The following is a 144,179-nucleotide window of genomic DNA, read 5'->3' on the forward strand; positions in this document are numbered from 1 at the left end:
TACTTTTTCAAGATCAATGGCTATATAATGTAGGAGACATTTTATCTTGTAATATTTAATAATTTTTAACATTCTAACAACTAATATATAAGGAGAATTTGTAAACAAAACTATTCATTAATAAATATTTGGAATTATTGAGGGTGAGCCTTGATCTGATGGTGAGGGTGTCATATCCAAGCCTGATGGTTGAGGTTCAAGTTATGAAAGCGGTTTCTCCAAGTGAGGAGACTGCATACATCATGCCTTGCCTGGTCCCCAATTGCATGGGAACCTTGTGCCATGGTTGTTACATCCCAACTTGAAGGTCAAAGCCTGTGTAGAATATTATTTATCAGGGGGCTGATGTGTGCATTTAAAAAGACAGTTGGACCCTTTGATGTAAACCTGTTTTTGAAGTTTTTGTTTCCAAATTAAAATTGATTTTTTAAGTCCTTTCATCTTACTTGTAAACTGAATGAAAAAAATTATATGTAAACTTGTATGGGCTTCACAATCTTTCTTCTCGAAAGGCATGTCCGTATTTAATGGCTAAGATTTAGTTTCTTCCATATTGTTGCAGTTAGATTGAGTGAATCACTTTACAGCGTTAAGAGTGTTGGAGAAAATGGTATGCACATGGATGACTTGAATCAGCTAGTTGGGTTGACTAATGCTGAGAATTCTTGTCTGCCTGTTGGCATGCGGGAAAATGCCAAACTATCTAAGACAACTGAAGAGCCACAACAACAGTTCTCTGGAAGAGAGTCTAAAAGAAGTATAGGATCAACTCTATCTGGTCACTTGATGCATGTTGATTCAGACATCTGTGACGAGCTGCGGAGTAAGGTAGTCTTATGAGAAATTCCGCTGCCTTTTGGAAAATTTTGATGTGGAATATGCTGTGTTCTTTTTTAGCTGAATCAGCATAACTTCCTGAGATACTGGCATATGTCATTAGGTTATTGAGGCAGCAGCTAGAGAAGGTGCCACATTTGTAGATCAATGGTTTGTTGGTTGCAGTGCAAGTTATGTAGTAAGTGAAGGACCTTCTATGCAAAAATATCTGGGTCACTGTAACAATCTCGTGACTGTAAGTGCTTTGTGCTGGATTTTTGTTATTATGAACTGACTGCTTATTTTGATCCATAAGTTGGACTGATTTGGAATCACAAAAAGTTTGATTTGTCAGTACTGATGTCATCATGTGCCAAGTGAAATATAGTTATATAATTAATATAAATTATCACAAAAAGTTTGATTTGTCGCTACTGATGTCATCGTGTCCCAATTGAAATTTATTTATATCATTAATATAAATTAGAGCATTGCTGTTTTTATTTTTATCTTTATTTTTATTTTTTCCGTTTGGACTTCATGACACTTCTCTCCTTCGATCTATTATACTTTCTTTTATTATCTTAAAAATATAAATTAGAGCATGCTTTCTTTTCATTTTTTTTTTTCTGAGGGGGTGGGGGAAGTGGTAGCACTTTTATCAAAATATGAAACTCATTTGATATTTTTTCTCAGCCACTGTGGATTCTGAAAACAGCCAAGGAAAAATATATTCAGAGGCTCATTCACATGTCTGCCGATTTGGCTAGGCAAGTTGGGACAATGCTTGAAAATTTTCAAGATGGCATTACTGCGGGGGTATCTTCTGAGACTCCACTCTCAATTTTTGAGATGCTATGTTATTCTTATACGCTTAATGTAGATTTAGAAGGGTTATTTTTGAATTGATTTCTCAATCTTTCAGGATTAAGTGTTTTTTTTTTTTTTGGGATACCAATCAAGAGGCAGAATATAATTTGGGATGTTTCTACTTTCATGGAATATTTACATGCATATAGCTGTCTATGTTTAATTTTTCCAAAGACCTCATTGCAATTATGTGATTAGTATTTTTGAAGATTAATAATGGGAAATAATTCTGAAAGGTCTTTAGTAAATGCCTGAAGATTCTTAGAACTCCTACTAAATACATTAGGTTTTTGAGAGCAATACTGTGGGGTTCAAAATAAAATTGTTTATGAATTATGATGTTTCTTGTCAATGAAGCTATATTGTGGTTCTATAGTTCTAGGTGAAAGGGGTACAAATTACAATCAGCTGGTTATATTCTTGTTATATTCTCATTGTTACATTTCAATAGGTGGTGGTATTGAAACTAATAATTGAGAGAGGATAGCCTTTTTTTATCAGCAAAGATAAATATTATTAATTGAAAACCCAAGTACAACAGAAACAAGAAAAAATAACACAACCCTCAAAGTAAGGTGTCAAAGAAATCAAGGATTAAAAAGAAGTTACTCCCAACCAGCCCACTTTGCCAACTAGAATAATAGTTATCCAATGGTCAATGACAGCCTGAAGGAATGAAACCGTTTCCCTTGAAGGCTCTCCTGTTCCTCTCCCTCCACACCACCCAAAAAATAGAGAGGGGGACGAGAGAAAGAGAGTATTCCTTGTTTGAGCGGTTCCCTTTCCAAGCCATAATTCGCCCTCCCGTGTAGCTGCAGCAACCCACTTCTTCTTGACCTTGGGGATGGCCAAGTTCCATATTTTTCTGGACCTAGAACAGTGCAATAGGATTTGTTCAACTGTTTCAACCTGCTCCCAGGTATATAAAGCACCCATTAACGAGAGTAGGCTTTTTTTTTTTTTTTTCTGAAGTTGTCAATGTGAGGATCCTTGCAAGAGTTGCCTCACACAAAAAAAGCAACCTTTGTGGGGGTTGCAGTTTTCCAAATTGATAGAGGGTAGTAGAACCTGAAAGATGAAGTGCTAGAATAAATGTTTCTGTTTCCACAGTAATGATATATTCAACTAGCAACAGGAACATTTAAGCCCTTGTCCTAACTTCTTTTAAAGGTCAGCAACATAAATTCTTTCTCCATTCTGATTGATAGAAGGCTACTTTATCTGTAGTTGACATAATTTTTGGAGCATTCAAATAGGTTAAGAAATCTTCAAATGATTCTCTGTAGGGAACTGAGAAATTAAACTGGATTATTTGGACAATCACATACGGCATAGGGCTTGTGGTAGGATCACTTGGGGAAATCATTAAAAAAAAAAAAAAGGCCAAGCAAAATTTTTCTATATACCCGAATGAGATTCTGATCTACACTGTCATTAGGTTACAAGAATCAATCATAAATTTTTGTTACTAGTTTTATTTAGTGATAAAAAACTGAAGTATTCAAAAACCTCTACCATGTTGACATATTTATAACTATCCTGTTCTGTCTGCTATCATTAGTGAAAAACATCTATCACGAATTTCTGTTACTAGTTCTGCATGGTAAAAAATTCACAGGTACATGCGCGCACACATATTTTTCCTGTTTATATTGACAGTGCTCCATTTGTTTATTTTTTTATTTTGGGTTTCTTTGACATTTTCTTTCCAGGAAATGAAAGGGGAAAAAGGTCGTCAAGTTTCTCTGCCTATTAAAAGTAAAACAGGCCATGAAGAAAGGCAGGAGATTGTGAATTTGGCTAAACTTGGGGTTAGAAACCGTCGTGGACGTCGTATGCAGGTAACTTGCAGTATATTTGCTTATGTGTTTCTTGATAGTAGTGTTCTTGTTGTAGGGTCCTACCCATCCTGTTGTTGATAACAAAAATACCAAGTTCTGCTTGCCAAAATATTGAAATAGAACTGTTTATAGGATTTGAGCTTTCAGAGGGGCTAATCACCCTATGATTGGATATTTTTAATGGCATGTTTGAATGAATTAAATTTTAGATGATCCATCTTGGTACTCATGTCCTGAAAACTGCTTGTTTTGTTTGGTTGATATTGAATGACCAGTTCCAAAAAAATTGTAAGGTTTGCCTTAATGTCCTGGCACTGGTTTCTATCCCTGCTACATATACAGCACAAGTTGAGGTCCTTGAGGAGGCAATTTGTATTTAGCATGGCAACCTCATTTTCATATGTGGGCTTAATATTGAAAGCCTGACTGTTGAGCCATTCAATGTTCAATGTGCTAATTTGAAACAAGGTATTTATTTGTGCATTCTGTTTAACAGACGTGTCAAACCCCAATACGCCCAATAACCCCAAGCAGCCTTCTGGATTCAATCTGCTGGTCAATATCTGAGCCAACTTCAACTGCTTCTATTTACACAGACTCTCTGAGTGTCGAAGACGTTAGTGAACACCATACATCCATATTTTTTGATGCAAAAGGAGATGGCAAGGAATCAGAAGCTTCATTTGCTAGCTTTTCACGACTGCTTACAGAAAGGTATTATTGCATGGAGAACCTGTGATTGTATCTTCCTCTCAATTATTGTGACAGAACAGAAATTCATGTCAATTATTATGACAGAACAGAAATTCATGATTATGTTGTCGTAATCGTCTAATTTGGTTGACTTCTGATGCACATTTTTAATGGTTCTTGTACTAGCTTTTTATAGTTCACAGTACATATATTTCATTTTTTGATATCTTGTACTTGTAACTGTGTAAGCATGGAATGCTGCCTTTGCAGTGTAGTGAGATAATACCCAACTATTTTTGTCTTAGTGTTTTTGGTTCTGCAGGGGGTGCAAGAAATGCATTTTTCTCTAATCGCATTTTTTTCCCGTTGTTCGGCCTCTTGGTTGCAGTGAGAAAGCTGAGTTAATATTTAGAAATCATTTTCTTACTATACTCTTTCCAATTGACCGATTTGCTGAGATGGGGCCTTCTTCAAGAACATTCTTCAGTGATAAAGGCTTTACATGTTTACAGGTCTTGGATCATATCCATGGATTTTATCAGGTATGGATTGACAATGCTTCCCCCCCTTGCATCTCGCACCTTGTGAAATTGGACATGTTTTTAGATGGTCATGAGTACATCTAAATGATTTTAAAGATTTAGATGACAGACCATTATGATTAGTTATGTCAATACATCTTTTGACTGATATTCTATGTTTAGAATAAAACAAGCTTGTACTTAATCTGAAAAGAAAGTTGTATTATCTGGAGGAGTGGGGTTAGCTCATGGTACTACTCTTTCAAGGCTTTGCTTTGACTCATTGCATTGATTTTAAAGATTTAGATGACAGACCATTACGATTAGTTATGTCAATACATCTTTTGACTGATATTCTAAATTTAGAATAAAACAAGCTTGTACTTCATCTGAAAAGAAAGTTGTATTATCTGGAGGAGTGGGGTTAGCTCATGGTACTACTCTTTCAAGGCTTTGCTTTGACTCATTGCATCACTAGGACTTTGGCCTCCCTTATAAACCAAAAAGCAAAGAAAGTCATATCTTCAAAATATGATTAGTTGCAAACATTTCTCACAAAATAAATATCAAGCATGATATTCTTTTAAATGTCAATGAAGTGTTGAACTGGGACAAGAACATGTAGTTACCAATGGCAATGGCATTCTAACTGGATAGAGGGCAATCATAATTTTTTGAGGCATTATTATTATTATTACTATTATTATTATTATTATTATTTTTTTTCTTTCTGGGTGCATGGGTGGGCAGTTGGGATTTGTGACATTAACTAGAAAACAGGGCAATTTTCTGATAAGGTTGGAGTTATGTGGCCAATGTAATTAGAAAACATGCGATTATGTTGCCTTGCAGGAGAATATGTCAGCTCCTGAAATAGAGGCGGCAATTCACACCGACTCAAGGCATGCTGACCGGCTCCGATCTGTGTATTCCAGTAAAGAAACAGCAGTGTGTGGTTTTGTGGCATTCAAACGAATTGATTTCTTAGGAAGTCGAAGAAGTTTCGAAATGTTGAAAAGAGTCAGTGGGGATAATAATAGTAATGTATATGAGTTGTTGATTAGAGCATGAGATTATATTTATAGTTGTGGTTGCATCCGCCAATTCCTGCTTTTGAGTTTTTAATTACGACAACATGTAGAAAGCTTAACAGGTGTTGAACTGTTGGATGCAACGGATTGAACCTTACGCTGAATTATCAAGATCTGAGGAAGACGCAAGAAAAAGTTTTCCACTTTGTACAATTGCGATACCTTTTACTTCAAACCAGTTACATTTGGTGTGTACAGTTGAGCAGTGAATGAAGTGTTGTTTGTAACTTAACCTTTAAATTACTGAATTTAACGTGTTCCCATTTTTTCCAATTGATCAAAGTTGTAGCTAGGAGATGAGACTATTTTGATTGTCTGATTTGTTGACTATCTTACATGTGTTTGAGAAAGTGGTTGGGCTGAAAATTAATTTCTCTAAGAGCGGTCTGCTGGGTCTCGGCGTTGACGAGGATTCTTTTGCTAGGCTAGCTGGTTGTGCCATTTTGACTCTGCCTAGTTTACTTAGATGCCCCCCTTGGTGGTAATCCCAATGCGGATTATTTTTGGGGCCCTGTTTTTTTAGTGAGGCTAGGAGACTGGATGGGTGGAAAGGAGTGTCTTCACTTTAGGGGGTCACATTATATTCATGCTTGTCTGTCCTCCATCCATTTGGATTACCTCTCTTTTTAGAATCCCTGTGAGATTAGCGAAGAGACTTGAGAAATTAATGAGTAATTTCTTATGTTCTAGTGGGGAAGAGGGTAGTAGAGGTCATCTTGTAGGTTGGAAGATTGTAGGCCCAAAAGGGTGACATGCCTGGGTCTTGGAAACTTGGTGTTCAACAATCTTTGGTGGGGAAATGGTTATGGAGCTTTCCTTTAGAACCTAATTCTCTTTGGCATGAGGTGATTTGCAATAAATTGGGAATGATACAAAATGGATGGGATGCTAAAGTGGGAATTAATATTACTTTCCTATGTTGCATTATACAGTGGGTAATGGGGGAGTGTACTAGCTTTTGGGAGGATCATTGGGCGGGGAAGAGGCCTTTGGCTAGTATTTTCCCTCGTCTTTTTCGTCTATCAAATCTTCCTGACACCTTGATTTCCTCTCTTCTTCTTTTGCATGAACATGGACATTCTTGGAACTTCCAATTTGGGATAAATCTAATGAGAAGATTAATGAGATGGTTTCTTTTATTAGATTGCTCCATTCTATTCATGTTCATTTGGGGGGTGATAATAGGGTTTGGAGTTTAGATCCTTTCAAGGAGTTCTTTTGTAAATTTTTTTTCTCCTACTTGATAAGTGACTCTACAAATACTTTTGCTTTGTATCCCTTAAATTTGGAAAGCTAAGGCTCTCGCAAAATAAAAGCTTTCATTTGGATTGTGATACTTAAAAGAATTAATGCCAATGGTTTGCTTCAAAGAGAAAGACTTAGTAAGGCCCTATCCCTTGATATTTGCATCATTTGCACGAGTGAAAAGAATTGTCCACATCTCTTCCTTTTTGCCCTTTTACCTTTGCTATTTGGAATAAGTTGTTTGGTATATTTGGTCAAATTTAGGTTTGTGCATGCACTTTGAAGGCCTCTTATACCTTAACTTTTATGCCTTGTTTGAAATTCAAAAATATTAGAGAAAGAAAAGAAAAATATTAAGGAATCTATATTTTCATGTTTGGTTATGAAGGAATGTAAAAAAGAAAAAAAAATATCAAATTTATGAAGAAAATTTTGATTTCACTCATTATAAGAATTTGCCTATGCTTGCTGTGAGTGTGAACTGCACAGCAAGATAGATCAAACAGAGAAAAAAAGGTAGGCGTGAATAGAGAACAAAGAAAGGAGAGAAAGAGAGAAGGAGAGGGACTTTCATGTATTTCTTCTGTGTTTTGAAAGAACTATACAAGAGCTGTATATGTATGTAAGCTAGAGAGAGAATCAAGGAAGCAGTTAGTTGCTAACTGCAGAAAAAAAAAATAAAAAAAAAACTGGTATTCTTAACAAACTTTGTAACGAGAAGAAGAGTAATAAAATAAAATAAAAAAAACAAGAAAAGGGAAAGAATCTGAGTCTAAGCCATTGCGGACTGTAGCTCGCAGGCTGATAAGCTTCCTTCAATCTTCAACAGCCCTCCACAAGATGGAGAGTAGATGTCTTCTACTCCCATCTTGGACAAACACGAATAAAAAGCCTGTGAGCCTAAGCTCTTTGTGAGGATGTTTGCCACTTGTAGCTTGCTTGTCACATGCTTCGTTGAGATGCAACCCTCTTGAATTTTGTCTTTAATCAAGTGGCCATCTATTTCTATATGCTTTGTCCTCTCGTGGAATATGGGATTGGTGGCAATGTGTATAGCTGATTTGCTGTCAGAGTACAAGAAGGCAGCTTGTGAGTGAGCAATCTGAAAGTCTCTAAGCAGGTACCTCAGCCAAGTCAATTCACAGCTAACATTTGCCATAGCTCGGTACTCTGCCTCTGCAGAAGACCTATAGACCACACTTTGTTTCTTTAACTTCCAAGATACCTAGGATTTCCCAAGGAACACACAATACCCTATCACAGACCTCCTAGTGTCTAGACAAGCCCCCCAATCTGAATCACTAAAACCTCTGAGTTGAATTTCTGAGTCCAGTGGACAGAACAAACCTTGTCCTGGTGACCTTTTGATGAACCGCAGCACCTTGTGAGCTGCCTGTAGGTATGGCACTCTTGGATTGTTCATGAATTAACTTAGTAAGTTAGATCAGGCCTGGTTATGGTTAGGTACAACAATCTGCCGATCAACCTTCTGTAAAGAGCAGGCTCAGGAAGTAATTCTCCTTCTTCTTTGGACATTCTCACATTTTGATTTAAAGGAATCTTTGATGGAGTAGACCCAATGGTACCCGAGTCTCCTAAGATATCCAAAGCATATTTGCGTTGGCATAAAAAAATTCCCTTTGCTGTCTTGGCTACTTCAATACCCAGAAAATACTTCAACTTACCAAGGTCTTTAATTTTGAATTGGTTATCAAGAGATCTCTTCAATTGATCAATTGCATCCATATCATTTCCAGCGACAATTATATCATCCACATATACTAAAATAGTCGTGAAAGAACCTTCGGTTATCTTTGTGAACAAGCTGTAATCTGCCTTGGACTGAACATATCCTTGGTGAATGATGAAATTTGAGAGCTTTGAGTACCATTGATGTGAAGCTTGTTTGAGACCATACAAGCTTTTGTTTAACTTGCATACTTTTCTCCCACTTTCATTAGGATACCCCGGGGGCAACTCCATGTACACCTCCTCCTCTAAATCCCCATGCAAGAAGGCATTGTTGATATCAAATTGTTGCAAAGACTACCCTTTTACTGCTGCAATGGCTAACAAGGTTCTCACAGTAACCATTTTTGCCACGGGAGAAAAAGTTTCATGATAATCCAACCCCTCTTGCTGTGTGTACCCCTTAGCAACAAGCCTGGCCTTGTATCTTTCTATGCTACCATTAGCAAGAAATTTGATTTTGTAAACCCATTTACAGCCTATTGGTTCTTTGTTAGGAGGTAAATCCATAATAACCCAAGTGTCATTGAGTTCAAGAGCAGCAATTTCAGTTTTCATGGCCTCAACCCAGTTGGATGATGTGCTGGCTTCTAGGTAAGTTTTAGGTTCAGTGTGTGAGGTTATGGAGGTCACAAAGGTCTTGTGTGGTGTAGATAACTTATCATAAGATATGCTGGCACTTAGGGGAGAGGGCTTACCTGGTAAGATTTGATTTTTCTGCTTGTCCAAAGCCTGAGATGGGAGAAGAAAGCTTGATTGTTGACATATGTAATTTTGCAAATGAGTAGGAGCTCTCCTTATCCTGGTTGATTTGCGGGGTAAGGGTGTATGGAGGTTGTCACGAATTTCTATTTCTGGTCTGGAGTCATTTTGATAACTGATCAGTTCATTGTTTTGAGAATCAAGTGATACAACAGGCATTGGCTCTGCTTCTGAAATGATATTGGGGTTGACAGTGTCTTTAGAGTGGCTAAAAACAGGAGTGGGAATGGAAATAACAGGGTTCTGAGCAAAACTTAGTTTGTTTGGATTTGGCAATGAATCAGTGTTGCTGAGATTTCTGTCAGGAAGGTTGTCTTTGTCTGTTTTGAATCGAAATATACTTTCATAAAACACAACATTTCAAGATATGAAAATCTTTTCAGTATCTAGGTTCAGAAGTCTATATCTTTTGACACCAAAAGGATAGCCAATAAAAACAGACTTTCTAGCCCTTGGATCAAATTTATGTCTTCCATTGGCCAAGGTGGTAGCAAAAGCCAGGCACCCAAAAACCTTTAAATAAGCATAGCTGGGTTTCTTTTTGAACAAAATCTCAAAGGGGCTTTTATGATTTAATAATGGAGATGGAGTTCTATTAATGAGATATACAGCCATAAGAATGCAGCGGTTCCAATACTTCAATGGAATGCTACTTTGAAATTTTAATGCTCTTGCAACATTTAAAATATGCTGATGTTTCCTTTCAGTAGTAGCATTTTGTTGGGGTGTCTCCACGCATGTTCTTTGGTGCAAAATCCCATGTTTTAGATAAAATTATTTCATGTCAAACTCACCTCCATTATCACTCTGAATGGTTTTCACTTTTGTTTCAAATTGAGTTTCTACCATTACACAAAAGTTTTGTAAATTGATGTTGCCTTTGATTTCAATTTCAGTGTATAAGTCCAAGTACACCTACTGAAATCATCCACAATAGTCAGAAAATATCTGCAGCCTTCTTGACTAATTTCATTACATGGTCCCCATATATCACAATGTATCAGTTCAAAACATTTCTTAGATTGATGCTGGCTAGCAGGGAATGGCAACTTGTGTTGTTTAGCTAGAGGACAAATGAGACATGGGTGATCATCAAAGGGTTTTGGTATGCTGACTTTGCTATCTGTGTCAAATTGAGAGTAAGAGGAGTGACCTAATCTATAGTGCCAGAGATCAAAAAATTCATTGTTGTCGCTGACAAAGGCTGAAAAGCTGTTTTTGAGTTTGTATTTGGATAAAGCATCAGATAAAGCTAAAGGAGAGACTTCCTTTTGCAACATATGATAGAGTCCTCACCTTACTTCACCCATCCCAATCATTGTCCAAGTCAAAAGATCCTGAATAAAACAACAATCAAAGAAGAAAACAAGACAACAATTTAGTTCTTGAGTCATTTTCTTTACTGAAATCAAATTAAAAGAGAAACTGGGGACGCAAAGGACATTATGCAGTGTAAGATTGTTGGTGACCTTGACTGTTCCTATATGAGTAACAGGCACAATCTCACCATTGGGCAAGGCTACAAAGGAGGAAATAGTTCTTTGGATAGAATGGAATAAAGACTTGGAGCAGATCATCTGGTTTGTTGCTCCAGTGTCAAGAATCCAACTTGTTTATGAGATATTGCTGGATTTGGGAGTAAAGGCAGAGAGACACAGTGATATACTAGAGATTTTGTGAGTATTTGCATTTGAGAATGAAGGTGTAACCATGGCATGGACATGATTAGCCGAGGGAGTAAAGACTTGGTTGCTGGAGACAGGTTTCAGGAGGGCTAGAAGTTGATTATACTGCTTTTGAGTCAGTGACATTTGAGATTTGTCTTTCAAAACCTCCTGCTCTAGACCAACTGCTGCATTTGCATTTGCCAGGTTCATGACAGGTTTGTTCCTCCCTTCTCCCTTATATCCTGTTGAGTATCGATGCAGTTTGAAACAATTGTCTGCTGTGTGGCCCGACATTTGGCAGTGAGTACATGTGGGCTTGTTTGGATTTGCTTTGAAGCATCTCTCCAGAGAGTGTCCTGGAATTTTACAGAAGGTGCAGTAATACCTTTCCCTTATTTGTTGCCCAGTAGATTGTTTGTTAAAGTTCCCTTTGTTCACCATAGCCATAGAATCACTCCCTAGGCTGGTTATAGAGATTTATCTTCTCTTTTCCTCTTGCTGAATAATGGAGTAAACCTCATTTAGGCTGGGAAAAGGTTTGATCAGCAGAATTTGTGCATTAATAGCCTTATAAGTATCATTGAGCCCCATTAAGAATTTCATCACACAGTCCCTTTGCTGATTCTGAATAACAACCTTTAATCGTCCACAGGTACAATTAGGGATTGACTCGTAATTGAGTAATTCATCGAGCAGAGTTTTAAATTTAGAGAAATAAACACTTACTGAGTCTCTGCATATGTAGTGCTAGACTTGATGTCAACTGCCATTCTATTCTGCATCCATGTGATCACAATGTCATTGCACCTCAGCCAATGCTCCATTAGAGGACCATTGGGGTCAGAAGGTTCACAGATGGTACCATCAATGAACCCGAGCTTGTTCTTGATCCACAAAACCCTTTTCATAGATCTGGCCCAAGAATAATAGTTGCTGGAGTCCAAGGTGTGCGTGACAAGCACGGCACCTGAGCCATCGCTGTTGCCAATATAATAAGGACAGGTGGGCTGCGTTGGGTTGTGAGAAACAGTTCCTGAAAAATTGGTGTTTGGTTGTGCAGGAATGGTGTTTGGCGGTGGGTTTGGAGGAGTGGTTTGGTTGGTATTGAAGGATTCATCCATAATTGGTTCTGATACCATATAAGAATTTGCCTACGCTTGCTGTGAGTGTGAACTGCATAGCAAGAAAGATCAAACAGAGAAAAAAAGGTAGGCGAGAACAGAGAATAGAGAAAGGAGAGAAAGAGAGAAGGAGAGGGACTTTCGTGTATTTGTTCTGTGTTTTGAAAGAACTGTACAAGAGTTGTATATGTATGTAAGCCAGAGAGAGAATCAAGGAAGCAGTTAGTTGCTACTGCAGAAAAAAGAATAAAAAAAAACTAGTATTCCTAACAAACTCTGTAACGAGAAGAAGAGTAATAAAATAAAAAAAAATAAAAAAAAAACAAGAAAAGGGAAGGAATTTGAGTCTGAGCCGTTGCGGACTGCACCTCGCAGGCTGATCAGCTTCCTTCAATCTTCAACACTCATTGTTAATATTTAAATTTTTCTAATTTTTAGTCATATTAAAACAAACATTCATTTTTTATAGCTTTTAGTAGAGAGTGAAAATATAAGGGAAAATGAGTTTCTTTTTTATTTTCCTTTCTTTTACTTTTCTCAAGTAAAATCTTTGATCCAAATTGATCCTTATGGGTTTTGGTGAAGGAAAGGATAGGAAAGCTCTATGGTGATGCCCGGTTATGGTTATTTTTTGGTTTGTTTGGTTGGAAAGGAACATTAGAATATTCGAGTTGATGCTACTACTAACAATTTACTCCGAGTAGAGTGGTATATCTTTTGTTTATGTGGGTGTTAGCAAGTGGTTTTTTTCGTCATGTTTCTCTAAAAGACTTGCAACGCAATTAGTTGGCCCTATAATATTTTGTTTAGTTCTAAGTTGCATTCTGTTTAGCTAGTTTTTATTGACAGAAAGGGAGGATTTCTTATTCTCCTTGTCTTCTCCTTTTTCTTTTCCTTTCTCTTTCTAATTTTTCTTATGTACATTCTTCTCTCCTTAAAAATAATTATTTGTTTATTAAAAAAAAAAAAACAAAAAAAGGGTGAAAGACATTGACCTCCCGTGAGTTTTGATAAAAATATACCAACTTTTCCTAAGGTTTCAAAAATTCCAAAGACCTCTCTTGAGGTTTCAAAACTTCCAAAGACCTCTCTTGAAATTTCAAGAATTCCAAAGATCTCCTTTGAGATTTGACAGAGGTACAAACCCACCTTGTATTTTGCAACAAAAAAAAAAAAAAAATCTTTTGATGGGAGGTATATGTCTTTTAGTCAAACCTTAGGAGAGGTTAAGTCTTTTATCCCAAAAATAAAAATAAAAAAATTGTAGCTAATACTTTATTTTGAAACTTAAAAAATATTAGAGCAAAGAAAGAAAAATATCAAGGCATTCACGTTCTCATGCTTGGTTGTCGAGAAAAGTAAGAGAGAAAATGAAAAATATACTAAATTCATGGACAAAATTTTAATTTTACACATCTTTAATTTTTCTTAACTTCTAGTTATATAAAAAATTATTTATTTTTTAATAAAATTTAACATAGAAGGAAAATATATTAGAAAACGAGTTTTCTCCTTATTTTCCTCATCATTCATTTCTCCAAATAAAATCCTTGATCCAAATGGACCGGAAGAGAAACAAACTTGTTTTTTCTGTGATCTAATGCTTCATGTTGCCTGCAATCTGTTAGAGCTGGAGCCAGAAGACAGCCAGGAGACAGCTAGAGATGCGTTGCAAGCTAGGAGCTGAGTCAGAAACACAGTGGAATTTATCTCTCCATTAATCTCTTCATTATAACTTCCATTTGTATTGATTTTATTTATTTATGATTTAACTTCCAAGCCCTATAAATAGAGGGTTGTGGAAGATGTAAAGTACAGTGTAGAGAGTGCACAGAGAAGCTCAGAGAGAGCAGAAAGGAAGAAGGGAGGAAGAGAGAGAGAGGGAGAATTGTAATATTTTTCGGCGATAGTGAATATTTGGTGTGTGCTCCGTGGACATAGGTCGTTATTGACCGAACCACGTTAAATCTTTGGTGTCACTTTGATCTGGATGCTCACAGGTTCCTAACAAGTGGTATCATAAACCGGTTGGAGCAGAAAAGCCAGATTGGAAGTGATCTCGAAATTCAGAGCTCTGTCTAGTAGATCAAAACTGCCTTTTGAGGCCACTATCGCATTCAGCTCGCCGAGACGAAGAGAAGGGTGCTAGCCAGAGCTCCAAAGGAGTTTAGAAGAAGCTGCACGCGCTCTCACATGCCATGCCAGAGCAGAACGCTTCGTCATGCGCCGGCGACCTATCCCTCACGCATTGCACCGGTCTTCTTCGCCCGATCCGTCTCGTTCCGACCCAGTTCACTACCCGGCCTGACTCGATAAGTCACTCAGACTCGAGGTAACCCGAGATCCGGTTCCTGACCCGGGTCTAACCCTCCGCTTTAGCGCCACGTCAGCGCGTCGCGTCAACAAAGGCCACGTCAATGGGCAGCGGGCGAGTGCCACTTCAGCAAGTGGACCCCACCGCCACGTCAGCTGCCACGTCATCAAGTGGGCCCACCACTGCCACGTCAGCAAGTTTGACTAGGTTTGACCAAACTTTGACTGAGCTTTTCGGAGTCGTTTTGGGTCCGGTTTTCAAGCGACTTGAACCATTTCTAGGGTTTTTGATAGTTTCAGATCCAATCGCACTATCCATTTGAGCTAATTCCATCTCTAGATTAGTGAATCAAGATATCAAATGAAAAGAGCTCAAAAATTGAAATATTCAACGAGAACAATTTCGGTTTTTGGAAGATGCAGATAGAAGATTATTTGTTTGGGAAGGAATTGCACTTACCATTGAAGGTTAAGCCAACATCCATGAACGAGGATGAGTGGGAGTTGCTTGATCGAAAAGCCCTCGGAGCCATCAGAATGACGTTGTTGAAATATATGGCGTTCAATATCAAGCATATAACATCCACCAAGTCTCTGATGGATGCACTCTCTAATATGTACAAGTAGCCTTTAGCCGCAAACAAGGTACATCTCATGAAAAGACTATTTACAATGAATATATCTGCAGGTGAGAGTTTCAGCAGGCATTTGAATAACTTCAATGAGTTGTCTGATCAACTCGCCTCAGTCGGGATAATGTTTGATAATGAGATTCGGACCCTACTGATTCTCAGTCAGTTTCCTGAAATTTGGAATGGTATCGTTATTGCAATCAGTAGCTCCATAGTAAAATCGAAACTTGTATACGATGAAGTCGTCAGCATGATTTTGACGGAGGAAATAAGAATGCAGTCGAACCATGGCTCCACTTCGAGTTCAGCCTTGAACATGGAGAGTCGAGGTAGAGGAAACAGGCATAGACGATCAAACAATCGAGGCAGATCTAGGCCCAGATGGTCTAAATCTGGAAATCCCAGAGGTACTCAGGAAACAAGTTCCCAGAGCACAAAAGTTATTGAGTGCTGGAACTGTGGAAAGATTGGTCATTACGAGAACTAGTGTAAGAGTTAGAAGAAGGAATTCGAGACGAGGGCAAAGACAGAAGAAAATATTGCTTCCAAGAATGATGAGATGTTGATCTGCTCTTTGGAGAGCAAGCAGGAGTCTTGGGTCTTGGACTCAAGAGCCTCATTTCATGTCATATGCTGTAGAGATTGCCTAGAGGAGTACACACTAGGTAATTTTGGTAAGGTGTACCTTGGCAACGATCAATCTTGCGACGTAACCATCAAGGGAGTTGTGAAGATCAATATAAACGGGTCAGTATGGAAGTTGAAGGATGTTAGGTATATTCCAGACCTGAGAAAGAATTTGATCTCAGTTGGTCAGCTGGTAGGTGAGGGATACACGATGAAATTCATTGGCGATGAATGGAAAGTTTCAAAGGGTGTACTAACGATTGCGCGAGGTAAGAATAGCGGAACACTTTTTCTAACCTCCAATGCCTCCATGTCTATTTCAGTTGCTACATGAAATGACGACAACAATATCTGGCACCAACGACTTGGTCACATGAGCGAGAAGGGACTCAGGGTGATGCACTCAAAGGAAAAATTGAGTGGTCTACAGTCAGTGCAGATTGACATGTGTGAGGATTGTATAGTCAGGAAACAAAAGAGGGTTAATTTACAGATAAACACCCATGCCCCAAAGAAGAAGGGACTAGAAATGGTCCACTCAAAATGTGTTGGGACACATCAACAGAATGTCGAGAATCCTTAGGTGGAGGAACCAGTGGAGCAGATTATCGCACCACCGTCTCCTACTCCAGCTCTAGAGCTTAGGAGATATACTCGATCTCATATACCAGACAAAAGGTATATTGATTACTTACTTCCTACAGATGGAGGAGAGCCCGAATGCTCTGATAAAACATGTCAGGTGGCAGATACGAGCAAGTGGGAGCTTGCGATGAAGGATGAGATGAAGTCCCTCACCTCCAACAGAATGTGGAAGTTGCCTAAAGGCCTTCATAACAAGTGGGTGTAAAGAATCGAAGAGAAGCATGATGGCACCAGAAAGTACAAGCCTCGATTGGTAGTCAAAGAATTCAAGCAGAAGGAAGGGATTGACTACACCGGCATTTTTACACCAGTTGTGAAGATGACAGCCATCAGATTAGTCCATAGAAATTGAGCAGACAGGAATACGGTGACTACAGAGAAGCTGAAGTTGTGTTCAATTTCAGTTGGTCTTCATGCCTGAAGACATATTTTTGAGCACATCATTTATTCATGATACTGGTTAAGGAGGCTTCTTTGTCTCCAAGTGAGAGATTGTTAGAGCTGGAGCCAGAAGACAGCCATGAGACAGCTGGAGACGCATTGCAAGCTAGGAGCTGAGTTAGAAATGCGATGGAATTTATCTCTCCATTAATCTCTTCATTATAACTTCCTTTTGTATTGATTTTATTTATTTATGATTTAACTTCCAAGCCCTATAAATAGAGGCCTGTAGAAGATGTAAAGTACAGTGCAGAGAGAGCACAGAGAAGCTCAGAGAGAGCAGAGAGGAAGAAGGGAGGAAGAGAGAGAGAGAGAGAGAATTGTAATATTTTCTGGCAATAGTGAATATTTGGTGTGTGCTCCATGGACATAGGTCGTTATTGACCGAACCACGTTAAATCTTTGGTGTCACTTTGATCTGGATGCTCACACGTTCCTAACACAATCAGCTTGTTTCTATGGGCTGTTGATTTTATAGCAGTGAGGGGCTTTTCCTTTGGGGAAAGATTTGACGAAAGTTGATAGGGCATGGGTGGTCGGCTTGTTTTCAGAAACAAGACTCCATCCCTTAGAAGGCGTTTGGATTAAAAGTTTTGTTTGGAAAAAGAAAAGAAAATATAAATGAATTTAAATTAAGAATTTTATTTGAAAAAAAAATGAAAAAAAGAAGGAAATTTATTTTAGATTTTATTTTTTATACAACAAATAATATTAAAAATAATAATTATTTTAATATAATTAAACATTAAGAACAAGCAAATGCTAATAACACGCAAAATTATATTTTTATTTATTGATTTAGTATTTCTTTTTTATTTTCTTTCACACTTGATAATCAAACATGTAAAAGTGAACTTCTTTATAATTTTCTCTATTTTCCAAATATTTCCGAAGTTTCAAACAGTCTAAAGGTTCATTCAGATAAAAAAAATATGTATGAAAAAAAAAAAGAAAATAAGAAATATTTGTTCTTTGTTGTATTTCTTTACAATTTCCTTTTCTTTTCATAATGTTTCCTTCATGTTTGTGGAGAATTAGTTGAGATTTCTTTCCAAATGTATTCAAGTAGTATTTGAGAGTATAGATTTCATACCTTGAATTTGGATTTAGGTGGTTTTGGACGAATTTAATATAATTTTATATTACATTATAAAGCAAAAGATACTAACTTTCCCGAAGGTTTGATAAAAAGACAATGATTTCTCCTGAGTTTTCAAGAATTTCAGGAATCTCTTTTGAGATTTCAAAAATTCTAGAGACCTCTCTTGAGAATTGTCAAAAAGACACAAACTTCCCCTTATATTTACAAAAAATCAATTTTTTTTAGAAGAGATCCATGTCTTTTTAGCAAATCTTAGAGGGGAGGTTTGTGGCATTTTTGAATCTCGAGAGAGGTTTGGGCAATTTTTAACTAACCTAAGGGTAAATTTTTGTCTTTTTATGAAAACTTAGGGAAGGTGAGTGTCTTTTACTCTACATCTTATTCGAATCTAATACAATTCGAAATCTAAGACATCTCCAAATATAGGGTCAGAGACAAAAGAGAAGGTGGTTGTACAATGTTAACAAATTCATGATCATGGATGAGGGCCAACTAATGGTTTTTTATGGCTCCCATTCTGTGGTGATATTTGAAATTTGGACCCTTAGTTTTTTTTTTTATTTAATCAAAAAATTATAACTGTAGATCAAAAAAAATATGTACAAGGACTCTGGGCAAACCCAAGAAGGGAGCCCAAAGCTCACACAACCAAAGAACAGCGAAAATAACTCAACTTGGGGACCCCAGAGCACACATGCCTCAAGACAAAAGCACCAACTAACTACAACTCAAAATACATCAAAACCTGGGCATACCCAGGGGTGCAAGCACCAAAAATTGCAACTCAAATACAAAGAGAGGGAAATTTATCATGTACTATTCTAAAAGTGTGTGTCTGAACCACTTTTATAATAGCCTCCGGCTGAATAACAATACCTTTGAATCTCCTCTTGTTTCGAAAGAGTCACAAACAGTAAACTGTAATGGTCAAACAAGCTCTCTTGACCACTGCTTGAACCCTAGTGCCTTTGCCTTCCTTGTGGAACCATTTATGACTAGCCTTAATAGCAGTCATAACCCTAGTCACACCCGACCAACTCCTAATGGAATTCCAGACTATAGAAGAAAATCTACATTTGAAAAACAGATGGTCCAGTGTTTCTATTTCAGAACCACAAAACACACAAGTTTTATCAATCCCCTCCCCCCAGATTTTGTCACTAGTCAACAACTTCCCTCTTGCAGCCAACCAGAGAACAAAGGAGTGTTTAGGTGCACAAACACTCTTCCATATCACCTTCTGCCATGGGGCATTCCTCCCTTTCCATCTCGAGAAATTATAGGCCTTAGAGCACTAAAAATTTCCATCCACAACCCACTGCATTAGCTGAGCTTCTGCCAAGCTTCTACCATTGCACTGCATTATCAACATATCTTTAATTTGAACCAGTTTCTTAAACAAGGGAGAGTCTTCATGTTTTACTGAAGCCTCCCACAAATTACCTCCTCTCAAGTAGTACACATGGCTTACCCATCTTAACCATAGGGTATCCTTTTTTGCTTTTAAGATTCCATAGGGATTTTGAAAGGAGAGCAGTGTTCCAGCTTTTGAGGTCCAAGACCCCCAGCCAACCCTCCTCAGACAAGCACACATCTTTCCAAGTAACAAGAGGCCTCCCCACAGGAAAACCCTACACAGCTTAACCACATAAGTCAACACTAAACTTGTAATAATCAAAATAATAATAATAAATAAATAAATAAATAATAAATTAATTAAAATTATTAATTAAATAGTATAATATTATATATATCATAAGGATCAGGAACTTCCTGATCCTTCAGGAAGTTTAATTTCCCTAATTTCCCCCCTCACTGCAATCTCACCCCCTCCTCTTCATATTCTCCCTCCCTGAACCACTCTCTCCCTCTCCCTTTGTTCTTCCTTAGTAAAAAAAAATTTAAATCTCAATTTTCTTTGCTCTTCTATGCAAAATTGAAGAACAAAAATCATTTTTAAGTCCCAATTCCACTCTTCAAAGATTTGACTGGGGAAATTTTGTCTTTTGCACGTCGTATGCACCACTCCAAAGTTAATGTAAGTGGACTAAGTTATATCAGAATTATTTTAAATATAGTTATGATTTAAATTGATTATATGAATTCAATTATTTCCATATGACTAGGCTAAATTAAACTACGAGAATTTGATCATATCGAGTTTTTGGAAATATATTGGAATTAAATTAAATTGCGGGAATTTGATCATATCGGATTTTGGAGAATATTTTGAAATTAAATTAAATAAGTGAAATCAGCCATACCCGCATTTTTTATTTAAATTTAAAGCGTATATATTTATAAGAATTTCTCAGGTAATTTATGAAATTATGATTATTATACAAATCGTGCGACATGAGTTTATTTTATTTTATTGCATAATTGAGTAAAGTTGGAATTTTTCGGAGTTATATTTATTACGTGTTTTATTGTGACTTTTACGGTGTTATATTTATTACGTGTTTGATTGGGAATAATGATGAGATTTAGCACAAATTTTACATTGGAAAAAATGATGAGATTATTATACGGTTTTATTGCATAAATTGCAATTATATGTTTTAAGAACCCTAATGGGCCGGATGAGGTGAATGCTTGGTACCATAGTTACAGAGGAATATTAGTGCAGTCACATTGTTGTGGAAGTGTTGGCAGTGGATAGTTGATTTGGCCTGAGTAGAGGGGTGTACATACCTATTTCTAGACCAGGATGGGATAAGCAATTTGATCTTATAGACGTAATATTTTGATTTAGCTTTGATCGGCCAACCAAACTAAGTCCAGTCTTCAGACCGCACAACTCGTCATGGGGAACATGACATGCATAGGTCAAAAAAGAGTCTTTTATACATATTTGGGTATTTATGTGATTATGACCCTTTAATAGGCCTAAATGATGTTTTGAAATAAAGTACGGGTACTTATTTATATATGTGATTGACATATTACAAATGTAATTTTTATTAAAGCAAAATGATGATTAAATTATTATTTTTTTCACTAAAACTCATTTCAGTCACACATCGATAATAATCTAGACCTTACTTACTGAGAGGTGTCTCATTCCAATAATTAATTCATATTTCAGGACGTACTGGAGATCAGGCCTAGCGAGCTTTTGGGCAGGGTTAGAAAATGTAGTTTAGAGTAAGTGTTTGTGTAATATCAGTTAAATATGTTTTTATGTTTCACGTGATGTAAATATTGTTACTTGGAGATACCCATGTAACTTTAGTGGTTTATTACTCTGGTATTATATTATTTGAGGTTTTAGATTATTTTCATTTCTTGTATTGATTTTATTTATGGAAAGTCGCACCCTGAAGTCCAGTGCGTTCGGGGCGTCACACAGAATGGGGAAAATATATAGCTAGAAACATTCCATTCCTTGCACCACTGAATTTATAAGCTCCAGTTTTCCAGCATAGGTTAAAGAGTGACCTAGCCAAGAGCCTATCTGGTTACCAATTCTATTTACCGGAGGGGAAAAATGCTTTGTGTTCAATCTTAAGGAAGCCAAAGGAATACCTAGATGTCTAAAAGTGAACTCCCCAGTAGAAAACCCAGTTAGACTTTCAACATCTTCCAGAGCACTGCCAGAAACACCTGCACAGTAAAATTTGGATTTCAGGATACTTGCTCTCAAACCTAAGCATTCAGAGAACGTCTCCTGGCACTCCATCACCTTCTTAACTAAAGAGACATCACCCTTTGCAAATAGAATTAAGTCATCGGCAAAGGCCAAGTGGGTAATCTTGAGGTCTCCACACTTTGGGTGAAATCTAAACTTAGTTGAACAAATTTGAATCCTCCTCCACTCTCTTGCATCTTCTAACTTTCTAAAATGTAGACTCATTTATCAACCCAAATGAGTAGATCAGTAAAGTCTTTGGGTGAGGACTGAGAGGTAGAATGAAGTTTACATCCCAAATTTCATTAATGAAAGCAACAATCTTTATGCCTTGACCCAAATCTTGTAACCTAAAAGGCCTTCATGTTGAATCTTTACATGTAATCTCATAGACGTGGTATCCTCGCTGCACAACTATAAGATCCACAAATAGACATTTTGGCCTTCTTAGTATTGATAAAAAGTTTCAAATAGTTTGGACAATTGGTTAAACTTATTAGTTAGGGTCAAGCAACTCAATGAAAAATTTTAGAGAATTTGATCGACACAAAACCATATGGCAAGTGTTCCAGTGATGACCCTCTAATGCTCACGTATGAGATGGAAGTAAAGCATACAAAGAGCAACTGTTATCTGTTGCTTATACTCGGGCACACAGATTCCTAGTCCAGATGGGTTAATTTTGTTACCATTCATTTAAAGACTAGCCATGGTAGCCTTCACTTTATCCTCAGAAAAGCCTTGCAGCAATTATGCAAACAATGGCATGTTCAGTTCTAAGTCTGTTTCTCGAGTCCAATAGGTATGAACATTGTTGGGGTTCAAGATCATACATGCATAATAGTTTAGAGACTTTAGATGGCAATTTATCCTTGATGGATTACCTACTAGAGATCATCTCATCCAGCCATAAGTTCCACTCCGAGCTCCTTTAGCAATGAACATTAAGCTTTAACCAATCCCTTTTTTTTTTTGGCATAAATTGCTCTGGAATGCCTTGATGAGAACATTTAATATTTTGAAATGCTCATTGAAAATATAGGTACAGCTTTGCTGGTTGTATGCGTCCCCCACCCACGCCTGAAGAATGCAGGAATTCAAAATACCCGACTTGAATTCGACAAGATGGTGACTGAAACTGGAGAGTGATAACTGGAGTTCCCCACCCAAAGGAGTCATTAAAAGATCATTTTTGATGGATGCTTCAAATGAGCAAGCTCAGCAACCGCAGCTTCTAGCCTTTTGCCATGTTCAGATGACTGATTGTTTTTTCCATTTCCTATCCCTCCCTCCATAAAAAGATGTGGTGTTCGGTCCAAATTATCTTCTACCGAACCCAGATGATGCTCACAGTTGCATCTTCCTCAAATTATTTCTAGACAGCATAAACCCTTATCAATGGGAAAACAGACACAAATATGAATGTAACATGTTCTTTTCTTTTAAGACAATATATGCATACATTCGTACATGGGATTTGGGGTGAAATAATAGCATTTAGCCTGATTTACAGCTACACCCTCTGTCCAGCAAAAGGGACCAAAAAAAAAAAAGGAATTTCGAGGGTGGAGGTTATTGGGTAAAAAAGAGGATTAGGTCATGAGATACCAATAATGAGTTTGCCCAATCGTTCAAGCTCGTACAGCATGTGAAGAGCTGCTGAATCCATAGAGCTCTTCTTGTCAGCTCTAGGATCTCCTGTGCCCTCAATGGTGCCGTAATTGGGTATGATCAGGGATATTCTAGATACAAAACTACTAAACCCCTTTCTTGTTTCATTGCCTTCCACAAATTCAATTGGAGATCTGCAATAGAAAAGATATTTTTAAAGCTGAAGAAAATAATGATAACAACTAGATAGATGGAGGGAATATGATTAAATTCAGGGATGGTGCCGTGAACACTTCAAATATAAGTTTATGGCATCCCAAGCTCTTCTTTGTTTTGAAAAGAAAACTCGTTAACTATGCTCTTTAAGCAAATCAAATAATCCACCTCCTCCACTAAAATTTGAATATTATATTAGAGGACAGAAAGTTGTAACCTCAATCTGTGTACTTTGTGCAATAATGAAAATAGATCCTGTCCAAAGCTTTTACCTTGCATTTGGAAGCATAAAATTTGTACCTTGGACTTGATTTAAGAGGATTTAGAAAAATAGTAATGTAAAATTGTGCTGAGTTCTTCAAAATTCACACAAATCCAAATTAAGTCCTGAAATTTAAGCTCTCAAACACTATCTTAACAAAAAATCTAGACATTTATTTAATTATATGAGTCCCCTACATTTCCTAGAGTGATTACCCAATAGTGCCACCTAAATTTAGATTGGAAAATCAATTAAAAGCCAACGCCCACAAGCAGGCATGCAGGACTAAAGTGGCCCCTCAACAGCCCAGTAGGTCCTAGCTGGCACCACAAGGTGAATCTGAGGGTAATAACAAATGCCCGTCAAAGACTCAACAACAAGAGTACTGCACAACACTTGAATCCATGGCTCTGTCCATGGGGCACCAATCCCAAAAGGAGACCATAAGCACCCCTCATGGATGCCTGTAGTTTGCTCCAACATTTTCTGGGGGTGCTCGCTTAGTGCTCACCGTAGCATCAAGGGGTAGTAGGGAGCTCACCAAGAGCTTATGCCATCTTAGGCATGAGGAAACATTATTGCATCCAATCAGCCATGCTAATTTAAAAACCTCCTACTTTCTCTGGATTCACTGAAACACTGCTAACCCATGTTTATTGCCAACTACAAAAAGAAATATTTACAGAAATTTAAAAACTTATTAAAAAATAAAAGGATTAACAATACAAGCTTGCTTGGACTGACCTTGATTTGTGCTCTATTGATTTAAAACTAGGCAATGGCCACTGCTGCTTCTTACACAAATCATAAAGGGATGTTCGAGGTCCTCCTTTCTGCATTTTGATTGACGCAATAACTGCAGACAGGAACGCTTAGGACATTTAGCCACAAAACTCAACAGAGTTTTGAAAAATAAACTGAGGCTAGGATAGAAAGCAGTCAGCTCTTGACTCCTAAAATATATTAACTTTGGTGGTTAGCAGGGTCCTCATTCACCCATGCAAGAGCACTGTAACTATGATGATCATGCAAAAAATCAACTTCAATAGAACTACATTTTCTATATCTCTAAACTATTTGTGCATGCATGCTTGCAAATGGGTAGGTAGGCCTACATGTGACGTGTGTGCATGCAAGCATGTGGATGTGAGATGACCCATTCATTTATGCCCAGCCAACTAAACCAATCTGGCCAAGTCACCTAGGTTCTGCTGGGCTGTATCCCATTCACATAAAATCGAGGTTAATGGAATAATTCAGAATGGTATAGTGATTCATTCCAGTCCAACTTGCTTGGACCTGGCCAGTCCGTCCTTAGTTTAGAGAGGTATGATGCAAATGCCCAACAAGTCCTATTTTATGCTTATTCTCAAATTTCCACCAACTCTACTGCTCAATTATGTGGATGCCAAAGTGTGATGCAATCCTGTCTATTGTATTGTAAGATGATAAGAGTATAATGCTGCTGTTTGCCAGGGTTGCAAAAGGCTGTTGTTCAGGGTCCATTATTAACTATAAAGAAAAGACAAAGTATACCTAGGGTTGCAGAACCATCATTGGTGGTGGGAGGAACTCTGGATGGCTTTGTAGGAGTCTGAGTTTCAAATTTCTTCTGCCTTTTATGCTGTACTGGCTCTGAAGAATCTTCATCCTCTGTTTGGCAGCAGACACTACCAAATTTGTGGGTAGAGGAAACAACAGCATGGTCCGGATTCTGTTTTCTCCTCTTGGAAGCAGACTGGGAGTGTGAAATTCCTCTATTCTGCTCCAATACAAGTGTACAAGCTTTAGTATGTGGCGGATAAAAATTCTGGGTGAAGCTGAATATGCAGAATTTAAAGTCCAAAAGCTCTTCTTGCTACCAATCAACTCTAGGAATAATGTTTCCACTGTTCCTTGCAATGTGTTCAAAATCAGGACACAAACATCCATCAAGAAGAGCCAGTAATTTGTTTGATCTAGAGTCAACCTCCTCCTTCCCCACAGCCTCCCCCCCCACCCCCCACCTACAAGCGTACTTGTTTTTCCAGATTTTCAGTATATCTTCAGACCTCCAAAATTTCATTGGCAACTAAAACCACCACGAAGTAATAAGAAGAAAGAGATTTGGCACCATGTCTTAATGGAAATATTGCAGTCATTTCAGAAGAAGTGAAAAATAAAATTAAACATTCTGAGAAGAATTTTGTAAAGTTCATTGTGCATTCAAATATGAGAAAACTGGTGGAACAAAGTAAAGTAGCATTTCCAATAAGAAGCGGATCCCAAAGAAAATGAACTAATCAACAATCCTAGTTCCAATTTCATATGAAAATACTTTTTTTTTTTAATCTCATTTATTTACCTTAGCAATTTACATGCACAAACTTTAAACGTTCAAAGGTCTTCAAGTTCTATTTGAAGTTTAGAAAATGCACCCTTAGAATTTGAATAGCCCCAATGCATTTCCACCCAATGGAGCTTTGAGATCATTTTCAGGATTTTTGAAATTGCCATGTTTTGAATTTCACACAATCATTTGGGAATGGCAGCTGTTCTGCCCAACAGCTTGATTAAGTCAATAGATCTCAACCAACAAATCATACATAAAATGTGAGAGTACAATTCAGTTTTCATGATGCATCCAAGCACACCTCAATGTAACAATAACATGCAGGGAACAATATCATAGTAGCATACCTTCAGTTCCTTCAACAAATAAAGAGCTGCAAGACCTTTGGCATCTTTTCGATTTCGCCCACATCCCTGTCCAATCAATAAAACATCCTTCAGCTGTACCTTGAGCTCAGCCTGCACTACTTGATCCTTGCTTAAGCAACTTTCTTTTATAAAGTACCCAAGAGAGTCGCATAATTCATTCAATTCACGCAGTGGAGGCAACTCAAGTTTATCAGGGGTCACAATTGGAGACAATAACGGCTTAAAAATTCTCCACACTTCATCTAAATTAAGCTTGGTATCAATAAGTATTGCCCCGGCAATGCTCTCTATCAAGTCACCAAGAGCCTGCAACAGAAAAAAATATCATCAGAGGAACCATATCTCATGAGAAAAACAGAATGATAAACTGAAACTAAAGAGCACCAACACATAGGCAAAGGACAATCAGTTTAGACAATTAACACACCACATGGTTGCAGATATAAAGATGCAACCGGCAACTATCAAGTTTGTACAGGAAAAAAATAAAAAAAAATTTGGCAGATGACTACTTACTTTAGGACCTTTCACAGGTGGGAGTGACTTGGTGTCCTGAAAATCAGAAACTGACTTCACATATTCTGTTATCTGACTCAGAAGAAAACCAGAACAATGTTGAAGATGTGGTTGAAGGTTTCGTCTAACAGCAACTTGAGCAAAATTTTCATTATTAACAGAAGCTGAACGCAGATCAGTCAACTCTCCAGGTTCAATATCTGCATAACTGTGATAAAGATGCCGTGTAATAAGCAGGTCCAACACAGAGTCACCAAGAAATTCAAGCCTCTGTCAATAATTTAGAAAGTCAAAAGTTAAAATTACATGGAACATTGGTCCTATTTAGTTGGACACAACCACATTTTTTTTATCAGCAATTGGACATATCACAAAAACATATATTTATTTATTTATGCTGTCCAGCCAGAAATTGTTTTATTTAAAATAGCTCTCTAAAACATGAAACGGGAAACTATTTTGAAATCAGTTTCTTTATCATAGAGTAAACAAAAAGTCTTCCATGCTCAATACCCCTCACGCACACATATGAGAGAGAATTAAGAAGAAAGAACATAATATGCAGAGATCTTTCATTGCTACCTGGTAACAGTAGCCAACTCCCAATTCTTGTTCAGACGCATGTGTTATGGCCTCCAATAAGAGACTCTTAACAGAGAATTCATACCCAAGCTTTGACTCCAGGATTTGGATCTCTTTAACTTTTGAGAAATAAGTTCGGAGAGATGCAGTCCTTATGGCTTCCTCTACTAACAAGGGCTCAAGTTCAGCAACAATACCAAACCACTTCATCAAAGAAAGTGCTGCAACCAATCCACCTCCAACATAATATGCTCCTATGAGGGCTTCAACACAATCAGATACTGTTTTTGAACCCATCCATCTATGACCCCTATCACAAGATTTCCCAACCACAACTTTTGTGTCTTCAGTTTGGAACTTGCTCTCCAAAGGGACTTCCAAGGTATCCACTCCACACAAGCAAGGAACAGGACGTATAGAACGCTGCCCTGGTGCAATCCACCGACGGGGATCAAATGCACTGTCTCGTATATACCCCTGCCAAAACAAATGCAAGACATAATTACACCAGTTTGTGGCATTATTTTGTGGATATTCAACAAAAGACAATCAAATTGCAATAAAGGTGCATGAAAAGGAGGTTTTATGCTAGATTGGGAGCGTACTTTTTTATGGCACGTGGGAATAAAAAGGAATTGATAGCTATTGAAAGTTAATGTTTTGATCATCTATGGTTTCAAAAGACCATTGGATTGGCACAGTAAGTTGGCTCTAAATGGAACAAATACACAATTTACCATCCCCCTCCTGCTTCTAACAACAACTAAATCACTCTTCATTGGAGCGTTATTTGTTCTACATGCCCAAACCATCTTAACTGTATCCATTTATCTTCTACAATTGTTACACCTAGCTTACGATAAATGTGCTCATCCCTTTAACTTTCAGAGTTGTCACTTCTCCGTCTTAGCATGCTAGTATCTGCCTTTATGGATAAGTTGTTTCCTAGTTGCCAACTGTCCTATAGAACACTTCTAATTTCAAAGTATTCTATGATTACACAACACACTTGAAGTACTTCATTTTATCCAATACTTTAACTCTATCTATTATGTCTTCAATTTCATGCTCAGCTTGCATAATAGATACAAGGTACTAAAATATAATCCTATTAGGAATTTCTTGACCATCAACTTCAATATTTTCTTTATTATTCCAGCTACAATGACTAAATTACACTTCAAGCATTTAATCTTGCTTTACATACATTGAAACCTCTAGATTCTAAACCCTCACTCCATAATTTGAACCTAGATACATCTCCACCTCTAGTTTTATCAATCAATGCAACATCATTTGGAAACAACATACACCATGGGACCTCATCTTGGATATGCCTAGTCAGTTCATCCATAATTAAAGAAAAAAAAGAGAACTCAAGGCAGACTTTTGTATTGTTGCACACCAATTGTGAGTGGAAATTCCCTAGATTCTCCAACTACCTGCTCCCTTTTTTTTAGGATCCACTGACCCACGACAGGACTTCCTTAGGTAGCCTATCATAGGCTTTCTGTGCAACAATAAAAACTGGAAAACACCAAGCGGTGCCATCCATGACCATAAATCATTTGAAAGGCAAAAAGTCCATAAATTCTATAATAGCATGAATTCCCAAAATGTACGAACCATTAAACCAACTAGTTAGGAATTCTTTGAAAAGAGATGCATCTTTTCCATCAGTGGCTAATTTGTTTCTCCCTCTCTACACAACCAAAACACAGTGAGAGGGTAGCACTCTTATGCCCAGATTTCCCTTTTTGACAGTTTCTACTGCAGCCCAGTTAAGACTGACCAAGGCAGTAGCCTAATCCCAGATACTTTTGTTTCAAACCCCAAGGGCAATACAATTATGCAACAGGATCTGATCCAAATATTCAGCATTTTCTTCACAGGGAAAACATCAATTAACCACTATATTTCCCCATTTTTTTCAGATTGCCAGTGGTAAAGATTCTGCCCAGACCCCAGACTTGCTTCTCAGCCAAAGAACGCTATTTTTGTTTGTAGCTTCGTTTTCCAAACAGCCTTTCCAATCCAACAGAAGCAAGCACTGCCTAAATTGTTGGATCTACCCAGTTCCTTATAGAACACATTAACGTAAAATTACCATTCTAGGCCAGCTTCCACTTAGGCTCATCTCTTTCATCCCATCAAAGAACAGTACTATGCAGGTAGTAAATCCGCACAGGCCTCTAATTCCCAATATTGACCATTCCTTACAAAGGGATGTGGCACACGACACCATTGCCCAGTTATGCCAACCACAAACTCACTATTAGATGGCAACCTAAAGAGATTCATTTAATTGGGACTTGTGTGGAACATTATTGCACCAAAAATAATATCAGGAGTTGTTAATGCCATGACCTACGTAGAAATGGATGAAAGTGAAAAAACCTCTCATGCCTTTCTAATCCATTTTCATACCCCAGCACCATAAGGTTCTGTTGGAGGGATATTCAGGAGTAAGCGTAAAATTGTATTTTCCACATTGAGGGTGTTGCAGTGTGAAAAGCACAACACTTGTACATTCTCAGATCCTCTCTCTCTCTCTCTCTCTACCAAATATTCTTCTTTCAAACCCTGGGTTCCAAGCTCAATTTTGCATCAGGGCTAATCCATTAGTGTCTCCTTCAAAAATAAACAAAACTAAGAATTAAACTTAAACAATAAACAAGAATACCACGGTCTATGAAGTCCGAGAATTTGAGCCCCAAATTTGATATAAAAGAACACAAGCTTCTATTTGGCATAAAAGAACACAAAACAGAGACATAATTAGTAATCTGGCTTTCCACATCACCCCAGTCCTGGAATACTGCTGCAATCTTTTTATCATAGATCTATTTCAAAAGCTTCGAGAAAGAACATCCATAAAATATGCCCCATTATTCTCGTTCCCCGCCTGCCAAAAAAAAAGAGAACAAAAGAGAACAAAAAAAAAAAAAGAAGGAAAAACTATCTCAATCCCACAAATATTTTTTCAATCCGCAACAGGGCCCTTTCTTGTTATACGTATATATAACCAGTATGAATTACTTCCTGTCCATCTTGAATAATGACGGTAGTTTCGTATCAAAATTTAATATCATACCATTAAAAAAAAGAAAGAAAATGAATTATATTACAATCCAAGTACTTTATTTGCAAAGAAAATTGGCTGATTTTATCTTATAGAATAACCGAAGAAACAATGGGCGAAAAAATGTATCATTTGATAGGCAGTAAGGCCAAGTACCTGCAAATTGCAATCAGTTCCCACTTTATGAAGGGTTGAGTTGCAGACAGCCCATGAACGCCGAGCAGATAGCTGTCCTTCATGTTTCTCAGGATATTTAAGAAATAGGTGGCAGCTCACAGCATACTTCAAGACTGAATCCCCAAGCAATTCCAATCGCTCCATTGAAAAGTCTTCACAACATCTAAGAGTGGTAAGTGCTTCTAGAATCTAAAAACAAAATATTCTAGTTAGTGTGTTCATCATGGAACATGAGAAAATCGTGTGAACATTTAAAAAACTCAAATCAAAATGACAAACCAATGCACTTGGTATATGAAAGCTGGTGGAATGACGAGCAATCTCTTTCCTAAGCTGGCTGGCCAACATCAGAGACTCCAGTCGGTACATCAACGATGGTAATAAGTAAAGTGATTTTAGAACATTTATGGATACGTCAATGACAGCTAAAAGTTCAGGTGGCATGTGAACATGATTTTGTGGCTTGTCAGCGGCCACATTTTGTCCAGCTTGCAACTTTTTCCCAACTGAGGAAACACCTGCTAGTCTAACAATGTTAGGATTGGCATACACACAAAGTGCAACCATTAGCTGAATCAAATTAGCAATTGTAGTGAAGCAACTTGAAGTTGAAAATAATTTATTCATAATAACACGCAAACCTTTCTTTCTTTCTTTTCTTATATTATCATTATTTTTTGATAAACAAAGAAATTTAGTAGAGAAGAAAAGAACAACAAAAAGAAGAAAAGGAGGATAAATAAGATTCAAAAGAGCCTCCCTAATGATCCTCCCAAAAGTGGATTCACTCCCCATTACCAACACTACATCAGAGATAAAGAAAAAATAATGATAAATCTGAGAACAGATTTCCAAGGACTTGAATAAGTAATATCCCTTTTGGACATACTCACACTCACCCAACCTATAACTAATATTACAACGCAAACTTAGTCCATTCATGATTTAAAATGTCAGACAGAAAGGTAGTATTACTTCCCATGTGACGCTGCCCGGGGGGGGTGGGGTTGTTGTTGGAAACAAGCCGCCAAGAAAGAATAAAAGCCAAAAGATTAATCAAAGTAGATTCTTGTGTATGAGACCTAATAAATGAAAATAATATACTATTCACTAAACCACGCAATTAAAACCAAAATAAGAGGGAGGAGTACATTTGGAAAGAAGTGGCCAAGAAAGAATATAAGTCAAAAGATACATCAAAGTAGATTCTTTTCTATGAGCCCAATAAATGAAAATAATATACTATTCACTAAACCAGACAATTAAAACCAAGATAGAAAGGACGAGATAATTTTAACTTAAAATTTGTATTCGTAATCAATAGAGAGAAAATTTAAATAGACACGCATAATTCAAGAATAGGTCATAATCAAGGAACCTAAATAACAAATAAAATTTTTATTGATATAAAAATATAAGTCAAAGCATGCTAATCAACAAACCTTCACCATTGAAGTTCACAAGAAGGTTATGAGGGTTATGACTTTGCTTTAACAGCAACAATGGCTGTCCTGGATACATCAGCACAATCCTGTACCTGATCAATGACAATATTGTTTAGTTGTTATTGTAAATGCTCAGGCAACAACTGCCATGCGATTATGGAAGTGTGCTTGGGTGCTTTTTTGGTGGAGGGAGGTAATGGTTGGTGGGGAAGGGGGTTTTGGAGGCAATTTGCAAAACAAAAAACAGACCATGCAGTAGATCACCTACTTTTTGTCGAAGTACTCGCCAAAGGTAACATAATTTGAAGGGACAGCATCAGTATTTCCATCAAAGGGGCTCTCAGCAGATGAATCAGCTACTACATCTAGAATGGAATAAATTCTTCCGGTATGAATAGCCAGGACCACCTTATCCTTAAGGTTGTCAATTTGAACAGAATCATTGGCAAGGTGTATAATGCTGGGGCTTTTACATTTTGCATCAACCATATCAACCCTACCTGATAACAAATTTCCCCCACCACCACCAGAATGCTCAGGACCCAGCCAACAATTTTTCTTCAAAAATTCTACAACAGAAGCACAAGAGTTGATTCCTTTCCAATTTATTCTCCAAGATTCATGCCTTGAAATATTTGATGACTCAAGTGGTAAAAGCAAATACATATTTGATGGTTTCCATAATGATGCATTTTCTGCATTAAGTAAAAATTCTCTCCGTGTTTCAGATGATTTGGATCGAAGAAACAGTTTCCCAAATATGCCATTAAAGAACAATTGTTGAAAATATTTTGCTTTCATCACCTGATTAAGATTAAAAAATAAAAAACACGACATTATGCAAAGAACTCTACATTAAAAAAAAAAAACAACATTGAATCTAAGAATTCAGGCTTGTACCTGTTCTGCATCCAGATGTATTTCTCCACATGAAGAAATAGATGATTTAACCAATTTGTTTGAGAGCAAATAAAGTTCAACTTCAATATTTCCTACGTCATCATCTAGCTTAGACTCGAGCAAAAGAACAAATCCACAATATATCTCGCCAACAACATTGCAGGCAAAGTCCATTTTATAAGCCTCAAAATTGGCACCAGTGTCTCCCCAAGTTCCATACAATGAACGAATGCAAGTTGTCCCATGTAATTCCTTCCTTTTTGTTGTCCCTTCATGCACCACAAGAATCATAAAATGCCTCCACACATACAAGATGATGACAATATAAATGGAAGTGCAGGAGCAAAACAAAAAAGGGAGCCAAAACAATCCAAGTATGGACTAAGATGCAATAATAAAAACACTGCTACCGCAGAATGCCAATTTCAGTTGCAATTCAGAAGCAACCAACAACATATATAGAGACATGTAAAAACCTAGTTAAGGCTCCAATAATTACCAGCACGGTCTAATCAAAATTATCAAATACTTTTTTCCATAACTGTAAAGCATCACGCTTTTTCTTTAAAAAAAATAAACAATAAAAGAGCAAATGTCATTCAGAGAAAGGAGAAAGAGAAACAACAGTACAAAGGGAGGATAAGATCATCAGACATTATCCTGAAGAAAACAAAACTATACAAAAAGAAACAACAAAACTACTAAAATATAATACTTTCCAATCAGCTGAATATCAGCCAAAGAAATTCCTCTAAGAAGTCCAAACACGCCCAATCACAAATTAGGACAGCAAAATCATAGGAAAAAAAATTTAAGACAACAAAACAAAAATTGACACTATCCCAAATTAAATGCACTCAAAATGATACTATAAAATCCTAGCTTCCCTCTCCATCCAAACTCACCAAATCCCTACAGAGACTGCATATCTACAGAGAAACTTTCCATTATTCTCTCTCCCCTAAAACCCTGAAATCAAGGAGTGAAAAATCCCCCATATTCTGTTGACAAACCCACTGCTCGCCTAGTGTCATGAAAATTTGCATGCCTGCAAATACAAGCTAATGGCACCAGAAGCCCAGAATACATGATGTTTCATTATCAAAACAAAACAAGGCAGTGAGCAGTTAGCTAGAAAGCACAAGCAGATCTTAAAACAGCTAGCATTATCATATCTTAATCTGTGGCACTCCCAGTTACCAATTAATGCAATGTTCACCAGGTTCTTAGCCATTAAGCCAAGTATTTGTTAACCAAAATTCTCTCTCTGGAAAAAAGTAAGCCAGAGTCATAATTAGCCTCCACACTTCCCAACATCCTTCAGTTAATGAAACATTGTTCCATGGTCACACAGTCCTATGTCAATGAAGAGTTTTTTTGGGTCACTCTTACAAATCAAGAGAACATTTGCTTTGTGGTTCATCGTCATGCAATTTTATAAGTCAATGAAAAAAATTTCAAAAATATACATAGCTATGCAAATGGCCTAAAATTCTCATGGGCCCAAACATTAAAAATAATAATAATAATATAATCTAACACAACATCCATACATGTACCTACCTGCACCACTAGATGACTCTTTGCTTCTAATAATGAAATCATTTTCTGAAGGCTCTTCAACTGCAGGAAGAAGTCGATCATCAAGAGCCCCCAATTGATGCAGCTTCTTACATGCTTCCAAACAAGCAAGCTGCTTTGCCAAATGAGAATTCTTGCATAAAGGGCCGACTATTGTTTGGAAAGCAGCACTAGAAGGTAATGTTAATTGGCACTCATATAACCCTCCTAACAATGAAACCTGAAAATTCGGCTTCGGGGTGAAATACCTAGGGAAAGCAGAGGCCAAATAAGACAATACCAGTTACATTCCAACAAATATTTTAGGATAAAAGTAGTAAGGAACAAAAAAATTGTCAAATAATTAATACAAGAAACACATCCGTACTTATCACCAGGCAGCTTTGCACAGTATTGATGAATAAGATTTACACTGGAATCTGAGGTAACAGATGCTCCGGTTGCATCAACAATATATGCATCTGATTCTTTAATGTTACATGCTTTCAATATACAAACATTGGGATCTCTGTTTATTGCTGTATCTGTCATCGAACGCTCACTCCTAATGATATCAAATAATTGATTTCTATGTTTTATGTTGCCCCTGCAAAAATGTGTATGGTAAGACTTGGGAAAAAAAAATGCACTTGAAAAGCTAAAAATATATTTAAAAAACTGATGGAAACCTTTAACGTCATGACTCAAAGGAAACTTCTGTGAAGCATTAGTCATTACGGAGAAGAGTATGAAGATACCCCATGCTAACCTAGAACTTAAGGGCACAATTGTTTTGCAGACTAAAAGAAATCTAGGCTTGGCTAAGCTCTTTCCAGTCCATGTTTGACACAACCAAAATAAGTAATTGGACAGGCTAAGGGAGAGATCTCTAGTCCATGCACATGGGCTAGAGCTGGCTGGTCTACCCCACCAGCTAGCAAGACTACGGGTTTTTTGGTACATAAAAACACCAAAAAAGGGAAGAAATAATTCCACTAATGTCTCTATCCTGTCCCTTACATATGGCAAGCCAAACAAAGGACAGTATAACTATCACAACCAATCCAGTCGAATTCTGTTTAGTCCAGTCCAGTCCTGTGAAACAAATGCACCCTAATAACAGGCTATGCCTACTCCATCTTGGCGGAACTTTTATGAAGATAATCCCAGAAATGAAAGCCACTTGTTGAAATCCAAATTGTTTTTTTTTTTTTAAACAGAAAAAAAGGATATATATAAAAGAAAAGGAGAAGGAATTACACAAAAAGAGGATAAGAAATCCTCCTAAACAATGCAAAGAAAATAAAAACATTACATTAAACCCCTCTCCAATCCCTTCAGAGTTTCGATAATAACATTCCTTGAAAAAAAACCCAAAGAATGAGCACAAAAACAAGCCCTAAAAGCAACTCAATCCCAGAGGAAATGCACAGATTTTATTTTGCTATTGAAGATCCTTGCATTCCTTTCGATCAACAAAGTCCATAAAATACTGAACACTGCACATATCTGCAAAATTTCTCCTTTTCTTACTACCCCCTAAAACCTTTCTACCATACCAATAGGAAAACTTTCACATTTGCTGTAAGCACCAAAACCTCCTCAAAGACCGAGAAAAGAAAAACCCACAGCTGCCTATCCACCCTGCAATGTAGAAACAAATGATCGCTGGTCTCACTGGCTTCCAAACACATAACACAGATATCAGACTTATTGCCTTGTAAGGTCTCCTCCATAGCAGCAAATCATTGATATTTACCTATGAAGAGTTAAGAGTCCACATAAAAGCCCTGATCTTATAAGGAACCTTGGCCTTCAAAAAAAATTGGTACAATGGCAATGGACCATAACAATTTCAAATCCATTAGTAAAACGCTTAACTGTGCATGACAAGAGCTGTTTGTCATCCCATTCGAAGGGTGAATATTTGCCAATCTTCATTCTTGCAGTCTTTCACTTCATCTTGAAATATTTTCCACATAAAATACATCAGTGTTCTTTGTGAAGCAATTTCTTCACTTCTGTAGTAGTTACTACTTTGCTATTTCCTAGTTTAACCCAGAGAGGAAAAGGGTGCATTTCCCAATGCTTCCATATGAAATTTATGGGTCCTTGTATGAATGCGTTCTGTTAGATAGAGAAAAACTTTACCTCTCAAGCATCATAACAAATTGAGAATCGTTTTGCCGGGCCCGTCCTCGTGATTGGACATAACTACGAACCGTCTTGGGCAAGTCAAAACGTATTACACATGAGCAGTTTGGTACATGAATTCCTTCCTCAACAACATCAGTTGCAAATAATAAGTTCACCTACACAAAATAATTTACTCATAAACTCATACCAGTTTAAGAACTGAAACTTATGCAATTTGGTTCATATGAAACACAACATAAATATACAATATACCTTTCCAGAGCGAAATGACTCTAAAGTTTCTTTCTGTATTTTTGGAGCAAGTGCATCAACAGATGAATTACTTCCAGTCAAAAATGAGACTGTAAAATGTGACAAAAATTTGATTTTCTTCAAGAATCTCTCAATTACTTTTGCTGTTATAATTCTTTCAACAAATATGAGGCACAAGACTTGACTATCTACTCTGCACCCAATTAAAAAGGCAGTAAATTGATACTGTTCTGACATTAATGGATGAATAAACAAGTGATGTGCTTATTTACCCAAATGATTGAAAAATTTGCAGCAGTTCATGCAACTTTGGAGATATATAGCCCACATTTACAGCTTTTGCATGGTCAAATTCAATATCCAGAAGATCCTTATTTCCTGAGGAAACACCAAATTAGTGAAGAAATAATATTCAAAGCAAAACCAAATCATGGCAGATTGGTTCACACAGAAATATTTATGTTACAAAGCAACATGGCCATAGAACAGTGCATCAATCAGATAAAACAATCATGGGAATATATAATATCAGCAGGTTTTAATTTCTTATAAAAGGAACAAATACAGAATGAGCAGTAAATGGCACAACATTATAAACTAACTTTTGATCCTTTAGTACAGATTACAGACACCCATAAGTTCAGTGATTTTTTTAATTGAAAAAGAAGAGATTTTATTAAAGAGAGCAGGAAGTACAAAAAGGAGCATAAGAAATCCTCCTTAGAAAATAAACACACAAAAAATAAACAATATCAAAACAGCACTGCGTGCCAATCATGCTGTAAATCCGAAAAAAGAGGCTCCTCTGAAACAGCCTACTGCAAAAGCCCACAACAAGACCAAAGACTGAATCCTATCCCAAAGCATAGACAAAGACATCTTTCCTGTGAAAATATGAGCATTACACTCTGTTAGAATACCATTTTACCTAAAAGCTTAAGCTGTTAGGTTGTGAGCCAAAAATGTATATCAAGCTTTAACACTCCCCTGTACATGCAACCCAACAGCACGTGGAGAGACAAACACGTGGTAAACAGCCATTAAAGGGAATACAATAATTTTTTAAACACCATGCAATAAACATATGCAGCAAGACTAGAACCCAGGACCTCTTGGTAACCAGCTCTGATACCATGTTAGATTACCACTTCACCTAAAAGCTTAAATTATTAGGTTGTGGGTCAACAATGTATATCAAACTTTAACGCACCCAACTACGGTCCCACAAAACAGCAAAAATTGCAAACCTCCACAAAATATGGAAATACAGCTTGATCATAAATAAAAATATGGAAATCAACGCAATTAGCATTTTGAATAGATCTTGTAAAACTGATAAAGATTAAAAATTACAGCATACCAGGTGGCAAGGATTCCCCAATTATATGTAACATTTCCTCCAGGAAATATTTATATTGCAAAGAACATTTTCCATAAAACTCACAGTCCTCTCGGGCATTAGAGGCATTCTCTATGCAGACATTAACAGCCTACAAAAAAAATATATAAATACTGTGTAAACAGTCCAACACAAAACCAAGGAGAAAGGTGCCAATGAAAGTAAATGTTAGATTACCATTTTACCAAAACTCTTAAGCTGTTAGGTTGTGGACCAACATTGTATATCAAGCCTTAACACTCCCCAGCACATGCAGCCCGACAGTGCGTGGAGATATAAACACATGATAGGAAATACAATAATTTTTTTGAACGCCACACAATAAATGCGGACAACAAGACTAGAACCTAGGACCTCCTAATAACCAGCTTTGATACCATGTTAGATTACCACTTTATGCCTTTACCAAAAAGCCTAATCTGTAAGGTTGTGGGCCAACAATGTATATCAAACCTTAACAGTAAAATCAGGAGAAGCTAACTGGGCCTTCAAATTTAATAATTTGGAATAAGGTTTTGTTGAGTACTCTGGCACTGGTGAAAAAAAGCTTGCTTTCATATAGCATAATTTAAACCGCATTGTGTTTAATAATTGGCCTATTTAATAATCACATCATCAGATATTATGCATTTTGACCATAACCATTCTTAAGGCTAGCTAAATCAACTACCAGAGTTGGTCCAACTGCACATACCAGGGGAAAGTAAATGCATAAAAAGGGACATGAGCAAAAACTCACAATCTCCTATGATTTCAGTTCAACATAAACTTACTGAATTCGTTATCATACCTCATATGCACATATCAGACCAAGATCATCAAGGCAATGCAAAATCTTGGCATATTCATTGGACAATCGCTTCCGAAACATCTTAAGTTTATCATCCATGTCTTTGTAATGACCCGGAACAGACCCTTGCATCTTAAACAGTAAATCATCAAACTGCCCATGGAAAAAACAATTTTCAGTATCACAGGAACATTATTGTGCAAAAGTAGAAAACAGATGAATTTTAAGAGAGGGTGTGCACGCAGGCGTGCATATGCAAACATGAGTACAAAGGAATAACCTTTGACCAGGAAGAGCCCAACGTCATTTTCAATTCTGAATTGGAAAACAATGCTGGGTCATAAAATTTATTAACATCTTTCGCAGAGGGAACAAATGTTTCCAGTTCTGCTCGGTCCTCAACAGTATAAACCTGCAGAGGCACATAACAGACGTATTTATAATTCGATAACTAGGTTTAATTGGAAAAATCAATGCTGAATGGTAAGTCCATAATTAAAATCTCCAAGTTACCTGGGAATCCAAAATGCTTTCAAGTTCTGAGATTTGGTCTTCACAGTCCACGACAGAAGAGACACCTGATGCCCAAAAACATATTACAAACATGCGTGTATGGAAGTTAGAATATATTACAAACATGTAATACATAGGCCTCTAATTGTGTGGAAGTTGCCTAAACAAGCACCATTCATGGAAGAGGAAGCAAAATACAAAAACCATAAGTTATTCAAATAGACAATAATTAAATATCTGTTCTCGAAAATTTTGATCTTCTAGTTTACAAATATAAAATTACTGAATATTCTGCGAGTATATATGTTTATGTGTATGTATGTACCCAGTACATTAGAATGACGGATATGGTACACAAATATGATGGAAACAAAGATAATCCTTCAAACACTTAAATATCAATAAATGAAGTACAGTCAACCATATACATAGAAGAATGGAGGCATGAACCAATAAGTATGTAAGCTAGCCTACAAAAGCTGTTATCATCAACCATAGATAGATCATGAGAATAGGAGCATGAACTCAAAAGAATGGGTAAATTGAAATCCATGACCAGAAATTTCATTGCTGTTGAGTAAAACTAAGGCCTAGAATAACTAAAAAACACACTTTTAATCAAATTCAGTGTTTATGTAGACTTCAGTGATACAACATATGAGGGAACAACAATGGTGGTGATTTAAGCATTCTGCACGATTCTCATTAAATAAATATAAAAGTAACTCTGCCACTTTTCTTTTTATTTTCAACTTATTTTACTAAAACATTTTGATCTTCATTTTTATTGCATCTAATATTAACTGGGCCTCTACTCCTCTATACTCTTCTTTTGCAAGACTACATTCCATCTTCTGTACCTGATCTGTCATATAAATAATCATATGCTCATTCCTGAGGTTTTTTTTTTGCCAATTTTTTCAATCTATCATTAATAATTACACCTTGAACCTTCATATTCCACAGAAGCTTTTCCTTAGAATATACCACACTTCCTTGAGAATTTCCAAGAACCTGATTCACTATCTCTTTTTTTTTCCCTTTTTTTTCATCCATCAGAGGCCACATAGGCCCAGAGTACGCAATTAGAGGTAGCCTATCTCCTATCCCATACCCCACCTCCCAAAGGGTCTCCACCCCTCCTAGAATTTGAACCTAAGACCTCCAACAAGCTTTAACCATTTCATTATTTTTTTGTAATAACCATTTCACTAACTTCTGAGAAAACAGCTTTCCACATTGTTTCACATATTTAGTTTCCTCATTGGCTGCTTATCTTCCTGTTAAGGTTATGTATGTCTTTTAGTATTATTATTATTAAGTGTATTAGTATGTTAATTAGTAAAAGTTAGTAAGGATATTATGGTCATAAGAATGTATTTAATTTGTATTATAAATCGAGGGAGAGACCTACCTATAAGTTAGGTCATTCATTTTAATCAAAATCTTAACATGGTATCAGAGCGTGATCCAACCTAAACACAATTCCTCTCAACCATAGCTGAAAAATCCATTCTCACAACTGTCCTTCCCAAATCCACCTCCACCCCTCATTATTTCACAAAACCAACCAAATACCCAAAAACAGAACCCTCCAAAGCCTAACCACACAAAACCCCATCACCGAAGGAGCTCCCACACGCTAGTCAATGTCAGCAGTGCCGACCCCACAAGCCGGCGCGTGAGTTTCCAGCCACCTTTTTCTTTTTTTCTTTTTCCTCTGCCATGTTCTGATTCCTTCTCTAAACAATATTATCAAGCCATTGGGACTGTTTTTTGCTCAAAAATCCAACTTTTTCCGACCATGCATTCGCGGTACTCCATAATTTCTATTCAGGGTTTGTGAAGGCTTCTTTGTGAGTTGTTTGGAGCAGTCGTAGCATTGATATGTCCAGTTGTGAGGCTGTAACAGTGCTATATCCGTCGGTGCGTCGTTCACCTCATCTGTGGTTGAGTCAGTGCTTCACATAGTTTGTGATTGTCACGATTAGTTTTGATTGTTCTTCTTGTTTGACATTGGTTTGGCTGCTATTTGTGTGTGTTGGGATGGAATCTATGAATTCCAAAATTCCAAAGAACTATGTTCAATGGTCTAAAGCTATTCGGTTTATTTAGCCAGATTAGGAAAATCTGACCACTTGCTCCAATCTGATCCTTCTGATGAGAAGAGAAAAGAAGTGTGGTTCAAGAAGATGCCTTGATCGTTTCCCTCTTATGGAATTCGATGAAGCCATAGATTGCACATATGTACATGCATATAGATATATGCAAGGAGATTTGGGATTATGTCAAACTTCTATACTCCAGTAACATTAATTGAATGTATGATTTATCCCAGGTGTACTTTTAGTTACAACCATGAAACAGAAGCAAACCACCATTGTCCCCTCCCCTTTACATCTACCAAGCCCGAGAGGCAAAAAACCCAACAAGAGCATCAATTCTAGAAATGGACCGAGTATCCCAAACAAAAAGAATGCCCCAGCCATCCCATGAGAAAAGAGAAACTCCCACTCCTTAGTCCAACACTCTCAAATACCCCTCAGTACCTCCCCATCTGCTTTCTCTAGCTTACCAACACTTCCAAAATCAAACCCCTCTTCTTAACATCTTAACATCCCCTAAACATGTTTTCCTTCTTTTTTTCTTTTATTTTTTAAATTTTCTCTGGGGTTTCCAAATTTCATTAAGGAGATATCTTTTCTCCTGATTATACATTCTTGATTCTTCTTCTATCTAATAAATTTCTTTTGCTATTAAAAAATAAATAAATAATCCCCTAAGCCCCTAACCATAACGTTCCAACTAACTAGCTTCATAATTTAACTCTTTCCCCCCTTACCTTCTCCTCTACCCCCACCCCCCCTAAGAGGGTAATAATTTATCGATGAGGCTAACTTATTTAGTTATTTTCAAGGTATCGACACGGACACAAATATGACACGATACCAACATAGTGACAAAGCAATTTTGCAAAAATGAGGTAATGACATGGTCCGGACATGTTCATTAATATAAACAATATATAGGCATAATTTTATTGTGAGATGACAAATATTGAGGCAATTTTAATTTAAAATGAAATATAGACATCATCCATGCACACTTATAAATCATAAGTTCATGCATCAAAGTTTTATAAAACAAATAGACCAAATAAAATGAAAAACAATAAAATGATTTGCTGCTGCTTCCCTCTCTCCTCCATTTCCACAAATACCTCTCTTTCTCGCATATTTTTTATTTTTTAGATGAAAATATTGAGGTAATTTCAATTTAAAATGAAATATCCCTCCATCAAAGTTCTTCAAAACAAATAAACCGAATAAAACGCAGAACACGAAAATGTTTTGCTGCAGCTCCCCTCTCCCCTCCACAAATACCTCTCTCTCTCTCTCTCTCTCTCTCTCTCTTGGAGGTCAAGTGGACAAGGATGAGGATCTCACACCAGGGCTCCGAAGCTGGGAAGAATCTCAAGTTTTGGCATTTGCCTCTACTATTGTTTTTGGCTTTGTATAAAGGGACTGAAGGAAAGAAAATGTAGTGTTTTTGCTGCAAAGCACCCTGGATGTGTCAGTGTGCCATATTGCAACATGTCTGGGATTGTCCAAGACGTTTCCAAAAATAGAAATATTGAAATTAGTTTCGAACACGTGCCGGACATGTATCGGGCGCTTGTTGGTGTTGGATAGGCCACTTAGGAGTGTTCTGTTTTCTTATCATGGTTTTAAATAAAGGCAATGGTGTGCATAATGGTAACGGTTGTGGTGTAACAGTTGTGGCCGTCACAAACATACCATAACAGGTAATGGCCAACCATGTCCATGCATTTATTTTTTGCATAAGAAGAATAAGAAGAAGAAGAAGAAGAACAGCTGAACTGCTGAACATGTGGGGGAGAGAGAGAGAGAGAGAGAGAGAGAGAGAGAGAAACAAAGAGGGAAACTGCAATCTAATTCAAACAATAACTGTACATCCACTAGCATGTCCAGCACTTAAAACCACTAATGCAACTAACACATATTTACAAATAGGACCCAACTAAACACCTAATTACAAATACTAAAGATGTCTCTAAAAAAATACAAAGAGGTCCTCCATACGCATCTTTCCTAAACCTTCCTAAACCTACGCCTAAAATACATGTGCCAAATGGGCGGCCTAGGGGATATTGGTGGTCCTCCATCATTCTCCTCCGGATGAAAGGAACCCTGCTCCGCAGAGTGGGACTGCAAATATGACTCCAGCAAGTTGGGAGCAATGTCACGAACATCATCCTTGGCAAGCCATGTAGCATGACTCAGGTCGACCTCTTGTTGAACCAAGTAGTGAAGCAAGCCACCGTGAGGAGACATCGCGAACTCATCATCCAAGATAGACTCCACTGTTTCCTGTGGTCGAGAAATAGGAGGAGGCTGAAGAGCTGCTGAAACTGCAAGGGCATCAAATGGCAAACTAAGAGGCTCAAAAGTGCCTTAATAAGGTGTCAAATCCTCTACATTAAAAGCTGGACTAATGATCATATGAGTAGGTAAATCAAGTAAATATGCATTAGGTCCAAGTTTCTTAAGGATGAAGAGAGGGCCAATGGCACAAGCATGGAGCTTTTTAGATGAATTTCTAAGGTAGGACTTACGCGAACCATGACACTATCACCTGCATTAAACTCTCTAGCTCTATGATGTACATCTGCAGTAAGCTTATAATCCATATTACTCATAGCAAGTATTCACCTAACCTCAGCATGCAACTCATGAATGTGATGGACAAAAGACTCAGTAGGCTAAAAATACAGGCATTAGGTGGCAAAGGAACAAGATAAATGAGTGCACAGGGTTTGTAATCGAAAACACACTGAAAAGGACTCTTCTCTATGGACCTATTCACAGAATTATTATAAGCAAACTCAACAGTAGGCAGCACCAAGTCCCAATTGACCCAGTTTTTCTCTGACAACACATCTAAGTAGGTTGCCAAGACTACGATTCACAGCCTCAATCTGCCCATCAGTTTAGGAGTGGCAAGCAGAAGAAAACAGCGAGTCCCACACATTTTCCAAAAGTTTCTTCCAAAAGTAGCTAGAGAATTTGATATCGCTATTAGACACTATGGAGGTTGGCAACCAATGCAATTTGACGACCTCTCTAATGAACAATTTAGCTACATAAGATGCATCAGAAGTCTTATTACATGGAATGAAATGTGCCATCTTGGAGAATCTATCAACAACAAATATGAAATCATGTCCTCGGGCTGTTTTGGGGAGTCCAAGAACAAAATCCAAGCTTAGGTCTCTCCAAGGCATGTATGGCAATGGCAGAGGAGTATAAAGGCTAGTGTTGTGTCTCTTAGCTTTGGCTAACTGACAGGTGTGGCACTGAGACACTATCCTAGCAACATCCCTCTTTAAGGAAGGCCAATAAAACCTATCCTCAACTCGGCAATGGTTTTATCCATCCCTCCGGCATGCAGTTCCCAAACTAAAAGTTCTCTAAAGGAAGTGTAGGGAATGCATAACTTAGTACGTTTAAATAGGTACCCTTCCTGGATGATGAGATCTACAAAATCCCTATAGTGGCCCTCACTCACCTCTTGAAAGATAATCCCAAAATCAAGGCAAGTGGAGTATTCGTCCTTTAGACAATCAAACCCAATGACCTCAGCTCTCAAGATATAAAAAATAACTGCTACCCTACAAAGGCCATCAGCCACTTTATTCTCAACACTAGAACGATGCTTAAGAATTAAAGTGTATTCATTAAGGAACTCTACCCAAGCAGCATGCGGCGCACTTAACTTCTTCTGCGAGCTCAGATATTGCATAGCAAGGTGGTCAGAGAAGAGTACAAACTCTTGGGGTAACAAGTAGTATCTCCAATGAGGCCGCTCTCTAATGGCTCTAACCTTTTTTGAATCAATGGTTATTCCCTGCACAGAAATTACAAAACCAAAAAAAGAGCACACTAGATCATAGGAAGTTGCACTTCTTAAGGTTAGCAAACAACTTCCCTTCCCTTAAGGAGGCAAAGACCTTATGAAGATGTGTCAAGTGCTCCTTCCTAGACTTATAGTAGACCAGTATATCATCAAAGTAGACCACTAGGAACTTTCCTATGAATGGCTGTAGAATATGTGTCATAACCCTTACAAAAGAGCTAGGCACATTAGAAAGTCCAAATGGCATAACCAACCACTCGAATAAACCATCCTCAGTCTTAAAGGTTGTTTTCCACTCATTTCCCAGTCTAATTCTAATTTGATGATACCCACTACGCAGGTCAATCTTGGAGTACCAACTAGAACCAGCTAACACGTCAAGCATATCCTCAAGTCTAGGGATAGAGAACCTATACTTGATGGTGATTTTGTTGATGGCTCTACTATACACACACATCCTCCAAGAACCATCCTTTTCTGGAGTTAGAAGAGCGAGTCCAGCACATGGACTAAGGCTATGTCTCACAAAGCCCTTGTCAAGGAATTCTCTTACCTGCCTATTTAATTAGCACGCTCTTTAGGGTTCATCCTATAATGTGGCAAGTTAGGTAATTGTGAACCTGGAATGATGAATCTATGGTATGTTGAATGTCACACATAGGTGGTAACTCACTAGGCACAACATCAGAGAACTCCGCCAGCAACTCTCCTACCTCAGGTGGGCACTCACATAAAGACTTTTGATTCTTAGGAGGAATCTCTCAAGCGATGACAGCTAAAATGCACCTATATTCTAAGCTCTCTCACTCAAAAGTTCAACGATCAAGCAAGTGAATATTTCTTTGGACTGGGGCTTGACGGACTATCTTGTTCCTTAACTTAGGATCTTTGGGGGTGGGCTTGGTAGGGGTCAAAATGATGTTCCTATCTTTGTGCCTAGACACATAATTGTTTTACCTACCATGATTGGTGACATCATGATCAAATAACCATGGATGCCTTAACACGGCATGGGCCACATCCATCGGGAGTACATCATAATAGACCCTATCCTTATAATCTCCCATCCGAATGGGTACAAGACAACTCTCAATAAAGGGTATATTTGTCCTATTTACCCAATTCACCTTAAAAGGCTAAGGGTGTGGCTCTCCTTTAAGGTTAATCTTCCTAAAGCAGCCTTGGAGATCACATTCATGCTACTACCCCCATCAATAACAAGCTTACATGTCCTCTCTCCATAACGAATGAAAGTGTGGAAAATAGTGGTATGTTTCCACTTCTCACTATCCATGGTAGTGGACAAGACACACCTAACCAAAGTAACATGGCGGTCATCCTCAAAATCATCTACAAGCTCACCCTCATCTCCTGAGTACTCAACACTCGATAGCATCTACAACCTAATCCTCACAATTGGGCAAACCATCAGTCTCACGCTCTAAATCTAAAGCTTGTTGGCGACAATGGGCAGCAATATGACATCTAGCATGGCAACTAGACACTGCACATATGAGCTACTAGCTTGAGCAACACTAGGTCCATAGAGCAAACAACATGATGTGACTCTAGTTGCTTCACAGAACTCTCTCAAAGGGTAGATTGAGGAATGGCAAGTATAGGGCGAGGAAAGAATTTGGACTGATGTCACTCACTCACCTGAGATGAAGACCTACAAGAGCTCTTGAGGTACCTTTCGATGGCAAGTGCTTTTTGATAGGCTATCTCTAAAGACTCTGGAGAGAACAACTCAACCTCTCGCCTGACATCCTCCTTAAGACCATTCACAAACAGTGTGATGTGTGACCTCAACAACATCACTCCTAAGCATCAGTTCCTCAAATCGATCAATGTAGTTAGCTACAGTAGTGATTTGTTTATGGTTCAAAAGCTCGCTGAACAACTAGCTCTTGAAGGAAGGAGGGATGTACCTTTCTTTCAATCGTTGTCTCCTCACTTCCCACTAGGTAATAGGAGGTTCACCCAACCCTGCCAATACTTCTTTTCCGGTCCTACAAGTTTCATCCTAGCAAACCAAACTTTATCCTCACCTCATATATGGTACCAATTAAAGAAGCCCTCCCTCTCTAAAAAGGAGCTTGGGTCGAGTTTTCTATCATAAGCACACACATCCACCATGACCTTTTTTGTAACATCTCCATAGTCTTCCCAACCTTGCTTAGGGGAATGTGGAGCATATCTATGGTTAGGTTGCTATCCCACATCATTAAACTCTTCAAGGTTACCTTCCTCAAACCTAGACTCTAGAAACCTAAGGCTGGAGGGCTGCACTGGCCTATCTTTCTATTTTGGAGTCTGACTTATATTGTTATGTACTAAAAGGAACCCCAAGAGTAGGAAGTATACCCTAGGCTGACCCTACTGAATATGGGGAGTCATTAGGTTGCCTAACAGATGGCTCTATATCTTCCACAATACGGCGCTTACCTAACATCTTCAATACTTGGTCAAACTACTATGTGGGGTGCTCAAACTTTTGTTCCACGGACTCCTGAAGAGTGTCTAACTAGACAAACAAGGACTGGTTGTCATTGAGTGCTAGTTCAATGGAATTAGGGTCAATGATTTTGTTGGTGACCATGGTTAATGCAATATGCTGCAATGGAGCTGAGGAGGACTAAACGTGACTATGAATGATATAAAATCCTATAATTACAAAAATGCACAAACATGAAGCTACAGGACATATTGCATATGAATGGATATGGTCTCACATGACATGGCAACATGGGATTGACTAGGTAAGGGTATGAACAAGGATGCAATGATGAATTAGCTAAGGGAATTTACAAAACAAAGGGAAGAATTATTTTTTTAAAAGGGTAATATGAAACTTGGAATTATGCAACTACGAATTTTCCTTAGTCATACGAACGATAGTCAAGAAAATGTGAGAGTTTGGCCACCTTGCCAAAGAATTGGAGCACAAATTGAGTTTATCATTAAATTCCAATGTAAGTACAACAATTTCTCAAGTCCCTACTCTCAGATTTTCAGGAAAACTACCGCCAAACAGTAGTTGGAACTTGATCTGAATGTTGACGATGCTTCAAAAGTCTGAAATTTGCTCAAGCAGCTCAATATGATGTTGTATGTGATCTGAGGATGCAAATCAAACTTGATAACTCAATTTCTCCTCAGAAAGATTCATAATATCAGGTAACAGTTCAAATTCTCGAGACGAGAAGCAATATCTCACGAGTCTGGGCAAAACCAAGGAATTCCAGCAATTTCCCACACATGTGGCCGCATGGAGCGCGCGAGCCGCTTGCGATGGACTGCCGGCGATGGGGTTCCAACTGGTGGTAGATCAGGGGGTACGGATTCAACTTCCCACACGCGTGGTCACATGGAGCGCGTGAACCACTTGCGATGGACCTCTAGCGATGGGATTCCAGCTGGTGGTAGATCAAGGGGTACGGAATCCAATGATGGTGGAGGTGTAGCAATGCCGGCTGGGGTAGTTTCAAAGGGAAACTGCAATCTGATTCAAACAATAACTATACATCCCCTAGCACATCTAGCACTTAAACCACTAATATAACTAAGACATTTATAAATAGGACCTAACTAAACCCAAATACTAAAAGAAGTCTCTAAAAAAATACAAAGAGGTCCTCCATACACATCTTTCCTAAACCTACACCTAAAATACGTGTGTCGAATGGGTGGCCCAGGGGGTACAGGTGGTCCTCCATCACTATGTTTCTTAGTTCTTTTTCAACCTTCTTCCCTTTTTCCCACCTCTTGTATGCGGATTGAAGACTAAACCCAACTTTCACCTCAACCTAAGGGACTCACTAGATTTAATCTCATCTCCCCTTGAAGTTTTTGTGGGTCTCCTTTGTTGCCTCTCACCCTCCAAAGGGCTACTAGAAATGGCATCTCCCTCATTGGATTCCTCCCTATGGTGTGCAACCTTATCTCTAAATTTAGATTGATTTGCAGTGGGAAGAATACCTTGTTGAGAATAAGGTCTTTGATCCTCCAATAGAAGTTCCTTCACATCATTCCCTACTCCCTCTAGAATTATATAGGATGACAATGGGATTATGCTCACGAATAGGACCCATGGCCAAAGATCCCTTCTCAGTCAAGTCTCTAGCCTAGTAGCTAGTGTTCTTCAAATGGAGAAAACCAATCTATGCTTCTCCAATGGCTCCTTGGGACTACCTTTTCCCACCTTCTTGCTTGCGAACCAGGGAATAGCACATACATAAATTATCAACATACATTGCGCTCAAGCTTTCTCCTAACTATAACCATCTTATATTGAAGCCACTTTTACTATTCTTTAAACCCTCTCATAATGCCCCCCTTTGCCAAGCAAGAACAAAGCATGTTTCAAACCTAGAAGGGGAATGGATGTCTTTGGAGAAGCAAGTTAGGAGGTCCAGTGGCAAGGTTAAGAATCTTGCACTACAATTCAAAATTCTAAGAGGATCTTGAGTCTTGATATTTGCCTCTTTTTTTTGTTTTTGGGGGGGGGGGGGGGGTGGGTGGAGGCTTGTATAAAGGGACTAAAGGGAACAAAATACAATGTTTTTGCTTCAGAAGTGTCTTAGACGTGTTAGTGTATTGTCGCAATGTGTCCATGACCAAGACGTGTCTGAAAATCAAAACATTGAAATGAATTTCCAACATGCTTTGTACATGTATCAGGTTGCGTGGGGCGCCTGTCAATGTCGGATACCAACACTTTGGCTTTTTAGGAGTGTTGGTGTCTCCTTGGTTGTTTTTTAACCTTCTTTTTCTCCCTCTCGCGTGTGCACTAAACCCCAATTTCATCTCAGCCTAAGGGACTCACTAGCTTTAATCTCATTCCTCTAGGAGTTTTTGTCTCTTTTGTCCCTCACCCCCCAAAAGGGCTAATAGAAATGAAATCTCCCTCAACGGATTCCTCCCAATGGAATACAACATTATCGCTAAATTTAGATTGACTAGGAGTGCGAAGAATACCTTGTTGAGAATAGGAAGCTCTCCTATCCTCCAATAGAAGTTCTTCTGCATCATCCCCACCCACTCTAGAATCATTTAAGATGACAATGGGATTAACCTCAAGAATAGGAACAATGGCCAAATATCCCTTCTCAGTCAAGTCTCTAATCTAGTAGTCAATGTTCTTCAAATGGTGAACACCAATCAATGCTTCTCTAGGGGACCTCTGGGGACTACCTTCCCCACCTTCCTACTTGCAAACCAGGGAATAGCACATACATAAAATTGAGCAACATATATTGTCCTCAAGCTTTACCCTAATTATATCCATCTTATATTGAAGTAACTCTTACTATTCTTCAACCAATTTTTGAACATAATTAGTTCACCTCTCTTCTTTAAACATGTATTTGCTATCACAAGTTTGTATGACATAGTGAAATCTAAAATCTTATCCCATAATTTGTCTTTATTACAAACTGTAACATCCTTTTATCATCTTATATAAGCCACTATCTTTTCCCACGTGGCTTGTAAGTCTCCTATAAAAAAATATCTTCCACATTTATTCCTTTGACTATTTCATATACATATTCATGTAAACCTATGTAGGCTGCATTAGCATGAATATTAACTACCTCCTTTCTCAAGACAACTTTTGCTATATTTGATTATATAACGATTTTCTAAAATTTTTATTCATAGTCATCCCAATCCATTCCTAAAATTATCATTTTCATGTATATACCAAAATCATTCATTTTAAATCTCCTCAAAATTTTTTTGATATGCATAAAATCATCAATATCGACCAACTCCACGCCTTTTCCTTTAAGTGTTTTATGCCTTTATATTTAAGGTTGCTACTGCACTACTTTCATGAACTAGAATCTTTACTTGCATTGTCCAAAGTAGAACAAGCAGCTTTGCCTATTTGACGTATCTGAGCACCAACACATACATTGCTTCCAAGCAAGATATGTGTTCCCAATGCACTCAAACAAAGCATAATAAGCTCAAAAGATCCTATTTGGAAGACATTAGTTTCTAGAATATGTAGCCTGCCAACAAAATAACTACCACACATTAACTAAAACACAAAAGGAATCCATCGTTACGAGGCTAGACGCAAAGGAATAAAAGACATATGCACCAGCTTAAAGAATAGTGTTAAATAGTAAATCATTGTTTGCTCTTTGCTTGAGCGTTACTAGAGCTTTTACAATCATTTTAAACCACTTGAATAAGTTATTTTGTCCAACTATAACACAAATGGAACAAAGACCTCACATACTAATTGTGTATCTTATTCCTTTTCCATCTCCTCTTCTTTTATTCCCTGTTGTCCTTTGTATTTGACTGTCTAATCACTAAAGAATAAAAATTAATAAAGCAAGACAGACTTTTTTAAATAAATGATTAAAAAAACATATGTCCAAATATTGTTGCAAAGAAATTTTAATTATTGGATAAAAGGAGTCCAACTTCCAATCTGACCTAAGATTCAAATCTAATAATCCCACGAGTGAAAATTCTAGAGGGGTTTTGAAAGTATATTGGAATGAATGCATCTCAAAATCCAGTACACATTGCGCCTATTCCTCTCTCAATGATTTGAGTGGCAGTCACTGGCAGCAAAAACATAAGAAACATCAAATCTCATATTCTTTAAAAAAAAAAATCACCTTTTCTAATTACGGGCGATGCTGTCATTCCAAAAACCTTGGGCTTGTTTCTAGATTTGTGGTAAAATTCCTTCATTGAATCAAGATAGTAATCAACAATGAATTGAATTATCAAAAAAATAAAAATAATAAATATGAAAAATAGATAATTAGGTAAAATAAAGATTCTATAGCCATAAATAAATAATATTGTTTACCTTCATTATTTTTGAATAGGGATGATTACCAGTTGTACGATGGCACTCGTCAAGTATCATCAAGCATACCATCTCCAGACTCAAGAATGCCTTCCTCAAGGCATCTAATAGAATTTGGGGTGTCATAACCATCACCTATAACAAGGATGTGCATTAGCACAACATTATTAGCATTCAGCACTAACATAGAGTTTGTAAAGATTGTGTTGCATTTAGGATTCTAAGCAAATTTATATTTTTCAGCACAGCCTAAGTACTATCTCTTTCATATCTATGCCATTAAACCATGCAAATGGAAATTTCAAAAATTATCAATTCAACCATGCATAATCTTATCAAGAATCATAATTTATTATTAAATGGAAGAATTGAACCCATTACCTCAAGTGAGCAAGGAAATAACGGTGGAAATTACAAAAAAAAAAAAAAAGGAAATAACTGTGAAAATTACAACAGATACTGAGTTTTGTTTCAAAGATGACTTTTGCCCCATAGTTCTGCCACTGCATGCTTCAGTTTAATCAAGAAGACACTTCAAGATCATTATCCAAAAGCTGCAAAACCTTGACCTCATTTTGCAAATCAAAAACAAGCAAAGTGCCCAGCCTACATATCATCCATCGTGCTGGTTTTATTATCCAACGTTTTCACTTTCTAGGTCAGATTTATTTATGTTGTACAAATAAAACTTCTCCGTAAGCACGTTAACACTAGCAAATATATCAAAGGCTGTCAACTGCAGATAACAAGAGACCACACGTAGCAAGTCATTGCAGAGAAAAAAAAAAATGGGATGAAGAAAGAAGAACACAAGCAGATGGTACGTGACAATGGACAAGAAACAAAGTGATTCATCTTGGCCGGACAAATGTTTGGGACTTTGAAAACAAAAAATTATAACACGAAGGTAAAGAGGATGGGAAACCGGGAAAGATACCCCAATAAACCAGAGGAAGCCAAGTTGATATTGTGAAAAAGAATAAATACACATAAGATCAAACAGAGAACATGTAAAATAAAATAAAATCATCAAGATATAAGTAGTCACTGATAATTTATTAATCCACATAACTATTTACAGTTATAACTGAGCCTGTGAGCCATTAATTAAAGGAGTAAACTTACATCATGTTCATTAATTTCCTTTTCCCAGCAAGTTAAATTCCATTCATCAACACCCATTGCTCCAAAGTATTCTCCTACTTGAAGACTTGTATGAAGCTTTATGAGTTCATATTGCTGCCATGAAAAAGTCACTTTTTTGAGAGAACAAAAGAGATATAAGAGGGGAAAAAAACCAAAAAAAAAAAAGAGAAGAAACCAAAGTGAGAGGGGATGCATAAATTAAACTTCAGATAACTAATTTTTCCCTTGTTTAGAAGATGCGTGCGTGCCTGATTAACTAGATGAACAGTGGGAGCCAAGAATATTATGATTTTCTTATCAGAGGCCGACTTGATAGTCTGGCCGATGTCTCTAATAAGCATCACTGCAACCATGGTTTTGCCGGCGCCGGTGTCCAGTACGGCAATTGTGTTTTGCCGGACTGCGACTTCAAAAATCCTCCATTGGTAACTAAAAAAAAAACACTTCGTTTATTATTTCAATTATTTAAAAAGAGAACAGCTCGTTATTATAAAAATAAACCGGGGTTGGGGGTGGGAGTAGTGAACGGAATCAATAGAGAGAGAGAGAGAGAGAGACCTTCTGGGGTTGAAGTCCGAGGCATCGACCGACATTGCTGCTGCCTCTGCTTCTTCTTCTTTAGAATTCATGCGATCAAAGTTTCGCTTCAGAGGGTTAGGAGGAGGAGCAGAAGAAGAAGGAAAAGGAGGAAGGACAGGAGGTTGTACTTCCGATAAATGCATGCTTTTGTTGCTGAGGATTGACGAGGGAAAATAATAATAATTGTAGCAAAAAGAATGAGGGGGTTGGGGTTATTTATTATGGTATAATCCGAAAGAGAAAATAAGGAAATATATCGCAGAATGAATGGCAAATCCCCATATAACAAACCACAAAGCCAAACCCCACCTCCCTCCTTTTATTCGTCTTCGAATCACAGGAAAAGCATGAAGATTGAAGCTCTAAACACCAACAGAGAAATAACCACGACGAACGAGCATAGCGTGCTGCGTACCGCACGATTCTGACCCTAACCCTCAATAAAAAAAATCCCTTTCTCTTGCTGCAATTCCTTCTTCTTCTTCTTCTTCTTCTTCAGTTATTTATTACACAGAGCAGAGCCTTCAATAGCTGAGAAGAATACATTCCTCAAGTGGGCAAAAGATCAAACCCAGAAGAAGTAGGGCGGAGGTCAGTGCAGCTGCGTGCTTTTCGGAGGAAAAGGACGAACTGGGGACTGGGGAGGGTTTCGAAATTTAATTGCACCGATTTAGCGAGTGACACTCGCGGGCTAATGCCGCAGAGAGCGTAGACGGCAGAGGCCTCAACTATTTTAGAAAGCCCCTTCGGCAACTTCAATTCCCCGCGCACAACCGGCGCGTGACCAACAAGCCCCAATCATTTGGCGGCGGCAACCGTCGTAGGGTGAACCCACCACCTCTGTCTGTGTCTCCTCTGATTACGCCTACGAGTCATAAGAATTCACAAAAGTAGAAAGATTTTTTGTTAATGACTTGTATGAATTTATGCATTATTTTTAAATAATCTTTGTCTAATATATCAGAGCCTCATATTAATATTAAATGAGAGTCATTAAATTTAGATCTTAGTTTTATCCTAACAATGCACCAAAACTATGTTATTAAGGTTGTTTATTTAGGCAATCCTCTCTAAAAAAATAGTACATAATTTTATTAAAAAAATATTTGGTATTTTGCAGGTGTATATTAATTTTACTCTAGTAGACTTAAAATTCAAATGTTCAATTTTGATTTGAATAAATTTGAATGAAACTTATTCTAAGAACTTCATATTTCCAAATCCAACTTAATTAAATTTGAAATACAAAAAGATGGCTATAACCAAACCCTTGAGGGCAATTTTCAAGAAACTAAATATATCTTTTTACTCTTTTTTTTTTTTTTTTTGGTATGTCGTTAGGTCAGTGTTGTAAAATCCTGAACTCAGAAAACAAGGGAAATAAATAAGAAAAGAAGAAAGAAAAAGTTAAAGGAGCAAAGCAACAGGATTTGTTAACGAATCCCCTATTTTTGTCAACGAATTCCCTTCTATGATTTGTCGACGAAAAAATACTGAGTTACATAAGTTTCAAGCTTCACGTTCGTCGACAAACCCATTCTTTCATCAATGAACATCCTTCTACAGTTCGTCGATGAATGTACCATTTTGTCAACGAAGTTGGCCGAGTCAACGGCCTATAAATAGATATTTTAGTTGCTTAATGGTTAAGAAACTTTTTTTTTTCCTCTCTCTCTCTAAATCGACGCCCCACCTCTTCTCTACGATTTATTGTTGTTTGTCGTCTGATTCGACGATCGGAAGTTATCATGAGGACCTAGGGACGTTTCTTTGCAAGTCTAGCGAAGTGGATTTTCGAACGGGATTTTTTAGGTATCACCCCAAAGTTTAGGTAAAGGTAGAAATGAACTATCTGTCTAGCATGTAATTAATTAAATAGGGTGTATGGGCCTGGGGATGTTTAATGGTTGTTAATATGGGATTTGAGTTGATTAAATTGGTAAAATGTGGTTTGAGGATTTTGGGCTCCATATCGCCATAGGGTGGACTTTAGGAGCGTCGTAGGAACTCTCCTAGTAAACAGGTCGAGGGAATAAATTATATTAGTTCTTTTCTAAATTCTACCGATTAAAAAGGAGTTTATAATTATATGTATATGTTTACGGCTTTTGTTTCAAATCCAACCGTTTAAAAAAGGAGTATTTGGGCTTAGGGTTAGGTTATGGGTTATTATCTTCAAAACTAGCCGGTTAAACTTGAATACGAGAGCATAGGATTAAAGTAGTGGACGTGTTGATCAGGTTAGAATATTAGCTTGGATTATCTTATAGATTATGTAAAGGATCAAAGTAATTTGTAGGGTTGACCAGCTCAGTTTTGTAAAGTACAGTTTAAATCCTTAAATTGCGTGGCATGAGATTGATTTTATTAATGAAATAGATATTATGGTTGTGGTGTATTTACCTGCTTGGTTGATGTGATATGTATATTTTATATGAAATGAGTGGTTGTGATTTGTAACTATGAGATTCTGTTGTGATATATCTGTGAGATTCTATTGTAACATTGGGACTTTATCACGATGTACGTACTGAGAACGATGGGAAGGAATGCTCAGTACGCTGGGCACCATGTAATGAAAAGTTATATAGGCACCATGTGATGAAAGGTAACTGGGCACCATGTGTTGAAAGGTAACTAAGCAGATGTGATGAAAAGTAACTTTGGCACCATGTGATGAAAAGTAACTGGGCACCATATAAAATGAAGTGTTTGTGCATTATCACTTATATATGTATGCAGATGATGAGGTTTGCTTTATGGTAAATATATGCATACTGTCTACTTGTACCTGTTCTGTAACGACTCGAAATTTCTGCTATTTTTTTTATAATATTTATCATAATAGTTCTGATATTATGACATGCTATCAAAGTCAAAGTCAACTTGGACCCATGGATACCAAAAAAATACCTGTTTATATACATATGTCATCTAGCAGCGAAACCATAATATATACTTGACTTATATACAATACCTAAGTTTCACTGTTTCTACATACACACATATAAATCCTAAAAAATCTATCCTGCGTCTGATTTGATTACTTACCCTGCAGCTGGATGGTACTAACGAACTCCTCTATCACGGAGCTCGCTCCACTCGTCTATCGGGATTTCCTGAAATATTTGTAATGCTAGGGTGAGACATCTCTTAGTAAAGAAAATAGACTAATATCAGTGTGTGACAGCATAAGTTTTATCAAATTATTAACATAGACTGCAAGTAGTATAACTGTATTATATATATATATATATATATATATATATATATATATATATATATATATATATCTTAAACTATAACTGATCATACATAAAAATATGTACTTTTGATTATAAACATACTATATCATAATGAATTTTCATATCATTTAAATCATCTGTTAAATCTGTATATTACTGAAATTATTCCCTGAATGTATATCTGGGTATCATGATTTCACCCCACATGATCCAGGTTGTGCGGCCCGTAGGCTGAACTTAACACTGGCTAGCCTACTAGGTTAAGTCAAACTTAACATAACTATGTACAATTGCCCACCCAACTTGGCCTGCCCATCCTATTACACCATCAAACTTCTAGCGGGTCAATAACACAATGGGTATCCTACTACACCGCTTACACTTCTGGGCTAATCGGCCACCGACCCACACTTCCTGAACAGTGTGGTTGCACTATCGGCTATACCCAGTCTGGTCCACCCAGCCTACTACACCAACAACCTCTAAGGTCGGCACTCAATGGGTATTCTACTACACCGATCTGATTAGCTTGCTACGGTACCGTCCTCTTAACATACGTAACCATCCGGGTTCTGCTACTATAGAATACATATTGTAAGAACCTGACCCAAGATAAGTGTAATAAATGAGGAAAAGAGAAGGAAAGTTTAAAAGGTAAAATCTGTAGGGCTCGTCGACGAAGTCTTTTGGGTAACTCAGCAACAAGATTCAGTAGCCCGTTGATGAGGAGATGTTGAGAGATTTTGGGAAAATCTGAAATCTCAAGCTCTTCGACGAGGTCACCTTGGCTTCGACGAGGCCACCTTGGTGTCGACAAACTTCCTTTTGCGGCTCGTCAACGAGGCTGGCCGGGTTAAAGGGTTATAAATATCTTTTTCACTTGCTTCATTGCTAAGAAAGCTAAAACTCTCTCTCTCTCTCTCTCTCTCTCTCTCTCTCTCTCTCTCTCTCTCTCTCTCTCTCTAGAACTCAAATCATATCTTTCTCTCTAGGATTTCAGGCCGTCGATTGCTAGAATCAACGATCCGACATTACCACGTGGATCAGGAGGAGAATCTTTACGTTTTTAGCGGATTAGAAATTTGTTTCGAGGATTTTCGGGTTTTGACTCAAAACTGAGGTAAGGGTTTGATTTCAGTTTCGTTTCAGAATATATGTAGTAGCAAGAATTATAGTGAAGTATATTTCTTGGATGTTTAGGTTTTGGGAACTCAGTTCGTAGTTTTGGAGCCGTAGAGTTCGTATTTTGGTATTTGGGAAAATGTAAGAGGATTCTGTTTATATTAATTATTTTTTAAATCGGAATCTATAAACATGTAGTTTACGATTGTATGTATGTTTTGGCTACTTATTTGGGAAAATCTATTACAATTTTTAGGAAAATTTGGGGGTTTCGAGTATCATCTCTATTTTTTTGAAAGAATCGTATGTTGTATTAAAACTGTAGTATCGAGATGACTGTACCCATATTTGTATTAAACTATATTCTTGAACTGAAAACGATATGATTTGTTGTATACCAAATAAGTGTGGAATGAACTGTTGTATGTAAAATGTTCCAGGTTTTGTAAAACAGCTAGGGGCGGCTAATTACCATACTATGATGAGTATAGGAACATGAGTTCCAAAATTATTCCAGGTTTTGTAAATTAGTTAGGGGCAGCTAATTACCGTACGTTGACGCCATGTCTTGGCTAATTACCGTGGGCGAGAGTGTCCGGCTCTATATCCGAGGGTGTGAAATATCACCTTATCTTTTCGGCTGGTCACCAATGGGTGTGAGTTGACACCGTAGTGGCAACGATATCGCTGTGAGGCTTCGATTATCGTAGGTTATCGGGTGCTTGTATTGGCAATGTTATCGCCATGAGGCTTCGGTTATTGCAAAGTAATTAGGTACTTAGTGTAATGACACTGACCGTATGTTTGGGTATCATATGTATTAGAACTGGATTGTGAAAAATACTGGAACTGTATTGTACTGTATTGTATTGTGTTATGTTTTACATTGAAATAACACTCATATGTCATACACTGATATAACATGTTTTCTTCCTTACTGAGAGGTGTCTCACCCCGAATATACAAATTTTTTTCAGGTCTTTCGAGTAGCCGTAACTAGCATCCTAGTGTTCGGAAGCGTGGGTGTCGATTGGCTACGTAGAGTATTTATGTAAGTACAGATTCTGTAACTGGATTGTCACTATTGGGTTTTGTAGACACCTGGGGTATGTATGGTATTTTGGAATGTAGGTTCTAGTTATGTATAGACTCTGGTATGGTATGTTGTATGGTACGATGTACGAAATGATGTATGTATAGAAAGAACATTTCCGCTGCGTATTTGATGTGTATGTATATGTATGTGTATTTGAAGGTGTATAGGGTTTACGTGTACCCCACGGGATCAGACCCTCATTCAGTGTGGTATCATGTATGTTTCAACTGATACAAAGACATGTTAGGTTATTAAAATCACACCTCGGGCCCATCTACGGGTTCGAGGTGTGACACATATCACATAATATATATATATATATATATATATATATATATGTAGGGACCCGAATCCGGAAAATAAAATAAAGAAAAGAGAAGGGAAATTAAAAAGGATAAAACAGCAGAGCTCGTCGACGAGGCTCCTTTTCTCATCGATGAAGTCTCTTTTGTTGCTTGGCGACGAGACACAAAGGCCCGTCGACGAGAAGATACCGAGGGATTTTCAAAAATTCTGAAATCTCAGGCTCGTCGACGAGGTAATTCTCTCGGTGACGAACACCCTTCTTCAGCTCGACAATGAGAACTCCAACTCGTCGACGAGTCTAGTCGGGTCAACCTTGTTTATAAATATCATTTAGTTTTCTTAATGAGGAAGAAACTCAAATCTTCTCTCTCTCTCTCTCTAGAACTCGAACCAACCCTCTCTTTCTCTCTAATATGTTGTGTCATCTATTATCGGAATCAATGATCCGACGTTGCTAATTAGGAGGAGAATCTATACAGTTAAGCGAATCAGATTTTTGTTCTGAGGACTTTCGGGTTTTTCCCTAAAATTGAGGTAAGGATCCGATTTTGTTTTTGGTTCGGTAATTATGTAGTAATCGAGACTATAGTGAAGTATTATTCTTCGATTTTTAGGTTTCGAGAATCTCGAGTCGTTGTTTTGGATTGATTTGTTCATGTTTCGATTTTCGGGATTAAGGTAAGGGGATTTGTTTACATTAGTATTTTTAGAAAACGAAACCACAGGATATGTACCTTATGTTTATATGAATTTGTTGACTGCTTATTTGTAAAGTTTTATTGGGTATAAATGTCGATTCTTACGGTTTTCACGATGTTACGGTTTTGGAAAAAATGAGATTTTTGGCATATGATCTCCAACTTTCTTAAAATTACTTTATTTGCACTAATACTAAAGTAGGAGATGCTTGAAACTCTTAAATTGCAGCAGAAAAATATTTTACGAACCATTTATATGGAATGTATATGTGATCAAATAAGTGTGACATATGATATGAATTGAATCTATACTGATTTGAGATATATGTATATGACCTATGGGGACTAAGGTTCCAAGTGATTATCATAAAATGCATAAAACAGGTGCCGGTTAGATACTGTGCCAAGTATGAGAAAAGGGTAAAATCGAGAGGTTACGAGCTGATTTTTACCACAGTATGAATGAAAGCATGCATGAATGAGATTATGAAAAATACTGAAATTGCACAGGTTATTATGTTTTAATGTAAATTATATATATGATATTGGGACCTCAGCTTGTTACACAGAGCCTAAGACTCAATTGTATATGAAGCCTTAAAAAGCTCATATTATGTAGGCTCGGTACCATTTCCAAAACAGAGGTATAGTGCAACCACACGCAATTATTTTTTAGTGTGGGTATCTAGTAGTCGGCTTGGTAAGAAAGGCCACTGGTCAAAGGGATCAGGGTGGTGATGGCCAAATCGGGTTGTAGTATGTTATGATGTCTGACAATTCCTGTACGAACAAGGCTCGATCAATGCTTTCTTATCGCACAACCCTTGCCACGGGGAATTACTAGCATAGTAATGATAGTTTCAAGCTGGACGGTGTTCCAAATATGCATATACATGATTTAAAAGCTTTAATGAGCAAAGTCACAGATTTGAGTACCGGGCGGAGGGATTATACAGTGTATGAGACTGTACCCTACCCTAACCTCGGGAACTCTCACTTGTAATGATGCTGAGTTATCTATTATCGAGGAATTATATATGTACTATATATTACAGTATTGAGGATGTTCAATCTATGTAACTGTTTTCAAACAAGAATATAACTGTGCAATCACACACTGATGTAATATCTTCCTCCTTACTGAGAAGTGTCTCACCCCAATCTTACAACCTTTGTTTCAGGAGTTATAGGAAATCGGTTCTAGTCTTCTAAAAAGACTTTGGAGCGTAGAGTCTGGTTAGTTGACGTAAGTTTTGTATGAGTTTTGAATTTTTAGCCAGGATGGGTTTTTGGGAATGTAATACAATTTATGTTTTATGTACGGATGAATGTATGTAAGGAACAGTTAGATACTCTAGTACGTCTATTAGAATCCATATGAATGTTTATGTTTTCTGCAATATATGAAAGTACAGATCAGTATGATATACCTGTATGTCCTTGTTTAGGGCAGGTATTTGATGTATGTTATCAAGTTGTACAGGTTATGTATGTATAGTAGCACTCTGGGGCCGTATAAAGGGTCGGGGCATTACAATATATATATATATATATATATATATATATATATATATATATATTTCTGAAAGTAAATAACATTTTCACATATCTGAAATAAGATCTGGCTTTTACATATTTCTGAATAATATTGTTATTTCATCTTTTTTGAATGAATCATAATAAAACTAATCACGACATCTGTGCCGGCTGTTATATTTCGGCATCTGCGCTAGCTGAATTCTCATGACATCTACGCTGACTGTATTATCATAATATACTGAAAAATATCTTAATTTCTATATTGATCATCATTTTTCTAAAACTATTGTCAAATCATGTTTTTTCTGTGAAAACATAAAATATTCTAATCATGTTATAAGTCTGCAATGAAATCATTTATACTCACACACCACAAGTGAGTACTACTATATCATGTTATCTGACCTGGAAAATATATTTTACTGACAAAATAATATTAAATCTAAAATCAAGGTTTCCTTAATTCAACATCAGTATTCCCAAAACTAATTATTTCATACATATAATTTCTAAAACAAATATTGTATAATATACGTTAAATTTTTTGAAAATACCTAACTTAGTCTATTCCCTTACCTGATTCTTGAGAAGCTGGTTAAATTTCTAAATTTATGCCCCTTAGCGTCCAAGGCTCAAAACCCTGAAATTATATTTTCCCCAAATTAATCAACTAAATCTCCATAATTTAATATTCCCTAGGCCCTAAATACTCCAATTAACCATTAAAATCAATATTTAACACCCTTACCTTAGTTTTGGAGTGGTGTCCCAGGACTCCAAACTAAAAATCTGCTCCACCTACATTGTAGAGAATCTTTCCAGGAACCTTGTGGTGGTTCTTGATTGTCAAAACAGAGCTTAACGGGGCCGGAATCGAAGGTAGAAGGGTGGAGGACTGTAGGGTTTGAGAGAGGAGAGAGAGAGAGAGTTTTGTTTTTAATTCTTCAAATGACTCTCGGTTCTTTATATCTTTAGCACTACCAGACAAAACCGTGCAAAAGAGTCGACGATTTTGTCTGGCTCTTAGAAAATCGTCGTCGATTTTCTATTAATCGGCCCAAAATTACCGTTTACCCGTTACCGTCCAACTATAATTTCCAAAAACTGTTTCCGGTTTCCTATCCTCTCCAGAAAATCGTTGACAGTTTTTTCCTCCCCCAGCCAAAAATAAAATCGTCGCCGGTTTTCTTTCCTCTCTAGAAAACCATCGTCGGTTTTCTCCTCTCCCAGCCAAACATCCATTTTTTTCCCACTTTCTTTTATTATTATTTTTCCCAGGCCTCTACATGTTCAATTATTATTCTTATTATTGTTATTATTATTATTATTATTTATCATACGATTATATTTTGGATATATACATTAAAACTCATATGTCACACACTGTTATACTTTACTCGTCCTCACTGAGAAGTGTCTCACCCCAGCGATATATTAACTTTTCAGGTCATTCTGGTGATCGAGCTTAGTAAGCCCTAGGGCAGGGTTTAGTTTCGTGATTTTAAGTTAATGTAAGATACTAGAATATATAGGTTTATGTTTTAAATACTAGTATGTAATATGGTCATATGGATGTATCTTTTGGTTGTGTAATATGAATTACATAATACTTATGTAACGACCTCCTCTATTTAACTTGGGGTTTTTTTTTTATACTGTAAAATTTACAATGCTCTGATACCAAACTGGATTAAACCCAACCATCAACCTAAGCAGCAAGAAGCAGAAATCAAATAAACATAACCATATTATATACAATACCAAAGTGCTAAAATGTTTCCCAAAATATACATATATGTCTGTTTTCCAAAAATAACCTCAATTGGCTAAACCTATACAAAAATACTCCCAAAATACTCACTCTACTGTCAGGGCAATACTGAGGTCCCTCTATCTACGAGCCTAATCTGCTTGCCAACCTGGATCACCTGAAAAATGTTAAAGTAATGGGATGAGCCAACGCTCAATAAGACGAAATATGCTATTACTAGTGTGTGGAAAATGAGTTACAATATTGTGAAAATCTATTACTATATAATTATGTATCACTGAATCTATAAACACAATACCAGTAATATAAACCATCACCTTTTCCCTGTTACTTAACATATCTACACTTTAGGTTTCTACTCAAAATACTTCTATATATATATATATATATATATATATATATATATATATATTTTCTGTCTCTGTAAATCTATATAAACATAGTAATAACTCAAAACTTCCCTGTGGATAACTGTATGTCATGATTTAACCCCTCATGACAGGGTTGTGCGGCCCGTAGGCGAGATCTATCCTGGCTAGCCGACCAGGATAAACCACTATACTCCATCGGTCTAATCAACCCTCCTCAACCCATATCTAATGGGGAGCCTGCCCACTCGTGGTGTAGTGACCCAAAGAATAATAGTATTTTAATAATAAAGAGGGAGGAAAATGGAAACAGGAACAGAAAGAGGCAATAGACTTCGTCGACGAACGCGTACTTTGGAAAATACCCAATAAATTTATCAGGGTCTCATCGAAAAATACAGGAGATTTTTCGATGAAGGTACAACAAGACCTCGTCGACGAGGGCGAGCTTTGTCGATGAGAAAATACCGAGAAGGGTTTTTGACAGACTGAAATTCGTCGACGAAGGAGGAAGTTCGTTGACGAAATTAGTGAAGGACTCGTCAACGAGGTGACGTGGCTCGTCGACGAATCCTGCAATATAAATAGTGTTTAACTCGGATTTTTACGTGGAAACTTCAGCTGAAACCCTCTCTCTCTCTCTCTCTCTCCTCTACGGATCCTCCTCCTTCTTTCTTCGATTTTGGCCCCGTTAGTCGCCAAAACGACAATCTGAAGCCACCACGACGTTCCTGGTGGATTTCTCTTCAAGTTTGTCGAAGCGGATCGTTGGTAAAACGAAATTGGAATTCATTCCAAATTCAGGGTAAGGCATTTTAGTCAATTTTTGGCCTTTTGATAGTTATAGGAAATGATGTAGGTAAAGAAATACTAATATTCTATTCTGGCAAATGTTTTTTTCAGGATGTTGTGTAGGAAGCTCTGCGGGTGTTAGGCCAGTATACCATAGGGGTTTTTCAGTAATTAGATAAGGAAAATATGCTATGCTAGGCAATTTTACCATGTTTCAGTATAAATTATACGTTTTTATCAGATGATTATTCACAATAGAAATTTATACAGTTTATTATTTATGTATAATATATTTAAAACTTCTGTGTGGCTTGAGGATATGTGTATAGTAAAGAAACATGTTTTACAGTATTTTCAGGATATGATTTACAGAATATATAGCCAGTGGCTATTATACAGTTTACAGTACCATGATTATACAGTTTACAATATCATAATTATACAATTTACAGTACCATGACTTACAGATTACAGTTCAATTCAGAAATTCAGATGATACAGTTACAGTTCATTTCATTGTCATGGTTAATACAGTTATTTCAGAATCATAGTAAATCAGATAGTTGTATATAAAAATGTATTATATAGTATCAGACCCTGTTGGACTATACAGTTACAGAGCACGGTACCGTAGCTACATACAGTTTGCAGAGTGCAACCACCTATTCAGATAATAAGTGGTAGTAGGTCGATCGTATAGTGCCCTAAACGTGGACAGACTCCCCATTAGATATGGGTTGAGGAGGGTAGATCAGACCAAGGGAGTATAGTGGTTTACTCTGGTCGGCCAACCAGGGTAGATCCCGCCTCCGGGCCGCACAACCTTGTCATGAGGGGTTAAATCATGAAACACAATTATCCACAGGGAAGATTTCAGTTATTATTATGTATATATAGATTTCTAGAAACAGAGAATATACTTATGTACATTAGAAGTATTTTAAATAGTAACCTAAAATACTGATACGTTAAGCAACATGAGAATAGTGGTGGTTTATATTACTTGTACTGTATTTACAGATCCAGTTATACATGATTTTATAGAAACATATTTTCATAGTATTATAACTCATTTTCCACACACTAGTAATAGTATATTTCATTTTACTGATCGTTGACTCATCCCAATTATTTTAACGTTTTTCAGGTGATCCAAGTAGGCGAGCAGACCAAGCTCACAGATAGAGAGGCTTCAGTATTGCCCTGATAGTGATGTGAGTATTGTGGGAGTATATTTGTATAACTCTAGCCCAGTTGAGGGTATTTTGGGGAACAGTCGTACATGTATATTTTGGGAAACTTGTTGGCACTTTGGTATTGTATATAATTATATATGGTTATGTTTACTTGATTTCTGCTTCTCGTTGCTTAGGTTAATGGTTAGGTTTAATCCAATATGGTATCAGAGCATGTTAAATGTCATAGTATAAAAATAAATAAATAAACCCCAATTAAATAGTAGGTCGTTACACGTGGGCTCTATACGATTGACCCTTATGCCACATATTATCTGAATAGGTGGTTGCACTCTATACTATACATAGCTACGGTACCGTGCTCTGTAATCTGTAATGGTCCAACAGGATCTGATACTATACAATACATCTCTACATACAACTATCTGTTTTACCATTATTCTGTAATAACTGTATAAACCATGACGCTGTGATAAACTTTATCTGTATCAACTGTATTTCTGAAATGAATTTTAAAACTGTATGTCATGGTACTGTAAACTGTATTTGTATCAACTATATAATCATGGTATTCTGTAATTATTATAAAACATATTCACTGTCTGTAATTTCTTTAAAACATAACTCATGAAAATACGGTAAAACATGTCTCTGTACTATATTTATATTCTTAAGCCACACAGTAATTTAAAACATATTATACGTAATAGATAAACTGTATTAATTCCTGCTGTGAATAATAATCTAGTATAAATATATATACTATATTGAAAATCATACTAAATTTGCCTAGCATAGCATATTTCCCTTACCTGACTATTAAAAGCCCTTATCGTATACTAGTCCTACCTCCGCAGGGTTTCTTACTTGACACCCTGAAAACAACATTCATCATAACAAAATATCAATATTTCTTTGCCTACATCATTTCCTACAGCTGCTCGAAGGCCAAAAATTGACTAAAAGGTCTTACCCTGATTCTGGGAAGAAATTCGATTCGATCCCACCAATGATCTGCCCCAGCAGACTTGAAAAGAACTCCGCCAGGAGCGTCGTGGTGGCCTCAGATCGTCGATACGGTGATTGACGGGGCCGAAATTGAAGAAAAATGGGAGAGGTACCGTAGAGAGGCGAGAGAGAGAGTCTTCGCTGAAATTCTTGCGTAAAAATTGAGTTTAAGCACTATTTATACTGCAGGATTCGTTGACGAGCCACGTCACCTTGTCGATGAGGTCTGGGAAATTTCTTGGAATTATCACCTCCAAAATGCAATGTCGTCGACGAAGTCAGCTGCCTCCTTCTGTTACTGTTTCCATTTTCCTCCCTTTTTATTATTTAAATATCATTATTCTTCGGGTCGTTACAACTTCTTTTTGGGATGAACTTATAGTACTCTAGTATTATTGTTGAGGATGCATTATTATTATTTCCGTTGTGCGTATGAATAATATGGTGTCAAAGATGGATTTTTGGACACCTAACACCCTTAGCCCAACTTGGCGGGTTCGGGGTGTTACAAGTGGTATCAAAGTTTTAGGTTGTTAGGTTCTGCAGACTCTAGGGTTGATCAATACCAAAGTATAAGTTCAAATTAGGATAAGGATAGGAACGGATAGATTAGGATACCGGTAAGAATTTTTTTCGTAACTTGGACGCAGAAATCCCTTGACGGTCTTCTATGAGTTTCTGGAGCTGGCTAGTTTCATAAAATCATGGTAAATCCATCAACGGTGATGTTTCCGAGCAGAGAGAATGGAACTTGAAATTAGAACTTGAGGGGTTAGATTGATTTGTTATAAGCTGGTTGTTTGATATTTAAATTGGGAATCTGAATGTTAAGCTGGTTTCGTTGCTTTATAACTGCATCAGTTGTGTTAAGATATGAAAATTTTAAACTTGCCTCTATCTTATCTTCAGGATGGATTCTAGGGGAAAGGACATCATTGCTGGAGAGGATAATCATGTGGAGACTTCTAGTGAGGATGATGTCGATGCCTCAGCAGTGCTACGAAGTATAGCACAGAAGGCTAGGAAATAGGACCGGAGAGACTCTAGAGAGAAGGTTCAGCCACCGGTTGGTCGGGGTTGCACTTTCCAGCAGTTTACCTGGATGAATCCACCAGTATTTGTAGGAGGAGTGAACCCAGTTGCATATGAAGACTGGGTGTAACGACCCGAATTTAAAATGGTATTTAAATAATAAAAGAAAGGGGAATGGAAACCGAAATAAAAGGAGGCAGTCGACTTCGCGTTCGTTGACGACATTGCATTTGGAAGGAAAAACCGAGGGAAGGTTATCAGGGCCTCGTCGAAAAACATAAGGGATTCATTAATGAAGGTATAAGAGGATTCGTCGACGAACACAGGGGATTCATCGACGAAGGCATAAGAGGATTCGTTGACGAACACAGGGGATTCGTCGACAGGGAAATACCGAGAGGGGGTTTGAGCTGACTGAATTTCGTCGACGAGGACTGAATTTCATCAACGAAATCATTAAAGGATTCATCAACGAATGACGTGTTTCGTCGACGAAGCTTGTTCTATATATATACAAAAATCCAGAAATTTACTTCATAAGTAAGAAATCTCTCTCCTCTCTCTCTCCCCTTTGGTTCTCTCTCTCTCTTTCATCGATTTCGGGCCAGATCTTCGCCGGATTGACAATCCGAAGTCACCACGATGCTCCTGGGGAAGTTCTCTTCAAATCTTTCGGAGCGGATCGTTGGTGAAAGTAAGGTGGAAACCATCCCAAATTCAAGGTAAGGCTTTCTACTCAATATTTGGATTTTTGATAATTGAGAAAAGTGTTATATGCTTAGAAATACTAAACTTTAGTTCTGAGAAATATTGTTTTCAGGGTGTTGAGTTGAGAACCCTACGGGAGCGGGGAAGATTTTCTTAAGGGCTTTTCAGGAATTAGGTAAGGGGATGAACTAAGCTAGTATTTGTTGGAAAATATGTATACTGTTATAACATCTGGTTACAGGAAAAATAAATATATTTATATATGATTTATATTTGGGAAAATACTGTTAAAAAAGATGGTATACTGAATATGTGAAAATCTGTTGGTGTGGCATGAGTATAATATGTTATGAAATATTGTTTTCTGGGAATGTAAATGATACAGATTTTATAATGGAAAAACCGGCGTACGAGCCGAGATTTTATATTTATTTGTCGACGTACGGGCCGTGTTATGATGTGATTTGCCAGCGTATGGGCTGTTCTATGATGTGATTTGCTAGCTTACGAGCTAGGCTATGATATGTTTGCCGGCATACGGGCCATGCTATGATGTGATTTGCCAGCGTACGGGCTATGCTATGATATGTTTGCCGGCGTATGGGCCGTGCTATGATGTGATTTGCCAGCGTACGGGTTGTGTTATGATTTGCCGACGTACGGGCCGAGTTATGATAAAATGTGTAATACCGGCGTATGGGCCGATGATTTTCATGATATACGTGTATATATATATATATATATATGCAAAATGATATGATTGATGTGAAAATTAATGATATGAAATGTCCATGTATCACAGTTTCATTATATGAACATGATATCAGAACCTGGTTGGCTTGGTCTAAGCTAGCACTTGCACGATATCTTTTGCTATGTGTCCATGGTCTTCGTGATCATGATATTTGTGTTAACGCCGCTGTACGGAGTGGTGTGAGTTTGGATGGTCGATGTGGTTTTTAAGAAGGGTGTGATCGCCCCTGGTGTACGAACTAGGTCAGGCAAACCCATTGGACTTACAGACTGTATGTTTGACTTGGCAGTGGTAGGCCAACCATTGTTAGGTCTCGCCTTCGGGCCACACAACCCAATCATGTGGGGGTAATACATGACAATAGTCAACTAACCTACCAGGAATGTTTTCGTGTTATTATTATTATATGAGATGAGATATGAATATGAAAATGTAGTATGTTCTGCCATGTTTTGATATATATATGTTTTCCCAGTTTTGATAAAACAACTACTGTACATGTTATGTATGATATGTGTATAACACGGAATACTTATGTTGCCACACACTGGTATTAGTTTATTTCCCTTACTGAGAGCTGTCTCACCCATAAATTTTATAAACTTTTCACGAGCCCCTGATAGGAGAGCGGGAAAAGTCCCGCTGATCTAGAGCTGTTGTCTGCCCTTTTTGAAAGGTGAGTTTTGTAGGGACAGTTAGATTTTGTGGGGAATGTCCCTAGATCTGATTATTGTGATGTATGATATGATGAGATGTGTATGATTGTATGTTTCCTGCTGCTTAGGCTTCCATTATGTGTTCTGATGTATCCCTAATACCCACAGGTCCGGGTGGATTATGATCTGCTGAGTTGGGATATGAGATATTGATTTTATTATTATATAAAATATATATATGGGGGAAAATAAGCAGGTCGCCACACTGGGTTCAGGAGATTAAGGAGATGTTGGCTATGCTGGAGTGCACGGAAGAGCAGAAGGTGTAGTTTGCCACTTTCAAACTAGTGGGAGAAGCGAAGAAGTGGTGGAGATCGGCAAAGCTGGTGGAGGAACAACGCCCAAGACCTATGGCTATCACCTAGAGCTGTTCCAGGGAGGTTTTCTTCAGTAGATACTTCCCTACTGCCACTAGAGAGGCTAAGGCAGAGGAGTTCTTGAATTTGACTCAGGGACACTTGACCGTACAACAGTACGCACCCAAGTTTGTGAAGCTATCCCGTTTTGCTCTGCACATGGTCCCAGATGAGCCAAAGAAGGCTCGGATGTTTGAGAGAGGTCTGAGGCAGGGTGTACGCGCACAGGTGGTGGCATTATTAACTCAGAGTTTCTCTGAACTAGTGGACAGGGCCATGACAGTCGAAGCCAGTCTTTAGGAGGGGGAGAGAGCAGCAAATCAGATGAAGAGGCCCATGTCTCCCAATTTTCATCTTGACGCCAGATAGGGTGCATGGGGGAGAGATAGTGATACTACGGGCCTGATGTCAGATAGGAATGATTGGGGTTATAAGGGAAATTCATTCCGCTCTCACTGTGCTAGATGTAACTAGAGGCATTGGGGAGAATGTCGGGGTGAGGGTACAGTATGTTATTAGTGTGGCAGGTTTGGTCACAAAGCCCGAGATTACCATGAACCGCCAGTCAACGCACCCGCTCCTAATTAGAACTAGAGGAACAATCCGGTGCCTCGCAGCGGCCCAGCTCATGTTTACACAATGATGCCAACTAATGCAGATATTGACCGTAGTGCAGGAGCAGGTAGTATGTTTATATTTGAGGCGAGCAACAGATTTAATTTACTCTAAGTAGCATGTTTATGCATATTTTTTAGTATATGAAAATCTGTGATATGAGGATGGTAGGAATAATATTAGAGTTATGTAAAATAATAAATTAACAAATTTCAAGGATGAAATTTTTATAAGGAGGGAGATTGTAGAAATCCAAACCTAGAAAATAAGGAAAATAAATAAGAAAATAATAAAGGAAAAGTTAAAGGGGCAAAGCAGTAGTATTCATTGACGAATCCCCTGTTTTCGTCGACAAATTCCCTTCTGTGGTTCGTCGACGAAGTTCAGGCGTCATCGATAAAGAAATACCAAGCGACAGAAATTTTAGGCTTCACGTTCGTCGACGACCCATTCTTTTGTCAACGAACATCCTTCTACAGTTCGTCGACGAATACACCATTTCGTTGACGAAGTTGGCCGAGTCAACGACCTATAAATAGATATTTTAGTTGCTTAATGGTTAAGAAACTTAATTCTCTCTCTCTCTCTCTCTCTCTCTCTCTCTCCCTCTCTCTCTCTCTAAATTGGCGCCCCACCTCTTCTCTCTATGATTTCTCGTCGTTCGTCGTCTAATTCGACGATCGGAAGTTACCACGAGGATCCAGGGGTGTTTCTCTGCAAGTCTAGCGGAGTGGATTTTGAACGGGATCTTTCAGGAATCACCCCAAAGTTGAGGTAAGGGTAAAAATGGACTATCTGTCTAGCATGTAATTAGTTAAATGGGGTGTATGGGCATAAGGATGTTTAATGGTTGCTAATATGGGATTTGAGTTGATTAAATTGGGGAAAATGTGGTTTTAGGATTTTGGGCTCCGTATTGCCGTAGGGTGGACTTTAGGAGCGTCCTAGGAACTCTCCCAGTAAATAGGTAAGGGGAATAAATTATATCAATTCTTTTCTAAATTCTACCGGTTAAAAAGGAGTTTATAATTATATGTATATGTTTACGACTTTTGTTTCAAATCCAATCGTTTAAAAAAGGAGTATTTGGGCTTAGGGTTTGGTTATGGGTTATTATCTTCCAAATTAGCTGGTTAAACTTGAATACGAGACCATATGATTAAAGTAGTGAGTTTTCTGAACGTGTTGATTGGGTTAGAATATTAGCTTGGATTATCTTATAGATTATGTAGAGGATCAAAGTAATTAGTAGAGTTATCCAACTCAGTTTTGTAAAGTACAATTTAAATCTTTAAATTGTGTGGCATGAGATTGATTTTATTAATGAAATAGATATTGTGGCTGTGGTGTATTTGCCTGCTTGGTTGATGTGATATGCATATTTTATATGAAATGAGTGGTTGTGATTTGTAATTATATAAGGGATCCTATTGTGATATATCTGTGGGACTCTATTGTAACATTGAGACTCTATCACGATGTACGTACTGAGAACGATGGGGAGGGATGCTCAGTACGCTGGGCACCATATAATGAAAGGTAACTGGGCACCATGTGATGAAAAGTAACTTGGGCACCATGTGATGAAAAGTAACTGGGCACCATATGAAATGAAGTGTTTGTGCATTATCACCTGTAATATGTATGCAGATGTTGAGGTTTGCTTTATGGTAAATATGTGCGTACTGTCTGCTTGTACCTGTTCAGTTATTATTATTTATCATACGATTATATTTTGGATATATACATTAAAACTCATGTCACACATTGTTATACTTTGTTCGTCTTTACTGAGAAGTGTCTCACCCCAACGATATATTAACTTTTCAGGTCCTTCTAGTGATCAAGCTTTGTAAGCTCTGGGGCAAGGTTTAGTTTTGTGATTTTAAGTTGATGTAAGATACTTGAATATATAGGTTTATGTTTTAAATACTGGTATGTAATATGGTCAGATGAATGTATCTTTTGGTTGTGTAATATGAATTACAAAATACTTCTTTTTGGGATGAATTTATAGTACTCTGGTATTATTGTTGGGGATGCATTATTATTATTTTCGCTGTGTGTATGAATAATATGGTATCAGAGATGGATTTTTGGACACCTAACACCTCGAGCCCCACTTGGCGGGTTCAGGGTGTTGCAAGTGCCAATTCGAAACACAGAGTGGTCAATGAACGAAACTTTAATGAGTTTGCCTTCAAGTTGATCCGTATAAATATTAGCGAATAATACATATAAATATATCATCCCAAATAATTAGTGAGTAATAAATCGAGTACCTATTAACAAATAAATGAATATATAGCATATTTATTTTATAATTTTTAAAATATTTTAATATATTTAACTAGAATTACAAAGCATGTTGCACTCATCATCTTTAACTTATTAATTTTTCTTTCAAAAGGCTTTCAAATATATGTACTAAAAAGTCAAAAAGAGAATCCTAAAAAAATTATTATTTTAGGATATATTAATGCTTTTAAATAAAATGAATTACTTAACGGCTTGCCCAATCTAAATCCATTTGACCTTAATGGTTTAGGTTTGAATTTGAATTTGAGTTGATTTATTTCATTTCACAGGTTATTATTACTTAAAGTATGGATCATGGGTCAATCATTGAATAAATACCATTTTACTAATCTTAGAGCTATGCAATTTTTAAAGCTCAAGCAATTTTTTATCATTTTAGCATTGGTCCATTTTTATTGATTTTTTTATTTTAAAATTTTATTATTTTTAGGGACAAATAATTAATTATATAACCGTATGTAGTCATATTAATTAATCTTATCTAATGTTTGAAAAGACTTTAAATTTAGATTTGTATGAATTTGAACAAACAGATTCACGCGAATCCACCTCTCCAAACAAATCTTTCATATAAACAACAAATTAAATGGATTCAGCTACTTGATTTCATATTGACGTGCCACCAAAATTTCACAAATTAGAAGAGAATAGTTGGAAGGGAGGTATTAATATGAGGCTTTAATAAGCTAACAAAATTGTAAGGCAAAGTAACTTATTCAAACAAGTACTTCGATGGCGATGACACAATTATTTTGAATCCTTTAACACCATAAAAAATTAATAACAGCCCAACAAAGGCAATATGATGATTGATGACTTGAACAAGTTTTACTCATTCAACTTACATAATATCATCTGTTTGAATTGTCTTTATGCATACTTACTGTCCTAAATATTGTTAATTATATGTACACCTTTATAAAAAAAAGAAAAAGAAAAACTTTATCTACGATTCGCTTCAAACATAATAGTCAAGCTAAATATTTGAATTCAGAGAATTAAATGAATGTACCTTATTAGAACAAAAAAGAGAAAGAAAAAAAAAAGGATATCTATGATTCGTAATCGTGGAAGTATTGAATAAATCATAACTTTGTATGTTAGTGCTTTGTGGTCAGGCTGAACATTTAAATTCAAACTGCATTTAGCAGTGGTTACTGCTCATAATCAATTGGAAATTGTCTTCATACATGTATTTATCTTCTAAAATAATTGTTAACCATACATATGCCTTTAGAAAAACAAAAAAACAAAAAACAAAAATTATATCTATGGTTCATCTCATGGTCAAAACTTTAAATAGATCATTACTTCATACACAAGTGCTTAATTAATAGCCAAGCTAAGCATTACAACTCAAGCGACATTTACCATTGAATAAACCATAACTCGCTTACATGTAACTGTGTAAGTACTCATTGACTGAACCTAAAGTTGGAGCACAAATTTCTTTATTTTATTCAATCATCCACTTCTCATCCTGCCTCAATTTATATTCTCCATCAATGTGGAATGGAATTCAAAGTGGGTATAGCTTATTAATACTAATGACTCATTATACCAATGATGCCTTCGGAATTCAAACTCCTTTTTAACCAGTTTCTCTCTCACACAAAATATTTTAATATGCCTATTCAATAAGAAGATAGAATGGCGGGATGCACTAGCCAAATTGCTGATCAAGCTTAAGGGCTCAACTCGAGCTCAGCGGAGCTCCAGCAAAATGGTTCTAGCTCAAACTGTAAGCAATCAAAGAAAATTTCTGCTTGGCTTGCTTGATCAAGCTCATCAACCAGTTAGATATGTCTGTAAAGGAATTGCAAGAACCAAAACAGCCAATAATTAAAGACATCCAAAAATGCCTCTGGACGACAAAATGAGATTATTAACACAAGTGAAACTGCGGATCACAAAAAGAGAACTAGTTAGATGATAACATATCCCCCCTCCTGTCCAGTACTTCCCAACCCAATAAAAAAGGGGCTTCAGAATGTTATTATGGCAATAATTATGCTGTAATTTCTAGCTATCACCGCACAAACAATTCTAATTGTCGATGCTAAACACCCAAAAAAAAAAAACAAAAATTTTCTTGCCATTATGCACGGGAGCTTGAGCTTTTTTGTACTTAAAGAAAATGTTAATAAATTAAATCCCAAACAATAATTGAGTTTAACACTACCAGTAATCGCCGCAAGAGCAGATTCCATCTCTGAAACAATGGAAACGGTTTGCATCTCTCAACACAATTTCCCTTCTAGAAACCTTTGATATATACTTGATTGCATTGTGACAATCCCCACAAACTCGGAGGTTTTTTATTACCCGAATTGTTGAGGACGGAGGAGTGCTTATAAGTCCATATGCAATTGCTAACTTCTCACTGTGGTAATACAAGGCACGCTCTTTTTCCTCTTGTTCCACATCAAGGAGCACAAAATCTGTATCAGGGACATATCCTTCTTCTTTGATAATTTTTATCAGATCTTCAACCTTATCATATATCAGATTAGCTTGTGGATGGGATCTGTCATCCACCACAAACAAATGTACCTTGTTCTTTACATCTATCCAACTAAACCCCGGGTCTTTCTTTACATTCTTAACCTTCATCATTTTTCTAGCATCAGTTACATCATCCCATCGGTTGGCAGCAGCATAGATATTAGATAAAAGAACATAAGCTGATGAATCAAAAGGCTCCAAAGCCACAAGCCTTGCTGCCACCCGTTTTCCTATTTCTGCATCCCCTTGAACCCTACAAGCACCAAGCAGAGCTCTATACATCGATGCTGAAGCTTCAAAGGGCATTGATGCAATCAGCTTCTCTGCTTCTCGAACGCGCCCAGCACGGCCAAGGGCATCAACTAAGCAAGAATAATGCTCAATCCCTGGCTCAACACCATAGTTTTTGAGCATTGAGTGAAAATAAGCATAAGCTTCATCAATTAAGCCGGAATGGCTACATGCTGAAAGGACTCCAATAAAAGTAACTCTATCAGGTTTAGTTCCATGAAATCTCATATCTTTGAAAAGTTCAAGGGCTTCTTCACCATTCCCGTGTTGGGCTAAACCCACCAACATGGCATTCCATATGGCAATATTCTCCACATCCATTCTCTTGAATAATTGGTATGAATCTTCAACACTCCCACACTTGGCATACATGTCAACGAGTGAGGTCCCAACAAAAGGATCTGAAGCACAATCCAACTTGATCACATTTGCATGAATTTGTCTTCCTTGTTCTAGAGCGGTCAAGCAAGAGCAGGCTTTGACAAGGGTGGCAAAGGTATACTCATCGGGTAAGATCCCAGACTTCCTCATCAAATGGTATATCCAAAGTGCACGGTCCTCATCCCCATTTTCTGTGTATCCTGAAATCATAGCTGTCCATGCGACATCATCAGGTGTAGATATACCATCAAAAACAAATTGTGCATTTTTCATTTCTCCACATTTAGTATAAACATCTAGGATACCACTACTAACATATAGATCTGAATCAAAACCAACTTTTATCGCATGGGCATGAATTTGTTTCCCTTGTTTCAACCCTACCAAGCAGCCACAAGCTTTAGCTGCAGTCGCTAAAGTAATCTCATCTGATATCTCTCCACTTTGGTGCATTAGGGTGAAAAGCTCCAGTGCTTTGTAATTGTCACTGCTCATTATGTAGCCAAACATCATTGCATTCCAAGAGGCCAAATCAAATTCTCTTTTAGTTTGAAAAATAAACTCTGCCTCTTCCATGCTTCCACTCTTAGAATAAGCATCAATAAGCGCTGTTGAAACAAAACTGCCAGCCATGACACCTATTTTTAGAGCATGAACATGTATTTGGGTAGCAAGATGCAAGCTTTCTTTAAGATAGGCACAAGCCCTCAAAACACTCGCCAATGTAAAATGATCTGGCCTTAAGCCATCACGTAACAAATTTATAAAAAGGGTCAAAGAAGACTCTTCCATTCCACACTGTGCACAGCTTGATATCATAGAGTTCCATGAAACTAAATCCAATTCTTCCATGTTAGTGAACACTTTTTGTGCATAATAAACACAACCCATCTTCGCATACATGTTGATAAGACTATTTGCAACAGAAACAACTGAGTTAAACCCTGATTTCAGAGACAAGCCATGAATCTGTTGCCCCAACTCTAGATCACCTGAACCCAAAACCACAGCTAGAATGACAACTAACGTCACATCATCATAATCTACATTTGATCTTCTCAAATTCGCAAAGCTTTCAACAGCAGCCTGATTATCACCTGCTTGGAGATATTTGGATAAGGCTTTATTCCACAATATTACATCTGAATCATCTTCAGACAAATACAATTTAGTTGCGTAGGCCTGAACCTGCTGCACATGCCTCCTACTATCATCCAAATCAACTTCAGAAATTCCACCAAGAATACAACGGACACTCGCTGCATCAGGACGTAACCCAGTCCGATGAAATTCCGAGAAGAGAAGAAATGCTTCCCGCTCAATACCCATTTGCACATAGGCCTTAATCATAACATTCCACAACACAATGTCCCTCTCGGGCATTTCCTCGAACAGAACACGGGCATCCCCGACTTCACCAATTTTTGAATATATATTGACTAGAGCCCCACAAACAAAAGAATCCCACTCCAAACCAATTTGAATCGCATAACCGTGAACAGCCTTCGACGCCCATAAACGTCCAGAATTCAGGCACAGCTTCAGGACGGGAGCTAAAGTGAGTCGACTCGTGAATGCAACGGACCTTCGAAGAAGGCGGAAGAGGCGAAAACCCTCCTGAGTACTACCATCCTCAGACTCTGAGGCATAGGCGGCTAGAATAGAGTTCCAGGTGACGAGGTCTCGATCTGGGTCGGGAGTTTTATCGAACAGGTGGCGAGCGGAAGATAGAGAACCGCATTTGGAGTACATGGTGATGAGATTGTTGGTGAGGAAGCGGTCGGAATTTTGGCCGGACGATATGATGCGAGCGTGAGCGCGCTTGCCCAGAAGCAAGTCCTTGGAGGAAATGGCGGAACGGATGATGGAGAACCATTTGGAGGAGGAAGACGACGAGGGTGAGGAGGGCGACGAGCGGTGGGGGGCGGCGGAGAGAGAGGAGAAGCGGGAGCCATAGTGGAGGATCAGGAGAAGATGGGGATGAGATTGAGAAGTGGTTGAGGATCGAAGGCTGACCTGCACTTGCATTGCCGCCGCGCATTGTTTGAAACTTTGAACTTCGATTCCCTCCCAACCTCCCAAGCAGGTGATTTGCAAATAATGAGGATGAAAAGTATGACATTATTGTTTGCAAAAGCAAAATCTCTACAACTAAATAATGCTTAGGTATAGAATATAAATTTAATAAAATATGCATAAAGATATAAAGATATATATGATGTTAAAACAAAATTAAATAAAGTTCTAAACTAGAAAAGTGGTAGTAGAATTATTATCATGTTTCAATTAATGGTCATTATGTCAAAATTCATAAAAATATGATTAATTAACTAAAGTTCATTTGATAATTTATTATATGAATACTTTTTTTTTTTACATTTTAAAAAAATAAATTTTATAATGATCATTGGATTTCAATTTGTAACATATTATGCATTGAATGTACTACATCTATGTCTTGTATCTAAAAAATGTTATTGTTGACGTGCAGCGATTTTAATCCTCCGATTAATAAAATAAATAGTACAAAAAATATTCGCAGAAAAAATGTGGATGAGAGATTTTACGTGGTTCGGCAAGATTGCCTACGTCCACGGAGCGTTCACTATGAAACGATTACAGTACAAGATTTGATTAGACTCTTCCCAATCCTAGATCCCCTGTACACCCCTTCACCTGTCAAACTAGTGAAGAAAAAGTCTTCCTAGAGAGAAAGTCCCCTCTAACTCTCCTTGCCCAAAATGACAAGCAATACACTCTTTTTCCCATGACTTACAAACATATATATGACACCACACAACCGTTGGATTTAGAGACAATCCAACGGCTGTGATAAAAGCCACAATAAATAAATAAATAAAACATATTTTTTAACAATCTCCACCTTAACTTTTAATCACAGTCAAGCACAACATTCCATCCCCACGCTTTGGGATGCTCTGTCAACAATCAATAAGAGACTACATCAACTAAGTTTAGACAGTGCTTGAACTTAGCTAATGTAATAGGCTTCGTGAGCATATCTGTAGCATTTCCATCTGTGTGGATCTTCAATAACTGGAACTTACCACTTTCAACCCAACCTCTAACTGCATGGTACTGCATGTCAATATGCTTCGTGCGAGAGTGGTAGACATGATTCCTTGCCAAGTGGATCGCACTCTGACTATCACAGAATATGTGTAACCTATCCTGCATAACACCAAGTTCCTGAATCAGTCCAGTTAACCACAAAGCCTCCTTACCTGTCTCTGCCAAAGCTATGTATTCAGCTTCTGTAGTAGACAAAGCTATAGTAGGTTACAACATAGCCTTCCAACTAATGGAACCACCAGCCATGGTAAAAATGAAGTTAGAAGTAGACCTCCTCTTATCCAAATCACCTGCATAATCGGAGTCCACATAATAGTAAACATTACAATCATTAGTACTTTCAAACAAGATACCATAATCAGAAGTGTCACACAAATATCTGAAAATCCATTTCACCGCATTCCAATGCATTCTACCTGGATTAGCCATATATTTGCTTACCAAACTAACTGCACATGACAAGTCTGGTCTACTACATACCATAGCATACATCAGACTCCCTACTGCACTGGCATAAGGCATACTAGCCATATTCAACTTATCCTCATCAGTAGAAGGACACAGTTTAGCAAATAATTGAAAATGAGCAGGTAGAGGTGTACTTACCGGTTTAGCCTTATCCATATTAAACCTTTCCAACACCTTCTCAATATACTTACCCTGTGACAACCACAACTTGTTCTGTTGTATGTCCCTCCCGATTTCCATGCCAAGGATCTTTTTAGATGCACCAAGATCTTCATCTCAAACTCATCCTCTAACCTGGCTTTCAACACATTCAACTCATCAGTACTGTTAGAGGCAATCAACATGTCATTCACATATAGCATAAGGATTACATATACACCACTGTTAAGCAATCTGAAGTAAACACAACTGTCATAACTGCTTCTAACATACCTAATCCTCAATATATAAGAATCAAACCTCTTATACCATTGCCTAAGGGATTGCTTTAAATCATGAAGAGACCTATTCAACTTACATATCAGGTGTTCTTTACCTTGTTCCACAAACCCCTACGGTTGCTCTATAAAGATATCTTCCTCTAACTCATCATGAAGGAAAGTTGTCTTTACATCCATCTGTTCCATATCTAAATCATGCATGGCAACCAATGCTAACAAGGTTCTAACAGAAGCATGCTTAACAATAGGAGAAAAGATTTCATTATAATTTATACCTTCTTCCTCTTTGTATCCTTTTGTTACTAACCTGGCCTTATATTTTATCCCTTTTGATTCTGAAGTAGGTTCTTTCTTTCTGAAAACCCACTTACAACCAATCAGCTTCCTATCCTTAGGCTTCTGAACTAACACCCAAGTGTTATTCTTATGAAGAGACTCCATCTTCTCAACCATGGCTCTATGACAACTATCTCGTTCAGAACTCTGAAATGCTTCCTAAAAATCAAAAGGATCTCCACTACTAGCAATCAAAGCAAATGCAACTAAGTCCTCAAACCCATACCTGACTGGAGGCTTAACATTCCTCCTTTCTCTGTCGGTGGTTAGCCCTGTAGGCTCATGTCTATCACCTGTCTGAGAAATTTCCTGAGGAACTGTAGCCTGTCTCATTGTATCTTGTGCAACATAATCAACAATAGTAGTTTGAGTATTACCCATACCTGAATTCTAAATATTGTCTAGCTCCACCTGAATAGGTACTCCCGCTGAATCAGACTCCACCTTGTTATCAACATTCTCCTTCAACATGACTTCCTCATCAAAGATCACATCCCTGCTAATGACCACCTTCCGTGCCATAGGGTCCCACAACCGGTATCCTTTCACTCTTTCTTGGAAACCAAGAAATGCGCACAGTTTGGACGTTGAGTCCAACTTTGATCTTTCTTATTCCTGCACATGCACATATGATGGACAACCAAATATTCTCAACATAGAGTAATCTACTGGCTTACCTGTCCATACTTCCTTAAGAATCTTTGCATCAATAGCTGTAGAAGGAGACCTGTTTTCCAAGTAGCATGCCATACTCACTGCTTCTGCCTAGAATGACTTAGGTAGATTAGCCTAAATTTTCATACATCTTGCCCTCTTTAGTAATGTTCTGTTCATTCTTTCAGCTACCCCATTCTACTGTGGCCCATGTGGAACTATATAGTGCCTAGTGATCCCCTCTTCCTTACAGAAGTCAATTAACTAGCTGTTTTTGTACCCTAGTCCATTGTCAGATCTCATAAACTTCACCTGTTTCCATGTTTGTTTCTCTGCCTGAGTTTTCCATTCCATGAACTTACTGAATTCCTCACTCCTGTGCTTCAGAAAATACACCCAGACTTTCCTGGAAAAGTCATCAATAAATGAGACAAAATAAATAGCACTATTGTGAGATTGTACATGTACTGGACCCCATACATTTGAACGAATGTACTCCAACACCTCCTTGCTCGTATGCTTTCCTGTTTTGAAACTCACCCTACGCTGTTTACCAAACAAACAGTATTTACAGAACTTAAGCTTACAATAAGAATTACCTCCCAGTAAGTTCTGCCTGTGCAGCTTCTGCAAACTCACTCATGTGACCCAGCCTCATATGCCACAGAGTAGTATCATCTGTATCTGTATCTGTATCTGAAGAGCTACTAGCTACAGCTCCACCTGTCACTGTGCTACCCACTAGAGTGTACAAATTGTTCCTCAGATGACCCTTCATTACTACCAGCGAACCTCTAGCCACTTTCAGCACACCATCCCTAGGTGAAAAAGGAAACCATTACTGTTCAAAGAGCCCAAGGAAATCAGATTCTTTTTCAGATCGAGAACATGCCTCACATCCCTGATGGTTCTAACCACACCATCAAACATCCTGATTTTGACCGTTCCAATACCAAGAAGACCACAGGAAGCATTATTATCCATCAACACCATCCCTCCAGAGATTGGTTCATAGGAGTCAAACCAGTCCCTGTATAGACACATAAGATACGAGCACGCCGAATCCAAAGTCCAAGTATCGACTAAGTAACTGGACCTATAGTAACAACCAAAAGATCCCCATAAAAACCTGATAAACTGCTCTCCACTACAATAGCCTGCTTAGTTTTCTTCTTGTTCTTTTCCTCTAAATCTTTTTTCCTCCTTAAACAGTCCTTCTTCATATGCCCTTCTTTCCCACAATAAAAACAACCACTCTTCCAGTTCCCATTCTTACCTTTAGACTTGGATTGAGATTTCCCTCGATTCCAATTACCCCTGCTAGAACTCCTGTCCCGCTATTGGCTAGACTCACCATTAGCCACCAACCCTTCTCCATATCCTAGATAATTTGGTTTGTGAAAATTATCACTCTCCAGAATGGCAGTAGTCGCCTCATCAACTGTAAGAGTCTCTTTACCTAGCAGTAATGTGGTTTTCAAAGTATCAAGTGAACTGGGAAGCGAAATCAAGAGAATTGGTGCTTTATCTTCCTCCTCAATTTTTACCTCAATACTCAGCAACTACGTGATTATTATATTGAAATAATTGAGGTGGTCTCTGACTTCTGTGCCCTCACTCATCCTCAACTGATACAACTGTTTCTTCAAATACAGTCTATTAACTAAGGACTTGGACATATAAATAATCTCCAATTTTTTCCAAAACTCAGCTGGTGATGTTTTATTCAACACACTGTATTTAATTTCTAGAGCTAAAGTTAAGCGAATGGTACTTACTGCTTTCATTTTTAGCTCCTCCCCTTGATCATCTGATATGATCTCTAGCTTCTTGTCTTTCCCATACAGTACCTTAATCAGTCCTTATTGGACCAACACATCATTCACAGTGCTTTGCCACAAACTGAAATTATTTTTTCCATTAAAGGGCTCCACCTCGAACTTAGCCATCGAAGTACTCGCCATTAAATTTTTTTTTTTCCTTTCTCCTTTTTTTTCCCTCTCTCCTCTGACATCAGCACCTATCTGGATGACGTCAGCACTCCACGGGGAGGATCCGCGCCTCGACCTAGCCCGTTTCGCTCAACCCAGATCCCTGATCCACTACACGTGCAACCCGCACGTGTTCTAGCCGACTCGGATGTTGACCCGTGCCTTGACCCGGTGGGTTCCGCTTGCATCCGACTCGCAACCTAGCTTCTTGACCCGCGTGTCAACCTGTTGCATTCTGTACCTGACCCGATTTTGAATCCAGGTCTGTCACCCAATTATGGCCCTATTCATCAAGTTCTTCATCCGCGAATTTTTTTTTTATTTTGAATTTTTGTTCACACCTTCAATTGAAAAATGATCCTCCTTCAAGTGAAAAAATTTTGGAATAATTTTCCAGAATTTGATCTGAACTACGTACCTCAATCCGATCTAAACGAATTGCTTTGATCTTGAGCACTCTCGTGAAAAAACTATCCAAAAAATTTCTTTCGATCTGATATGATCTATCAGATCTGAACCCAATCGAAACCATGCTCTAATACTACTTGTTGACACGTAACGATTTTAATCTTCTGATCAACAAAAAAAATAGCACAAAGAATATTCATAGAAAAAATGTAGATGAGAAAATTTACGTGGTTCGACAAGATTGTCTACGTCCACGAAGTGTGCACTTGGAGAAAAATCTACTATGAAACGATGACAGTACAAGATCTGATCAGGCTCTCCCCGATCCCAGATTCCCTGTACAACCCTTCACCTGTCAAACCAGTGAAGAAAAAATCTTCCTAGAGAGAAAGCCACCCCTAGCTCTCCTTGCCCAAAATGACAAGCAATATACTCTTTTTCCCATAACTTACAAACATATATATGACACTACACAACCGTTGGATTTAGAGATGATCCAACGACTGTAATAATAAATAAATAAAAATATATTTTTAACAGTTATCCTATTATTTCAGTAAGTTGTCTCAACCAGTTCTTAAGACTAAAAAGGAAAAGTATTTGTGATCTTGATTTAATAAAATTATAATCCTTAATTCCTTGGTTGACGAAAATAGTAGATGAAGTAGTAAATAATTGTGGATGATACATAAGTTTATTGGAGTTGTTGATTGAGAGTTTTAGATTTTTGATGATAACAAGAGACTAATATTACGCATTAGATGATATCAAAAGAATGAATAAACCCTACATCTTCATGTCTTGGGCCATCCTTGAATCCCTCGTATTGGAACACGAGCTTAATTAAGTGGAAAGATCTTATGCAATCGTCACAAGTATAAAATAAGTTTTTGGAAGTATTTTTACAATCTCATAAGTAAATTATGACACAATCAACATCATTGATGATATAATTACTTTGTTTCTCCTCTTGTAATTTTATGTTTGTCATAAAAAAACAATAAGCTAGCACAACGCATTAGAAAGTCTTTTCTGCACCTTCCCCTTTTTATCCTTGAAAGCCCTTTTGGCTCCTTGTTTTCGAAGAGTATGTCAATGTTGACTTAAAGCTTATTCTTATGGAATTGTGAAAGTCATACTGCACGCACGCACACATATAATAATTTTAAATATTAATATTGATAAAATTACTTTAAAATAGTCTTATAAATTTTAAATATTAATATTGATAAATTTACTTTAAAAATAGTTTTATATCTAAAGAAAAACATACACAAACTTTTTTAAAAAATACTTTTCTGAAAAAGTATTTGTAATAAGTACTGAACTGAAAACGTCTGCCATGCCCATAAATTGTTTAAATTTATAAGTTTGTCACCGCTTATGAATAACAACTACTTATAAGTAGGTAGTATAACTTCTTAAAAAGTTCAAAAAAAATATTTTTAAAAAAATACTTTTGTAGCAAGTATTTATCTAGATATAAGCCGAACAATACTTATTAATACAACTACTTATTCTAAATACTTTTTACAATGAGTACTTACTTTTTAAGAAATTTCAAATGACGGCTAAACAATTAAAATATAAAAATAATTTTAATAAAAAAAATGTTTTCATGATTATAAAATCTCAATTTGACATTTATATTTTGTACAAAAACCATTTTCTTGAGAACATTTTTGGATGTAATTTAATACTTAAATAATAGGGATATTTTTATATGTATTTTCTATTTTTAGAGTAATAACATAGATAGTATTGGATTTTTTTTTTCAATTAATTGTGTGTGAATCATGATTACGTGCTTAAATTGCGTAATTAGGTGTTTTAATTCATGCATTACGAATTATATTTTTAATTAAATGTCTAATTATCCTCAATAAATTAACATGGTGTCCTATTTATAACATTTGAGTTTTATTGAGTAATTTATGAATTTTTGGGTTTTTTATCGCAGGGTAATTATTGGAAGTAAAAATCGACACTATTTCGTATTTTGAGCTTAACTTTCTCGTTTGAACTCCGATCGAGACGATTCAAAATTCTGGGGAAAGCTGAGAAAGAGTTCTACAACTTTCGTGTGTTTGAGCTATGAGAAATACAACCTTTAGTATGGTCAAAATTGTGCTTGTGTACTGAGAAATAAAAAAAGAAAGGAAGAAGAAACAAGAAAAGAAAATAAAAAAATAATTGATGTGACCTTCCATACTGACCATGCGCACAAGAGAAAAGGGGCTAGGGTGTTCAATTGCTTGGGGGCTGAATTGTAAAAAGAAGGGGGATTTATGGGTTATTTTGAAAAAGTAAAAGAAGAAAGACAAAAGTAGGGTATTAGCTAGGTTTTAGAGAGGTTTTTTTTCTTTCTTTGTTTTTGTTCTAGCAGGAGGCAGCAACAACCTTGGGAGGCCATGGCAGCAGTAGCAGTCAGGCAGCATCTCTCACGGCTACCCTCTTCTCTCTCTCTCTCTCTCTCTCTCTATGTGATACCCCGTGGAAGAAAGACTTAAAAAGATTAGATGTTACTATTCATATAAAAAAGGTGCACCTTTTTTTTCAAGAGTCTTCCCATAAGAACTCCATGGTTAAGCGTGTTTGACTTGGAGTAATCTTGGGATGGGTGACCTTTTGGAAAGTTTTCTCAGGAAGTGTGTGAGTGAGGACAAAATACACTGAAAAGAACGTGTGTTGATTTGTGGGGTTAGTTATTAGTCCAATAAGGCCCCCGTATTGTCTGGTCCAAGTGGAGGAGGAGAGACGCAGTGCTCCCTAACAGATCAGGTTGGGGCGTTACAAAATGGTATCAAAGCAATTACCCAGTCGGAAGTGTGATGAAATTCACATCGCCCGAGTTTAGAAATAGGGGTTTGCAACGAGGACATTGCGTTCTGTAAGTGAGGGAGAATGTAATATCCTGTGTAAGAAAAGCTTAAAAAGATTAGATATTACTACCCATATCAACAAGGTATACCTTTCTTTTCGGGAGTCTTCCCATAAGAACTCCACGGTTAAGCGTGCTTGGCTTGGAGTAATCTTGAGATGGGTGACCTTCTAGGAAGTTTTCTCAGGAAGTGTATGAGTGAGAACAAAATACACTGGAAAGGACGCGTGTTGATCTATGAAGTCAGTCATTAGTTCAATAAGGTCCGCTTTCTCTCTTCTATTCTCTTTCTTTAGTGTATTTATTTAATAAAAAGTTGTGGTTGAATTTTATTTTAGTTGGGTTATTTTGAATTATTTAGTTTAGATTGCTCTTAAAGTCTTGCATGGAATCTTAAATATTTGTTTGGGTTATTATTTATTATAGAAAAAAATTTCAATTTGTTTCTCTTATTTAGAATCTTTATTAGAATTTAAATTGTTCTTGTGTGTTTTTATTATTAAAGTTAGTGTTTTTATTTAGTTAGCGTTTATTCTTATTTGGGTTTATACTTAAAGTTAGTATTTTTATTTGATAGAATGGTTGTAAGATTTAGTTCTTTTATTATTTTAGCATTGAATCTGATATTTATTTAAGTTATTTCATGTATATTTAATTTTTAGTTTAAACTTAAATTTTATTACAAAAACCTCAAAAATCTCAGGAAAACTGAATCTGAGTTATGTTTAGTACATTTTTCTTTTTTTAATTTCTTTTAAAATTATACGAGTTTGAAATTAGAATGCATTCTCTGAAAAGACGATCTAGCTCCTAGACTAATTATTATACAACTGAACTCTTATACCTGAGATAACTTTCGAACTACTCATTTTTTAAGTGAGTCAAATCAATTAAAGGTATGTTACTATGCATGCATATACTTCTTAGGCTAACCTAAGGAGCTTTAAACCCTAGTCCCCCTTTTTCTAAGAAACCCACTTGGTGAATGACACAAGGTCACAATTATTGAGGTGTAATGATGGGAGTGAAGCCTAACTTTGCATTATTGAAATTTGAAATGAAAAGAAGATAGGTGAGGAAGAAATCCATGGCGGCCTAGGTGAAAAATTGAATTAGTGTTTTGAAGAGAACTTACCTTACCACCAAGTGTACAGGAGGTCTTAAGCTTAGTTAAATACTCTTAATTTATTATATTCACAATCATAAAATTATTACTAGGGACTCTCCCTGATTTGTCCCCACGTGCAAGAGTGTAAACAAAATTTACACGTCATTATTTAATTCCACATACATAGCAGAAATAGGAGATTATCCTATTTAATTTAATATAATCTTACAAAGTAACATGTAAACCAAATGCATGTACAAAAATTGATGAATGAAAACCCCCAGGGTGTGGTTCAGGTGATAGTGTGGGCTGCAGGAGTGCCTTTCACCAGGATCGGCTCTTGACAATATGGGGCCCTAGGCGAATAATTTATTCAAGGACCCTTAATATTTTGTTTTATTTTTATTTTTATTTAAAATTAATTTTTTTAACTTTTTGAGATGCAAAATCACTAATTAAAGTTTTATATTCAAGATTTTCAAGTATTAGCTAGTTGTTGGTTATTTAATTTTTAGCAAAATAACTTACAACAAAAACAAAATACTCTATCTAAATCTTTAGAATATATAAGCCATTTTCTATCATGTTTCTCTCCATTTTATTATTATTATTATTATTATTATTATTATTATTATTATATTCTAATTCCGTCTCTGGAATTGATTGCTCGTTTTTTGGGGGATTTTTATCTTACTCATTTATATTTTGTTTAAAACTAAAAATAAATTTATCAAGAGCTCCCTTTTGAGATGACACTAATTCTTCTTATTTTTTTTCTTTCTTTGTTTTTCATATCCGGAGTCATATTTTCTCGTTGACATAATTAAATTTCTAAATTAACACTAACTATAAATTGACAAATTATGTAAACAAATAAAAATAAATTTAATAAATTTATAGAAATAGTAGATTGAAACAATATAACCTGATTATTATTATTATTACAAATCAATCGGTGAGTAAGACTTTAGAGATATCGGATTCTTGTCGGATACAACGCTATAATCTCAAAGCTTCCAAAATCTAAAAAAAAATAGAAAAAAAAAATTCAAAGTGAAAATAATAGAAAAATAATATACAAACATTGAAATAAAAATTAGAATTGATGAAAATTACATAGAATTGGAGGCCCGAAGATGATGAACACAATAGTTGGAGCAAAAATCATAGAAAAACCAAGAGATGAGAGTGTGAGAGATGAAAAAAAATTTTTAGAGAGACTAAGAGAGAAAGATGGGAATAATAGATAATTTGAAATACAATAAAGTTGTTAGTTGAGAAATATAAGACTTGAAAAAAAAGAATTACATTGTATTTATTTTATATTTTAAAATATAATTTTATTATTTATTAATTAGTTAGGAAGTCAATTATGGATATAGAGCATAATAAATAATATTAATATTATTTAATTAAAAAAAATTTTGAAATTCAAAAATAAAAATTATTATATTAAAAAAATTGAGGGGCCCCAAAAATTTGGGGGCCCTAGGCGCCTGCCTCAATGGCCTAAAGGCAGGGCCGCCCATGCCTTTCACGAGGTCAGGTATTCAAACCCTACCGGACTCGTTTCCGCCTCTGGACTCCTGAATTTACCCTCTTTTTGGAGTTGTGGGGTCAACTTCAAGGGGCGCAAAATTAGTCACGTGGACCGTAAAACGGACGCGTGGAGACCCGGTGCCTATTACAAAAAAAAAAAAAAATTGATGAATGAAAATTGAAGTTTTGCAATCATGGGTACACCATAGCTTAATTGAAGTTTAAATGAATGATTTGTATTGGAGTCCGAAATTTCCTTCATTTTTTAGTTTGAGTCAAGTTAAATTTACTTGCATTTTCTATTTCAATTAAGTCCCATTTGAATCTTAAAAAATATTATAGAAAATGAGTGAAAAAAAAATATTTTAAAATTTTTTTATGATAAAAAATTATATCAAGAATCAATTAACAAAAAATTAATTTTTCACACGATTACAATTTAATAAAAAAAATTTTAATCATATTAAAATATGATTAATAATTATAGGAAATCTTAATCCAATTATTATTAATAGTCATAAAAGTCAAATTAGTATCGTAAGGTTCAAAAGATGGATAATTTTACTTATGGGCGATTTTCAAATTTTAAGAAACTTATCAAGTTATAAATTTATTAGAAATACCAAATTATTATTAACATTGAAAATTGGTATTTCATATTATTTATAATCTTATAATTTAATGATTTTACGTTATAGCATAAGATCTCTACTAGTAGTAAATTTAAATTGCATCATGGGGAAGCACCTTGGGTATCAGGATAGGATTCAATAAGATAACTAATTTTCGGCTAAAAATGCTAATTATCTTCACAATAATCTGTCATTATTAACCAAAAAAAGCAAAACAAAACAAAACAAAACAAAACAAAATGTGTAGCTCTTTGTTTTGTATAATTTTTTGTCTCACCTCTTCATTTTTAAGCCTTTCACTAGGTTAACCGGTTGCTACCGACATAAACTGACCAGCTCTAGAGGCTAAAAACATCTCAACTCAATGAGCTCTATTTTACAATTCTGTTGTAAAGAAAATAGGCTAAGGGAGTCTTTAGCCAAACCCTAGCCCATCAAACACACAACTGGTGTAAAAAAGAATACCAGAGCATTCACCATCAGACTTAGAGAGCTTCAATGGGATTAATTGCGAAATGAGAGCGAAACTCATAGGAAGGCTGGCTGAAACCATCAACCATCATCAAATCAACAGATTTGTACCATCTGCTGCGCTCCACATACATCAATTTCCAGCCAATTCCTGTCATTTCCCATCTTACCTGTGTCCCAAACATGCATCATACATTTTCTGATTCATGCTAATTTGAGCCCTTGCCTGACACAGTCGAGTGAACTGAGCTATCATGTAAATTCAATTCTATCAGTTACATCTGACAAAAAAAAAAAAAAACAGAGAAACAAACAGGATGTAATGTAACAAAAATTTTTAAAAAAAAGTTAAAAAGGTACAAAACAACAGAGGAGGTGCAAAAGACTGCTGATGCAGGGCTCCCTCGCCGATGGCTACCCCCTAAATGTGATATGTGCCGCCTTCAACCATACTGATACATTTCCAATTCCCTCTTCACCATTTCATTTTCACTTTCTACATATTTTTCATTTTCTCATTTTCACTTTTTTTTTTTTCTTTTTTCTTTTTTTTTTTTTTTCTTTTTCTTCTGATTCACCTCTCCCATTTCTCTTCAACTCTTTCCATGTACAGGTACAAGAATGATTATGATGATTGATTATGACACGATGGATTGTACTGTATCAAAATGTCCTACACCACAAGTAAGGCTTACATCTGTGGCTTCAATATAGCACAACACGAAGAAGCCCTGGCTGGGGCTCGGTGTAGTCGAGGCCTTCCTCCTGAAGTAGATAACGCTGTACAGCAACTGGAAGTCTGGCTGGGGTGCGTGAGCCCCTGGTGTGGTGGCCCGTCCCAACACATATGTATACTTGCAGATGCTGCTCTGCTGACCTCGCCATGCTCCTCAACACGCTCAGCTCATGCTTCAGCACATGTATGGCTTCATTAACATGCAGCCCATGCAGATCTATCATTCTCTCCTGTCCTCTACCATTGCTCTGCATCTCTAGACCAACTGGGTTCCTGCAGAACAATTGTAAATGCAACAATAGATTATTCTTGCAATGGTTAGCATTTCAAAGAGTCGTTGTGCATATAATAATAAAAACCCACTGCCAATGATGGCCATGGTGCCATTGGAAGATGGTGTATTTCATCTATTTGATTTCATGATAATTTGTTCCAACAGGACAATGGCAAACAACAGAAGTGTGGGTGGTAGCAATTAGGGTGTGCATGTGCATGAGAGAAAGAGAGAGAGAGGGGCCTCCTGAAAATTTATTATTCAAGTTTCTTCTAATTGTGAGGATTAAAAGAATAACAGCAAAGGATGCGAGCAGAAGGATGGTAAATTATCAGGCAAGCATCCTCTTAAGGCCCACCAAAATTGAAAGGATATTACATCAAAAAAACATGGAAAAGTAAAAACAATCATAAACCTAACTAACAATCTGAAATGGCAGAGAGAAGAAGAAGAAGAAGAAGAAGAAGAGGAGGAGGAGAAGAAGAGGGGAATTATAAAATTAAAAGGGTTTATTGTTTGGAAGGATGGTACCCTACCAGACAACCAGAGAGGGAAGAAGAAGAACAAATTGGGGAAGGTAAAACTAAAACATCTGTACCTACAACGAAAGCTACAGATATTATTTAGAACATTAGGATAAATATATTCAGAGGTAAAGGTCTCAAAGGAGTCCCAAGGTAAAGAACTAAAACTTCAGGCGCCAAATAGAGCGTGATCTCATTCCATCAAAAATATAAAAGGACACCTCAAGTAAACAACCAAAAAATAAATCCAACCCAACCATTACTGCATCATCTTGTTGATGGACAAGGCCGAGTAAAAACAAGTAACAAACCTCTGACGGTATATAGATTCTTGAGCTTTTCCATGAGCTGCCTTCATATGCATGTTGTGCAGCTGCCCCTTTATGCTTAGTTCCTTTGCTAGAGCCTTATTGCCAATGAGGTATGCCTGCCTTGCCTATTTTCAAACAAGATAGTACTACCCTGTCAATAAATGTGATTTTGCAGTCAAATTGCACTAAAAAATTGAATACAAGAATTAGAGTAGACTCACATGTGATTTGGCTCAGCAGTCAGCAGGTGTATTTGAGAACATTTGCGGTATAATGGCCCTAATAGGTTATGTTCTTTGCAGTGGCCCACTAACAACAATTTGACAAAGCAAACCTAACAAAACCTATTGGTCAACATGCTAGTCAAGCATGTTCTCAGCCACTGCATTCTGGTAGGAGTAGGCCTACAATGTACAACTGGCTCTTGTTCCTAGACTCTACTTGACTAGTGTCCATAAATAAAAAAAGCAAACTTAGCTTAGTCCTACAAATCTTGAAGCATGATTGTTAATGCACTCCACTTTCTTATTTTATCCTTCCTTATAGCTACTTTTTTAGGTTTTCTTTTTTGGGTAGGGGTTTTGTGGTGGTGGGTTTGGGAGAGGGGAGGGGAGGGGGGGGGGGGGGAGGGTTGTAGAGAAGGACAAAGGTTATAACATCTGACATCCACAAACCATATCTGATTCCAAGTTTTGTCCCTCGCATATTTTAGTTACGATAAACAAAAGCTACAAGGCTTAAATGAACTTAAGTATTAACTGAAAAGAAAACTCAAAAAAACTGATGATCAATCTTCAACTCATCCTTTGTCTTTAAAATTGCATCATGAAGATCATACATTACACTATTTAATTAGAAGCACGTTTATAATCTAAAGATCTAGTGTTTAGAAGCATGTTTACAATCTAAGATCTAGTGCTGCTCTACAAATTTTTATCATTCGCAGGATCTATAAATATGTAACAACTCTATCAGGCAATTGGGGCACCATAAAGTTGTTAATTACTGAAGTTCTCTCTCTCTCTCCCCAAAAGTTGGTCGGACCTGTTTTAGGTCATACCTGTTCAAAGTAAGCATTACGCAGGCGTGCATGGTCACGAGCTTCTTCCCGCAGCTCAGAATACATATTCCCTGTCTCAACAGTATTAATGCAAATAAATATGCAGGAGGTTTTCGTCCATCAATTAAAGGTTCAGTAAATGTGTGTAAGTAATTTTTTTTGGTTTGAGAATATTACCAACTGCATCTCCTGTTTCAAGCCAAGTAGGAGCTGCTCGAGCTGAACCACGGCTTTGCAACTTGTCACTATACACGCCTCTTCCATTTGCACTGCTGTAAGAGCTTCCCAAAACTAAAGAATTTCTACTTGAGCCAATGTTTGCATCTGCAGAGCCATTTCTATCATACTTCCATATGCCAGAGTCTTGAACTCCCTTCTTGACAATTGAAGCAAAATCAACAGCGGATCTTGATGGAATGGAGCTGGCTCTGAACAAAAGCATATTATCCTTATCAGAAGATTGATAGGGAGCGAAACTTTGCTGGAGATCCTCCCTAGAATATTTTGGCAGATTATTCTGGTTGTCTGGCACCGGAAGTGCAGGAAAGTCTAATGTGCTAAGGTTGGGAGCTGAAAAATTCTTCAAGCTTATATTTTGATTGAAATTACCATCGACTTGAAGCTACAATTACAAACAAAGTTACCATAAAATAAACATAGAAACAATAATACAGGTCCACAAAGATATAGTTATTAAGATCTGCAAAAATTTATCGTAAAAGTAGCCACATTTTTCCATAACTTCCATATACATCAGAACAAGTAAAGCTACAAAACTAACTTAAGTGCCAACGCCCCTGTGGAAGCATAAAACACACCATTGAAAAAGCAAGAATCTCAAATTAATACTATACAATAATCAAATACAGTGTAATGTGGCAGAAAGGAGATGTCCATGCAACTCTCTAATCCTGCAGTGCCAAACCCCTCCCCCACCCAAACTTTTTTTACCCTAAATAAAATACATAACCTAGCCTATAGAACAGAAACAAAAATTATCTAAGGAAGAGTTTTTTTTCTGATCTCAGTCATCTGAACAGAAAACTGGAAACTTAAACATAGACAACAGTTGCATTCAATCACTTCAAACCAGTCTGGGGAATAAAGGGCATAAAAAGGATAGCCCTCTGCAGTTGCTGAGCATCCCAATCGATTTCTCATCGCATTTATTGCAAATTCTATGACTTCCAGTGTGCTTTTCTGTAAGACAGGACTAAAAAGAAAATGTCCAATCATCAATCAAACTGGAAGCACAACATAACTTTTAATGAAACATAGCTTGTAGTAATACAATTTGAATAAATTTAAAAATATTTTCTCACTGCAACTCCTCTTTTATAAACTGATCACATTTTAGTTGAGTTGATTCTTTGAAAATCACAATGGTACTTCAATAATCCCCAAAATAATTTCACCACTCTATTAAACAACTAGCAATGTAGCATCCAATCAAAGTGCTGCAGGCGAAGCTTCCTAAAAAAGTTATTCGCAAAACATCACATCTCCTGAAACTATATTTCACTACAACAACTAAATACAATGTAAACCACAAATTATAAAAGCTACAGAAAAGATGCGTATCTACCACCAATGCTTCCACTGAATCATTATAGTCCAAGATAGAAGCAAACCACCAAATCTTGACCAAACTCCAAAAGTGCATTAATGAGAAATAATAAACCTACCTCTAGCTGAGTGAGCATCTCAATAGTTAGGTTCAAGTCACATCCATTGGCAAAATACACCTCTGCAAGACTTTCAGCAGCAAATCCTGGGAATTGTGAGACCAAAAACTCCACAGGGTTCACACTAGTGTTGTCTACTATAGTATGCTCATTGAACACATCATTTAGGAGTCCTTGTCTAGAATTCCCACTATAATGAGGTACCTCTCTACCATTTCCTAGAAGCTGATCACTGTTGACAATTTGCTTCTCCCAAGGTTTAGATGGTGAGTGCAGAAAGTTCGCAGACAATGAATTATCGCCATAAGATGAAACAGAATACCCCAACTTTTCTGTGAAGCTGTTACCATTAATATGATTGGAAGATAACTCTTGCTGCTCATTTGATATATATCTGCTACCCAGAGACGAGGAGAACCTTGAGGTTTCACTGCCATCGTTTAAGGATAACGAAGATAGTGAGAGGCTCCCAAGTCCTTGAGACTCATCTTCTCCCATAACCTTAAAGTCAGGAGTAATATCATCAGGGAGCTGATGACACCAGTATTGGTGCGCCTCTTCATCAGAATTATTTGAAACAGACGACTCTGAATGATCTAACACTGCTTTCCCTAATGTCCCTGACGTATGGAGCTTTGCTGTTGTATCTATACTGCTGCTACTTCCAGCTGGAGATCTAAGGGAGTAAGGAACAAATTCTGCTGCATTTGGATTCAAAGTTGTTGCCCTGTTTGCGGCAATTAACTTTGTCTCATTACTTGGGATGCCCTTCTTTGAAAAGCTCATTCTTTATTGAAATTCAGCATGCATTAAGAAGACTGATGGAGAAAATAAGCGAAGTTCCAGCTAACACTACCCAAATCCTGCAAAACAATTCATCAAGTGCTCTCCTAATCAACCAGACAAGATTTTTCTCTTATGACATGCTAGATGCGCACTCACCATTTTTGTGCAAAACCTCAGAACAACAAAGCAATTTTGAACAAGCATGATGACATGGACATAGCCTAATTGTACAGGAATTCATCGAATAAACAACTGCTAATACCATTTTGCCACAATGAAATATCTCAGATATCAAAGATATTAAATTCATGCTAAACATGATAAAAACATGCTGAAAGACCATGTTCAAGGCTGAAGATATACCATGCAGGAGACCAACAATTTTAAAAACAAAATAGAAAACCACAAATGATTCTAGTTCTCAATTAAACTAGCATTATAGATACATTAACGACAAATGAACTATAAATAATCACTACAGACACAATTTTTAGGTTATTTGAAGGCATCACTACACATTTCTTTCTCAACAAGCAAAACAGCAGAAGATAAGGATGTGAACTCATTTCAAGAAAATGGAAAAAGATAACATGGGCTGAATTTAGTACAACGGAACTTAAAACCCTAAACTTCATACATCAATAAGACAACGACACAACTGAAAATTCTTTCAATTTATCCAAGAAAAAAAGGATCACAAAAGTAGTCAATTAAGAACTTGGCACCCAGCTCATTGAATTAAACCCTAGCCTGTAAACCAGAAGCGGAAATAACCGCCGAAATCTAAAAAATCACGCGCAATAAATAAGGCAACAAGAAATAAACATCAAAGACAAAGCAAGTACGAACCAAAACTACAACCTCACATTGTTGGAAGATTCAATCTTCAGAGATCTCAATCAATTGAACCCCCCCAAAAAAAAATCCAAATACTGATCGAACGAAAAAGCCAGTATTTAGGGGCAATCGTACAATGAAACAAAAGATCCAGGAGGGAGAATTGGCGAGAATTATACCTTTGCGAAGCTCTATGATGGAAGAAACAAAATCAAATGGATCCATCCGGGACGGCGAGAGAAGGTGAAAAGGGGAACAGGAGAAGATTGAAAAATGAGCAAATATAGAAAAAAGGTAAAATCTTTGTTGGGGATTTGAGCTCAGCCCTGCAGTCTCTCTGTCTCTCTCCCTATCTGAGAGCTTCGGGAGAGGCTCTCTCTCTAAATTTATCCCTGGGAATTGGGCTGTGTGCTTGGTTTTGTACCAGATGAAACCCTCATGGCTGCCTCCACCACCACCACATAAATACGAACACCAACACACACACCCAACCCCTTCGCCACTCGATTTGACGACTCTCTCTCCTCTCTCTCTCTCTCTCTCTCTCTCCTCAGCTCGATAGCTGTACAGAATGACGTATTTATTTATTATTATATTGAATAAAATCCAATTCAGAGTTGGACTTGGGCGCCCCAGCACAAGGCCAAAAAGAAAAGGCAACGAGCACTAGTTGTAAATCCCATCCCACGCGCCCTCAAGCGGACTGAACATCACGCGGGTGTGTGTTTTTACATTTTTCTCCTCTGCCCCTTCTTCATTTATATAAGGTCCCAAATTATGTGATTGGTTGCAGTAAATAATAATATTAATAATAATAAAAATAAAATACGGGTATTTTTTTTGTGACTAATTCACACTTAATTATCTATTTATGGAATGAACTATTATTCAATATAGCGGAAGCTCCCTTGTTTGTGGAACAAAGTCATTCATCCATGTCATCTCAGTTATCAATAATTATTTGTCTTGATAACAATGATCAAATATGACAAAATAAACGTCGAGATTGGTCGATATATATTTATCTAGCGAATGGAAAGCAATCGATCGACACTTCTTGTCCTGAAAAGCATTTATTTCTTTCAGCTGTCAAAATATGATTCGTTATGAGAAACATGAGGGCTCGCACAATCTCAATTCCCTATCAGAGAGAGCCACATTCATTCATTGTACGCTGATGCATATGAATGGATCTATTCACACGTGCATTGCATGGCCAATTCAATGAAAAAGCCAATTAATTAAAATCAATTCGAACATTCTAACAATATTAGGTCATGAATAATAATTTAATTCGTATACTTCTTGAAAGTATTTTTGTAACATTTTTTGTCATTTGTGAAAAAAATGTTGTAAATGTAAAGAAAATTTTATACCATTCTAACCTTAAATAGGACATAAATACTTCAAAGTTTAAACTTTCATAATACTCAGCAAATAATAACAAATAATATATTAAGGAACTTAGGAATTTCTGTAATAATAATAATAATAATAATAATAATAATAAGTTCCTAGGAAATAGTAAAAAGTTTGAAACTTTTATGTTGCTAGTGTCGAATTTGAATCCTGATAGGGGTAAGAAAATGACACAGGATGGAAGATGAACAACCTCTTATTATGTAGCCCAATTCGGCAACTCCTATATAAACTTTGAACCAATCAAATAAAAAGTAATAATGATAGTAATGAAAAATAAAACAATTTGAATTAATACTAGTCTATAATTGTCTATTTAATGAATTATATTCAATCAATCCAGCGGACAATTATTTTGTGTAGGAACTATGTGTGAGGTTCACATGACCTGCCTTATTTTGTGAAAGAGAGTCATATTCATCCATGTGGCTTGAATTATTCGCAATCAATTAACTTTACAAAACAATGATAAAATAAAACAATAACAAATTGGGGGTACCGACTAATATATTCAATTTAACGAATTAAATGCAATCAATCGACACGTATCTATCTAACAAAAGATTATTTCCGGTAGCTATCACACTGTGATTTTTTCTTAAAAATATGTGGGGCTCATACAAATTCCATCTTGCTTGTGAGAGAAATACGCGTAAATTCATTGTAGAAGGACAGATAATTAATTATCCGATCAATTTACCCATGTATTATGTGGCGAGTTAGACGGGAGAGAACTTATAAATTGCAATTGATCCCAACACTTTTAATAGTATTATGTCATTAACAACAATTTAATTGCCACACTTTGTAAAGTATTTTCTTTTGTCATCTATAGGAAAAAAAAATAGTGGTAGTGCAAAGACAATTCTATATCATTTTTAAAACTAAATATACTTGAAAGTTGAAATTTTATAAACTTCATGATGCTAAGCAAATAACAACAACAACAACAATAATAATAATAATAATAATAATAATAATAATAATAATAATAATAATAATATAATATTATTATTATTATTATTATTATTATTATTATTATTATTATGCCCTTTCTTCATTTGTACAAAGCCCCAAGTGACGTGACAAGTTGTAGTAAGTAATAATAAAATATGAGAATTAGTGTTACAACTAATTGATACTTTGTCAATTTATCTAACAAACAATTATTCAGTGTGAACATATTCATTTTGAGAGTCACATAGCTCCCTTGTCTGTGGAAGAGGACACATTCATCCATGTGATCTCAATTATCAGTGATTGATTAGTTTTATAACAATGATCAAATGCGCCAAGACAAATATTGGAATTGGTGGATACATATCTATTTAGCGAATGAAAAGTGATCGATCGACACGTATTAACCTGACAAGTGATTGTTTCGTCTAATTATCAGAATATGATTCGTTATCAGAAATATGTGGGGCTCACATGATCCCATTTCCCATATCAGAGGGAGCCGCATTAATTCATTGTATGGGTGTGCACATGAATGAATCTATTCACATACACATTTTGTGGCAAGTTAGGTGAGTGATTAAATTAATTACAAACGTTCCTAACATTCTAATAGTATTATGTCATGAACAATAATTTGATTGGAATGCTTGTTGAAGTATTTTTGTTGTATTTTTTTTTTCATTTGTGATAAAAATAGTGTAAATGTAAAGATAATTCTACACCATTAATAACCTTAAATATTAAATTCAAAGTTTGAAATTTAATGATGCTCGACAAAAAATAACAAATAATATATACTTTTTTATGATTTGGAACTCCAATTTAGACAAAGCCCTTCGAACCCACCCAAACAACACCAAATTGAGGGGATGAAAACGTTATCGTCCCCATTGGCACATCCTTGATAATTCACTAAGCAAATCACAAGTGGATAATTGAACCTGGAACCTTAAGGTCTCCAAAGTCCAACTTCGCCCTTAACCTTGTGCAAACCCAACTAGGCTAATGACAAATGATATATAAATAGCACTTAGGAATCTCTATAATAATAACACACGTCCCTAAGAGATAGTAAAAGTTTGAGACTTCTATGTTGCAGTTTTTGAGTTCGAATCCTAAAAGGGATAAGAAGAGATATAGCATGGAAAATGAACAACCTCCTATTATGTAGCCCAACTACTGTTGTATGGGTTTTTTGATCAACCAAATAATAATAATAATAATAACAATAATAATAATAATGAGTGTTGCAAAGTTCTAGAAGACCGAACCTATGAAACGAGCGGGACTAAAATTTAGAAATGCTTCGACCAAGTGGAGGACTCGAAAATATGGGATTTGATGCTTGGTATAATATATTAGACTGAGAAATGGGTTTCTTTAAAAATTAAAACAACAAAGTTGACACTAACCTATTTATTCTAAGTACGGTTAGAACACCTATTTAACATACTATTAGTTCATTGGTCACTTAGGTCCAAGAAAGCCAACAATTAATGGTCTACATCACCAAATTTGGATTTGAGAGTACGATTATGCAAAGGGAAGGTATTAGCACTCCTTTACACCCATCCAGAAAATGGTACTTGATTAACTTGAGATTATTTTCAAAATTGACTGATCAAGAATTCAATTCTTTTATTTATATTATTACAGAAACTTTAAATATTGGATAGCCTTGCGAAGGACTAAGACTATCCTTACCTCAGGATCCCAAAAGCGTGCTAAAAATACAATTCTTAGTCATCCTTTTGAGGATTATTTACTTAATATTTTTCTTTATTTTAAAAGTTTTCATTACCTGACCTTTAACTATCAGGAGGGCTTGCATAAGACAAAGTCCTCTTGCCTTTAAACCTTAAAGGCATGCAAAGACATAGTCTTTGAGATTTAAAGAAGAATTCAATAAGGTTTTCAATCAATGACACATTAAATAAGCAAGATAATGAAACAATTAAACATATTTACAACATGTAATTAAAATCACAATTCATACAAAAATCACATGCAAGTTGTGCACCGTAATTCAAAAATTTTAAAAGAACCACTAAAAGCAGAGTGATTCAATTAGAATCTTCGCACCTAAGGAGATTCTTTAGGATTAAAGATCCCCAATTTTTTTAATTTTTCTTATAAAGGAATTGTACACATGCACACAATCATGCAAACACATGCACTCAATAACTCATATAGGAAACGAGGCACACATAAACAAATCACATAAGAGAAATATTGAAAAATGATCAAAATTGAGCAAAAACGGTCTCAAAATTTTTTCGGACTTTTTCTTTACTTTTTAGATTTTTTTTTAACGATTTTTCAAGATTTTTAAAGAATTTTCTCCAATTTTCTTAATTTTTGGGATTTTCAAAATTTATTTTTTTGGGTGCCCAAGTACAAAATGTAATAGGGAATTTTTATTTGTTTTTCAGATTTTTTTTCCTTATTTTCCTAATTTTTCTAATTTTTTTACTATTTTCCAATTTTTAAATTAAAAAATTAAAAATAAATTAACATTAAATAAAAAATCAGAGCATATTAGGAAGTTAAACTGGTTTAACCGGTTTAAAATGAGTCAATGGTTCAACTTGGGTTGACCCGATTTAGGGGAGAGGAATGCAGGAAATAGGGCTAGGGTTGCCACATGTCAACCATTCGTGGTGACATGTGGCAACATAAGATGACTTGGATTTTCCCTTTTTTTTTTTTTAAACTTCTATGAGAGGACACGTGGTAGGGTGACGTCAACACGTCATCGTCACCACGTGGCAGAAGGGGATTAGCTCAAATGAAAGGGGGCGGATCGCTGACATGGCAGCGATCCAGCTATCTAAAGAAATCACAAAAAGGACGGCCATGATAGCGCCACGTCACCTTCAAGTATGCAGACACAACTTTGAAATATTTTTTAAAAACCTATATATATATATACTTTTTTTTTTCCTTTTCATCTTTTCCTTTTTCCTTTATATATATATATATATACTTTTTTTTTCCTTTCCATCTTTTCCTTTTTCCTTTATATATATATATATCTATATATATCTCCCCCCCCCCCCCATTGGCCACAACCATTAGCGCCATCCCTTTAGCGGCCCCCACTACCTCCAACAGTGGGCAAGTCTCTCTCTCTTTATCTTCTCTTTTCTCTCACTCTCTTTCATCTCATCCTTCTCTATGCATCTCTATCTCTCTCGTCTCTCTCTGGACTCCTCTCTCTCCTATCGCCCTTTTTCTCACTGCTCTCTTCTCTCTCCGAATTCCTCTATCATCTCCTGATCTCTCATTCTCTTCCCATCTCTCTAACCTATTCTCTCTATTGCACTTGCATGTCACGAGCACAACCATGGCAGAGAGCTTTGTGCTTTCTGTTTCTCCTTTTAGATCCAACTCCAACATAGGTAAAACACCCTTTTGGCCTAAAATATGAATTTCCTTAATTTTCTATTTTTGCTTAGATTTTCTTGGGCTTTTCTTTTGATTTTTAGAGCAACGGGGCTTTTGGGGTTGGTCGATTAACTTAAGGTTTAACCTAGGTTGGGTTGGGGTTAAGTTTAGGATGGGTTGCTTGGGCTGAGGGTTTTGGCTTCGGTAGTTGGGTTAGGCCTTGGCTTGGTTTTAGGATTAGGCTTTAGACAGGTTGGGCTTGGTCTTTAGTCAAGTAGATAGGCTTTGGGTCAGGTTCAAGGTTGTTGGGTCAATGGGTAAATTGATTTGCGCTATGGGGGATGTTGGGCTAGTTGTGAGGAATGGGCTTGGATTGGTTGGGCTGGGTTTTACATATTGGGCCTAGGAGTTTAGGTGCATTGGGCACAAAGTCTTAATTAGATTAGATGGGGTCTATTGACCTAGGTCAAAGTTGACCTGGGTCGGGTTATCGAGTTAGACCCGAGTCATAGGACCCGAGTGGGGTTTCTCGGGTCTATTGACTTGTATAATGTGAATTGTGGCTCACATTCTGAGTGGAAATCATACACAAAGGGAAAACATGAAAGAAATCAAGCAGCAGTAGGGGAAACCATTGACGATAAGGTTCTAACTGTCAACATTTTGGAGCATGATTTCAGGCAATTACATTATGTCTGAAATCGTCGATGGTTTGGCTTGGGATGCCCATCATAGATTTCAAAATTTGAAATGTGGACATTAGTATAGTTGGGGTTTGGAGGGAAAACCTCTGGAAACTCTACATATATATATATATATATATATATATATATATATATATATATCATATCTGATGTATTTAGAGAGTGGTTGAGAGTATTGTTGAGAGGGTTTTTGTATCACTTTTGTAATTTACACAAGAAGATAGTGAATCCTTGTCGTTTACTCCCATGAATGTAGGCATTGCCGAACCACGTAATTCCCTGTGTCTTTGTGATTGTTACTGCTTTCATTAACTTGTTGTGGTTTTGGATTGTTTTGTATTTTCATCATTAAAGTGATGCATTATATGTTTGATCCTTTTACACAAATATATTCCATTGTGCTGTTTGGGGATTTTACACAACAAATTGGTATCATAGTATTGTTGTAATGGCCTCTGGATCTTCATTTGTGAAATTTGACATTGTCAAGTTTGATGGAACCGGGAATTTCGATTTGTGGCAGAGAAAGGTGAAGGATCTCTTGGTGCAGCAAGGCATGGTGAAGGCCTTATACAGAATTCAACCAGAAAGCATGGATGAATTGACTTGGAATGAATTAAGGGCAACGACAGTATCAACCATCCGACTTTGTTTGGTTGATGACGTGTTGTATTACGTCATGGATGAGGATTCTCCGGCATCGATTTGGAGAAAATTGGAAAGTCGATATATGTCTAAGGGTCCGTCAAAATCTGCAAATGTAGTGGAAGGAGACTCGAGAAGCAGTGATGGTGATATGCTATGTGTTTCATCAGGTTCAGAGTGCCTCATAGATGATTCTTGGATCCTAGATACCGGATGCTTTTATCATATGATAGCAAATAAAAAATGGTTCAACACCTACCAGTCAGTTAATAGTGGTTGTGTATTTATGGGAAATGATATTTTATGCAAAATAATTGGGATTGGAAATGTGAAAATCAAAATGTATGACGGTGTTGTGAGAATTGTATAAGATATAAGGCATATACCGGGTCTAAGGAAGAATGTAATTTCATTAGACACTTTAGATTGTAATGGATATAGTTACAAGTCTGAAGGTGGGGAAATAAAAGTGTGTGAAGGCGACTTGATGGTGATGAAAGAAGAAAAGGTAGCAAAAAATATCTATACACTGCAAAGTAATAAGGCTGTATGCGAAGCTGCAGCTATAGAATCCAAGTCAGATGTTCTGTGGCATATACGGTTATGGCATATAGGTGATTACATGTATTCAGATATTTGGGGACTAATGAGGATAGCATCACGGGGCAAACATATATTTTTTTGTGGGTTTATCACGAAAGGTTTTGGTTTATCTTATGTGGCACAAGCCTGAGGTATTTTTCAGGTTTAACTTGTGGTTAAGGTGGAGAACCATACTGGGAGAGAGATCCTCAAGTGTCAAGTCATACATTGGGACTGAGTATATTGGTTTTGTTTAAAAAGTTTTATGGGCAGGGCAGGTTATATGCAGGGCTTGCAAGGTACTTTTTGGTGAAGTCAGTGAGTATGATGCATTTCTCGTGTGACCAATCGCTAAAGGGTTCACTAGATGGGAGAGTTGCAGGTAAATTGTGGGTAGGAATTGTGGTAGACTACTTGGGTATGAGTGGATGTCCACTGATGCACTATTCTATTGATGGAGGATTATGTGGCAAACAAATGGGTGATCAAGGACATGACTTTTGGTGAGAAAGCCATGGGGCAGCGTACTCAGGTAAAGGAAGAGAAACAAATGCCAAAAAACTTTGGTACTAGCAAACATGTAATTTAGGTGGAGTTAGATACTTAGGGCAGAAATGCAGTGTAGGAACCCAAACCAAGAAAATAAAAAGAAAAAAAAAATAAAGGAAATGGTTTGGTATAGAGACCAAATCGTTGACGATTTGAGGAATTTTAGAAAAATCGTCAACGGTTTTGGCAATCTCAAGAAAACCATCGACATTTTTAAACTACCGAGAGCCTATATGTTAGAACATGGGAAATTTTGGTTTGGTAAGTGACCAAATCATTGATGGTTTCAGGAAATCGTCAACGATTTTGTGCGGGCTAGCATGCTTATAAACAAGGATAAGCTCATTTTTTTTTAAAGGAAAAACTCTCTCTCTCTCTCTCTCTCTCTCTCTCTCTCTCTCTCTCTCTCTCTCTCTCTCTCTCTCTCTCTCTCTCTCTCTCTCTCGCTCTCTACATTTTCTCATATCTCATCCTCCCTAAAGCCCTTTCGAGCTCTCTCTCTTCGATCGCCTTTCTCCTTCCTCTCGGCTTGCCGACTCCTCTCTCCTCAGCAAGTTTAAGGAAGAGCTAGGGTTTCCTCCGAACTTTGTAGGTAGATTTTCAAGAACAAGTAAGGGAAATAGATTATGTCGGTTATTTTGAAATATGAACCGATTAAATTGGAGTATTTGGATACATAAATGTTATATATGATTTTCTGAATGAATCAGACATATGGAAATGATGATTTTGTTTATTATATACGTATTTGGGGAAAAATAAAGTGAGTAGGGTAATCTTCTCATTTTTCCTGTAAAACCTATATTATGAACTATCACTCAAATCATGTGGCATGAGAATGACTATTATTGCATAACTAAATCTGTTGGTTTTTATGGTATTATACAGTGAAAGATATGGTTTCATACTGATCTCAGGAAATGTTGAGAATGATGTGGATTTATGATATGACAGTATTATACCGGATTATGATATGACGATTTTATACTGACTTATTATATTACGGTTTTATATAGGGTTATGATATGACGGTTTTATACTAAGTTATGATATGGTAGTTTTATACCGATTTATAAATATGACAGGTTTTATACTAATTTGTGAATATGACGGTTTTATATCGAATTGTGGAAATGAGATCATGTTACGATTTTATTTTAGAAATTGCATTATATGGTTTAAGAACCTCGATGGACCAGATATGTAAAGGAAGCTCGGTACCATAACTAGTGAGATATGTTAGTGCAGCCACACTATTCCGAGAGTGTTGGTAATTGGATAGTTGATTTGGCTAGAGAAGTATAGAGTACCCTTTTGGAGTCCGGATCAAGATGCGGTAGGCAAATCAGACTTACAGATGAGGTATTTTAACTTAACTTGGTTGTAGAGACCTGGAAAATAATAATAATAAAATAATAAGAAAAAAAGGAAATTTTGGTTTGGTACAGGACCAAACCGTCGACAGTTTTAGGAGCTTGAGGAAAAATCATCAACGATTACAAATGGGTGAAGGGTTTGGGAAGACCAAACCGTCGACGATTTTTAGAAATCTCAGGAAAATCGTCGACAATTTTGAGTTGAGAGCAGATAAAGTAAAAAAGCGGTAAAATGGTTTGGTTGAAACCATCGACGGTTTTACTTAGGGATAGTAGCCTATAAATAGAACTTAAGTTCATTTTTTTTTGAAAAATTTCTCTTATACTCTCTCTCTCTCTCTCTCTCCAATATTAGCCCAAAACAGCATATAAACATCATTTTAGGATCCTAGTGTCAATTATTAGCATATTAACCGGAGTAGATTTGTAGTTTGGGGATCCTAGGAACCACTCCAGGGTTAAGGTAAGGGGAACAAATTATGTCAGTATTTTCAGAAAATTTAACCGATTAAATTGTAATATCTGATGATATGAATTATATACATATGACTTTCTGAGTATTCAGGTATATGATAATGATAATTTGGGATATTATTTATATATGTGTGTATTTGGAAAAACCAGGTGTTTTGGGTTAAGTAAATTTTAGAGATGATTATATGTTTATTCCTAAGATAAATTATATTTTTCCTAGACAGGTATTATATATGAATTATTACTCAAATTATGTGGCATGAATAAGATTTTATACTGGCTTCAGGCAATATTTTAAATATTGTGAAATCATGTAATGACAGTATTATAAAGAATTAAGATATAACAATACTTAGACAGAATTAGGATATGATAGTTCAGATGACTTTATGTCGGGTTCAATTCAGACGGCTTTATGTCGGGTTCAGCTCAGACGACTTTATGTCGGGATTAGTTTAGACGACTTTATACCGGGATCAGTTCAGACGAATTTATGTCGAGATCAGTTCAGATGGCTTATGTCGAGATATAAATGACAATTTTATATAAACATATGAAAATTAGAACAAGTTTCAAAGTTGTTATATATAAATAGTATTATAATACGGTATCAGAATCTTGATGGATCAATTATGTTTAAGGCACGGTACCGTCCATGTTATGATATAGTCAGTGCCACCACACTTCTCAGATAGAGTGTAGGTGATTGGATAGTAGATTGCACCATTGAAGAGTAGGATAACCTCCTAGGTCCGGACTAAGGTAGGAGTGGCCAATCGTACTTAAAGACGTGTTATGTTTGGCTTAACGTGGTAGGCCAGCCATTACTAAGTCCTGCTTATGAGTTGCACAACCCGATCATGTGAGGTTATTACATGATATTATACGATTGTCCATCCAGGGGAAAATTTAGTTATGTATATGTATATCAGATGTTTAATGTACACATTGAAATTATTATGATTATGTATGTAAATTCAGAAATATGTATAAATGTTAGTACAAATTTCCACGATATACTTGTTGAAGTTTATAATTTAAAGTATATATTTATGCTACATAGAACTCATGTTGCCACACACTGATAATAATCTATTCCTTCTTACTGAGAGGCATCTCACCCCAATAACCTTAACATTTTAGGAAAACCAGGCAACTGAGTTTAGCGAGCTTTGAGAGAGAGAAGGTTTAGATACTATAGTAGCAGGGTAAGTATTTGTGAGTCAGAAATATGTTTTGTATATCATGGGATGTTTATGGATTTTGTGGATATATATATATATATATGAAAACATTAGAAGTCTGGTATTGTATATGAGGATCATGTATATTATGCTTCCACCGTATTATTAGTATGTATTTAGGGACATGTGTATCCCTGATACCCCACTTTGGGTTCGGGTCGATATAAATATTACGGAATCAGAGCAGATTTATTATTTATAGATATATATTTGGGTCGTTACAGTTATTGTATCAGAGCCTAGGTTACTAGGTTTTGTAGACTTTAGCGGACAACAGATAACAATAACAATACCAGAGTATAGGAATGAATCTTGATTAGGGTAGGAAAAGGGTAGATTAGTATTTTAGTAAGTCATTACTGGAGGTTAAGATTGAAATTTAGGGGTTTGTCTCGCAGCTTGGAGGTAGGAATTCTGTGACGGTTTCCGTCATTTTCCTAAAATGACGGTTTCAAGAAAGCCATGGCAAACTATCGTCGGTTTTTGTTTCTGAGCAGTAAGACTGAACCTTAAAATGGAGAATAAGAATGTTAAGTTGATTGGTTGTATGAGGATATCTTATGGTTTTTAGTTAGATAAATGTACTGGTTGTGTTATGATATTAGGATTCTAAGATTACTTTTTTACAATTTCATGATGGACCCTGGGAGTAGTAATGCAAATGCTGATGATGGTAATAACGTGGGGCCTTCCAACATGGGTGGTAGTGATTCCTATAAGGTGTTGCGCAGTTTCGCCTAGCAAGTCATGGTGGAGATAGTGAGAAACTCAGGGGATCAAGGCTGCCCACAGCTCATCAGGGCTGCACGATAGAGCAGTTCACTCGTATGAATCCCCCATCAATTTCAGGAGATTGAGGAAATATTGGCAATTCTTCCTTGCATTGAGGAGCAAAAAATTTTGTTTGCTACTTTTAAGATGACTGGGGAGGCTAAGCACTGGTAGAGGTCAGTGAAATTATTAGAAGAACAGAGGACAAAACCCATAACTTTGACCTGGAGCCATTTCAAGGGAATCTTCTTTGAATGATACTTTCCCACTACTATTAGAAATGCTAAAGTGAAGAAAATTTTAAATTTTACCCAGGGGCACCTAATAGTTTAGCATTATGCAACAAAATTTGTCGAGTTGTCCCATTTTGCCCCTTATATGGTGCCAGATGAGGAGAAGAAGGCGAGAAGATTTGATAGAGGCATGGGATAGGGAATTTATGAACAAGTAGTGGATTTCAAGGTCCAAAAGTTTTCAGAATTGGTAGATAAAGTTATAGTGATCAAGACCAGCCTACAAAGAGGTGTTAGGGTGCAGAGTTAAAGGAAAAGGCTCACGCCTCTTGGTTTTCAAGCAAGTACCAGTCGGGGAACATAAAGGAGATACAGAAACAGTAGGGGCTAGAAACAGGAGATGGGGAGCCGAGGGTATCAGGGTGATCAGTCCTATCCTACTTGCCCTAGATGTAACAAGAGGCACGTGGGTTGTCGAGTAATGCTCCCACTCCTAGATCATACTAGGGAAACAATCAAGCACCCTGAGGCGGCTAGTAGAGGAACACTGCTCAGGCGCGGGTCTACTCTCTCACACCAAAGGACGCTGAGAATACAAGAGACGTGGTGACAGGTATTATTTTCATGTTTTCAATTAAAGCTGTTGTTTTGTTTGATTCAAGGGTAACACACTCGTTTATATTGTGAGAGTATATAAAACTACGTGGGATAAAAGCTCAGCCGCTGGATGTTAGTCTATCTGTGACCACATCGGCAAGAACATTAATGGTGTGTATAAAGGTGCTTAAAAGCTATCAAGTTGATAATCAGGAGAGAATGCTACCAGCTGATCTCGTAGTGTTTGATATGCACGAATTTGACGTGATTCTGGGGATGGACTGGCTAGCCACCAATTATGCCAGTACCGATTGTCATCAGATAAGGTAGTATTCAAACCTACTGAGTATAGAAGTATAGGTTTATGGGATCGTGCATGTTCTCCTCACCATAACTATTGTCAGCTATTCAAACGAGGAGACTACTTTTGAAAGGATGTCAGGGATACTTAGCCTGTGTAAAGGAAGCGCCAGAGGGAGAATTAAAATTTGAAGATATTCCAGTAGTGAGGGAGTTCTCATATGTCTTTCCATAGAATTTACCTAGGTTGCTCCTGACCGCAAAATTGAATTTGTTGTTGACTTACTTCTAGGGGCGACATCGTTTTCTAAGGCTCCTTATAGAATGGTTCCAATTGAATTGAAGAAATTAAAGGAGCAGCTAGAGGAATTACTAAATAAGGGATTTATTAGACCTAGTGTGTTGCCTTGGGGCCAACCAGTGTTGTTTGTGTAAAAAAAGAAGATGGGTTGATGAGAATGTGTATTGATTATAGAGAGATAAGTAAAGTGATAGTTAATAATAAGTATCATCTTACTCGTATTGATGATTTGTTTGACCAACTCCAGGGAACACAGGTTTATTCTAAGATTGATCTCCGATCAGGGTATCATCAGGTTAAAATTAAATCATAAGATGTTCTAAAGACGACTTTTCGAACTAGGTATGACCACTATGAGTTCTTGGTTATGCCTTTCGGACTGACTAATGCTTCCACGACATTTATGGATCTAATGAACAGGGTTTTCCATTAATACCTAGATCAGTTTGTGGTGGTGTTCATAGATGATATTCTGGTTTATTCGAGGAGTCCCGAGGAGCACGAAAATCATTTGAAGCTAGTACTTCAGTTGTTAAGGGAAAAGAAGTTTTATGCTAAATTTAGAAAATGTGAATTCTGGAAGGAGAAAGTTACATTCCTTGGACATGTGATATTCGGGGGCGGTATTTTTGTAGATCTGAGCAAGATAGAGGCGGTTGTGAATTGGGCGAGATCGAAGAATGTTCAAGAGATTAGAAGTTTCTTGGGTTTAGTAGGGTACTACCGGTGGCTCGTAAAAGGATTTTCTAGACTATCGAGTCCTCTGACTCAGTTGACTAGAAATAATGTGAAGTATGAATGGACTGATGATTGTGAACGAAGTTTTCAGGAATTGAAACAATGACTTGTCACTACTCCAGTTTTGACCATTCCATCGGGGAATGATGATTTTTTGATTTATAATGACGCGTCTAAAAAAGGGTTGAGGTGTGTGTTGATGCAATAAAGAAAGGTAGTGGCTTATGCTTCTCGGCAACTCAAGGAGTATGAGAAGAACTACCCTACGCATGATTTGGAGCTGGCTGTAATGGTATACACGTTAAAAATTTGGAGACACTACTTGTATGGCGAAAAATGTGGGATTTTCACCGATCACAAAAACCTTAAGTATTTCTTCATGCAGAAGGAGTTGAATATGAAGTAGAGGAGGTGGCTGAAATTGATTAAAGATGATGATTGTACCTTCAATTACCACCCAGGGAAGGCTAATGTGGTAGCCAATGCCTTGAGCTGGAAGTCAAGGAGTGCATCAGTATCAGCAATGGTAGCTCAACATCATATCAGGATGGATTTAGAAAGGCTTGGTGTGGAGCTAGTGGAGGGAAATCACCAAGCATTTATTGCTCATTTGATATGTAACCCCCCGACCCCGAGGGGCCTGGGATATTAACTCTTTACTACTAATTTACAGCGGAAGCAAATAAACTCAATTTTTATTCAAACCAGAGCGCTAATTATTCATGTTACAATCACTTATTTCAAAAGAAGAAAATTACACAAACGTAAATATCTGAAATCATACTATTTTCTAATTAATCTTTATTTTTCTAATCCCCACCCGCATGCTTGCTAAGCCTGATTTCCGACATGTCCTTCAGAGTTATCTGAAATAAAATATGATTGGGGTGAGACGACGCTCAGTAAGTAAATAAGATTATTATTAGTGTGTGGCTAAAATGAGCTTTTAAAGAATTTTGTAAAACAATATTTAATAATATAACTTCAAGACTGCTTTTAGAATAAATATAAATTTAAAAATTTCTGCATAAAACTTTTGTCATCAATTTCAACAGTAAATTTTTATAATCATATATTATAACTGCTAAATTAAACTTTTAACTTTAAAACTGTAAAAACATTTAATGATAAACATACATATACTTTTCCTTATACGTTTTCCTTAGATCGTCATTTAAGCACCAGAATGATCCTTTTCACGTAAACTTATACTTTTCCTTCAAATCATCAGTAACTTGTATACGTAATTAAATATGTATAAACATATATTATAAAAACCACCCTTAGGCCTTTTTGCCATAAGTCATGTTTACCCCCATGACTGGGTTGTGCGGTCCGAAGACTGGACTTAGCTGGCTGGCCGACCAAACTAAATCAACGTACGTAAACTTTAAGTGAGATTTTCCTTATTAAGTCCTGGACTTAAACCAGGTGTGCACTCAGGAGAAATCCACTAACATAAATAACCACTCTGTAAACAGTGTGGGTGCACTCTGATCCGTATAAACTTTAAGCTGCGGGTACCGAGCATCTGTAACTTTGAACTTTCGTTGCCATAAGGGGTTTGAAAATCATCTTATTATCACTTATGCAATTTAAAATAATATCGTGAAAATCTTATCTTTACTCATATTTACATAAAAAATGTAACGTAGAAATAAACTCATGCCACACAATTTTTGTGTTAAAAATATATATATAATTTTATTTTTGAATAGAAAGAAATGCTGAAAATTTACCCGAGGGGATTGGAACATTTCTTAACCCAAAAATAGATGCAAGTATATTAAAGATAGAACTGGTATAATTAAATATGCGTGAAAATAAACTCATGAAAATTTTGTGGAACTAATTGACATAATTAAAATTTACGTACAAAATAAGCTCGGGTATGAATTTAAAATAAAAAGAAACTAACATAATCAAAATTTACTTACCTTCTTCTTTTACCGTGTGCTACGAACACAATAATTATCTTTAAGAAATGAGATCGGAAAAAGTGGGTGATTAAGAATTTATTCAAAAATTCTCTCTCCACCACAAATTCTTTCACTCACTAATCCTTCTCTTCCTTGGAAAATTGTTGTGAAAAATGAAGGTTGAGAGCTCCCTATTTATAGGAAAATTTTGGGGAAGAAATAGAATTTATAAAAGTGTGGGGAGATAGGTGAAATTATAATTTTAAAAATTAAAGAATGGGCAAGGGATGGGCAAGGTATGGGTTGAGTGGAGGCTATTTGGGAGTGCTTGCCACCATTCCCACTAAATAAATTTTTAATTAATTACTTACCTAATTAATTAATCCATTACCTAACTAATTATTATTATTTTATTATTTTTCTTAATCATTATTATCATTATTATTATCATTGTTATTAATTTTAAACTTGAGTGGAGGCCATTTGGGAGTGCTTGCCACCATTCTCACTAAATAAATTTTTAATTAATTACTTACCTTATTAATTAATCCATTACCTAACTAATTATTTTATTATTTTATTATTTTTCTTAATCATTATTATTATCATTGTTATTAATTTTAAACTATATTTAGTATTTATTTTATTTTATTTTATTTTTGAACAAGAATTAAATTTAAATTTTAAAAACTCATGTTGGCCCCACATGGTATTGTGGGCCCCATGTAGTCTTGTGGGCCCCACACAATTTCGAGACCCAAATGGATCGTACGTAATTCCAATAACTCTTATACGATTTTATGCATCCTGCATAGTTTTGAGACTTGTGAAAACCTTCATACGGTTTCGGGACTCATGTGGGCCCCACACAGTCTAGTGGGCCCCGCATAGGATACCTATATTATTATTATTTTATCATATATTTCTTCAAATTATATCAGTTAAAACATTGTTTTATGTACTCATTTACGTATATAAACAGTGTCTTGTGACTCCGGGACTCATGTGGACCCCACATAGTCTTGTGGGCCCCACATATGATACCTATATTATTATCATCTTATTATGTATTTCTACAAATTATGTCTATCAAAACACTATTTTATGTATATATACTTATTTACGTATACAAACAGTATCTATCCTGTTTATCCTATGAAATTCCATTTTGATCAGGCCGACCTCCAGGGAGCGACTGAGCCGCAATGGTCTCTGAGCACTTGCTAAGACAAGGTCTTTCTTAGGCATCAAACATGGAATCAAGGATCCTACAGAAAAACACTTCCGTATTGATATTAACTTAATGACTATTTTTATTATTTTATTATTATTGTACTTTAATCATATATATATATATATATATATATATATATTTTTGGGTCATCACAATCTCCCCTCCTTATAAAAATTTCATCCTCGAAATTTGCTAATTTAAAATGAGTACTGTATAATTGGTTTGCGCTGTTAGAAAGAGTAAATTGATTAATGATTTAATTAAGTCTTAGAATAGATTGAGGGTCAATTTGACTAAGTATTTTATTTTGGGAATTGAAGTGTGAATCGTCGGTCTAATAGTGGTTGAAATGGAAAAGAAATTCAGAAGATGTGGAAAAGGATAATTATATATATATATATATATATATATATATATATTATACATGTCCTATAAAAATAAAATGAAATCTGGCCTTTAGAGCCTAAGATCAACGTCAACATATGTTGAAGTACTAGCGGTGTCACTGCTAACTTCCAGAGTCCTTTCTTGGCAGAGACCTCTTCGAATGTCACCGGCTTGGGTCGGAAAAAGGGAGAGAACGCCCATTTGTTCTGCGAAGGAGGAAGAGTTGCTCTCTTCCCGAGTTATTGGTGGCCCGTATATGAGTCTCATTGCGAATCGGATTTCCTTGAAATGGTGAAGTAGGCCAGCATTATCCGAAACCCTTAGTGTGGTGACTGCGATATTACCATTGTAAGGGATATGACTCATTGGTGAGATATTGGTTGTAAGTTTCACAGTCGGGATATTCTCGATAGGGAAGAGGGTTGGAAGAATGGCAAGGGCACTGCTCGGATCAGTAGTGGCGGAGGAGGTAATATGGAGAATTGATGGGGCAGTAGTTGAAGTAGTGGCTTCTCCAACTGATTCCTGCCTACGCCTACGGTTCTCAAACCAAAAGCGCACATTCCTCGGCTCGATTGGACCATACCTTCGAAGTTGTGCTGCAAGTAAGATAGTTCGCTCCACAGAAGGGAGTTCCCCTTGACTGCTGCGGAAGGCCTCCTCTAAAATCTCCAGCTGTGCCTTGCTAGGTTTCCATCGTTGGACTGGCGATTTAGTGCCGCTCTCAGTAGCTTGAGAAGTTGGGTGATTTGGCAACATTTTTGAGTAATGAGACAACTAAGAGACAAATTGGGAAGAGCTAATCACTACAAACCGAAATGTGATTGTTCAAGATGATAGAAAGTTGTGATGTTTAGCGTTTGAGAAGGGCAGACCCCTTTTTATAAGGGGATGGCCGCGTGTTGTGGAAATCGAGAGAGAGCGACGTGTACTACGAGATTTGAGGGAGAGCGACGAGTGTCACGGATATCGAGCAACGTGTTTTGCATAAATCGAGGGAAAACGATGTGTGTCGTGAGAACCGAGAGAGGGTGACACGTGTCACAGATATCAATTAACGCTTTTTGCACAAATTGAGGGAGAACGACCCGTGTCGCGAGAACCGAGAGAGGGTGCGACGTGTGCCTCGAGTGATGCATTTTTCAAAAATCGAGGGAGAGCGATATGTGTCGCGGAAATCGAGCAAGCGACATGTATTGCAAAATTTGCGGACTCAAGGTTCTTTTTATATTTCTACATCTTTATTAATGTGTTAACTATAATTAATTTCATCCTTATGTCACTACTTGGGTGGGTGGCCTAGTGGTAAGGAACCGGCCGTGTATCCATGTGATCACGGGTTCGAATCCCCACTACGCCCAAGTGGTCTCATGCCCTGACCTTGCTTCGGGGGTAAGTGAGCTATAGCCGATGATTTCCACCCATGAGGCCCATTTTTTTTTTTATAACCACAAGAGTACCCCTTTTAAATATATATATTCCATTAATATTTAGTATTATTATTATTATTATTAGATCAAATATATGTTGGGCATGTTTAGCCAATTGATGATTTGACATTGGTTAGTTATTTGAAAGAAATTAGTAAATTTTTATATTGCTTTCATTAAAAAATATATATATTTTTTTTTATATAGAAAATTTTAAGTTGTATTAACTTTTATAAATTTATACAAAATTAAAGGTTTCATCAAAATTTGTACTCCTAAATTACACTTGAATACTTGATGGAAATTGAATATGTAATGAAAAAAAAAAATAGATATATTTAACCTGCACATGCTAAGGGATTATATATATATTGAATTTAAATATATATAATATTTAAATTATATTTAATTCCTTATAAATTAATACAAAATTAAAATTAAAGATTTTGTAAAAATATATTTTCCTAAATTAAGCTTGAATGTTCTATTGATAACTGAATATGTGATGTAAAAAAAAATATATATATATATATATATATATATATTCATATCCAACTTATACATGCAAAGAAATTTTGGGTAAATTCAGATTTCATAATAAACCGTTTGCTCATATCTATTTGTATGTGTAGCACTTCTAAATTCAGTAAGATCTAATGGGTTATTTCTTATATATTTAGTGAAAATAACAACAATAAAAATATTTAAATCTCAGATATTATTATTATATTTATATATATAAAAATTTTAAATTATTAATGCATTTGACAATTAATTATGAATCATCAATATGGGTACGTGTTTCTATAAACATAAATAACATATTTAAATTAATTAACGTGTCTTCAATAATACTACTATTTTTCTTAGAGAATTTATAATTATACCTGTCCTTGGGAGCCTTCACGTAAATCTCATTTCCTCCAATGCTTCTATCTTGAGGATCCATTCTTAAATAATGATCAAATGTTATTTTAAAATCGTAAATCTATTATTAACGTATAATAATATAACAAACTAAAATAAATATTCTAAACTACCCAATCCTACCCAAATCATATTTTATACCTATGCTCTGATAAAATTTATATATTAGATTATGCAGAACCTATATCCTATGCTTTGGTAAAATTATTTCTTTAAAGTCTACAGAACCTATAACCTATTGCTCTGATACCAAATGTAACACCCCGACCCCGAGGGGCTTGGGATATTAACTCTTTACTACTAATTTACAGCGGAAGCAAATAAACTCAATTTTTATTCAAACCAGAGCGCTAATTATTCATGTTACAATCACTTATTTCAAAAGAAGAAAATTACACAAACGTAAATATCTGAAATCATACTATTTTCTAATTAATCTTTATTTTTCTAATCCCCACCCGCATGCTTGCTAAGCCTGATTTCCGACATGTCCTTCAGAGTTATCTGAAATAAAATATGATTGGGGTGAGACGACGCTCAGTAAGTAAATAAGATTATTATTAGTGTGTGGCTAAAATGAGCTTTTAAAGAATTTTGTAAAACAATATTTAATAATATAACTTCAAGACTGCTTTTAGAATAAATATAAATTTAAAAATTTCTGCATAAAACTTTTGTCATCAATTTCAACAGTAAATTTTTATAATCATATATTATAACTGCTAAATTAAACTTTTAACTTTAAAACTGTAAAAACATTTAATGATAAACATACATATACTTTTCCTTATACGTTTTCCTTAGATCGTCATTTAAGCACCAGAATGATCCTTTTCACGTAAACTTATACTTTTCCTTCAAATCATCAGTAACTTGTATACGTAATTAAATATGTATAAACATATATTATAAAAACCACCCTTAGGCCTTTTTGCCATAAGTCATGTTTACCCCCATGACTGGGTTGTGCGGTCCGAAGACTGGACTTAGCTGGCTGGCCGACCAAACTAAATCAACGTACGTAAACTTTAAGTGAGATTTTCCTTATTAAGTCCTGGACTTAAACCAGGTGTGCACTCAGGAGAAATCCACTAACATAAATAACCACTCTGTAAACAGTGTGGGTGCACTCTGATCCGTATAAACTTTAAGCTGCGGTACCGAGCATCTGTAACTTTGAACTTTCGTTGCCATAAGGGGTTTGAAAATCATCTTATTATCACTTATGCAATTTAAAATAATATCGTGAAAATCTTATCTTTACTCATATTTACATAAAAAATGTAACGTAGAAATAAACTCATGCCACACAATTTTTGTGTTAAAAATATATATATAATTTTATTTTTGAATAGAAAGAAATGCTGAAAATTTACCCGAGGGGATTGGAACATTTCTTAACCCAAAAATAGATGCAAGTATATTAAAGATAGAACTGGTATAATTAAATATGCGTGAAAATAAACTCATGAAAATTTTGTGGAACTAATTGACATAATTAAAATTTACGTACAAAATAAGCTCGGGTATGAATTTAAAATAAAAAGAAACTAACATAATCAAAATTTACTTACCTTCTTCTTTTACCGTGTGCTACGAACACAATAATTATCTTTAAGAAATGAGATCGGAAAAAGTGGGTGATTAAGAATTTATTCAAAAATTCTCTCTCCACCACAAATTCTTTCACTCACTAATCCTTCTCTTCCTTGGAAAATTGTTGTGAAAAATGAAGGTTGAGAGCTCCCTATTTATAGGAAAATTTTGGGGAAGAAATAGAATTTATAAAAGTGTGGGGAGATAGGTGAAATTATAATTTTAAAAATTAAAGAATGGGCAAGGGATGGGCAAGGTATGGGTTGAGTGGAGGCTATTTGGGAGTGCTTGCCACCATTCCCACTAAATAAATTTTTAATTAATTACTTACCTAATTAATTAATCCATTACCTAACTAATTATTATTATTTTATTATTTTTCTTAATCATTATTATCATTATTATTATCATTGTTATTAATTTTAAACTTGAGTGGAGGCCATTTGGGAGTGCTTGCCACCATTCTCACTAAATAAATTTTTAATTAATTACTTACCTTATTAATTAATCCATTACCTAACTAATTATTTTATTATTTTATTATTTTTCTTAATCATTATTATTATCATTGTTATTAATTTTAAACTATATTTAGTATTTATTTTATTTTATTTTATTTTTGAACAAGAATTAAATTTAAATTTTAAAAACTCATGTTGGCCCCACATGGTATTGTGGGCCCCATGTAGTCTTGTGGGCCCCACACAATTTCGAGACCCAAATGGATCGTACGTAATTCCAATAACTCTTATACGATTTTATGCATCCTGCATAGTTTTGAGACTTGTGAAAACCTTCATACGGTTTCGGGACTCATGTGGGCCCCACACAGTCTAGTGGGCCCCGCATAGGATACCTATATTATTATTATTTTATCATATATTTCTTCAAATTATATCAGTTAAAACATTGTTTTATGTACTCATTTACGTATATAAACAGTGTCTTGTGACTCCGGGACTCATGTGGACCCCACATAGTCTTGTGGGCCCCACATATGATACCTATATTATTATCATCTTATTATGTATTTCTACAAATTATGTCTATCAAAACACTATTTTATGTATATATACTTATTTACGTATACAAACAGTATCTATCCTGTTTATCCTATGAAATTCCATTTTGATCAGGCCGACCTCCAGGGAGCGACTGAGCCGCAATGGTCTCTGAGCACTTGCTAAGACAAGGTCTTTCTTAGGCATCAAACATGGAATCAAGGATCCTACAGAAAAACACTTCCGTATTGATATTAACTTAATGACTATTTTTATTATTTTATTATTATTGTACTTTAATCATATATATATATATATATATATATATATATATATATTTGGGTCATCACATGATAATTCAGCCAACTTTACTGGAAAGGATTAAGACTACTCAGATGAAGGATGCAGAATTGGTAAATATTATGGATAAAGTGCATAGTGGACTAGGGGCAGATTTTAAAATCTTAGATGACGAAGCCTTGAGGTTTCGTACCAGGTTATGTGTATATAATGACATTGAAATTAAAAGAACTATTCTGGAAGAGGCACATCGTTCCCTATATACACTATATCCAAAAAGTACCAAGATGTATAGGGATTTGCAAGAATCTTTTTGGTGGAATAATATGAAGAGAGAGATTGCCTGATATGTAGAGTAGTGCCTTACATGCCAACAGGTGAAGGTTGAGCACCAGAGACCGACAGGACTATTGCAACCACTTCACATTTTCGAATGGAAGTGGGAGCACATTTCCATAGACTTTGTCACAAGGTTGCCACTCGCACTACATGGACAAAACACCATTTGGGTGGTCGTTGACCGTCTGACGAAGATTGCCCATTTTCATCAAATTAGAGTTAACTACTCCATGAATAGGTTGACAGAGTTATACATTCAAGAGATAGTTAGACTTCATGGTGTGCCAGTGTCCATCGTATCATATTGGGACCCACGGTTCACGTCCCTATTCTAAAAGAGTTTACTGAGAGCCTTGGGTTCCTAGCTGACTTTTAGTATAACATTTCACCGCCAAACTGATTGGCAGTCAGAAAAGATAATTCTGATACTAGAAGATATGTTGCAAGCTTGTGTGCTGGATTTTAAGGGAAGTTTGACTCAGTATCTACCACTAGTGGAGTTTGTTTACAATAATAGCTACCAGACCAGTACAGGGATGGTGCCATATGAAACATTATATGGTCGAAGGTGCCGAACTCCACTATACTGGGATGAAGTTGGTGAAAAGCAGATTTTGGGGCCGGAGATCGCACAACAGACTTCTGAGAAAATCAGGCTTAGCCAGGAAAGAATCAAAACAACTCAGAGTCGATAGAAAAGTTATGTAGATACCGGCTGACGGAAGCTGAAGTTTGATGTGGGGGATAATGTATTTTTGAGGATTACGCCAATGAAAGTAGTTATGAGATTCAAAATGAAGGGTAAGCTGAGCCCTAGGTATATTGGGTTATTTGAGATACTAGAAAGACATAGTCCAGTTGTATAGAAACCCGAATCCAAAAAAAATAAAATAAATAAATAAGAAAGGAAAAAGGAAAAATTTTTAAAATGGAAACAATAGGCTTTGTCGACGAATCCCATGTTTTCATCGACGAATGCCCTTCTGTGGTTTGTCGATGAAGTTCAGGCGTCGTCGATGAAGAGATCCCAAACATCAGGAAATTTAAAGCTTAGGGTTCGTCAACAAAGTCCTTATTTCGTCAACGAACGTTCTTCTACAACTCGTCGACGAAGACTTCATTTCGTCGACGAGGTTGGTCGAATCAACGATCTATAAATAAAATTTCTCTTTTCTTACTCATTAAGAAACCTAAATTTCTCTTTTTATCTCTCTAAAACGATGCCTCTCTCTCTCTCTCTCTCTCTCTCTCTCTCTCTCTCTCTTTCTCTTCGATATTTCACCGTTCATCGCTAGAATTGACGATCAGAAGTTGCCATGAGGATTTGGGGAAAATTCTCTACAAGTCTAGCGAAGTGGATTTTTGAACAGGGTTTTTCTAGACATCACCCCAAAGTTGAGGTAAGGGTAGAAATGAGTTGTTTTTCTAGTATATAATTATTTAAATGGGGTGTATGGGCTTGGGGATGTTTAATAGGTCTTAATCTAGAGTTTGAGTTAATAAACTAGGGTTATTGAATCAGAGTTCGGGTGAGCGCCACAGACATCGTTTTGGGGTTCCTGCTGGCATAGTTCAGGAAATCAGGCAAGGGGAATAGATTTAGCCAATAGATTTGTAAAGTTCACCGGTTAAAATCAAAAGTATTTGTGTATTTATATGAATATCCCGCGAGTATTGAAAGCCAACCGTTTAAACTGAGATTTTTGAGCCTAGGGCTATGTTATTAGTTATTATTTGTGAAAATGGAATGATTAAATTAATGACGTGCATTTTCAGTAAAACAGATGATGAATATGAGTTGACTTATTATTTTAGATGATATAATTATGCGTATCATTTAAATTATGTGGTAGGAGTAAAATGAATATACTGAGTTGAGTTGTGATATATATATATGACATGTTGGAAATAATGAAATGTATTGGGATTATATTGCATGTGGATTGTTTAAAATAGAGCAGAATGTGAATGTTAAATTGTAATGTATGATTTGAGAACTCTAGTGGATCATAGTAGGCACAGTACTATTGCTTGTGATTTCTTAAGAGCTAGTGCACCCACACGCCTTAGAGAGTGTGTGGAGATGGGATGGTCGATTGGGCTGAGAAGGGTAATGTAGAGACTCGAACCTGGAAAAATAAGGAAAATTAAATAAGAAAGGAAAATTTCAAAAGTAGAACAGCAGTCTTCGTCGACAAGGTGTAGGTTCTTGTCGATGAGGCCTTTAGGTGTTTCATCGCCGAAATTCAGAGTCTCGTCGACAAAGAGATCTAGAACGGCCGAAAATATCAGGTTTAGGGTTTGTCAATGAAGCCCTTCTTTCGTCGACAAACGACCTTCTATAGCTCGTCGATGAAGGCGCCACTTCGTCGACGAATTTGACCGGGTCAAGAGTCTATAAATAGGATTTTTGTTTGTTTCTTCATTAAGAAAGCTAAATCTCTCTTTCTTTCTTTCTTTCTCTCTCTCTCTCTCTCTCTCTCTCTCTTTGGTTTCTTTGCCATTCATCGCCCGAATCGACGATCGAAAGTTGTCACGAGGATCAGGGAGCGACTATCTACAATCCTAGCGGAGTAGATTCTTGATTTCGAGAAAAAGCTAGGATTCGGTTTTTGAGCGTCTCTGGTTGTTTTTATGAAAAGGTAAGGGGATTAAGTTAAGCTAGCTTTTTAATGAAATTGAACCGTTTGAAATGTTTATGAAGTAAGTATATTTATATTTTCAGTTGATTTTTCTAAAACCAATGGTTCAAAAGATCCGTTTTCAAACTTAGGATATATGTTATGGTACTTTTCAATATAAACGAATAGTGGGAAGCTCGATTTTATGTTTTAAATTGTATATGCTATGTTTTCTTGGTTGCCTATGGGCTATATTCAAAGTACAAGAAATTTTGTGGTAGGCAAATGATATGTATGTACTCTTTTGTAACCAAAATGATGAATGTTTGTGAAATACTAGAACTGCTTATGAAAGTACGGGATTATGTTTTTGGCCGCGAGGGCCAAGATGATGTTTACAGCCGTGAGGGCTAGGAATATGTTTAACGACTGTGAGTCAAGTTTCATATGATGGCCGAGGGCCAGAGGTTTTTAAAGTCCATGTTTTATGTGAAATGAATATGAAATATGGTTTTTATTACTTAAATTGTACGATATACTTTAGGAACCCTGAGGACCATTATATTATGAGCACGGTACCGTTGATAGGAATTATATATGTGGCTATGTGCGCCCGCCCACATTGTACTGTGAGAGTGGTGTGGGTGGTTTCAGTCGATTAGCCTCGATAGAGGGTGTACCTTACCTAGAAGCCTGAACTTTCAGGACAATCGGAGCACGCAAGAAATTGCAGATGCCTGTGTGAACGGTGTTAGATGCGGATGTATGTTTGACTTTGTCTGGGTTGATCACCCCAGGCGTAGTTTAGCCTTCAGGAAAATGAAACGAGTATTTTCAACTGTATAAGTACGTATGAAGTAAAGACAGTTATTTTCAGTTATATGAAGAATGGATGTTTTCTGTAAACACTAATGCATGCTGCCCACACACTAATATTAACTTGATCACCCTTACTGAGAAGTGTCTCATCCCAATATACAAATTATTTTTTTAGGAAATAACAGGTATCGCGCTTAGTAGCATCAGGGGGTGAAAGTTAGAATAGTCTTTTTGGGAAGATCTTTATGATCTCAGGTGTATGTAAGTTATGTTGTAAGTTAATGGATATGTATTATGGTTGTTTGGACTGAACTAGTTGTCCATTTTTGGGTCAAATTGTAATATGGATATTTGGAAAACCTTTATATATTAAAGGACTTAGAACTCTGGTAATGTATGTATGGAGAATGTTTCATTACTTCCGCTGCATGATTATTGTTTTGAGATGGTATCGGGAACACAGACATCACTAAAGTAGCACCTCGGGCCCACGAAGGGTTCAAGGCGTTACAGGTTGTATCAGAGCCTAGGTTTGTTAGGTTCTATAGACTTTGTCAGTAATATTTACTAGAGTATAGGTTGAGATGAGTTAAGGATAAGAATGGGTAAGTTAAGTTGGGTCTTAGTCTGAAAGCTTAGGACAGTGATCTTTCGGCAGTCTTCTATGTTTTTCCTGGAGTGACGGTTTCAGAAAAATCATGGTAAATCCATCGATGGTTTCGTTTCTAGGTTAAGGGACTGGAGCTTGAAAATTTAGGTTAGGATCGATAGGTTGGAAAAGCATGTATATAGTGTTGACATCATGATTAGGGGCCGATACCTTGGCATATTTGTAGTAGTAATATATAAGTGATTTATTTAAACTGTGAATTTGTATGTTTTAACTATTAGTTATTCCATACTTGCATCGACCTTGATAAATGTGTAATTTCTAAGTCAGTTTCTATCCTATATTCAAGATGGAACCCAGGGGAAAGGAGGTCATGTCTGGAGGGGACAATCATGTGGATGCCTCCAGTGAAGATGACGTTGAGGCCTCAGCCGTGGTATGTAGTATAGTATGCCAGGCTAGGAAGGAAATTCGGAGGGATTCTCGGGAACAAGGTCATCTAGCAGCTGATAGAGGCTGCACGTTCCACCAATTTTCTCAGACAAATCCGCCGGCATTCTTGAGAGGACTGAACCCGATTGTGGCAGAAGACTGAATTTAGGAGATGGAGGAACTACTGAGTGTGCTGGAATGCACAGAAGAGCAAAACGTGAGATTTGCCACCTTTAAACTAGTGGGAGAGGCAATTAGATGGTGGAGATCGGCTAAGCTGGTGAAGGAACAGCAGCTAGGGCATGCATCTGTTACCTAGAGTCGTTTTAGGGAAGTCTTCTTCAGCAGATACTTCCTTGTGGCCACTAGAGAGGCGAAGGTAGAGGAATTCCTGCATTTGATGCAGGGGTCCTTGTCGGTGTAGTAGTATACGGCCATATTTGTGGAGCTATCCTGATTCGCTCCACACATGGTCCTGGATGAGCCAAAAAGGTTTGGATGTTTGAGAGAGGGCTAAAGTAGGCAATACGCGCGCAAATGGTGGCGTTATTGGTCCAGAGCTTTACTAAATTGGTGGATAGAGCCATGGCGATGGAGGCTAGTATTTAGGAAAGGGAGAGAGAGGCGAACCAGAGGAAGAGGCCCTTGCCTCAGAGTTATTAGCCTAGCTCTAGCCAGAACTCCTAGAAGTGGTCTAGTAGTTAATCAGGCCAACGGCAAGTGTTGGGATTTCGAGCCTCGTAAAGGAGTTCCCAGAGTGCCACTTGTCCCAGATGCTATAAGAAGCATTGTGGCGAGTGTAGGGTTGGAATAGCTGTTTGCTACCGCTGTGGTGTAGCAAGGCATTAGGTGCAAGGCTGTCCCATGACAGTGAATTACACACCTCAGCAGCAGTAGTATAGGAGAAGGAATCAGGCACCCCAAGGTGGTCACTAGGGGAATACAACCCAGGCACGAGTGTACTCTATGATGCTGAGTGACGCCGAGCATGCAAGGGATGTAGTTACATGTATTATTTATATGTTTTCCAATAAAGCTATTGTGCCTTTTGATTCAGGTGCGACCCACTCGTTTATATCTAAAGTGTGATACCCTATGGATGAAAGACTTAAAAAGATTAGATGTTACTACCCATATTAATAAGGTGCACCTTTCTTTTCGGGAGCTTTCCCATAAGAACTCCTTAGTTAAGCGCGCTTGGCTTGGAGCAATCTTGGGATGGGTGACCACTTGGGAAGTTTTCTCAGGAAGTGTGTGAGTGAGGACAAAATACACTGAAAAGGACACGTGTTGGTTTGTGGGGCCAGTCATTAGTCCAATAAGGCCCGCCCTTATATTGTCAGGTCCAGGTGGAGGAGGAGAGACGCAGTGCTCCCTGGTAGACCCAGGTTGGGGCGTTACAAATGGTATCAGAGCCAACACCTAGCCGGAAGTGTGATGAAATTCACATCGCTTGGGTTTGGAAATGTGAGTTCGCAACGAGGACGTTGCGTTCTATAAGTGGGGGAGAATGTGATACCCCATGGATGAAAGACTTAAAAGATTAGATGTTACTACCCATATCAACAAGGTGCACCTATCTTTTCGGGAGCCTTCTCATAAGAACTCCATAGTTAAGCGTGCTTGGCTTGGAGCAATCTTGAGATGGGTGACCTTCTTGAAAGTTTTCTCAAGAAGTGTGTGAGTGAGGACAAAACACACTGAAAAGGACACGTGTTGGTTTGTGGGGCCAGTCATTAGTCCAATAAGGCCCACCCCTAGTTGTCTGGTCTAGGTGGAGTAGGAGAGACGCAGTGCTCCCTGGCAGACCCAGGTTGGGGCATTACATAGGGGGTTTTTTAAAGTATGTGAAATAGAGGCTCAGCCGTTAGGCGTTGAGTTAGGTGTGGCCATGTCGACAGGGTCGGTTGTTGTATGCAGTAAGGTGGTTAGAGACTACCCAGTTGAGATTCAAGAGAAAAGGTTGCTTGCTAGTTTAATTATCTTCGATATGCATGGATTCGATATTATTCTAGGGATGGATTGGCTAGCGTCCAGGTACACAAGTATAGACTGTCATAGGAAGGAGGTGGTATTCAGGCCTCCAGAGGAGCAAGAATTTAAGTTCGTAGGGATGCGTGTGCACTCTGCACCACGTATCCTTTCGGCAATACATGCAAGGAGATTACTTCTGGGGGCTTGTCATGGGTACCTTGCGTATGTGAAAGAAGCATTAAAGGAAGGACAAAAGTTGGAGAATATCCTAGTGTTAAGGGAGTTCTTGGACATGTTTCCGAAAGACTTATCGGGGTTACCTCCTAATTGTGAAGTGGAGTTCGCCATTGAGTTGATTCCAGGTACGACGCCAATCTCTAAGACTCTGTACTGAATGGCTCCGACTGAATTGAAAGAGCTAAAAGAGCAATTGTAGGAACTTCTGGATAATGGTTTCATTAGGCCAAGCATATCATCCTAGGGAGCGCCAGTGTTGTTCGTGAAGAAGAAAGTGAGTCGATGAGGATGTGCATTGACTACAGAGAAATTAACAAGGTAACAGTAAAGAATAAATACCCGTTACCACGTATTAACGACCTATTTGACTAGTTGAAGGGTACGCAGGTTTTCTTTAAGATCGATCTACGATCTGGGTATCACCAGTTGAAGGTGAAGTTAGAGGATGTATCGAAGACAGCCTTTCGAACCCGATATGACCATTATAAATTTTTGGTTACACCGTTTGGTTTGACGAATGCGCCTGCCGCATTCATGGATCTGATGAATAGGATGTTCCACGCGTACTTAGATCAATTCATGGTGGTATTCATTGATGACATCCTGATTTATTCGAGGAGTCCTATAAAGCATGAAACTCATTTGAGGCTGGTACTTCAGGTACTTAAAGAGAAGAGATTGTTTGCTAAATTCAAAAAATGTGAGTTCTGGCTAGAACAGGTTGCGTTTTTGGACATGTGGTGTCTAGGGAAGGGATATCAGTAGACCCGGGAAAAGTAGAGGTAGTAGTAAACTAGGAGAGACCGAAGAACATACATGAGATCAGAAGTTTCTTGGGTTTGGCAGAGTACTATCGTCGATTCATCGAGGGTTTTTCTGGGCTGTCAGGTCCTTTGACACAACTTACGAGAAAGAACAACAGGTTTGACTAGACTAGTGAGTCTGAGCAGAGCTTCCAGGAATTGAGGCAACGTTTAGTCACAGCCCCAATGTTGACCGTTTCATCAGGGGATGGTGATTACGTGATCTATAGTGATGCATCCTAGAAAGGGCTCAGGTGTGTTTTGATGCAACAAGGTAAGGTTATTGCGTATGCTTTTCGTCAACTCAAGGAGTAAGAGAAGAACTACCCTACTCATGACTTAGAGCTGGCAGCGGTAGTATTTGCACTAAAGATCTAGCGACACTACCTATACTATGAAAAGTGCAAGATCTTTACTGATCATAAGAGTCTCAAATACTTCTTTACCCAGAAGGAGTTGAATATGAGGCAATGTAGGTGGCTTGAGTTGATTAAAGACTACGACTGTACTATTAGTTACCACCCCAGAAAAGTTAATGTGGTAGATGATGCCTTGAGGTGTAGGAAGGTACTTAAAAATTATCCAGTGGGCATTTAGGAGAAAGTATTACCAGCCGATATCGTGATACTAGATATGCAGGGGTTTGATGTGATATTGGGTATGGACTGGCTGATACGCAAGCATTGATTGTTATAAAAGAAGTGATCTTTAGACCACTAGGTGAGCAGGAATTCAGATTTTTGGGATCACGTGTGCGCGCCTTGCCATAGTTAGTGTCGGCTATTCTGGCAAGGAGATTGCTTCTAGGTGGTTGCCAAGGGTATGTTGCTTACATAAAGGAGTTGCCAAGGGAAGAACTGAAACAGGCTGATATTCCGGTAGTCAGAGAGTTTCCAGAGGAACTACCTGGGTTACCACCAGATAGAGAGATAGAATTTGCAGTAGATTTACTACCAGGGTCAGCACCAATATCTAAAACACCCTACAGAATGGCCCCAGCTGAATTGAAGGAATTGAAGGACCAGTTGCAAGAATTGTTGGATAAAGGGTTTATCAGGCCCAATATCGTGCCTTAGGAGCCCTAGTCCTATTTGTGAAAAAGAAATATAGGACTATGGGGATGTGTATTGATTATAGAGAAATAAACAAAGTGATGGTCAAGAATAAATATCCTTTTCCCAGAATCGACGATTTATTTGATCAGCTCCAGGGGACCCAGGTCTACTCCAAGATTAACCTTTGATCGGGATACCACCAGGTGAAAGTTAGAGTAAAGGACATTTCAAAGACAACTTTCCGAACCAGGTACAAGTACTACGAATTCTAGGTAATGTCATTCGGGTTGACTAATGCACTGGAAGTGTTTATGGATCTAGTGAATCGGGTGCTCTATTAGTACTTAAACCAGTTTTTTATGGTATTTATTGATGATATACTAGTCTACTCGAAATGTTTTGAGGAGTACGAGAATCATTTGAGGCTGGTCTTGCAGGCATTGAGGGAAAAGAAACTGCTTGCTAAATTTAAGAAATGTGAATTCTGGCTGAGGCAGGTCACTTTCCTCAGGCATGTGATGTGATACCCCATGGATGAAAGACTTAAAAGATTAGATGTTACTACCCATATTAACAAGGTGCACCTTTCTTTTTGGGAGCCTTCTCACAAGAATTCCACGGTTAAACGTGCTTGGCTTGGAGCAATCTTGGGATGGGTGATCTCCTGAGAAGTCTTCTCAGGAAGTGTGTGAGTGAGGACAAAACACACTGAAAAGGACACGTGTTGGTTTGTGGGGCCAGTCATTAGTCCGATAAGGCCCGCCCCCTGTTGTCTGGTCTAGGTGGACGAGGAGAGACGCAGTGCTCCCTGGAAAACCCAAGTTGGGGCGTTACAAATGGTATCAGAGCCAACTCCCAGCCGGAAGTGTGATGAGATTCACATCGCCTGGGTTTGGAAATGTGGGTTCACAACGAGGACATTGCGTTCTATAAGTGGGGGAGAATGTGATATCCTATGGATGAAAGACTTATGTGATATCCTATGGATGAAAGACTTAAAAAGATTAGATGTTACTACCCATATCAACAAGGTGTACCTTTCTTTTCAGGAGCTTTTCCATAAGAACTCCATAGTTAAGTGTGCTTGGCTTGGAGCAATCTTGGGATGGGTGACCACCTGGGAAGTTTTCTCAGGAAGTGTGTGAGTGAGGACAAAACACACTGAAAAGAACACTTGTTGGTTTGTGGGGCCAGTCATTAGTCCGATAAGGCCCACCCCTTTATTGTCTGGTCCAAGTGGAGGAGGAGAGACGCAGTGCTCCTTGGCAGACCCAGGTTGGGGCATTACATGTGATCTCCGGGGAGGGTATATCAGTGGATATGAGTAAAATAGAGGCAGTGGTGAATTGGGTGAGACCGAAAAATGTTCAGGAGGTCATAAGTTTTCTAGGTCTAGCAAGGTATTATCGACGCTTTGTAGATGGTTTTTTCATATTATCAGGTCCACTGACAGGACACACGAGGAAAAACATAAAATTTGAATGGACTGATGATTGTAAGCAGAGCTTCCAGGAATTGAAGTAGCGGCTGATCACTACACCAGTACTATCTATTCCATCAGGAGAAGATGATTTTATGATATATAGTGACGCATCCCAGAAGAGACACGTGTGCGTGTTGATGCAGCATGGGAAGGTCATTGCTTACGCATCTTGGCAGCTTAAAGAGTATGAAAAGAACTATCCTGTGCACGATCTAGAGTTAGCTGCAGTAGTGTATGCTCTAAAAATCTGGAGGCATTATCTTTATGGTGGGAAATACAAAATCTTCACTAACCATAAAAGTTTGAAGTATTTCTTCACTCAAAAAGAATTGAATATGAGGCAAAGATGACTAGAGCTCATTAAGGATTATGATTGCATCATTAGCTACCACTCAGGAAAAGCAAACGTGGTGGCTGATGCACTGAGTTAGAAAGCAGCAGGAGCAGCAATATCAGCAGTGGAGATTCAGCATCCTATTCAGATGGATTTAGAGAGGCTAGGCATGGAGCTAATAGAAGGTGATCATAAGGCATTCATTGCCAACCTAGTGTCACAACCTTCTTAGCAAGAAAAAATTAAAGCTGCCTAGAAGAATGGTGCAAAATTGGTAGAGCTAATAAAGAAAGTGTAGAACAGACAGGGGGAGGAGTTCGAAATTTCAAAGGATGGAGCCCAGAGGTTCCGTACCAGATTGTGCATGTCTGCAGATGCCGGGATTAGGAGGGCTATTTTAGAGGGGAGACAATATCTCTATACACAGTTCATCTTGCCAGTATTAAAATGTATCGGGATCTCTTGGAATCATTCTAGTAGAGCGGCATAAAGAGGGAGATAGCTAAATTCGTGGAGCAGTGTTTGACGTGTCAGCAGGTGAAGGCTGAGCACCAAAGGTTGGCAGGACAGTTGCAGCTACTCCACATTCCCAAGTGGAAGTGGGACCATATATCTATGGACTTCGTTTCAGGGTTACCGCCTGCGCTACATGGACAAAACGTCATTTGGGTGATTGTAGACCGGCTAATGAAGACGGCCCACTTTCTTCCTATTAAAGTTAGCTACCCTATGAGTAGGTTGGCAAAGATATACATTTAGGAGATAGTTCGACCACATGGAGTGCTAGTGTCTATAGATTCAGACCGAGACCCACGTTTCACATAAGAGTTTTGGAGGAGCTGGGGTCTCAGTTATCATTCAGCACGACGTTTCATCCTCAAATCGATGGGCAGACAAAGAGGAAAATCCAAATACTTGAGGATATGCTATGAGCATGTGTGCCGAATTTCAGGGGTAGTTAAACCCAATATATGCTGCTGGTTGAGTTTGCGTATAATAACAACTATCAGGCCAGTATTGGCATGACACCTTATGAGGCGTTATATGGTAGGAGGTGTCGTTCTCCGTTATGTTGGGATGAAATGGTTGAGAAGAGTTTTGGGACCATAATTAGTACAACAGGCGTATGATAAAGTTGGACTTATTAAAGATAGAATCAGAGTAGCTTAGAGTCAGCAGAAAAGCTACGCAGATACTCACCTCCAGAAGTTGGAGTTCGATGTGGAAGATCAGGTGTTTTTGAAAGTAGCACAGCTGAGAGGGGCTACGAAATTTGGGAAGAAAGGTAAGCCGAGCCCTAGGTTTATTAGCCCATTCGAGATATTAAAGAGAGTAGGTCTAGTTGCCTACAAGCTAACTTTACCACTAACTCTATCCATAATACATGACGTATTTCATGTTTCCATGTTAAGAAAATACGTCCCAGATTCCTCCCACGTGATCATCTACGAGGAGATAAAGCTCAGGGACACACTAGCATATGAGGAGATGCCAGTACAGATTCTTAGATAGAAAAAAACAGGAGTTGCGTACTAAAATAATTCTACTAGTAAAAGTCCTATGAAGGAATTATGTAGTAGAGGAAGCATCGTAGGAGCTTGAGGAAGAAATATGACAGAAGTACCCACATTTGTTCAGTGGGGATCAGCATTAGATAGAGAAGAGCAGTAATAATTTAGGTAAAGTAGATAGAGTTTAGTTTTATCTTATACAAAGTAGGATGATGTATGTATAAGTGGTATTTTAGGTCATAGGATAGATAATGTTTTTGGTTTTAGGAGAATTTTCTTTTTATGTGTATACTTGTAATCTCCCAGAACCCTGAATGTAACCACGGTATTCCTCCGCCACAAATGAGGGTAATTAATAAAATAAGTAGTAAATTTTCCTCAGAGGATGGTAAAAAAAAAAACAGACAACAAATATCGAGGACGAAATTTTATAAGGAGGGGAGAATGTAAAGACCCAAAAATTATAATAATTAAATAATAGAGATAAAGGAAAGTTTAAAAGGGGATTAAAGCAGGGTTCGTCGACGAACTCCTATGTAGTGTTCGTGGACGAGTTTTAGCGTTCGTCAACGAAGAGATACCAAGGGGGCTATTTTAGACCCATCGGTTCGTCAACGAGCTCTTCACCTTCATCGACAAACTCTCTTCTTCGGTTCGTCGACAAGGCCACGTGTCAAGTCACTTATAAATATGTTGAAATCGGGATTCAGCATGAAAAATCTCTCTCTCTCTCTCTCTCTCTCTCTCTCTCTCTCTCTCTCTTTCTCTCTCTCTATCTCTATCTCTCTTATTTTCTCTCTTTACCCTCGGTTCCTCCTCCTTCTCTCTACAAATTCGGCTCTATTTCTCCCCATTTTGATGATCAGAAGCTACTACGTTGATCCTGAAGAGATTCTCTACATCTTAGCCAGAGCAGAATTTTAGTTTGAGGAGCTCAGACACCATCCCAAAATCAGGGTAAGTGAGTTATTTAAGGTTTATTTGGTTAGTACGTTTTTTCAAGCCCAGATTCTATATTAAATATTAAAATACTGGTGTTTGGGATGATTAAATTAGAGTGTTACGATTTCAGGGTTTGGGGTTCCAAACACTTCAAGCATGGATTGAGAAGCCCCGTGGGTATCATCTTAGGAACCCAAGTAAATGATAAATAGTTCATAGTTTAGAAATGTGGGTATGATAATTATTTTGGATATTCAGTTGATTGACAGGGAGATATATATATAATTTCAGGGTTTGGAATTACGAGCGCTGTAGGCGTGAAATAGAGAAATAATAAATAGAACTCAGATATTCAGGTAAGGGGAAATATGTTATGCCAGATAATTTAGAGATTTTATCAGTATAGCATAGTGTTTGAATATGGGTTACAAAGTATGGTTTTAGACTAAATAAAGTATGGAAACTATACAATATTATAGTTGATATTTATAGAGTTTTATTTAATTGTGTGACATGAGGAAAATACTGGAATATTTACAGAATTTTACACATATTTACAGACTTATGATTATATAGTTTCTATAGAGTTATGAAATACAATTTTATTTACAAAACTACAACTATATAGAGTTTTATAGAATTACAGTTTACACGGTTATACAAAATTGCAACCTACAATATTTTACAGAACCATGTTTATACATCATTATATAGAACCATGTAATGTAGTATTTTATAGAAACATGTTTATATAGAGTTTTACAGTACCATGATTATACAAGATCTTTTATAGAACCATGATATACAGAGCATAGAACCATGACATATAGATATACAGATTATACAGAATTACAGAGATTTGCAGCATCATGGTTAATACAGATGATATAGAATCATGGTAAAATAGATAGATCTTATATAGAAATAGTATTATATAGTATCAGACCCTGATGGAACAGAGCAGTTTACATAGCACGGTACTGTAGTTATACAGTATAGACAGTGCAACCATACATCTCAGATAGAGTATGATACAACCGATTGTGCCACAGGTAGGGTAGAGGACTCCCTAGCGTCCGGACCAGATGGAGTGGGACCTTTCGTGCTATAGGCATATACAGATGCATACAGTTAGGCTGACATTGGAGGGCCAACCAATGTCTAGCCCCGCCTATAGGCCGCACAACCTAGTTATGAAGGGTTAAATCATGACATACAACCATCCAGGGAAGTTTTTAGAGATAGTACATTTACAGTATACATAGAAAACAGAGATTACCTATTATAGCTAGGAGTATGTTTGAATAGATAACTCAGAAATTTCCATATTTTAAATGACATAGGCATGGGTAATTTATACAGTGATTTTTACATGATATCTTATTTACAGTCTTAATTAAAGAATATGTTGTGAATAAAATCTTATGCCACACACTGGTAATAACATGTTTTCACCTTACTGAGAGGTGTCTCACCTCAGCATTATAAATATTTCAGGTAACCCAGAGAGGTGTGTAGGGCCAACTCAAAGATAGAGGAGGTAGCTGAGTCATCGTAGTTTTAGGGAGAGTCTTGGGTCGAATAGTAGAGCCCATAGTATTTTGGGATATTTGGGAATTGATGTATATGTTTGTATATATAAATATAGGTGAGTTTGTAGTACTCTAGTATTGTGTATTTTGGGGTTATGTTTTGGATATTTATGTTTTTCCGCTGCATAGGTGATATATAGGAAATGCACAGGTTACCACAGTACCCACTCCGGACTGTGATGATGATATAAGTTTACTTATAGGGTATCAGAGTTATGTTTTATACGGTGACAGTGGAAAAAAAATGGTTAGAAATTTTGGGTCGTCACAAATAATAATAATAATAATATGCAATCTATCAGTTTTATAATAATAATAATAATAATAATAATAATAATAATAATAATAATAATGAAAATACCACAACTAGTGTGGTAATTGATCGATACTTACCTATTTAACAATCATAATCTGGCTGACATAAGCCACCTTATTTGTGAAAGAGGGCCACATTAGTCCACGCGAACTCAATTAATCGTAATTGATTAGCTTTGTACGTAATGATAAAGTATGACAACAACGACCAATGTATATTAACTTAAGGAATTAAATGTGATTGATCGATACATATTTATCGAACACACAAGTGCAACTACACAATATAGTTTGGTCTTAAAGACAAGTGCATCTCATGTTATCCAATCTTAATTAATAATTTATGCGAGAAAGTCATATGTATCCATTTTTCGAGGATATATATAAATAGTCCTGTCTATTCACACCACGTGCACTACATGTCCAAGTTAGATAGGATCAAAAGGACGAATTAAATACTTCAACGAATCACAATACTTATATTCAATAATATTATGTCATTAACCACAATCTCTTCTTTAACTTCTGATTTACTCATAAGAATCGATTTTCAAACAAGTAGCATAAATGGGGGTTCAACTTGACAATTTCAAATCTAAATCTAAACAAAAAAATACCTCAAAATCGACAAAGGTTTTTTCAAAAACTTCATTTTTAATCGAGATGAATTTTAATTACTACTGTAATGTATAAACAATAATGTATGGCTCATGATAAACACATGTCATAAGAAATAAGAATACAAATGTAAACCAAAAAAAAAACCTTCTAATCGACTTAGCGAGTTGACTATTTGCATTTTTAAGCTAGGAAAATTAAAAAAAAACAAACGAGAAAATAAGAAGGCAAATAGAATAGAAAGAATGCTTACGCGAGCGCCCGAGATTATGAGGCAGGTGGACGGACGGTGGGTGGAGATCCATTTTCCGGCAGTGACATGAAGATCCACAACATGATTAGCTGCTGAAGGAGTGTATAAGAGAGAGAGAGAGAGAGAGAGAGAGAGAGAGAGAGAGAGAGAGAGAGAGAGAGAGAGGTGCCTGTTGTTAGAGGTGTTAATTAATTAATTAATTGGAACCAAGATTAAAGAACTCTGTGTTTATGTTTATGAGGTGAATTATGTAAAGTCATGTTTGGCATTTCCATGAGAGAAAAAATGGAAAGGTATTTAATGGAATGGAGTGGGAGAGAGAGAATGGATAAGTTTTGTGGTTATTATTTCCTTATTTGGATCTTCTATTGAGAAGCAAAAAGGTTAAAAAAAAAAGGTGTTGGTTACAAATTACTGACACATTCTTTTTTAAGCTTTCCAGACTTGACTTATCCTTCAATCCTCTTTTTCTTAGAAATAAAGCATTTGATACTTATTTTCTTTTCCATGCCTTCTTTCCTTTCGAATGCCCCAAACCAAATGCGGTGCTAATTAACAAATCAAACCATAGTGTATTTCATAAGTTGTTATGCAAATCAATGCGCAGCGAAAATAAACAGTCTCACAATGCAGCACTTAACAATTAAATATATAGAAAACACGATCATGCAGATTATAATGAAAATAATAAAACAATGACACGAAGAATTACGTGAATCTAAAATGCCTACATCCACAGGAGCAAACGACAATCCAATTTTACTATCTTGTGTCCAAAGACTTGAACCTTTAAGAGTTACAACATATACCATGTATATATAACCCTCCTGGAGGCTTTCCCTCCAAAACCCTACCTATCCAACTTCCCAAATTCAAAATTTGAAAACCAACGCTGAGTTTCCAAGTCAAACCGTCAACAGTTTCAGACATACTGTTGATGGTTTAATACCGAGAGCAAACAGTGTAATTGTCGACGATTTGCTCTTACAAACCATAACTGTTGTTCTCTACCATATTTTCTCATTGTACATGCATTCTACTCAACATATAAGCCACATATTACAACATAAGTTGTGCCTTGACAAGCGAGAAGATATATCACAATTAAATTCAATGAATACTTAAGATATAAAAGTGATAGTATCGAATTTTTATAGTTTATACTTAGGTAATTTCATTATTGAATTTTTTTTTTCCTGACAACTTATAAGGTTTTTGAAGTATGCAATTAATGCTAACTCTTATGAGTTAGAAAAGCATGCAATGTCTATTTTTAAAATTTTGATACACTATACTTAGTTACATGACTTACATTTTATAAATACAAATTTTTACTTTATTTTATTTTATTTTTTAAAAGTCTTCCCTGTACATGGCACAAGTGTTAGCTAGTTATAATTAAAAATAGTACTTAAGATCTGTATGTTAATTTGAGAAATGCTCTCACAATCAGTTCTAATTTTTGAGGGAGTGGTAGCCACTTGATTATATGAGCCATATTACTTTTCATTTGGTTTGAGAAATGTAAGTTGGGAATCCTCGATGCAATGTTTGGTTTATGTAAAGTATTAACCGCTATAATTCTGATCTTATCTATAAATATAAGTTCATTTGTGCAATTAAGACAAGATTAGCATTTTGATTAAGAAAAATATTCTCTGAAATCTTGAGAGCTCCTTTTACATATTCAAGTCTATACTCATCACTTTTACTCATTCCCTTGAAAAAACATTCTGAGTGAGAGTATCTTGAGTTACTCCATAGTTTTTATAAGAGCTTATACTCTCATTTGTGTAATTTGATTTTTGATTTTAGTGAGAGTAAGCCTAGAAAGTTCTCCCCAATGATTTAATTCATAAATTCATTTTTGGGAAAACTTGTTAAACTTGTGAGTCTTTTGCATTCTTATTGCAAGACTCTTGAACTTGTCTTATTTGATTTGAGAAAATATTTTTGACAAGCTCGGTTTTAAATATCTTTTGTGCTTGAAATCCTGAAAATCTTTTTGAGATATTTGACTATATTTTCTAAATCTTTGAAACCCTACTTATGGTTGAAATATTTTACATATATTGTTTCAAAGATATTATTGTAGCTCTTACTCTTACACTCTGATTGCATATTGACATTAACTTGAGAATAATTTCACATATCTTCACTAAACTTATATTTCCTATCATCTGGAAGTGCATTAGTTATTGCTTGTGTGTATCGGTACAAATCTGCTTGTATTAGAAGCATCTTTATTTGTATACAAAATTTGTGCTTACTGATTGTATTTCAAGTGTAGCCCGAGGGGGTGTTGATCTAACTCGTAAGGATCGGTAAAGCCTTTTTCGTCCCACAAGGAGAGTTTGTAGAGGTTAAGGTCAGCCCTGGTAATTTGACCTAGTTGTAACTGGTACTGCTCTACCCGTTAAGTGAGCAATAGTGGTAATCCTTGGACTTGCAAGCTGAGGCGAGGACGTAGGCAATATTGGCTGAACCCTGATAACATATCGTGCGTGTACTTTATATTTCCACAATTTATTTTCCGCACTTTCATTTTCAACACATGTATGTATTATGTTTAATTCATTATATGTTGTACATGTGCCGATTGGGTTTATGATTATATAAAAAGACCTTAAGTTTGTGTAATAATGTTATTGGTTAATCATACCTAGGAATAAATTTTAATACCCAATTCACCCCCCTCTTAGGAATATACCAATTCCAACAGATACTTGTACCTTTTAAAAGACTTATCTTTTGTCAAATTTTAGAAGGTATGTTTGTCATTTTGGCAAACTTCAAGGGAGATCTATATAATTTTTAAAAATTTAGGGAAGATCTATAGAATTTTTAAGGTTTTGTTTAGTTGTAAAAAAACGATTTCATTTTCTATTTTAGTTTTTCAAAAAAATACAAAAAAATTGATAATTTTTTTTCTTTTACTATAGTTGAAAGAAAGAAATAAATAACAATAAACAATTTTAGCACTATTTACATGTAGATTTTTTTTTTTAATTTCTAATTTTTCAAATAATTACAAAAAGGTCACCTTATTTTCTAATTTTTAAAAATTCTTATTGAAAAGTTGGGAAACATTTTTCATTGTTTTTCTAGATTTCTAACTCTTACTTGACATATGAAAGTATGGAATCCGGATCTTAACCTTTAATTTGTTTGGATTATGTACAAAATTTCTTTTAAGTTCACACAAATCCAAATTCAAGTCTCAAAAATCATAATTCTAACATTACCTTATATAAATTTTGAAAAATTAGAAAACCAATTTTTTAAAATTATTTTGAAATCTAGAAATAAAAAAATTATTTTGCTCATTTAATCAAATTCTTTGTTTTCTACTTTTCAATGCAAATCTTAAAAAATTATATCTTTATAATTTTTTGAAAAATTACGAATTAAAAATAAAAAAAATAGTTTTACAACTAAATAAATAGATTCTAAAATTTCAAAGAACATCTACAACTTTTTACATCTTGTGAGAGGTCAATACCATCTACCCTACTAAAAATGAATTGGATTTGGATTCAAAGGTTTAAATTCATCTTCCTTGGTCTAGCATGATAATGTGTGTGTCTTGTATGCAGAGGCCTAAGTATGCAAAGTTAAGAAGAAAATTATTGCAATATGCTACTTTTTTTTAAAAAAAAAAAAATTAAAAATATTTTTAAAAAACAATAATATTAAATTTATGGATCTTTTTTTCTAAAATGTATTTTAAAAATATTTCAATTTGTTTGGACAATTTAGATTTTCCATGTTTTAAATTTAGGCTTAGAAATATAAAAATACAAACTAAGCGAGCAATTGACTTAAAAATTGTTCAATTTAATAAAGTAAAAGGAGAATAAAAATGTAATCTATTATAAAAAGAAGATAATTTAATATTAAATTTTTACTTTTAATATAATTTCATTCTGTATGATAAAAAATTGATGTCAGCCAATGGTGTAAGTTTTGTATAACTTAGTTTTTTTCCTTTTGATAATGTATACTTTTTTATTTTTTTACTCAAAAAAATAACATTCATCCAAACAAGTAGGTACAACTCGAGATCAAATTGCTCTCTTCCTTCTTTCTTTTTTCTTTTTTTTTTTTTCTCAAAAAGAAGATCAAATATACAGCTGCGGCTTAGGTTTTGTTTGTTTCACTTAATAGAATAAGTTGAATAGAGATTATCCACTATATAGAAATATAATAATTTATAAGATAATCTATCATATGAGAATTTGTATTATTTCTCTTAGCATATAATATGAAAAGTAGAGGCATAGTTATGATATTTGAAATATGAGGATTGACACATAATTCTTTATATATATATATTTTTAAACTTTGTGTCTCTATTTGAAACTCAAAAAATATTAGAGAAAGAAATGGAAAATATAAAAAAATCCTCATTTTCATGTTTGGTTATCAAAGAAAATAATATATATATATATATATATATATGTGTGTGTGTGTGTGTGTGTGTGTGCGTGCGCGCGCGCGTGTATCTGTCTTTGTGTGTATCGAGTCTATAAATGAAAACTTGATTTTAAACATCATTAATCTTTATTTATTTTTTATTTTTTGTCATATTAAACGAACTTCAATTTTTGATAGTATTTAATAGAGAAGGAAAAGATAAGGGAAAATGAGTCTTCTCCTTATTTTTCTTTTTCCACTAAAATCTTTGATCCAAACGGACCGCAAGAATATTAGAAAAATGAGAAGAACATAAGGAGGAAGTCAATTTTTTATATTTAATTACGAATGAAAATGAAGAAAAAAGTTACATAAAAATTTAATTATAACATCAAGTATTTTTTCTTGATTTAAAAAATTATATTAGAATAAAATTTGAATTCTAATTGTATTTGATGAGAAAAATAATGAAAAACTTTTTTTTTCTTTTTTTTTTTATTTTCTTTTTTTCAGAAAAAAATTCTTAATCCAAATGGAGCTCTAACACTTTTAAATTATATGAAAATTTTAAAAGCATTTGCATATCACCATAAATTATTATCACATATATATTAATTAAAAGAAAGCAAATTTTTTTTCCCAATATCTTCACCACATTCATTCTAAGAAAGATGTCTTATGCCATATTTCGTAAAATTAAACGATCATTCATTCAATAGTCTCTTGTTGAATCACAAAATCAATTGTTCACCTCACTCACATTTTTTAAATTCCTAAATCAACCTCCTCATTTTATTACTTTGACTTATAGCTTAGAGAAGCAACTTGTTGGGTATAATTCATAAAAACCCAATAAGGATTATGTGCATATAAGAAAGATTTTGGTTATTTTAGTATAACCCACACTCCTACACTAAAGATCATGTAGTTTGTTACTGTCGAAAAATCAAACAGCTTTTGTGAATTGTCCTTCAACTGTAACCACTTGAAAAGAGACAAACATGAATGGCTTGAAGGATACGGGGTGTATTCTGGGGATCACTCCGATGCTTAAGTTAGATACTTGTGGGAGGCTTTGAATTGTAACAGTAGAAAGAAGTAGATGAGAATGAGATGCTAACGTCCTCTCGAAGTCCCCTTTTATAGTGGTATAGGTTGACCCTCTTTCAATTCGACATTGATGAGTGCATTATTGTGCTTATGAGGTTATGAAGATTTAAGCATATTTATATGGGAGGTTTTAATTGCGATTTTATAATTGTTTCCTCTTATGAATAAGCATATTAAATTTAGCATGTCCGTTATGCAGACATGTTAATGGTGGTTTCGTAATTGTTTCTTCTTATGAATGAGTATTAATTTTGAGTATATTAGTTGCCCCCACCCTAGTCTCGAATTTTTGAAACAGATTTCGAAATTTCGAGGGTTCCAAGGTTCACTAGCTTCTCCGAGCCCTCTTTTTTTTTTTTTTTATGCGACTTAATGCGAGTCGTATGCCTACCTATTCGTCTCAATCCGAGCCAATTGCGTTAATGTTTGGCTCAATCCTAGCCGAATTCCCTCTCTTTTGGCTCAGTGGGTGTAATCTTATTCAATCTGAGCTGAATTCGTCATTATACAGCTTAATCTGAGTCGAATTCAACTCTACTTAACTCAATCCGAGTTGAATACACCACTGCTTAGCCTAATCCAAGTCGGGTTCATCACTACTTGCCCCAATCAGAACTGGTTGTATCCTTGTTCGACTTAATTCGAGCCGGATTTGGTATCATGTGGCTCCATTCGAGCCAAATTCGTTTTTGTTCAACTCAATCCAAGCCAAATTCGATATAGGCATAGGATAGTTCGATTGGCTCAATTTAAGTTAGATACCTTTTTAATTGGCTCCACCCGAGCTGGATTCCTCTTTATTCCGCTCAATCTCAGACGGATTCATCTCTATTTGGCTCAATTCGAGGTGGATTCATCTCTATTCGGCTCAATACGAGTCGGATTCATCTCTATTTGGCTCAATTCAAGCCAAATTCGTCTCTATTCGACTCAGTCTAAGCTAGATTCATCTCTAGTCTTCAGGTCTTATGAGCTGCGCTCATTAGTTGGGTCGTTTATGGTGAGTAGTGATCACTCTTTGTTTGTCTCATGAGCCCAACTCATCAACTAGGTGTGTCTTCTAGGCCTCATAAGTTGTGCTCATCTGTTGGGTTGTTTCTAGTGAGCAGTGCTCACTCCTTGTTTGCCTCATGAGTCGAGCTCATCATTTGGGTCTATCTTTTGGGTTTCATGAGCTATTCTCATCATTTGAGTCGTTTCTAGTGAGTAGTGCTCATTGTTTGCTACCTCATAAGCTGAGCGAGTTTGATATAAATAGGTGAGTTCTAGTTTGATCCAAAATTTTAAGCCATTAAGTCTTGGGGTATAACCATGTATATAAGCACACATCCTCTACTATTGATTATACCAATCTTGTGCAACTTTTTAGAATGTAATGGTAATCGTTTAGTTAATATAATTATTATAAAAAAGAAGTTGCCTAGGTCAGGTAAATCACGTGTCGTCTAGTCACTTAAATGACTAAGTGAAGAATTGCTTATAAGAGACAAAAGTCAAATACTATAGGTGAGATGCCAATTACCTAAAGGATGGAATTATTTATCATCTAGGCGATAGAGAACATGGAGTCACTAGGCGACAATGGTCACATTAGTCATTAGGCAACGATGGTCGCATTAGTCATCAGATGCACATGTTATTAGCCGAAGTTTGCCCATCATATTTGACGACAATGGTTACCTAACTTATCAAGCAAATATCGCCCATTATTAAGTGGCAAGGCAAACAAGCATTAGACAAATATGTCAATTGTAATAAATTATACCTTTAATATTATGAAACGATCATAACTTATGATTATGTTTTAAATGTTTTATAATCTCTCTCTCTTATTAAGATTTATTATTTTTAATTTATGCTTGTATCCATAGAATTAATGTAGGTTTGACCCCAGAAAGATATAAATACATGTAATAATTATTGTAAGGGGATCTCCAACTTAATTATACAAACATTATGCAATAGCTTAGTCCTAAACAAACCCTAGTGCATTTTATCCCTCCTATTTCTTTATCTTTGTCTCTCTCACTTTCTTCTCCCCTTAGTCTCTTCCTTCTCTATCTCTCCTTACCTCTTCTTATCAAAATTTTTTCAGCTCACTCTTTTCTTGCTCCTCCTACGATTTTTACTATCACTATCCTTACACTTTTGATAAGA

The 144,179-nt window shown here is 36.6% G+C and overlaps 4 protein-coding genes across 4 annotated transcripts in view; 1 reads left to right on the forward strand and 3 right to left on the reverse strand.

Moving 5' to 3' along the window:
• Positions 1-6,105, forward strand: part of LOC131150799 (uncharacterized) — a 9,721-nt gene extending 3,616 nt beyond the window's left edge. Inside the window, exons 5-11 of the mRNA XM_058101769.1 lie at positions 563-828; positions 941-1,072; positions 1,513-1,635; positions 3,399-3,527; positions 4,024-4,241; positions 4,609-4,762; positions 5,594-6,105. Coding sequence (XP_057957752.1) covers positions 563-828; positions 941-1,072; positions 1,513-1,635; positions 3,399-3,527; positions 4,024-4,241; positions 4,609-4,762; positions 5,594-5,812 — 1,241 coding nt within the window. The 3' untranslated portion in view covers positions 5,813-6,105. The remainder of the gene's footprint in view (positions 1-562; positions 829-940; positions 1,073-1,512; positions 1,636-3,398; positions 3,528-4,023; positions 4,242-4,608; positions 4,763-5,593) is intronic.
• Positions 6,106-9,123: 3,018 nt separating this feature from the next.
• LOC131151510 (uncharacterized) lies at positions 9,124-11,702 on the reverse strand. Its single transcript, XM_058102751.1, has 6 exons — positions 11,243-11,702; positions 11,031-11,107; positions 10,885-10,925; positions 10,704-10,800; positions 10,383-10,503; positions 9,124-9,908 (listed from the first exon to the last, which is right to left on the reverse strand). Exons 1-6 carry the CDS (start codon positions 11,700-11,702, stop codon positions 9,124-9,126), a joined length of 1,581 nt encoding a protein of 526 aa, XP_057958734.1.
• An 11,484-nt stretch (positions 11,703-23,186) lies between these two features.
• Positions 23,187-55,320, reverse strand: LOC131150800 (endoribonuclease Dicer homolog 3a). The gene is made up of 25 exons (XM_058101770.1): positions 54,412-55,320; positions 54,102-54,282; positions 53,833-53,946; positions 52,708-52,842; positions 52,511-52,580; positions 39,930-39,994; positions 39,697-39,828; positions 39,417-39,569; positions 38,588-38,717; positions 37,500-37,605; positions 37,228-37,420; positions 36,970-37,130; positions 35,207-35,425; positions 34,822-35,087; positions 33,259-33,527; positions 32,627-33,162; positions 32,356-32,450; positions 31,193-31,431; positions 30,893-31,102; positions 27,655-28,131; positions 27,073-27,342; positions 26,536-26,862; positions 25,393-25,618; positions 24,601-24,712; positions 23,187-23,572 (listed from the first exon to the last, which is right to left on the reverse strand). The coding sequence occupies exons 1-25, from the start codon at positions 54,573-54,575 to the stop codon at positions 23,365-23,367; spliced, it is 5,058 nt and encodes a 1,685-aa protein (XP_057957753.1). The 5' UTR covers positions 54,576-55,320; the 3' UTR covers positions 23,187-23,364.
• Positions 55,321-76,251: 20,931 nt separating this feature from the next.
• On the reverse strand, positions 76,252-98,099 carry LOC131151512 (pentatricopeptide repeat-containing protein At4g33170-like). Its single transcript, XM_058102752.1, has 16 exons — positions 97,664-98,099; positions 95,862-96,724; positions 94,354-94,798; positions 94,177-94,247; positions 93,117-93,241; positions 91,983-92,280; positions 91,442-91,497; positions 83,134-83,337; positions 82,965-83,059; positions 82,841-82,868; positions 82,554-82,647; positions 82,265-82,352; positions 81,999-82,141; positions 81,831-81,911; positions 81,623-81,746; positions 76,252-79,352 (listed from the first exon to the last, which is right to left on the reverse strand). Exons 2-16 carry the CDS (start codon positions 96,645-96,647, stop codon positions 76,252-76,254), a joined length of 5,739 nt encoding a protein of 1,912 aa, XP_057958735.1. The 5' UTR covers positions 96,648-96,724; positions 97,664-98,099.
• Positions 98,100-144,179: the final 46,080 nt, after the last annotated feature.

Source organism: Malania oleifera, chromosome 3 (assembly GCF_029873635.1).
Source record: "Malania oleifera isolate guangnan ecotype guangnan chromosome 3, ASM2987363v1, whole genome shotgun sequence".
Classification (NCBI taxonomy): Eukaryota; Viridiplantae; Streptophyta; class Magnoliopsida; order Santalales; family Ximeniaceae; genus Malania; species Malania oleifera.

Coding starts and splice junctions, on each gene's coding strand:
- LOC131151512 (XM_058102752.1), bottom strand. CDS start 96,647: ATGAGCTTTTCAAAGAAGGGCATCCCAAGTAATGAGACAAAGTTAATT. Junction 82,353..82,553: donor AGAAACAAACATGGAAACAG/GTGAAGTTTATG, acceptor AAGTCATTCTAG/GCAGAAGCAGTGAGTATGGC. Junction 79,353..81,622: donor GGATAGGAAGCTGATTGGTT/GTAAGTGGGTTT, acceptor CTTTTCATCCTC/ATTATTTGCAAATCACCTGC.
- LOC131151510 (XM_058102751.1), bottom strand. CDS start 11,702: ATGGCTATGGTGAACAAAGGGAACTTTAACAAACAATCTACTGGGCAA. Junction 10,801..10,884: donor ATTGGGATGGGTGAAGTAAG/GTGAGGACTCTA, acceptor ACTCAAAAACAG/CTTTTCAGCCTTTGTCAGCG. Junction 9,909..10,382: donor CATTCAGAGTGATAATGGAG/GTGAGTTTGACA, acceptor GATTCAAAACAG/ACAAAGACAACCTTCCTGAC.
- LOC131150800 (XM_058101770.1), bottom strand. CDS start 54,575: ATGCATTTATCGGAAGTACAACCTCCTGTCCTTCCTCCTTTTCCTTCT. Junction 38,718..39,416: donor GTCTGATATGTGCATATGAG/GTATGATAACGA, acceptor TTTTTTTTGTAG/GCTGTTAATGTCTGCATAGA. Junction 23,573..24,600: donor TCAATAGAGCACAAATCAAG/GTCAGTCCAAGC, acceptor TTTCTATTGCAG/ATCTCCAATTGAATTTGTGG.